Consider the following 144179-nt stretch of genomic DNA (forward strand, 5'->3'; position numbering starts at 1 on the left):
AAGGAAGCACATGTGTTTGGAGTCCATATGCCCATTCTCTCTGTGTGTGTTTGCCTTTCTCTCTCACCTCTTTCTCTGTCTCTCATAAATGAAATATAAAAAAATTAAATCAAAACAAAAAGCCAATGACCTCTGTGACCTGTGATAAGTGAACAACAGTGAGAGAAGCAAAGAGAAGAACCCCAGATCAAGAAAATACTAACTCATTGAAGTACTGCCAACACGGTGAGTTGAGTGTGATAAGAGACAAGGCCAGCCTGCACAGCCTGGATGCCATGAATTGCAACAAGGGGAAACAGAAATGCTGGCCAAGAAGCCTTGTCTTGTGTCCTGCTGTTCAGGAGGGAGACTGGAAGACGGTGGCAGTGGGAGGGAAGATGTGTCCTTTTGTATCCCTTTGTACTTTACTTTCTTTGGGGCCCAAAAAGAAGTAGAACAAGACAGGCGCTTTTAATCCCAGCATTGGGAGGAAGAGGTAGGAGGGTCACCATGAGTTCGAGGCCACCCTGAGGCTACATAGTGAATTCCAGGTTAGCCTGGGCTAGAGCAAAACCCTACCTTGAAAAAACAAAAAACAAACAAACAAAAAACCAGCAACAAAAAGCATGAAAGGGGTGCCAAGAATTGGAATCATTTCCCAAGCTTTCAGTGGCCAGGAACTAGAGCCCTTTGCCTAGCTATTCTTTGCCTATTCTTTTCCCAAGGTCTCCTTATCATGTGTATGTGTGCGCATGTGTGAATGTGTGTGTGTGCCAGTGTATGTGTGTGTGTGTGTCTTTTTACAAATTCTTCAGTGTAGCAGTACTAATAAAAACATACTGAAGATCATAAAAATAGTAATTAACCATGAGAGTAAGCCATTAACAATACCAAGATTTTGTTGGGTGTTTCATCCTACCAAACACCATGCTGAAGTTACACTTTTTTAAAATATCCAACAAGAAGATGTAAAATAACTGTTCATATCTTGAAAGTATTTTGCTAGCAGGGTATGGTTGTGCTTGTCTGAAACAAGTAGAATGTGAGCTTAAGGCCAGCCTATACTATATCATGAAAGAAAAGGAAAAATGAGAAAAGAAAGGAAAGAAGGAAGGGAGAAAGAAAGAGAAAGAGGGACAGAGGGAGGAAGAAAAAATGAAGAAAGGAGGGAAGTGTGGATAGATGGATTGAAGGGAGAAAGAAAAGGTTTTATTTATTTATAAGGTTACTCAAATTTGTCACTGTAACAAAATACAACAGAAAAATCAACTTGGAGGAAAGATTTGTCTCAGTTTCAGAGGTTTCTGTCTGCAGTTAGCTGGACCCATTGCATAAATGTGGTATGGCTTTTTCCTCTGGGTGTAATCTGACAATTCCACCCCATCTTGGAGTAGAAATTACCTTGACCCTGTGGCCATGGTAATGAAATGAGGACACTAGTACAGTGATGGCCAAGTCTACGGTAATGATAATGGTGCTATTTACACTCTAAGTCTATGGTAATGATACACTCTACAGAGGAAGGGGAAGCTAGGAGCCTTACCTAGAAATCCAGCCATTACTCACTCCTGCCCTCCCCTAGCTGCACGAAATCGTGGCATATGCTATATAGGAAGTGAAAGGTTAACTGAAAGGGGGACTCTATGATGTAACTTCTATAAGTTTATCATCCCTGCTGGGGTGAGCCTTTGCATTGAAGGAGCTTCTCAAAGACCCTATCTCTGAGTTCTAGCTAGGGTTCTAAGTTAAAGACACTCAAAGTGTCTTTCTATTTATGTCATAGTATTCCCCTATCCTTTTTTCACTGTCTTGTTACCTTCTACATGAGTATCCAGTATGAACTTTAGATAATTTGGTAATTCCTTCGGGACATTTAGGCCTCGGTAACAAATTACTGCATGTTTAGTGAAACTGTCCTCCTGCTTGTCTATCTCTCCATTTAAGGAGAGTCTAAGTTCCACAGCGTGTTTGACCCTCAAGTTCTATTATAGTGTTTAGCATGAAGAAGCAGTTAAGGATTTTGTTAAAAATGTGAATGAAAATCTGGTATTGCAATATGAGAGTCTGTTCTCTAGCTCTCCAAGTTATTTCAACCTCCTGTTTAAGGATAGATATCTTCTTTTAAGATAGTCCGAGGGCTGGGGAGATAGCTCACTGGATAAGGCCCTTGCCATGTGTAGTAGACAGCTTCAGGTTCACTGAAATCAACTTTCAGACCAGGCACAGTTATGGAGGAAGGGATTTATTGAAGCTTACAGATCCAGGGGAAGTTCCATAATGGCAGAAGAAGATGGCCTGCCTTCACAGGCCCAAGCAGACGAGAGAAGCACAAGCCACAGCACACTTCAGGAACCCCAGCTAGGCACACTTTGCATATCTTTAGATGGAAATCGGAAACCCACCACTACACCTTAAGATCACCCAGTGACATTGCTTCCAGCCAGGTAGCCAGCAGATGCAAACTGCAAACAATAAAGAACTGAATATATTGGGGGCCATCTATTCTATTCAAACCACCACACCATGCAAACATGAGTAGTCTTCATGCTTTTATGTAGCTTCTGTTAGTTTGGATCCCCAGATCCCACTTAGGACCCTGTAGTGCTAGAATCTGTAATCCCAGTCCACCTAGGGCAAGAAAGGAGTCAGAGGTCAGAGAATCTCCTGGAAGCTCACATGCCAGTAAGCTTGGAGAAGGGAGTGGTGGACAATGGAAGACCCTGCCTCAAACAAGGTGGAAACTGAGAATCAGCAGTAGTAGTGTCCTCTAACCACCACATGTACGCTGTGACACGTGTTCCCACCACCACTACCATACACCATGCACACACACACACACACACGCAATAGTTGGCATGGTATACTTATTTACTTTAGCTGCTTTTTATGATGCTGGCCTTTGTTTTCATTTATAAAGGTAGTTTCAGGTCATTTGCTCAATCAACAATATTCATTGAGTCCTCTCTAAACAGAAAAAAAAGTGAGTAAGATAATAACCAGCAGTTGCATTAATCAAATCTAATAAAGGAGGCAAACCTTGGGTACTGTACAGTAATTAGTCATTCATAATCACAGTCATATGCTTATGATGCCATCCCAAGAGAGATGTCAGGGTCTCAGGCTGGAAAATATACTCAGTTGATCCTTGACATTCATAAAATGGATCCTAGGATTTTTGCAAAGACTTCATTCTGGAGCTTTCCTGAATCCTATTCTTATCTGGGGCCAGGCATTCTTGTGATTTTCACACTCCAATTGTGCTGCCAGCCCAACTCTCACCTGTGACCTCATACCCAGTATTTCTAGGCAATCCCTGCCACAGGCTCCCTAGGTGCAGGTGACTCCTTTTCTTTTGTTAAAAAGTATTTTATTTATTTGAGAGAGCGAGAATGGGTGTGCAAGGGCCTCTAGCCTCTGCAAACTCTAGACACATGCCTCACCTTGTACATCTGGTTTACATGGGCACAGGGAAATTGAACCTGGGTCTTTGGGCTTTGCAGGAAAGCCCCTTAGCCACTAAGCAATCTCTCCAGTCCCCTTTCTTTATATAGCTTCACCACTGTACATTATTTAATTATGAGCCAAAGCAAGACTTCAAAATGCACAGTGCATACCATTGATTTGAGTCTGCTCTAAATGCCTGAAATAGCTGTCCACTTGCTGAATACCAGGGGTCTGCTGGAGTTACCAGAGTCCAGTCTAATCCACAGGCATGATGTGCTGAGCATTAGTCAAACCTATGCCATGTTCACAGTTCCTGCTCTCAATTACATGGCTGGCTGTGAATTGCAAGTGCTTTTGAAGGCTCTGTTGTCCCAAGTTCCTCCACCCCTAGCTCAGCTGAAATAACTCTCCAAGCACTCAGTGTGTCCCAGAGTCTATATGGCCTTAACGGAGACTGGCATTAGACTCACCTCTCCAATCCTATGCCTTGCTCCCATATCCTCAAACATGGGGCAACCTCTTTATTCAGCTGAGCACATGCTCCTACCTCTGGCCATTTGTACTTGACCTTCTGCCCATAAAGATTCCCATTCCCACATCTCCAAGAGACCTTCCCTGACCACCCTAACAAACATAGCAGCGCCCTCTCACTAAGTCCTTACTCTGCTTTATTTTTCCGGATAGCCCTTACAGTTACTCAGCATGTTGTATTTCTCACTCTTTATCATGATAATGTAGACTCTTGAAGACAGGTGAAATTGTCTGCCTCACTATCATGCCCTTGCCTGGCACACCGTAGGTTCTCAGAAAGCAGTTGTTAAATGGTAGATGAAGGAATGAATGAATCAAGAGATGGAAGAGAAGATTTGATGCCTGTAGGAAAAGAGGACCTATGAGATCTATAGGGCTGGATATAGTCCTCTTTGGAGCAGAAGACTAAATAATTAGAATAAAAGTATACTAATGCCAGTATACTAGAAAGAAACACAAGGGCTGAAGAGATTGCTCAGTGGTTAGAGGTGCTAGCTTGCAAAGCCTGTTGGTCTGAGTTTGTATCCCTAGTTCCCACATAAAGCCAGATGTACAAAGTGGTATATGCATCTAGAGTTCATTTGCCATGGGAAGAGGCCCTGGTGTGTCCCCCACAACCTCTCTCTCCTTGCAACCAAACAAAAAATAATTTTAATGCAGAAACTCAGAAACCTAAATATTACATAACCTCCAGCCCTTCCCCTCTTCCTAAAATTACTTATCTCCTTAATGGGCACCACTTGCTGAGGATTAGTGGTAAGAGTCTCAAGGCTTTACCTGAGGAGGTCTGAGCTCTGAGAGCAACAAATGAATGTGGCATCCAGTGGGGGGCAGATTGAGCAGAGGAGACTCCCAAAGCCTGGAGAGCAAGGACCATTCCTCTCCAGGATTCCGTTCAACTCAGATGATCCCTCCACACTCATCTCTGTAACAAATTCCTAGTAACTGTGAGTTTGTATATAAATCAATGATAGGTAACAGAAATACTGGTGGTGGGGGGGGGACTTTTGAATCCATATATGGCCACAATCCAATGAAATAAATGGTGTGGTGGAGTTATTTTTAAGTATCTGGAATCAACTGCTTAAATATACACAAAAATTAGCTAGCATTATGACCAATCTTGATGAATAATTCAGTGTGACTATATAGAGGAAACCTATTACTGAAAAAAAAAAAAAAAAACCTCTCTAAGTATGCATTCGGGCAGTTTCTAATATATATCCTACAAGTTTTAGTTTACAAGTAGTAATGATAATAGCCAAAATTTATCTAGCACTAACTGTGCCCTGTCCTGAATGCCAATTCTAGCCAGGTGCTCTGTAGGCAGAACCTCACTGTGTCTAATAAGGCAGCAGAGAGCCAGAGCAAAGAGTCAACTGACTGACTGGCAAGTTTCTTAATGTGCCAGTGTAGGAGTTCCAAAGAAAGGTTGGGTCTTTGGCTCCTGGCTGTTTATGAAATCTTGACCTTGCCCTGGTAACACTGCAACAAAGCCAAACACTACAAAGAGTGGAATTTGCAAAGAAGCTTGTGTGACCTTTTGTACAAATAAGTATGTGGATAGACCATGAGAAAAATAAAGAGTAAAAGTAATGGATAGAAGACATTTGGGCAGTTTTGTTTGGTTTGGTTTTTTACAAAGCTAAACATACTCTTACATTCAATCTAAAAATAAGTTGAGAACCTTCATCCATGCAGAAAGTTTCAGAAGGATGTTTATACCATTCTTATTCATATTACCAAAGCTTTGAAGAAACCTAGATATCTTTCAATATGTTAGTATACAAACTTGTTATAGCTACACAATAGAAAATTTTTCAGTAACAAAAAGAAATGAGCCAGGAGTGGTGGCACATGCCTTTAATACCAGCACTCGAGAGGCAGAGGTAGGAGGATCATCATGAGTTTGAGGCTACCCTGAGACTACGTAGTGAATTCCAGGTCAGCCTGGGCCAGAGTGAGACCCTACCTTGAAAAAAAAAAGAAAGAAAGAAAGAAAGAAAGAAAAAGAAATGAGCTACCAAACAACAAGACATAAAGTTGGATATTACCTCATGAAAGAAACCACCCTGCAAATGCTACAATATATCCCAGCTACATGATATTCTAGAGAAAGCAAAACTATGAAGCAAAAAGATCAGTGATTGACAAGGATTAAGAAGGGTTGAATGGGTGCAGTTCAGGACTTTGGGGCAGCAAAGCTGATGTTTACAATACTATGTATTATACCCCATGAAACATACAGCACTACAAGTCAACGCTAAAATGACATGTATAGGGCTGGAGGGATGGCTTAGTGGTTAAGGCATTTGCCTGCAAAACCCAAGGACATAGGTTCAATAACCCCAAGACTCATGTTGGCCAGATACACAAAGGGACGCACACGTCTGGAGTTTGTCTGCAGTGGCTGGAGGCCCTGACATGCCCATTCTCTCTATCTAGCTCTCTCCCTCTTTCTGTCAAATAAAAAAAAAATGATCTGTATAGATGTTGATTGATAATGGTGTACACCAAGTATAACAAAGGCACCACTCTTTTTGGGTTTGTTGATAATGAGAGATCTGTGTATGTGGAGAGAAGAGGGTGTGATAGTTTGAATGTGTGCCCCCCTCAATAGACCTTGATGTTTTATTAAAGCTGGTAACTTGGATTTCCACCCATGTGTCTGGAACAGGGGTCCTTGGGAAAGGATCTTGGGGTCCAAGTGTTAATGGGGGTGGATCTTATTTCCATCCTAAGGTATACAAAGTGAGCTCTGGGCGTCTGGATACTACAGGTTCCTGTGTGCTTGCTGGCTGGTAGTCTCTCTCTGCTTGGATCTGTGAAAGGGGGCCAGCCTCATTCACCATTACGGAACTTCCCCTGGATCTATAAACTGAAATAAATCCCTTTCTTCTATAAACTGTCTGGTTTGGAAGGCCAGCCCAACAGTGTGAAGCTGTCTGCAACAGAGGTCATGTGTAGTTATACCCTCTGCTTAACTGTTGTGAACAGCTTTTAAAATGTGAAGTTTAAAAATATCCCATCAGGAGCCATAGATCATTGTTAGAAAATTTTCAGTGCCAGGGATGGAATACTTCCAGTGAGTTGTTGGCCAAGGAAGTCCGTGATGCCCCCAAAACATTATAGGTCATTGCCGAGGCCCTTGGCTTCCCACAAGGAATAGATGGTAAGACCCTATTGCTGAAGATTCCACATACTTGGGCTGCAAGGCCACTGAGAAATCCTGCTGGAACTGAGCTGATAACCTCCTCCATGTAGACCAGCTGACAGAAAGCTGGAAGAAGCCATTCTATATGTCGTTCAATGAGACAAAGAGATACCACCAGTAAAGATACTCAACAGTGGACACTGCAAGCCTTATATTTGGCCATCCAGGCCAAATGAGCCAAAGGGTACAATAGTGGCACATCTGTCATAGTGCCCTCCAATTGGACTGGAGGCTCACTCCATGGGAAGGAATACATCCCTGATACTGAAAACTTGAAACAGGGGTAGACATGAGCCCTAGGGGTATAACATCTGCTGATGTCTGGATAAATGTATATACTATGCTTATCAAACTGCCCAGTAAGCACTTCTCTTAATATTTATACCCTTATATTAATGCTGCTCTCACTTTGGATAGAGAATCTTCTCTTTTCAGATGGCAGTGACCTTGGGACGACTCAGAAGGTATCATTGTGCTGGAAAGAAGTGACTGGAGTACTGAGTAACATCTTGAACACACCTTCCAAGGCTCAGGGTCTAATGCAGAAGAGGTTGCGGAAAGAATGTAAAAGCCAAAGGAAGGGTAGGACTCCTTACAACGTGCGCCCTCCAGACATGAAATGGCCTGGATATCCATGATCTCATAGTGCCTGACACTACCTAAGCAAGACCATCATAAGAGGAGAAAAAGATCATGACATCAAAACAAAAGAGACTAATTGAGATGGGGAGGGTATATGATGGAGAATGGAATTTCAAAGAGGAAAGTGGGGGTAGGGAGGGTATTACCATGGGATATTTTTTATAATCATGGAATGCTAATAAAAATTGAGAAAAATAAAAACAAGTACAGCTCCATTGGCCCTTCTGTCTCAGGGCTTCTAATGTGACAAAATTAATTGATAATTTAAATTTAATTTAATTTGAATTTAAAAAAATAAAAATATTCTAAAATATAGTCTATTTGTTTAAAGAAACAGGAGCAGGTAAGCCTATGGGGGTGGTGATGAGAGTAACTGAAGCACTGAACTTCCCAGAGGAAAGCAGTGTGTCTTTGGCCTAGAGTTTACAAACAGGAGACATTCTGCTAGAATCGCACTGACTTCCTGCCACACACCTGACATAGACACATCATCCAATATCTCCACAAGATTCTTGTGCTTTAATTTTTGGCTCAGAGAAATCACTGGATGTTTCACTGAGTCACACAAACTTAGGCAAAATGTGAGACTGAGTAACAACTGAATTAGAAGAATGTATACCAGGCAGACACGAGGACCTGAGTTTGGTCCGCAGAACCCACATAAAATGCTGGATGGCAGCGTGCTAGAGAGACAAACAATGAGAGGCCCTGGACCAAAGGCAAGTAGATTACATTCCTAAGGATAATACCAGAGGTTGCCTTCTGGCCTCTCTCTATACACACACACACACACATGTGCCCACATGCATGCACACATGCAGACACACAGACACACACAGAAAGAAAGTGGAAATTCTCAGCAGTAAGTGCCTTGTGCAGACACTGAATCCAGTTGCCCTCTTAAACAGTGGGGAAAGTGAAAACAGTGACTAAGGGAGAGATTCTTTCCTGAACTCAGCACACTTCAGGATCAACTGCACACATACTTGATAGCAGACATGAAGATGGCTTCAGTATGGAGAGGACAAGTAGAAACCCATATCCGTATTCATCCCCTTGCCAGTCAAAGAAAAATAATAGACTGTGGGGAAGGTGACAAGGTAGAAAGAAACAGAGAGCCATTATTGTTGTCCGGAGTAATTGTCTTCCTGCAATTTCTCATACCAAGCATACAAGGTCACTGGCAATGGACACGTAGTCAAAGTTTCCTAGGAGTCGCCCTCTCTTTGATGAGGAGAAAGGAAAGCTCTGAAGCCTTGCCAGGGGAGATGGCTTCACAGCCTGTCACAATGCAGGGAGTGGCCTAGGTTCAGGAAATCTAGGTTCATCACAGCTCCCACCTCTGCTCACAGATGGGAGACCAAGAGAGCTCAGCTCAGCACAGATAGCTAGATGCTTCAGAGCCAAGCCTTCATCTCGAGGTCTTGTTATGATGGCCACTGACAGTCCTGCTCAACAACACAGAGTCCTTTTGAAGTGCCTTCCATGACAGCTCAGTCAGTCATTGCAAAGTCTATGTGATTATGGTGACAATTCTAGTAGAAAGTTTTCTTCACACTATGATAACCTCTGACTGAACTGGCTGTCTTCCATGGCCAATGGAAAGACTTGCATCCCTAAAGACATGAGCCAACTATCCTAAGGCCCATCTTAGAGCAGTAGGAGCCAGACACAGTTGCTCCATGTAGCTCCTATGATAGGATTTCTATAGAGCTGGCTCTAGACTCTCACCCCATAGTTCTGGTTATGCTTTAAAGAGAAGGGAGTCCCTCTAAATGTCCTCACTAGTGCTTAACATAGTGGCTTTGTCACCATCATGATTATTATTATCATTTATCATTGTTATTAATTTGTGTGTATGTGTGATTTTATATGAGTGCACACATGCCAAAGTACATGTGTAGGGGTCAGAGGATAACTTCGGGGTGTTGGTCCTATCCTTTCACCTTGTTTGAGGCAGCATCTCTATTGTTTGCAGCTTGTAAGGCCAAACTAGATGCCACACAGGTTTCTAAATTCTAATGACTCTGCCTCTTAGAGCCTTAAATGCATTGGGATTACAGATGCACGCATGTGGCACTGTGCTTCTAGCTTTACATATGTTGTGGGAATATGAACAAGGCTTGCAGAGCAAACACTTTTAACCACTGAGCAACCTCCCAAACCCCTCCAGGAAGTTCTTTTAAACCTAGTGTCTTGATGAAGAGACTGAGATACTAGAGGTCAAGATTTATTATAAAGCTCAAGTATGGGGTTGGAGAGGTTGCTCAGCGGTTAAAGTCACTTGCTTGCAAAGCCTAATGGCCTGGGTTCAACTGTCCAGTCTCCACAGTGATATATGCATCTGGAGTTTGCAGTGGCAAGAGGTCCAGGCATGTCCCATGCCCATTTTCATTCTCTCTCCTTGCAAATAAATAATGAATAAAAATCTTAAAAAGCTAAAGTAATTAAGTCAATGGGTAGTAAAAATATCAAAAACATTTTTTTCAAGAAGCAAATATGTGTGGATGGAAAGATGGCTTAACAGTTGAGGCACTTGCCTACAAAGCCAAAGGATACTGGTTCGATTCTCCAAGACCCACATAAGCCAGATGCACAAGGTGGCATATGCATCTGGAGTTTGTTTGTAGTGGCTGGAGACCCTAGTGCGCCCATTCTCTTCGTTGGCCTTTCTCTTTCTCTCATAAATAAATTAATTAATAAAAATTAAAAGAAAGAAATGTTTCAGGTCTTATGAGGAAGATCTTCCATAATTCAAAAAAAAAAATTACATGGTACAAAACAAGATTATGATGACTAAAGCAATACTTTATAAAAATATCTGTTACCCTGGTGTAGGGGACAAAACACATTTTTTAAAAACTACCTATATAAAATGTGATAAATTTTAGGCTACAGATGGTTCAGTGGTTAAATGTGCTTGCTTGCAGAGTCTCATAGCCCAGGTTTGATTCCCTAGTACCCAAGACAGATGCACAGGGTGGCACATGAATCTGGTGTTTGTTTACAGTAGCAAGAGGCCCTGGTGTGCTCAATCTCTCTCTCTCTTTCCCAATCTTTGCAAGTAAAAATGTTTTCTTTTTTAATGTGATGGATTTAGTTACATTAAGTGACTCATGACTGGGGAGGGGTATAGCTCATTTGGTTGAGCATCTACCTAGCATGCAGAAAACACTACATAGGGAACTGGGGAAATGGCTTAGCCATTACAGCATTTGCTTGCAAAGCCAAAGGACTCGGGTTTGGTTCCCCAAGACCCACGTAAGCCAGATGCACATGGTGGGAGATGGTCTGGAGTTTGTTTGCAGTGGCTGGAGGCCCTGGCGCACCAATTACCTCTCCCTCCCCCTCCTCCCTCATAAAATTTTTAAAACTCTTTTAAAAAAAACTGAGGATGCTCCTTCACATGAAGGCTCCCCTGCGCCACCTGCTGGACAAGGAAGTCTATCATCGTGCCATGACATCCTTTTTTTCCATCTCTTACCCATGCCTACATGTGTATTCCTTTGGGTTAGATTAATTTTTAAAACTACATTTAATTTTTTTCAAGACCAGACATGACATCATTATAAAACTTAGACATCACACTCCACATGATATAGCTTGGAATTAATAAGCACCAAATACTTGGGATTCTTTCTGGATATAGCTGGAAGAGAGCTATGTATTAGAACATTATCATAGTCAACTACTGGAAAAAAAAACATTAGTCATGGACCACCTCCAAACTCTAAGTTGATGTTTTTGTTTGCTTGTTTTTCAAGTGGGGTCCTGCTGTAGCTGAGGCTGACCTAGAGACTAGTCTCAGGGTGGCCTCTATCTCTCAGCAATCCTCCTACCCCTGCCTCCCAAGTGCTGGGATTAAAAGCATGCACCACCACAACCCGCTTCAATTGAATTCTTTAGTCAAGTGAGATTATAAAATATATCTGAGCCTGCTAATCCATTCAAGACCAGTTTCCTGGACATAGCAGGTTCTGTCTTTATTGACCTTGGATGTTGACAATATAAACATATTTAATGATGAGATGCATGACTAAGTGAGTAACATTTTTAAATATTTTTTATTGTTATTTGAGAGTGACAGACAAAAAAAAGAGGCAAATAGATGGAGAATGGGTGTCCCAGGGCCTCCAGTTACTGCAAACAAACTCCAGATGCATGTGCCACTTTGTGCATCCGGCTTACATGGGTCCTGGAGAACTGAGCCTTGAACGGGGGTCCTTAGGCTTCACAGGCAAGTACGTAATCATTAAGCCATCTCTCCATCCCATGAATACAGGAGTGTGTTGAGAGTCTTGGGCAGTTCCACAGCAGTGCTCGCTGGGGGGCCTGATTGTTCCAGCATCCAGCATTCTCAGAAGTGTGCCACTTCTTAGAGAGTAACAAGTCTCCATCATGTTAGATACCAGGACAAAATGATACTGGAGTGGGGCGTTGGCGGCAAAAATCAGAATAAAGGTACAGCTACCTGTATCCCCAGATCTCAGAAAGGGGAGCAAGAGATCTGATCACAACCCTGGCCCCCTCCCATGTATCCTGGAGGCAAGTGATTCATATGCCTGAAAGCCTCTGTGTCCCTAGTGAATATATGGCATTAGGTCTTGTCAGAAAGATTCAGCTGTCCTGCTATGCAGGGACACACATGACCGGTAATGGTGTCTGATCCTCGCCACCAAGGTTCCAGCAAGGCATGAGACCATAGAATAGCAGGTGTGACTCTGGTACCAGGCACACGGCTTAGATGTGTGTAGGAAACTTGCAGTTGCAGGAGCCTAGGCTCCTGAGCCTCAAAATTCTGAAGAGGGCCACGGTTACCTATGGCAGATAACACACAGAGACCCAGGAAAGGAAAACTTGAGGTGGAGGCAGGGGCCTATTCAGAAGACTCTTGAGAATGACTAGCAATAGCAGCCCTGGAGTGGGGAAAAACTGAGCAGACCATGCCAGGGCACCCAGGACACTGGGGTGCAGGGGCAGTTGGGTGAGCCTCATTGTCCTCTGCCATTGGCCAGGAGGAGGGAGGAGCCAGCATGAAAGAAAGGGGACTCCCACTCGCCAGAGTTGGCACCTGCTTTCCTGCGGTCACCTTCCGCCCAGTGGGCTCCAAAGGCTTGGCGTGGTCCACAAGCACCCGGTCCTGGCCGCGCCTCCACAGCTCATAGCGCTCAGGCTGCAGGATGCGCACAAAGGCGTCCATGGAGAAGCTGACCCTGGCCTCCCCACAGCTGCACTGAGAGGCCACCTTGCCATAGTCGATCCACCGCTCGGTGGCGAAATTGGTGGCCTCCGCGCAGTTGAAGCCATGGTTGAAGCCAGCGTGGTAGCCATAGGGGAAGGTGACCATGAACTCTCCAGCCTCCTGGGTCATGCGGCCAAAGGGGATGCCATTCTGCTGGAGCACGCTGGGAGAGAGGAGCGCCACCTTGTGCCGCAGGAAGGACTCGCAGGCCCGGGAGTTGGCAGGGAAAAGCTCCCTGGCCAGGCGCTCCAGGCGCTGCCCATGCTCAGGGGGCACAGCATACCACGTCTTGGGCTCCCCGAAGTGCAGGTAGTTGATGCTGTACAGGTCCATGTCCTCCGTGTGCCAAGCGAAGGTGGTCTTCCACATGCCGAAGTACAGGTAGGGCGTGTTGATGCCCTCGATCACCACTCCGCATTCCTGCTGCAGGAGGTCTAAAATGCTCCCCAGGTGTGCAAGGTTCCAGTGCTCAGTGTTTTCATCAAACAAGGATCCGTTGATGTCAGCGCCATAAAGTGGTGACTCGTAGAGGCGGCCCTTCCAGTATTTTCTCTCCAAATCTTCAAAATTCCGGTGAGGTGGGGGCCGACATCTTTTGCTGTTGGCCAGGTGGCGATACTGCCCCACTGTCATGGCTTTCATCTTTCTGTGATATTGTGTGAAGACACCTGCCTTCCCAGACACCAGCTGCTTCAGGGGAGCGGCTATTAAGATGTCACTGATGTTGTCATAGGACTGCCTGGCTCTCCATCCTTTGGGTGGGATGACCTTGGCGAGCCCAGCTCGGTGAGCACCCTGGGACTCCATGTAGGCAATGTATTTGTTGAAATCTGAAAATTCTTCCATGGTTGGGCGGAAGACCATGATGGAACCGCTTGGGTTCTGGCTGCTGGCGCTCTCAGACATGACTGCAGGTCTTCGGCTACGGGCTTAGGGCTTAGGAGGGCTCTAGATTCCTGAGGATGTAGTGGCAGCAGTTTCCTCTTCTTTATATGTGAGTCCGCTTGGGTTTTCAAACAAATCGTTTCTCTTTCCCAGCCTTGCTACCTCGTTGAGTTATCAGGAGGGCTCCACGTGCTGGAGCAGGCAGGCCAACAGGGACTTTGGCTCACTCGAGACTCAGGGATGCTCTTTAGGGGCAGTTTCTCTGTGTTTGAGGATGTTAGTGGCTGCTAACCACCAGATCTCCTCAAAGATGTCTGCAATGTAAGCCTACACCAAAAAATACAAAATATTTGAAAATTAGTTGAAGACTAAGGAAAGATTTCTATAGCATTAAGTTTAACAAAATAGGAAAAGTAACATTAATATCAAGATTTAAGCTGGGCGTGGTGGCACACACCTTTAATCCCAGTACTTGGGAGGCAGAGCTAAGAAGATCACTGTGAGTTCGAGGCCCGCCTGAAAATACAGAGTGACTTCAATGTCAGCCTGGGCTAGAGTGAGACCCTACCTCAAAAAAAAAAAAAAATTGAAAACAAAAAGATTTAAACCAGGCATGGTGATGCATGCCTTTAATTCTGAGCACTAGGAAAGCTGAGGTACAGAGTGAAAAGAAAACTTCAAAATAACATGAGGTGAAGAATTGGTTCCGTGGTTAAGGCACTTGCTACAAAGCCTAACGACCCAGGTTCAATTTACCAGTACCACATAAGCCAGATGCAAAAGTGGCACCTGTGTCTGTCGTTCATTTGCAGTTGCTAGAGTCCCTGGCACACCCATTCTCACAAATAAAAATAACTTTTAAGAAGAGGACACTACAGTTGCATGCTTCTGGATTGACAGAATTAGCATTATAAAAATGACTATCCTACCAAAAGATTCAACACTATTCCCATCAAAAGTCCAATGGCAGGGCTGGAGAGATGGTTTGGTGGTTCAGGTGCTTACCTACAAAATCAAAGGACCCAGATTTGATTCCCCAGGGCCCACATAAGCCAGATGCACAAGGTGGTACGTGCTTGTGAGGTTCATTTCAGTGACTTAGAGGTCCTGGCACACCCAATCTTTTTATCTGCCTTTTCTCTCTTTCAAATAAATAAATAAAAATATTTTAAAATAACAAAAGTACAGTGTCAGGGACTAAAGAAATGGCTTAGCGGTTAAGGTGCTTGCCCGCAAAGCCTAACAACACAAGTTCAATTCCAGGTCAGCCTGGGCTAGAGCAAGACCTACATCAATAAACCAAAAAGAAAAAGATGATGAAGGAAAGAACATGAATATGAAGCTATCTCAAAAAGACCTCCCATATTTCCTAGCTATACCATGATATCCCAAGGACTGCATACTCTAGGGAACCTTGCCCATCCATGCTCATTGCTTCTCTTAGTTAAAATAGTTATGTGTTGGAATCAGTCAAGATTCCTACAGACAGATGCATGGATAATGAAAATATGGTACATATGCTCAATGTTATTTTATATAATTTTATATATTTTATATGTTATATAGCAGTACAAAAGATGAAATTTGCAGGAAAATGTATGGATTTGGAAAGAATTATATTGAGTGAAGTGACTCAAACTCAGAAAAACCAAAACTACAAGTTGTCTCTGATATGAGGGTCTATGTAAAATCTATAAGTCTAGGGGGCAAATGTGAATTAAAAGTATAAAGATAAAACTATATCCAAGGGTTGCAGAGATGGCTTAGCGGTTAAGGTGCTTGCCTCCAAAGCCAAAGGATCCGGTTTGATTCTTCATGAGGGCACATGCTTCTGGATTCCTTCGCAGTGGCTGGCCTGGTACACCCATTCTCTCTCTCTCTCTCTCTCTCTCTCCCCCTTTTCTCCATCTCAAATAAATAAATAAAATACATTTAAACTAGTACCAAAAGTTAATTTAGCCAGGCATTGTGGCATATGCCTTTAATTTCAGTACCCTGGAGACTGAGGTTGGAGGAACTGTGAGTTCAAGGACAGCCTGAGCTACAGAGTGAGTTCCAAATCATCATAGGCTCTAGCCTATAAGACCCTGCCTTGAAAAAAAATGATTTACAAAATGAATATAAAGATAACCACTAGAAGAGGAAAGAGAGAAGGGTAAAATGATACATGTTATACAAGGGAGACAGAAGTCTGGAGTTCGTTTGCAGTGGCAAGAGGCCCCAGCACACCCATTTCTTTGTCTGCCTCTCTCTCTTTCAAATATATATGTAGGAGTATCACTATGGGTTTGAGGCCAGACTGAGACTATAGAGTGAGTTCCAGGTCAGCCTGGGCTAGAGTGAAACCCTATCTTGAAAAATCAAAAATAAATAAATTTGAACACCTTACTCCTATTAATTTTCTCAAAAATATACCCAAAGCCAGGCATGGTGGCACACTCCCTTCCCAGCACTTGGGAGGCAGAGATAAGAGGGTTTCTGTGAGTTCAAAGCCACCCTGAGACTACATAGCGAATTCCAGGTCAACCTGGGCTAGAGTGAGACCCTACCTTCAAAACACCCTCCCCCTCAAAAAAAAAAAAAAAATACCCCAACGTCATTCCAAAGAGAAAAAAGGTGACCTACCTTCCACCAGGAAAATCGGCCTCTAGCTGCAGACACTCAGGAACACTAAGAGAAGGCTTCCTTCTCCATGAAGCCAGCTCCTCTGAAGCCAGCTTTATATGCCAGGGCCTCTCTAATCTCACCAGAGCCAGCCCACCCCCAGACACAACCATTCAGCTACTTCCTGGCTTAATCTCAATCCTTGGCCACGCCCTCGGTTTTTAACCAATCTTGTCCAGGGTAAAATGTGAAGGGGAGGAAAAGCAAAATGAGATAATGCTAGTATTAAGTATACTTATGGGATTAAAGAGAGGTACTTTATAGCTACTGAAAATAAAACCTCACTAGGACTGGGCGTGGTGGCACACGCCTTTAATCCCAGTATTTGGGAAGCAGAGGTAGGAGGATCACTGTGAGTTCAAGGCCACTCAGAGACTACATAGTAAATTCCAGGTCAGCCTGGGCTAGAGCAAGACCCTACCTCAAAAAAAAAAAAAAAAAAAAAAAAATCACCTCACTAGGAACATGCACAGAGCTGAACTTACTGCACTTAGACAGGCTCACCTGGTATTCACTCTACAGTCTCAGTCTGGCCTTGAACTCACAGCAGTCCTCCTACCTCTGCTTCCTAAGGGCTGAGGTTAAAGGCTTGTTGCCACTACGTCTGGCTTAAAAAATGAAATTATTTATAAACCGGACATGGTGGTGCACCCCTTTAATCCCAGCACTCGGGAGGCAGAGGTAGGAGAATTACTGTGAGTTTGAGGCCATCCTGCGATTACATAGTGAATTCCAGGTCAGCCTGGGCTAGAGTGAGACCCTACCTCAAAAAACCAAAACAAACAAAAGCAGTCAGGCACAGTGGTGCATGACTTTAATCCTAACACTAGGGAGGCCAACGTAGGAGTGCTATGATTTTGAAGTCAGCCTGAGACTACATAGTGAATTTCAGGCCAGCCTGGGCTAGAGTGAGACCCTACCTCAAAATAAACAACAACAAAAAAATCATTAACATGCTGGTGGTGGTGAATCACACCTGTAATCTTAGCACTGGGAAGGCTGAGGCAGAAGATTGCCTCCAGTTTAAGGCCAGCCTGGGCCACCACATGAGATCCTACACAAAAAGAGGAGCGGTAGCTGGGTGTGGTGACCAGGCCTTTAATCTGAGCCTAGAGTAATAGAACTGCTGCCAGTTCAAGGCCAACCTGAAATTACATAGTGAATTGCTGGTCAGCCTGGACTAGAGTGGGACCCTAACCCCCAAAACCAAAAGATAAATAAATAAGGACAGGGGACCTGGGTATATATATAGTGCTCAGGGAAAAAGCAGTTACCTAGCATGTGAGAATCCATAGATCTATCCCCAGTATCACAAAGAACAAAACAAAACCTAACAAACGAACAAACAAAAATCACAGGAATTTACCAATACAAAATGATAAAATAAATATTCACTAAAAATCCAGGACTGCCAAGTAGAAGAATAGGTTAATGGGGGTGAAAAGGCCCAAAATGAGGTCTGGAGAAGAGATTGAGTAAAGGAAAGGTGGAGGGACAGCTAATCAAAATCTAAGAGGATATAAACAAATCATATGTAATTCTCCTTTTTTGGACAATGGAACACTCAAGAGCCATAGATGGTTGCTAGAAAATTTTCAGTGCCAGGGATGGGATATCTTCCAGTGAGTTGTTGGCCAGGGAGGTCCCTGATGCCCCCAAAACATTATAGGCCATTACTGAGGCCCTTGGTTTCCCATCAAGAATAGTTGGTAAGACCCTATTGCTGAAGACTTCACATACTTGGGCTGCAAGGCCACTGAGAAATCCTGCTGGATCTGAGCTGATAACCTCCTCCATGTAGACCAGCTGACAGAAAGCTGGAAGAAGCCATTCTGCATGCAGTTAAATGGGAAAAAGAGAAATCCCCAGTGAAGATACTCAACAGTGGACACTGCAAGCCTTATATTTGGCCCGCCAGGCCAAATGAGCCAATAGGTGCAATACTGGCATGTCTATTATGGGGGAAAACAACTGCCCTCTAATTATACTGGAGGCCTGCTCCATGGGAGGGAATACATCCCTGATACTGAAAACATAAAGTAGGGGAAGCCATGAGCCCTAGGGGTGTAATGTCTGCTGTTGTCTGGCTAAATGTATATACTATGCTTATCAAACTGCCCAGTAAGCTCTTCTGTTAATGTTCACTCCCTTATATTAATGCTACTCTCACTTTTGGTAGAGAATCTTCTCTTTTCAGATAGCAGTGACCTTGGGACGACTCAGAAGGTATCATGGTGATGGAAAGAAATGACCACATTGCTCAGTACTGCAATATCTTGATCATACCTTTCAAGGCTCAGGGTCTAATGCAGAAGAGGTGGCAGAAAGAATGTAAGAGCCAAAGGAAGGGCAGGACTCCATACCACATGCTCCCTCCAGACACAAAATGGCCTGGATAACCATGACCTCACAGTGCCTGACACTACTTGCATAAGACCATCATAAGAGGAAGAAAAGATCATGACATCAAAAGTGAAAGAGACTGATTGAGATGGGGAGGGGGTATGATGGAGAATGGATTTTCAAAGAGGCAAGTGGGGGGAAGGAGGGTATTACAATGGGGTATTTTTATAATCATGGAAGTTGCTAATAAAAATTCTTTTAAAAATCCAGAACTGAATAGATTGCCCAGTGGTTAAGGTGCTTTCCCATAAAGCCTAACAATCAAGGTTTGATGCCCCAAGACCCACATAAGCCAGATGCACAAAGTGGCACATGTCTGGAGTTGGTTTGCAGAGGCTGGAGGCCCTTGGGTTCCTGCTGTCTGTTTGCCTCTCTTTCTCCCTCTCCCCACTCTTATAAATAAATACAGGAAACAATCATGAGCAGAGTGAAGCAAAATTTAAAGCCATTAATAATGACATTAAGGCCAACCATATTTATTTGAATATATATATCCACATTTCTAAAATAGTCTGATGTTGAGCCAGGTGTGGTGGCACTTGCCTTTAATCTCAGCACTCAGGAGACTGAGGTAGCAGAATCACCACCATGAGTTCCAGACCAGCCTGGGCTACAGTGTAAATTCCAGGTCAGACTACAATAAAGTGAACCCCAATCTCAAAAAATAAATAAACAAAAAGCCCAGCATGGTGGCACACGCCTTTAATCCCAGCACTTGAGAGGCAAAGGTAGGAGGATCACCATGAGTTCAAGGCCACCCAAAGACAGACTACCAAGTGAATTCCAGGTCAGCCTGGGCTACAATGAGACCCTCCCTCAAAAAACCTAAATAAATGAATAAAATAAAACAAGCTTTCCAGGGCCTCTGAGAGAGAGAGACAGACAGACAGAGAAGAGGATAGGCTTGCCAGGGCCTCTTGCCACTGCAAAGGAACTCCAGATGCATTTGCCACTTTGTGCATCTGGCTTTCTCTGAATACTTGGGAATCAAACCTAGGCCTTCAGGCTTTACAAACAAGTGCCTTTAACCACTGAATTATCTTTCCAGCCCTTGTTTTGTGTTGAGGCATGGTCTCACTGTAGTCCAGCCTAACCGATAATTCAATCTGCATCCCAGGCTAGACTTGAACTCAAGCAATTCTCCTACCTCAGCCTCCTGAGGGCCAGGATTAAAGGTGTGAGCCACCACACCCAGCTCTTCATTTGTGTTTTTAGTGACAGCTGTTTCCAACACTGCCAAATTTTCCAGGTCATTGCACACATTACCAAATTCAGGAAATTTCTTTCTTTCTTTCCTTTCCCTTCCTTCTCTCCTTCCTTTTTGCCCTTCCTTTCCTTCTTCCTTCCATTTTTTTTTTTTTTTTTTGAGGTAGGGTCTCACTGCAGCCCAGGGTGACTTGGAACTCACTGTGTAGTTCCAGGTTGGCCTTGAACCCGCAGTGATCCTCGAACGCCAGCGTCCGCAGTGCTGGTGTTAAAGGTGTGTGCCGCTACATCCGGCCTCCATTTCATTTTCTGGCAATACTTTCCTATGTGTTTCAGGACCGACCCTCAAACTCAGAAACTCCTTTTGCCTCAAATTCCTCAAAGCTGAAATTACAGGGATGTAACACATCCTGTTTGGGTGCTTGTTTAATTTTATTCATTTATTTACTTATTTATTTTGGTTTTTTGAGGGAGGGTCTCATTGTAGCCCAGGCTGACCTGGAATTCACTAGGTAGTCTGTCTTTGGGTGGCCTTGAACTCATGGTGATCCTCCTACCTTTGCCTCTCAAGTGCTGGGATTAAAGGCATGTACCACCATGTCTCTCTCTCTTTCTCCTCTCTCCTTGCAAATAAATAATTTTTTTTTAATCCCACAATCAAGGGCTCTATTCAGTGGTAGAGACCTTACCTAGTAAGCATGAGACCAATCCTCACTACCTCAAAAATAAAACATAAGAGGCCAGGCATGGTGGCACATGTCTTTAATCCCAGCACTAGATTAGGGAGACAGAGGTAAGAGGATCAGTGAGTTCAAGACCATCCTGAATCTACATAGTGAATTCCAGGTTAGCCTCAGCTAGAGTCAAAACTTACCTAGAAAAAAAAAAAAAACTAAAAAACAAAAACAACCTTTTATTGGGTTCTGTGAAGAGGGGCCTGAATCAATCTGAATTAATTCCCTTTTGTGTAGGCAGGGTCTCATTCTAGCCCAGGCTGATCTGGAACTCACTCTGTAGTCCTAGGCTGGCCTCAACACAATACAATCCTCCTAACTCAGCCTCTGAAGAGTTGGGAGTAAAGGTGTAACCCACCATGCTTGGCTTGGTTCATGTTGATTTAATTAATGATTGAGTAAATTAACAAACTGAGGAGAGGCAAATTTTTCCTGCATAATTATTTGATTTATTTTAATTATTGTTTGATGGGAGGTTATTTGTGCGAGTTAGTGGAAGCTTTTTTAGTTTTCTCTTTCTTTCATTTTTGTTGACAGTGTCTGTGATAGTCTGTGATACTCCCTACATGATCAAGTTAGCCTTGAGAAAAAGAGAGAGAAAGAGAGCAAATGGGTGTGCCAGGGCCTCCAGCCACCACAAACAAACTCCAGATGCATGCACCCCTTTGTGCATCTGGTTTACATGTGTACTGGGCAATCTAACCGGAGTCCTTTGGCTTTGCAGGCAAGCGCCTTCACCGCTAAGCCATCCCTCCAGCCTCCTTATTTGTTTTTTGATTTACTGTTTCATATAACACAGGCTGGCTACCCACTTACAATTTACTAAGGAGGAAGTCCTTGAACTGACCTGTTTCTCCCTCCTCTCACTTGTTGGGGTCGTGGGTATGTGTTACCTGGCTGGTCCCTCATTCTGTGGTGTCAGCTTTTTTCTTTTTTTTCTTCCTGAGATAGGGTCTTACTTTATCCTGGGGGAACTAGAGCTGACTGTATAGCCCCAAACTATTCTTAAACTCAGGGTGATCCTTCTGCCTCAGCCTCCCAAGTGCCCTCTAGGCAACCCTCATGCAGGTGGTATTTGATTTTTTACTTTTATTAAAATATTTTATTTATTTTTTTTGAGAGAGAGAAAGAAAGAGAGAGAATGCCCTCCGGCCACTGCAAACGAACTGCAGGTGCCAGTGCCGCCTGGGTATCTGGCTTTACGTCACGAGGACTAGGGAACCTGACTCAGTCTCTTAGGCTTTGCAGACGAGTGCTTTCACTGCTGAGCCATTTCTCCAGCCCATGTTTATTTATTTATTTATTTCATTTTTTGAGGTATGGTCTCACTCCAGCTCAGGCTGATCTGGAATGCACTATGTAGTCATAGACTGGCCTGGAACCCACAGCAATCCTCCTACCACTGCCTCCTGAGTGCTGGGATTAAAGACGTGTACCAAGCCCGGCCAACTTTTTCTTTCTTCATTTTACATATTTTTATTTATTTATTTGCAAGCAGCTTCTATCTCCTGTTCTGTCAGGAAATCCAAGCGGCCTAATTGCACTGGGTTGGTATGAAGACATGGTGTTTCGCTGCTCATTGTGAACATCAGCTTTTTATTATTCTTGCATTTGGTGTTTAGGTGATGCTTTAAATTCCACTTCAGATGGAAGGACATGTGACTAAGGGGAGGAGCGGCTTTTCTTTCTGTCCTATTTCCTTTTGTGTGAATGATCACTTTCATTTTCCTAGATATATTCCGAATTAGTCCACTTATTTACATCTTCAATATTGACAATTAAGTGTATAGACCTGTCATTTTCACCTGGATTATGGTGTTGTTACTTTTCAGGGATCTCATGGGCAGCTGTATCATCAAAAAGTTACCTGAGTGACTCATGGGCAGTTAGGTCACTGAAGTCCCAGCGCACTCAATTTAGCTGTTTACCTCTTGTGTAATTTTGGGGAGGGAAGGAGAGAGACCTCATGAGGGGCATGTGAGCCTCGTGTGACTCATGAAAATTGTGTGTTTTGTGAACCTCCCACTTCTTCCATGTATGTCTCACCATGTTAATAGGTCCAATGTAAGTGTCTCATGGGTTTGATCACAATTGCTCTGCTTCAAGGCAGCAATAGTCCTGTCTAAACCAGACGAAACAGCTATACTACAATGGTCTATATGCTTCTCCTGATTCGCATTTTCTGTTTACAACTAAGGTGATTAAATATGCAAATCACATTATGCCAACTGCAGGGTTCAGCTTCCACTAACTTACTGTGAAGATGAAAGATCAAATGCTTATCATGAGGTGCAAGGTCCACAAGTCATGCTTCTTGTCTCCCCATCTATGTCCCAGACACAAAGCACAAAGGAAACCTATCATCAAGAGTGCCTTGTTAGGTCCACTGCCCTTGTTGGGCCCTGCAAGTAGAATGTGCTGTTCTGTAATTTCAGAGCTTGTGAGGCAGAGACAGGGAATCCCCCCTCCCCTGCAAGCTGGCTAACTAGGCTAGCCCAATCAGTGAACTCTGGATTCAAGGGAGAGACTGCCTCAGTGAATAAATGAAGACTTATCAAGGATCACACCTGAAGCAAACCCTGGCCTTGACCTCCCTTTGCCCACATATGTACATATGCCCACATACATATAGACACACATGTGGTATGTGAATGTGATAGCTCGAATTATGGCCCCATAGAATCAGGTATTTTATTAAAATTGAGCTGGCAACTTAAGCCCTGAGCAGGCAGATCTCTGCTACACTGGGGGGTGGATCTTGCAGTCCAGCCCTAAGAAGCAGAGGCTTAAAGAAGAAACGATTTTTTTTTGTCAGCTTATGCTTCAAGAGTCTCTGTCCTATCCTGGTGGACAGCAGGGCAGCAGGGCAGTGACATAGTTGGTCACGTTACATCCACAAACAAAAGTGGAAGATGAAAGCCGCTGTGGCTCACTTTCTCCTTTTCATTCATCCCAGGACCACAGTCCATGGAAGAGTGCTGCCCACAATTAGGGTCAGACCTTCCCCTCAATCAACTTAAGCCAGAAAATCATTCACAGGCATGCCCAGAGATTTGCTTCCGTAGTGGTTCAAATTGACAATCATATAGTAACCATCACATTATGGTTTGCCCATTTTTTTCAATGTTTCTGAAATGTGTCCTACTGAAACATGTTTTATACAATTCTACTGAAAATATGTTGAGGGTTATCTCCTATTTGCTTTGCACAGAGAAATTTGAAATAAATTTATTCAACATCCATGGTTATAAAACCTCCTGAATTCAGGCGTGTTGGTACACGCCTTTAATCCCAGCACTTGGGAAGCAGAAGTAGGAGGATTGCCATGAGTTCGAGGCCACCCTGAGACTAAAATGAATTCCAGGTCTGCCTGGGATAAAGTGAGACCCTACTTGGAAAAACAAAAACAAAACAAACAAACAAACAAAAAAACCTACTGAAGCTTTAACTGGGTGTAGGACTCAGTTCAAAGGTCGCAGTTTCCTTGTGAGCAATGATGGTGATTGTCCAGGATATTGTAGCACTGTGACACACTCTTGGCCTCACTGGAGCTATAACACTGTTCCACAGAAGCCAGAATCAGTAATCCAGAGTCCCAAATACAACACGGGAATAAAGTAAGCTTAGTCAGATTTTCAGCGTCATCAGTGTTGGCTCATATGACTGGGAGCAAGTGACCCAGGAATAAAGGTGTTCCTGTCATCTAGACCATGGGAGGGACCACTGGCATCTGTGAGTTCAGGAGTGTGCTGAGCATTCCTGAGTGATGCTCCAACTTCCCACAACATCCTACGAGCTGGGGAGGTCCATGGCAGGGGTTGCTTTGAAGGCTTATTGTCTTAGTGTAAGAAAATATCAGGCATCCTAAGAAATGTGGCTGCTTGGAGGGGCAAAGGGAAGAAATCCAAGTCATTATTTTAGTAAGGTCAAGACTTTTCATGATACCTGAACTACATAGTGAATTCCAGATCAGCCTGGACTAGAGTGAAACCCTACCTTGAAGAACCAAAAAACAAACAAACAAACAAACAAACAAAAAACATTTTATTGGGACTGGAGAGATACCAAAGCCTAATGACCCAGGTTTGATTCCACAGTACCCACATAAAACCAGATGAACAAATTGGCACATGCATGTGGAGTTTGTTTGCAATGGCTAGACACCCTGGCATGACCGTTCTCTCCCTCTCTCTTCTCTGTTCCTCTGTTTGCAAATAAATAAAATAGGTTTAAAATATTTTATTAAAACTTCCATACATATATAAAAATTGTCATAACCCTTTCTCTCCACTGCCTTTTTCCTTCCCCATAACCCTTCCACTGAGTCTCTTTATTCTAACTACTCTCTCATCTATTTTCATAACATCATTTTCCCCCTTGTGCAAGTAGTATCAGACAGTGAGGTCAAAAATACCACAACCCCTTTGTGTCTGGAAGATAGCATTGAAAAGCACCCGTCCCCTTCTTTGCTCTCTTACATTCTTTCTGCCACCTCTTCTTCAGTAGACTCTGAGCTTTGCAGGATGTGACAGAGATGTGTCCCTCACTGCTCAATGCTCCACTGTCACTTCTCAACACTGGTGAGTTTTGAGCCTCTCTAGTGGTCACCGCCATTGGAAAAGAGAAGCTTCTCTAAGCCAACATGAGTCAGTCACCTTTTGTCACCATTATCAAATATGCAATGGAGATTACTTCATGAAGAGTGGTATGGGGGCTGGAAAAATGACTTAGGGGTTAAGCGCTTGCCTGCACAGCCTAAGGACCCAGATTTGATTCTCCTGGACCCATGTAAGCCAGCTGCATGAAGTGGCCTATGCATCTGGAGTTTGTTTGCAGTGGCTGGAGGCCCTGGTGTGCCCATTCTCTCCCTCTCTCTCTCCCACAAATAAATAAATAAAATAGTTTAAAAATAATAGATGTTCAAACCACATGACACAATCTCCTACATGGGCACTTATAGCTATACATCTGAAGGGGAGTGTGTGAATGTGTGCATGTCCGTGTGCACCCCTCCCCTCCCTATCATGTAGCTGTCATTCTGCTATTAGTCTCCATCCTCATGACCTAAATTAATCACATCCCACAGACGCTATTCTTAAAACCACCAACTAAATATCCACCCTCTACCCGCCATGAATAAGACTTTGGAGAATAAATTCCTGAGTTCATGTAAAAACTTTATTCAAATCATAACACTGTGCCCTGGGGTCAGAGTGTAGTTATACTGGCTACATATTCAGAAGCTGTGGTTCTGAGAATTAAGAACTTCCATAATTGGGAAACTAGGCCTAGCTACTTCCATGAAACCACAATCTGTGGCCAGGAGTCTTTAGCGGTGTCAGTGGATACTGAACCTTCAGTGGACATAGGAATGGTCATGCCAGACAACCTGAGCTGGAGAGGGAAGGGGGTTGCATTCCCAGATGTCAGGAAGACTAAGTGGAATGTCATCCAAGGACAGCAAACAGGGGCCCGGATGCACTGGATGGTCAGGATCCAATGGAGGGCCCAAGGGTTGAAGATCAGGGGCACAGTGACATCCCAAAGGCTTGGCAGGAAAAGTAATGTTGGGGCTTACAGAGGCAGGTTTGGGCAGAGCTCCACTGTCAGCAGAGTTCAGGTCCTGAGGAACCCAAGCTGAGTTTTCCACCAGGGCCGATTTGTGTCTTTTGGCCTGAGGCTGGAGACTTGCCTCCTGCACATCCACCAGGAAAGAACTACCCCCACCACGAAGTCGTTTGCCCCTCGAGGGGTGTACCTCTCCAGCCAACAGACCAGAGACCCCTAACGTGTTGTGGCTGATCCCTGAGAAGAGAAGGGAACCAGCAGTCCGGGTGAGGCGGCCCCGCCGGCGATGCCTCTGGCCCAGGCTGGATGTCTCTTGAGGCAGTGCCTGTGCCCCCATCGTCAGCTTCTGCTGCTCAGGCTTGGCGTGGTCCACAAGTGCCTGGTCCTGGCCGCGCCTCCACAGCTCATAGCGCTCAGGCTGCAGGATGCGCACAAAGGCGTCCATGGAGAAGCTGACCCTGGCCTCCCCACAGCTGCACTGAGAGGCCACCTTGCCATAGTCGATCCACCGCTCGGTGGCGAAATTGGTGGCCTCCGCGCAGTTGAAGCCATGGTTGAAGCCAGCGTGGTAGCCATAGGGGAAGGTGACCATGAACTCTCCAGCCTCCTGGGTCATGCGGCCAAAGGGGATGCCATTCTGCTGGAGCACGCTGGGAGAGAGGAGCGCCACCTTGTGCCGCAGGAAGGACTCGCAGGCCCGGGAGTTGGCAGGGAAAAGTTCCCTGGCCAGGCGCTCCAGGCGCTGCCCATGCTCAGGGGGCACAGCATACCACGTCTTGGGCTCCCCGAAGTGCAGGTAGTTGATGCTGTACAGGTCCATGTCCTCCGTGTGCCAAGCGAAGGTGGTCTTCCACATGCCGAAGTACAGGTAGGGCGTGTTGATGCCCTCGATCACCACTCCGCATTCCTGCTGCAGGAGGTCTAAAATGCTCCCCAGGTGTGCAAGGTTCCAGTGCTCAGTGTTTTCATCAAACAAGGATCCGTTGATGTCAGCGCCATAAAGTGGTGACTCGTAGAGGCGGTTCTTCCAGTATTTTCTCTCCAAATCTTCAAAATTCCGGTGAGGTGGGGGCCGACATCTTTTGCTGTTGGCCAGGTGGCGATACTGCCCCACTGTCATGGCTTTCATCTTTCTGTGATATTGTGTGAAGACACCTGCCTTCCCAGACACCAGCTGCTTCAGGGGAGCGGCTATTAAGATGTCACTGATGTTGTCGTAGGACTGCCTGGCTCTCCATCCTTTGGGTGGGATGACCTTGGCGAGCCCAGCTCGGTGAGCACCCTGGGACTCCATGTAGGCAATGTATTTGTTGAAATCTGAAAATTCTTCCATGGTTGGGCGGAAGACCATGATGGAACCGCTTGGGTTCTGGCTGCTGGCGCTCTCAGACATGACTGCAGGTCTTCGGCTACGGGCTTAGGGCTTAAGGAGGGCTCTAGATTCCTGAGGATGTAGTGGCAGCCGTTTCCTCTTCTTTATATGTGAGGCCGGCTCGGGTTTTTAAACAAATCAATTCTCTTTCCCAACCTTGTTGATTTACTAGGAAGGCGGGCAGTCTCCACCTGCTGGAGTAGGGAGGCCAAAGGAAACCCTGACTCAGTCTGCGCTCGCCATGGTTCTTCAATTATTCTCCTTGTTGGTCTGAATTTTCAGTGCCAAGAAAATGGAGTGTCACTTGTGGAGCAGGAAAGCCCGCCTAAGTCTTTGCTCAGTCCACAGCTGAGGGAGTCCCTAGGCTAGGGTTGTCCGCAGGAACTCCTCTCCTGCATCCAGCTTGAATGAACTGCAGGAGAGCACTGCAAGTCAGGTCTCCCTAAATACAGAACAACAGAATAACAAAATTTTAAGTGGATGGCAAAAAGCAGTAACAAAACTAAAATTACAATATTAATATCACTGTTTAAAGTCAAATTAGTAGAAAGAGAAACAAAAATCTGAGTATATAATAACACTATTACCCACTAGGAATGATGACCCAAAGAAAATGTTGATTTGGGGGCTGGAGAGATGGCTTGGCGGTCAAGTGCTTGCCTGTGAAGCCTAAGGACCCGGGTTCAAGGCTCTATTCCCCAGGACCCACATTAGCCAGATGCACAAAAGGGTGCATGCGTCTGGAGTTCATTTACAGTGGCTGGAGGCCCTGGAGTGCCCATTCTCTCTCTCTCTTTCCCTCTTTCTCTCTCTGTCGCTCTCAAATAAATAAACAAAAAATAGAAATAAAAGAAAATGCTGCCGGGCGTGGTGGCGCACGCCTTTAATCCCAGCACTTGGGAGGCAGAGGTAGGAGGATCGCCGAGAGTTCGAGGCCACCCTGAGACTACATAGTGAATTCCAGGTCAGCCTGAGCCAGAGTGAGACCCTACCTCGAAAAACCAAAAAAAAAAAAAAAAAAAAAAAAACTGAAAGAGCATATCTACAAAGAGATTATATAAATTATAAATAAACTAGTGATTAAATGGATATATAACCTAAAATTTGCTTGGGTTTCTTAAAAAAAAAAAAAAGCATTAAGGGGCTGAGGAGATTGCTCAGTGGTAGAAGGCATTTGCCTAGTTGGACCTCCCAGTACCTATGTAAAGTCAAATGAACAAAGTGGCACATGTATCTGATACTTGTCTGCAGTAGCAAGAGGCTCTCTCTTTCTCTCCTTGCAAATAAATAATATTTTTAAAAAAAACAATTGAATCTTATGAACAAGTTGGTCCTGTAAATTTCCTCAAAAGCACATCCAATATTGGTGTGACAGAGAAACACAGTGACCTACCTTCCACCAACAAAATCCGGGACCAGCGGCAGATGCTCAAGCTCACAGGGAGACAGCTTCTTGTCCTGGAGCTACACGCCTGGTGAGGCCCGATCCTCCGGAGCCCAGCTTTATATGCTAGGGGTCCTCTAACCACATCAGAGCCAGCCCAATCAAATGCAACCATTCAGCTACTTCCTTGTTTATTTTTACTTAATCCACACCCACTCCTCCTGTTTAAAAAACTAATCAAATCTAATTAAGAGATTGCAAATCAATTAAGAAGTAGAAGAAGGAAAAATAAGAAATATGTAAAAAGATCTAAAAAAGACAAAAACAGGGAAAAGAAGAAAGTCTCCATAGCAGTATGTTAATACCAAATATCTTCATATTACCAATAGGAATGTTTTGTAGTTACTCAAAACTAGTTAGAAGGGGTAAAGAGATGGTTCAGGGGTTAAGTTGCTTGCCTGCAAAGCCTGATGACCTAGGTTTGATTTCCCAGTTCCCACATAAAGCCAAATGCCCAAAGTGGTATAGGCATCTTGAGTTCATTTGCAGTGGCTAAAAGTCCCTTCGTTCCCGCTCTCTCCACCTCTCTCTCTTTCTTTCTCTCCATTTCTATTTCTCTCTGTTTGCAAATAAAAAAATAGATCAAAATAAAGTTGGGTGTGGTGGCACACACCTTTAATCTCAGACATAAGAGGATCACCATAAATTCAAGGCCAGACTGAGACTACATCATGAATTCCAGGTCAGCCTGGGCTAAAGCAAGACCCTCCCTTGGAAAAACTAAACTAAATAAAAAGTTTAAAAATCAAGAAACAGAACTAGCTAGAAGCATATTTCAATGGAGGGAGCCATGCAAAACTAAGTCTGACAAGAAGTTATATCTGCCAACTCCTTAGTCAGCTGCGAGCATAGATCTTATTTGTGTTCTGACCCTCAGAAGCTCGGAGAGGGAAGAAGCAAACTCCAATATGTCAATGTTCAGACAACCAAACAACTTTGATTATGGGATCTGAAACCACCACAAGGCGAATATTTTTTTAATTTTTTGTTTATTTTTATTTGTTTATTTTTTAGAGTGACAGACAGACAGAGGAAGAGGCAGAAAGAGAGAGAGAGAGAGAATGGGCATGCCAGGGCCTCCAGTCACTCCAAACGAACTCCAGATGCCTGCGCCCCTTATGCATCTGGCTAACGTGGGTCCTGGGGAATCGAGCCTCGAGCCAGGGTCCTTAGGCTTCACAGGCAAGTGCTTAACCGCTAAGCCATCTCTCCAGTTTAAGGCAAATATTTTTAATATTTTATTTATTTGCAAGCAGAGAGAGAGAGAGAATGGTCTCTCCAGGGCCTCTTGCCACTGCAAAGGAACTCCAGATGCATGTTCCACCCTGTGCATCTAGCTTTACATGGATACTGGGGATTAAACCCTGGGCTGTCCGGCTTTGCAAGCAAGCACCTTTACCTGTTCAGCCATCTCTCCAGCCCACGCAAATATTTTTTATCGTACATAAGACATTCACAAAAAATTATCAACACAGAGGTATAAAAAATTGCAATGTCAAGCTGGGTGTGGTGGCACACGCCTTTAATCCCAGCACTCAGGAGGCAGAGCTAGGAAAATCCCCATTAGTTCAAGGACACCCTGAGATTACATATTGAATTCCAGGGCAGCCTGAGTGAGACCCTACCTTGAAAAACCAAAATAACAACAACAACAAAAAAAATTGCAATGTCTTAGAATCAATAGAGTATACTGTTTTGGCTACAAAGAGATAAAACTGAAAGACAACAATAATAAATCTGAATCTAGTTGTATTTATTTAAGAATTAGTAAGCATGTTTATAAAAATCCATTATCTCTGTGTTCAACCCAATACTTAGTGAATACATACCGAAGCCAAACCAAACATAATTATACAAAAATAAAATGAAGTGTAAAAATGATATAATGATGAACAAAAGAAAAAACCATACATATGAAAGTTGAGATGATTAGGCAAATGAAGAGCTAGCAAGATGGCTCAGTGGATTTGGTGCTAGCCACTCAAGCTGGATATCTGAGTTGCATCTCCAGACTCCCAGAAAAAAGTCAAAGCTGGAAGCCTGGACAGACTTCTATGCTTCTAGCACCCTGACAAGGATGGTGAGATGAGAAGCAGAGACAGAATTTTCCAGCAGCTCTAAGTAGCCCAGCAAACAACAGCAGAAAGAGAAAACAAAGTGAAAAACGCTGCATCAAATGAGGTGGGCAGATGAACACTAATCCAAAAGTTATATTCTGACCTAATACAACCGTTGTACGTGCTCACCCTCGTTTACGTGCTCATACCCACAAAAAGCATGCAATCATAAGTAATATAAAAAGAAAGAAAAACTGAAAATTGACATCTTAAAAAACACAAAAATCTTAACACACTGATGAAAGAGTACACTCCCAGTCTAGAGAAGAAACTATGTGAGGCTAGAGCAACATGCCGTGCTTGGAAGGGGAGCCTGCTGAATTCACCCAAAGGAAAATGTTGATGGTGCGTGTGTGAAAGGGGCAAATTCCCAATGGCAGAAACGTCTCACCATGATGAAGGCTTGAGCAAGTTGAACAATATTCAGTAGTATTTAACTAAAATGCAAACATAGATAACTGACTAGAGTAGCAAGTTTTGGAGAACAGCAGCATTAGCCATTACTCTTTTTTTTTAAATTTTTATTAGCATTTTCCATGATTATAAAAAAAATCCCATGGTAATTCCCTCGCCATTACTCTTGAAAGGACAGTCACTTCTTTCCTGGTGCTTACCAGGTGTTGTGAACACTGTCTTCCTTCCAGAAGGAAGCATGGCTCATGGAGGTGGGAATGAGGAATAGAGTATTGATTGTAAGGATGAGAAACCTATGTTAGCCAGGTGACTTGAAGTGTCACAGAACATGTTGATGGGTGAACCTTTGATATGATTTATTAAAAGGGCATTTGATCTCTGGAGGCGTTTCCCCCCAAAGTCTTCCCTCTCTGCTCATAATACCAGCATTGTCTGGAGTCCCATAAAGGGTCACCCTGCAACATACCAGCTCAACTCTCCCCTAAAGTGTCAGGTTTCTGTCCAGTTATTCCCCTTGCTTGAGAAGTGACAAGACCAAGGGATACCGGAGTGGATGTGAATTAACAAGAACTCATGGATATTGATTCTTTAAATGAAACTACCCTATAGTGTGAGTGTAAGAAGTTCATAAGGAAAGATATACATTTGTGCTTCTTCAAATAGAAATTTTCTGTTTTATGCTCAAAATTAAGCAAATCTAAAAATTAATGCTTACACATAGTCTACCTCCAAGACAAAATTAGAAGCTAAAATTTAGGAACACAACCAGTTTTAACAAAAGACCCCAAAAACTGAGACTGGAGAGATCGCTCCATGATTAAAGGTGCTTGCTTGCAAAACCTGACAGCCTGGGTTAAATTCCCCAGTACCTACATAAAACCAGACACACAAAGTGGTGGGTGCATCTAGAGGTTATTTGCAATGGCATTAGGCCCTAGCATGCCCATTCACTCTCACTCTGTCTCTTTCTCTACTTGCAAATAAATAAATAAATCTTAAAAAATAAAAATATTTTTAAAAAAGACTGAGTCCAGGCCCGGTGGCACATGTCTTTAATCCCAGCACTTGAGAGGTAGAGGTTGGAGGACCCCTGTGAGTTTGAGGCCAGCTTGGCACAGTACAGAGTAAATTTCTAGTCAGTCTGGGAAAAAGTGAGGCTCTATCTCAAAAAAAAAAAAAAACAAGGTTGAGCTGGGCGTGGTGGCACACGCCTTTAATCCCAGCACTTGGGAGGCAGAGGTAGGAGGATCTCCGAGAGTTCGAGGCCACCCTGAGACTACATAGTGAATTCCAGGTCAGCCTGAGCCAGAGTGAGACCCTACCTCGAAAAACCAAAAAAAAAAAAAAAGGTTGGCATGTTTATTGCTGCTCAATTTATAATAGCTGGGAAATGGAACCAGCCTAAATGTCCCTCAACTGATGAGTGGATTATGAAGATGTGGCATATTTATACAATGGAGTTCTACTCAGCAGTAAAGAAAAATGAAGTTATGAAATTTGCAGAAAAATGTTGGGGACCACCCTTAAGAAATGCTTCATCTTTCCCTTACCCTCTCCTCCACTCCCGCTGCATTCTGGCTAAAGAACAAACATTCTGCTCTGCGCCTACAGTATCAAGGCCCCTGAGTTACGACTTCCCAGAACAACCACAATGTCTCTGGCCTGAGACCAAGAAGAGTTTGTAACCTTCCACCACCTAGGTCACCCTGACCCCCTTCCATATGATCCATGCCTTGTGCAAGAAGATTCTGTATTGTCTCACCCTCTACTCCCCTTACCCCTCCCCTACCTAAAACTGACTTTAAAAGATGAGCCTTCTGGCTGAATAAACGACTCTCCACAAGCATTGGTTTGCCTGAGTCCATTCCCCTCTCTCGCCCATTTTCTTCACAGGCTAAGGTCCTCCTGGTGCCCTCACGAATAACTAGGTCCCGCGGGTCGGGGCAGAAAAATGGATGGACCTGGAAGGGATTATACTAAGTGAGGTAACCCTGATCTCTGGAGCCAAGCGCCACATGTTCTCTCTCATATGTGGATCCTAGCTACAGATGATTGGGCTTCTGCGGGAGAATGAAAATACTTAGTAGCAGAGGCCAGTAAGTTAAAAAGGAGACATAAAGGGAAGAGAAAGGAAAGGAGGAGGGTACTTAATAGGTTGATATTGTATACATGTAAGGACAATGATTGTGATGGGGAGGTAATATGATGGAGAATGGAATTTCAAAGGGGAAAGTGTGGGGGGTGGGGAGGGAGGGAATCACCATGGGATTTTTTTAATAATCATGGAAAATGCTAATAAAAACTTAAAAAATAAAATAAAATTAAATTAAATTAAAAAAAAAAACAAGGTTGGGTTTTGTAGCACACACCTTTAATCCCAGTATTGTAGAGACTGAGGTTAGAAGATTACTGTGAGTTTGAGGCTAGCCCAGGGCAACAGAGTGAGTTCTGAGGCAGCCTGGGTGAGAGTGATACCCTACCTTGAAAAACAAAAAAAAATAAAAAATAATCAAAGGTCTACATAATACACAATGATAAAACACAGTAATAACAAAATGGTTCTATTAACCATTATATTCCTCTTAATTACTTTAGGAACAGAACACACTAGCCTAACATTTTTAACTTGTGAGGTATATTGTACATATGAAATTCACAGAGAATATAAGTACTGATCAGCCAATATCAGGAACAAAATTATGTCCTCCCCTGTAGAGACCATGGCCAGGCACCCAGGGAGCCTGGCTTGTGCTCCCAGCCCCATCTGCCTCCAAGACACAGCATGTTCTAACAGTAAGGACAAAACTTTCCCAAGCAATATAAAATTTAAATTTTGCTTATTAAAATTATATCAGCTGATATCAGTATAATCATTCTTGTATATTTACTATATCTCATCTTTCTCCACAGCAGTATTGTTTCCTTTAGCTTTACTTTAGTCTGTGTTCTTATAGAGAAGTTTCCAGTACATGGAATGATTCTGCTGCTGAAGGATGTTTGATTGGTTTTCGTTTTTAGCCTCTTACCAACAGCACTGCTCAGAGCATCCTGGCACATACTCATGGAAGGACATGCACCAGATGGAAGCACGCTAATTCTACTTGGTTGGTCATAGAAAACGTGAGTTCAAATTTCATTACACAAACTAATTTTCATAGTTTTTAACAAGTTACCAGCTTCTGACTTCTCTTGGTTTTCACAGACATTGGATGAACCTCAGCCACTTCACCCAATCAGGTTAGGGTATGCTAGAATTACACTAAAATTTTCACTTTCTCTCTTATTAATGAAAGAGGAGGCAATTTTTCTTATTTATAGATCATTTGGATTTTCCCCATTTTATGAAATTTATTCAAATATTCCATTTACTTTTGTGCAGTTATATATTTTGGAGCTTCCCTGTGTGATTAAATGAGCAGAGTCAGGGCAGCAGGGAACAGGCTATGTTAGGAAGAGCATGAGTACACAAGAAAACAGTCACAGGATAAAGAGAAATAGTCTACAGAGAGAGAATAAGTACAGTGGGGCATGGTGACACATGCCTTTAATCCCAGCACTTGGGAGGAGGCAGAGGTAGGAGGATTGCCATGAGTTTGAGGCCACCCTGAGACTACATAGAGAATTCCAGGTTAAAAAAAAAAAAAAAAAGAATATGTGGATCCTAGCTACAGATGATTGGGCTTCTGCGTGAGAATGAAAATACTTAGTAGCAGAGGCCAGTAAGTTAAAAAGGAGACATAAAGGGAAGAGAAAGGAAGGGAGGAGGGTACTTAATAGGTTGATATTGTATATATGTAAGTAAAATGATTGTGATGGGGAACTAATACAATGGAGAATGGAATTTCAAAAGGAAAGTGTGGGGTGGGGTGTGGGGGGAATTACCATGGGATATTTTTTTATAATCATGGAAAATGCTAATAAAAATTAAAGAGAAAGAGAGAGAGAGAGAGAGAGAGAGAGAGAACTAGTTGAAACAGTCTGTAGGGTCAGGAGACTGGCAGTCTTGGCCATAGGAGACCCTAGACTTCTGACCAGCCTCCAGTGCAGTACAGGGATTCCATGTGAGTGACTCCTGCTGGGCAGGCCACCAGAAATCCCCTCCAATCCCCATCTCCACAGAATCTAACCTGGGCCCACAGTTTGAGACTGAGACACTCTGGGTACCTGAAACCAGAAGTAATCAGAAGCACAGGAGACCAGGGATGTCTGGGTAGAAGGTAGTCATGGAGATGAGGGTAAAAACAGACATGTGTCCACTGAGCTGTTGCCTGTGGAGGGAGGACTGTGGTTTAGTGGCCCCACTGTGTGACCAGGATCCAGCACCATCACCCGGGTATCACTGTAGTGCCCTAGAGATATTGTCACTTTTTAAAGGACACTTGGGCCAACAATGGAGATTTAAAGTGTGGTTGCACATCAAATCCCTGGGAGTAGACTTTCACAGTTTAGCATCAAGGTTTTTATTTAGAAGTACACTTCTAGGAAAGGGGGTAGTGGCTGCATGTCTGAGGAAGAGGAAAGGTTAAGCTGGGGTTCAGTCTCAAAGATAGCCTCAGCCCATCCTTTAGAGAGCTCTGGGAATGGAAGGGTCCTGCAGAATGGTCACAAATGAGCAGAGATAGGCAATCTTCTGTGGTTTGGCATTAAGCCATCATTGGATGTGAGCCTTACTGGGAAGAGGCAGATATCTGCCGCTAAAAGGGCTGACAGCTGATGTCATACTAGGGGCAGTAAGACTTTTTTTATTATTGAAGAAAAAAAGCTTCGAACTCTCAATCACTTGTCATATAAAAGGTTCATCCCTGCTCATGCAAAAATCCTCTGGCATTTTAGCTACACTATAGTGCTGCTCCTAGCTACATAAATCCTGGGAGTTTCTCCCCTGTGGCATCCTTGAACAGGAAGCTAGGCCAGCACCTTTTCTGTTCTGTTGTCCAATCCTACTTATGTTTCTTATGCTTGGATATGAAATGTTCCCAACAGGCTCATGTTTTTCAACACTTAGTTCTCAGCCAATGGTACTGTTCAGGGAGGTTGTGGGAACCTGAGGTACAGCCACAATGGACAAGTGGGTTTCTGAGATTTATAGTGATCATACTTCCTGCCCTGTCGCTGCTTCCTCATCTACCCAAATGTGAACAAACACTCCCACTACTAAGCAAACTTCTCTTTCTTTTTTCTTTTTGTCAGTTATTGGATCATCATGATGAAATAAGGCAATACATTTCCTAGTTTAGAGACATTATGAATTGAATTGGAAGTGTATTGATTTGTGGATTTTCTCATTAGGCTCAATTAATGAATCTGAAATATACCTACAGCTTTCACAAGTCAAGGAGATGAATAGACCATTAAGTGATGGTACACACTTTCTGCTTGTTCACCTCTCCTGGCAGCTTGGGTCCTACTACCCAGCCATGCGCCTTGTGATAGTTTGGTTGGATGTCCCCCAAAAGATTGTATATTTTATTTAATAATAGAATTTATTAAAGCTTCTTGTATTTCCAGATGGCTGAAGCTGCTATTGTTAAGGAGATATTGCCATGATTAAGGATGACCCAACTGCTTTACACTGAAACAATGGAAAGGATGCCTGAGGAAAAACTGCATGATAGGAATGCAAACTCTTTTTTTTTTTGTTTTGTTTTGTTTTGTTTTGTTTTTCGAGGTAGGGTCTCACTCTGGCTCAGGCTGACCTGGAATTCACTATGTAGTCTCAGGGTGGCCTCGAAGAACTGTTGGCGATCCTCCTACCTCTGCCTCCCAAGTGCTGGGATTAAAGGCGTGTGCCACCACGCCCGGCACAAACTCTTTTGAAAGAGTTGCCTGAAAGGAAGGAATCTGATCTTTAAAGTCATAATTTTTTTCACCCCTGAATTAAGAATATGGCTGTGTCCTGTACTCCTGATATTGGTTTTAGGTCATGAAACGCACATGGTTTTAGGAGTTGCCATTGACATGCAGCATGAGGCAGGGCATGATGACCCTAGTAGACCAGTGAAGCCACTGGAAGATGGATTGTGATTTGCATGGATGTGGTTTGATTTTCTGGATATACCAGGTCTGTGCAAGGGCTAAAATGGAGTGCTATTGGCTATGGATGGAAGTTTTCCCTGGCTACTCAGCCCAACTGTAGGGGCCGAATTGGAAAATTTGTAGACGGTCATTTGCTGGTTATGGTGTCAGACTTGAACTGCAACTGCAGATATTTATGTTTGTTTGATGGTTATTGAGTTTGCATTGTTATGCCTTAAAGCAGAAATGTTTACTCTTTGCTTCTATATGTTGAAAATATATAACTTGTTTTGATTTTAGTTTACAGGACTCACAGCTAGGAGACAGTCTTAAATCTCAGTTGAGGCTTGGGACTTTGGAACTATTTTAAGTTGTAATGACTATAGGACCTTTGAATTTGGACTGAAAACAGCATACAATCTACAATGTGTGCTGGCTATGAATATACTGGGGGTCAGGGGTGGAATGTAGTACTGTGAATTGATGTCTCCCAATAGATTTGGGAGTTTATTAAACCTTCTTGGATTTCCAGCTGCCTGACTAGAAGAGGTGCCACTTTGGGTGGATCCTGAGGTCCAGCTCTGAAGTATTTTAGGGAGTGGATCTAAAATTCTAGCCTAAAGGTATGCAGAGTGATTGAGCTCTCCCTTGGGTTCCTGGAGTGTTCTTGCTGTGTGGTGCTGGTGGTGTTATTTCTCTCTGTATGTGGACCTGTGAAAGGAGGCTGTCGGGCACAGTTATAGGTCCCAGGCCACTGGAGGCTAAAGTAGGCCTGAGCTGTCAGGCATGGCTAAGGGCCCTAGGCTGCAGGAGGTTGCAGCAGGGCTAGACCCTGATAATCTTGCCTTAAGACCAGTAGGAGTGGGGCCACCCCCTCCCTTCGCCTGGGACACATGGATGTCCTATAAGACCTAGGTTTCAGTTTCCCCGAGGCCATATGACCTTTTATCATGGAAGGTCCCTATATGTTAATAAGGTATCAGCCAGCAGCTTTCACCCAGCCAATCCCCCTGTGACCCGTACCCTGTATCTTTTCCACCACTACATGAGTGCAATTAGAAAGCTGTCCTCTGACACAGTCTCCCAGGTGTTGCTTCCCATTGCACTCAAGGCCACTCAAGATCCTGCACCACACTTGCCTGGATGCCCCAGGAAAACCAATGCTCAGAGGCTCCAGGGTGGCCAGGAACCAGAGAGACCCAGCTCCTTCCACCATTATGGAACTTCCCCTGGATCTGTAAGCTTCAATAAATCCCTTCCTCCCATAAACTGCCTGGTTTGGAAGTTCATCCCAGCAGCATGAAGCTGACTGCTACGCTCAAGGTATGGTTGAGACCAAATACCTGCAGACAGCGTCAAAGCCAGACCCCAGCTGGGCTTACCTCAAATCTGTTACCATCTCTACAAAATTCAACCAAGCCCTCCCCACCCCAAATAATTTGGCTTTAAATGTTCTGAAATATTTAAAGACATAAAAGAATAACTTTCACCCAACCTTCCATTGTTTGAAACTATATTAGAGATAAATCAAGTTATAACATTTTGCTTTGCATTTAATATGTTGTGAACAAATACAGGGTGAGACACATTTTAATACATTAACTGGAAAAGGTGATACTTTTATTTCTGTAACATTGATAACCAACTTGGACAAAAGTGCCTCATTTTTCAAGAAACTGAAAAATTAAAGGCGGGGAGTCTTCCCGACCCTCACAGTTGGCACAAGAGGAAACTCGGTTTTGAGTAACCTCAGCAGAACCTGGTTCTCTGAGACACAAAATGTCTCGAGGCTGAAACCACTGGAAATGTGCACGTTCTGGAGACCAGGCCTGGTCTGGGCAGAAGAAGAATGCAACACATCTAGCAACTAGCACCAAGACAGCCTGAGGCAGCCTAAGAGTGCTCCCTCTGCCACGGCCAGTGTTGTGCAGACTCAGTCAGAGCTCTAAGTTGGACATTGCATGGATCTTAGCTGGCCTCCATACAGTAGAGCAGCGGGCTGTAAAGGCAGCCCCTGGCCTTAGAGGGCAGAGGTCAAACAGCCTTCTGAGACTGTGGTGAGTTGCTGTGGGCCAGGACTCATCCATAAATGGTTGACTATTGAGTCTCCGGCTGCAGCGTGGGGATGAACTTTGGGTCCAGAGCTGTGCTGGCTGTGCCCACCGACAGATATTTCTTGGCTGGAGCCTCGAGGGTGGACTCCAGTTCACTCCCTTGTTCACAAGGACGACGACCGAGCCTATGTCTGCTAGTTGACAGATGGAGATCCTTATTGGCTGGTGGGGCTGAGACTGGTTCAGAATTCTGGAATTTGAGCGCTGCTGTTTTACATTGGCCAGCCAATGATGGCTGGGGGATGTGCACCTGGGTGTTGCAGTTGGTCTCACTGTCGGTGGCCACGGACAGAGGAGGATGTGGAGACTGACCTGGCAGGAGGTGCTGCAGGCCCTGCGAAGTTTCCTTGGACACATGGACCCTCCTCCTTGCGATCAGCTTCCGTCCAGTGGCTTGGCGTGGTCCACAAGCGCCCGGTCCTGGCCGCGCCTCCACAGCTCATAGCGCTCAGGCTGCAGGATGCGCACAAAGGCGTCCATGGAGAAGCTGACCCTGGCCTCCCCACAGCTGCACTGAGAGGCCACCTTGCCATAGTCGATCCACCGCTCGGTGGCGAAATTGGTGGCCTCCGCGCAGTTGAAGCCATGGTTGAAGCCAGCGTGGTAGCCATAGGGGAAGGTGACCATGAACTCTCCAGCCTCCTGGGTCATGCGGCCAAAGGGGATGCCATTCTGCTGGAGCACGCTGGGAGAGAGGAGCGCCACCTTGTGCCGCAGGAAGGACTCGCAGGCCCGGGAGTTGGCAGGGAAAAGCTCCCTGGCCAGGCGCTCCAGGCGCTGCCCATGCTCAGGGGGCACAGCATACCACGTCTTGGGCTCCCCGAAGTGCAGGTAGTTGATGCTGTACAGGTCCATGTCCTCCGTGTGCCAAGCGAAGGTGGTCTTCCACATGCCGAAGTACAGGTAGGGCGTGTTGATGCCCTCGATCACCACTCCGCATTCCTGCTGCAGGAGGTCTAAAATGCTCCCCAGGTGTGCAAGGTTCCAGTGCTCAGTGTTTTCATCAAACAAGGATCCGTTGATGTCAGCGCCATAAAGTGGTGACTCGTAGAGGCGGTTCTTCCAGTATTTTCTCTCCAAATCTTCAAAATTCCGGTGAGGTGGGGGCCGACATCTTTTGCTGTTGGCCAGGTGGCGATACTGCCCCACTGTCATGGCTTTCATCTTTCTGTGATATTGTGTGAAGACACCTGCCTTCCCAGACACCAGCTGCTTCAGGGGAGCGGCTATTAAGATGTCACTGATGTTGTCGTAGGACTGCCTGGCTCTCCATCCTTTGGGTGGGATGACCTTGGCGAGCCCAGCTCGGTGAGCACCCTGGGACTCCATGTAGGCAATATACTTTTCAAAATCATTAAACTGGTCTTTGGTTGGACGAAATATCATTATGGTGCAATTTGGATTCTGGGAATAGTTGTTGGTCTGAAGTGGTGGGATTCACCAGCCAGCTTTTTTGCCAATGAGATGATCATCTTTTTAGGCTTACTGACTAACAGATAGGTTGTCACCACTGTGGGAATCAGCTTTGTCCTAAACTATCAGCAACCCCACAAGGAACTCGGTTGGGACCTGATTTTTTCTTCTTGAAATCTATTGAAGTACCCGACCTGGGAGAATGGCTTAGTGATGCAGGGTATTATCTTCAGGAAAATGATTAAAATAAAATCTGAAAGAAAGAAACAAATAATAAAGACTGAAAATTAACATTTACGAAAAGTTGTTAGGGAGATACAACTAAATACCATAACTAGATACTACTCTTGTAAAAGAGAAACTAGCTCCTTATCAGACTGTCAGTACAAATGATAGACAGCATGGGGAACAGAGCCCTAAGAATCCTCATTTACTGTCTGAGGGGATGTGAAGCAGCAGACTGCTTTGGAAACTCCTGGAGTCATGTTTCTAAAGTAAACAATGTCCAGGAAATGTGTGTAGATAGGCATGGAAAGTTACATCTAAGAACATTGATAATATTATTTCTAGGGCTGGAGAGATGGCTTAGCAGTTAAGCGCTTGCCTGTAAAGCCTAAGGACCCCGGTTCAAGGCTTAATTCCCCAGAACCCACGTTAGCCAGATGCACAAGGAGGCGCATGCGTCTGGAGTTCGTTTGCAGTGGTTGGAGGCCCTGGCATGCCCATTCTCTCTCTCTTTCTCTCTCTCTCTCTCTTTCTCTCTATCTGCCTTTCTCTGTCACTCTCAAATAAATAAAAATTAACAAAATAAATAAATAAATAATTTCTAGTAACCAAATATTGTGCATAACCCAAATATCCATGGGCAGCAGGATAGATAGACCCCTGTTATTTGTTCACACTGTGGAGTACCATGCAGTGCTGAAGATGAGCACAAACTACATCAAATACAGGAACAAGTTTCATAAAGATGTCAAAACTGTCAAATGTTAGGGAATACCTATTATATGATCCACTTATATAAAGATCAAGAAGAGGCAATGTAAGTTAAGTTTGAAGTCAGAGGAGTGGTTACTTTTGAGAGAGTGAGAGGTAATTGTAGTGAGAGCTTAGGGAGGTCTGTGCAATAATGTTAATTGGCTCTCGATCAGGATCCTGGTCACATAGCCATTAGAATAGCTAATTGTGAGAGTTGGTGAAACTCAGCTACTTTTCACTAGCTTCATTGTGCTAGCTGAAAAGTTTATGGAAGTAAATATTAAAGACAATTAAGAGGCATATTTAGTTCTTTTTATCTTTATTTTTATTGACAACTTTCATAATTATAGACAATAAACCATGGTAGTTGCCTCCCCAACACTTTTTTTTTTTAAATTTTTATTTATTTATTTATTTGAGAGCGTCAGACACAGAGAGAAAGACAGAGGGAGAGAGAGAGAATGGGCGCGCCAGGGCTTCCAGCCACTGCAAATGAACTCCAGATGCATGCGCCCCCTTGTGCATCTGGCTAACATGGAAACTGGGGAACCGAACCTCGAACCGGGGTCCTTAGGCTTCACAGGCAAGCGCTTAACCGCTAAGCCATCTCTCCAGCCCCCCAACACTTTTTTTAAAAAAATTACTTTATTTACTTGAGAGAGAGAGAGAGAGAGAGGGAGGGAGGGAGAGAATGGGCACACCAGGGCCTTCAGCCTCTGTAAACAAACTACAGACGAATGTGCCTCCTTGTGCATCTGGCTTACATGGGTCCTGGGGAATCCAACCTGGGCTTTTGGGCATTGCAGGCAAGTTACCACTAGGCAATCTCTCCAGCCTGGCATATGTAATTCTTTAGAAGGAAAACGGTTATTTTTTTCCTTTTGGATTTTTTGTTGGGTGGGGGGGGGGGAGGTTAAAAGCTTTTTTTTTTTTAAAAAAAAAGTCTTTTTTCTTTTTATTAAGAAGAGTGATTAAAAACATTCAATTGAGGGCTGGAGAGATGGCTTAGCCAAGGACCCTGTTCAAGGCTTGATTCCTCAGGTCCCATGTTAGCCAGATGCAAAAGGGGGCGCACACCTCTGGAGTTCGTTTGCAGTGGCTGGAGACCCTGGCACACCCATTCTCTCCCTCTCTCTCTCTGTGTCTGTCGCTCTTAAATAAATAAATAAAACAAAAAAAAACATTTAATTGAATAATCTAGCAAACTAGAATTTGAAGGAAAAAGGAAAGATAGAAAAAAAAGCTCCCATATTTCTTTAACTCATATTGTGTGGCTTTGTGGTCTCACAAATGCCTGGCACAACTGGCCCTATGCAGACCAATGTGGCATGGCAGAATTTTTCTGCATATGGAAGCCAAGATTCTAGCTTGCCTTCCACTCTTGTTTACAGTCTTTACTATTCATTAGACCTTGAAGGTTGATTATGAAGACTACATGTATCATGCGCTAGCCTTCCCATCTTACCCCAAGTTTTTTTTTAATCTTTATTTTATTTACTTATCTGAGAGAAAGAGGGAGAGGGAGAGAAAGTGGCAGACAAAGAGTGAGTTTGTCAGGGTCTCCAGCCACTCTACAAATCACCTCCAGATGCATGCACCACTGTGCATCTGGCTTCACATGGGTGCTGGGGACTCAAACCTGGGCCTACATGCTTTGCAAACAAGGGCCTGTAGCCACTGAGCAATTTCACAAGCCCTTACTCTAATTCTTTAATCTTAAAATTTTATATAGTACTTGGGTATATCCAATCACATTTTATAAAGAGAACGCACGTGTTTCATCTTTTTTTTTTCTGTCTGAAAAACTGAAAAAGAAACATGAGACAATGAGTATGTCACAAATAAATACCATACTAAGGAACTTTCTCCAACTCATAAAAATACTAATCATTACTTTTCAAAATCATTCTGAGCCAGGTGTGGTGGCGCATGCCTTTAATCCCAGCACTCGGGAGGCAGAGGTAGAAGAATCATCGTGAGTTCGAGGCCAACCTGAGACTCATAAAAATACTAATCATTACTTTTCAAAATCATTCTGAGCCAGGTGTGGTGGCGCATGCCTTTAATCCCAGCACTCGGGAGGCAGAGGTAGAAGAATCATCGTGAGTTCGAGGCCAACCTGAGACTACAGAGTGAATTCCAGGACAGCCTGAGCTAGAGTGAGACCCTACCTCGGAAAACCAAAAAAATAAAATAAAATAAAATAAATCATTCTGGATGCAAACCACTTACACATTAGTTTTGGTATTATTATGTGCAAGACTATGATGACAGGAGCAAGGGCAGGCTCTTGAAGAGATGTGTAAAACCCTTAATATCAACAGTGACTTTACCAAAAAGGAGGAAGGCCAGGTGTGCAGAAAACCAGCACTATGAAAAGAAGTGTTATGCCTAACACTATAGCACTATAAGGATTGTTCTAAATACTAGTTGTGCTGCTCTGTTTATGGTTGTTAACATTAGACAACAGCAAATAAACACAGCAGCAAATCCATTCTGTTAGCATAAGAGAGTCCTTGTGGTACCGTTGTAAGAGTGGCCTCACTGTGGCCTTTCGGAACTAATCCCAAGCCTGTGGCTGACCTTCCTCTAGGATGAGCAAAAGTTTCTTTTCTTTACTTTTAACAAAACTCAATTATGGGTTCTCTATAGGAAGTAACATTTTGGGTTTTTCCTTTTTCTATAAAGTGGCTTGTACCTGGTTTATTGTCCACTTTCAGTGAGTTTTTCAAAGTTAGCATTGTAAATAAAACAACTGTGAAAAGTTTTCTGTAAGAGAACTAATACAATATGATCAAAAGTAAGAAATTTAGCCGGGCGTGGTGGCACACGCCTTTAATCCCAGCACTCAGGAGGCAGAGGTAGGAGGATTACCGTGAGTTCGAGGCCACCCTGAGACTACATAGTGAATTCCAGGTCAGCCTGGCCTAGAGTGAGACCCTACCTCGAAAAACCAAAAAAAAAAAAAAAGTAAGAAACTTGAAATAAGAAAAGGCAACTTGAAGTTAATGTTCCTTCTAGGGTTGTTAGGATGTGTTCCAACCTCTTGAGTCAAATAGCACCACAGCTATGGTTAGCTTTTATGTAGCTTGGCTCTTTGAATCAGACTTAAATACCTGGGTTTTTTGTTCATTTGTTTGTTTTAATTTTTTTTATTTTTGGTTATCTATGAGAAAGAGACAGAAAGAAAAAGAAAAAATATAAACGGGCCCATGAGGGTCTCTTTGAGCTGCTGATGCATGCACCACTTTGTGCACATGGCTTTATATGGGTACTGGGGAATCAAACATGGAGCTGACAGGTTTTGCAAGCAAGTACCTTTAACTACTGAGCCATCTCCCCAGCTCATCTGTTTTAATTTTTATGTTATTTTATTTTATATATTTTATTTGGTTTTTCTGGGGTAGGGTCTCACTCTCAGACTGACCTGGAATTCCCTGTGTAGTCTCAGAGTAGCCTCAAACTCACAGTGATCATCCTACCTCTGTCTCCCAAGTGCTAGGATTAAAGGTGTTTACCACCATGCCCAGCTCATCTATTTTAATTTGTTTTTTGGTTTTTTGAGGTAGGGTTTCACTCTAGTCCAGGCTGACCTGGAATTCACTATGTAGTCTCAGGGTGGCCTCGAACTCACAATGATCCTCCTACCTCTGCTTCCTGAGTGCTGGAATTAAAGGTGTGTGCCACTATGCCCAGCTTATTTTAATTTTTAACCTCAGCTTTGTATGTGTTGCCTAGAGACTCAGTTAATATGAGTTCGTGGTTTACAGGGGATGTAGCTAGATAATTTGTTAGCTTTTAAATTAAAAAGTACTTAAAAAATAGGTATTAAGGGGCCAGGCATGGTGGCACTTGCCTTTAATCCCAGCACTTGGGGGGCCAAGGTAGGAAGATCTCCATGAGTATGAGGCCAATTTGAGTCTATATATTGAATTCAGGTCAGCCTGGGCTAGAGCAAGACCCTGCCTCAAAACAAACAGAACAAAACAAGAAAAGGTATTAAGAGAGGCATTCAAGGGAGAGACAATTGTATGGCTTGTCTTTTTTCCCTGCTAATTTAGGACTCACTTCCTAAGGTTTAACAGATCAGTTTACTTCTCCAGCTTCCAAATTGCACCACTACCTTGTCTCTTTTATCATTGTCTGATTTTGTAAGTCTCTGATTTTGTCACTCTTTCTCAAAACACAAACCTTATTACTGTCACTTTACTAAAATTTAGAGAAAGGATTAAAATGATAGGGTTTAAATCACCAGCATTATGGCTTTCCCTGAAACTTATCTCTCAACAACTCCTTTGCAAACTCTTGGCTGTAGTCAATATTGTAGTCTTTACCCATAACTCAATGCATTTCTCCTCCCTTGCTTCACTTCTTTCTCCTTTCTTCTAAGTTACAACTCCTGTTCCCAAGCCAATCTGAGGCTCTGCTATGTGAGGAAACTTTCTCTACTAATTCTATTCTTTGGTGAAGATTCTGTCCTCTGCACCCAAGATTAATTACTATTTAATGGTAGCCTCATACAAATTATTGTGATAAGAGCTCTCCACAATTGGGTTCTTTGACAGGCAGCTTGCACCTCTGGTGGAAAATTATTGAAAATAATACATCTCTTCAGAGGTGTGTTAGCTTTCCTTTCTAAGGCAATAAACCTTCCTTGATAAGCAGCATAGGAGAGGGAAGGTAAAAGAATGACTTTTCTTCTACCCTTTGTGACTATAAAAGCCAATAGTTGTTGTAGGTTCCTATTTGGGAACATCTAGAAATGTGGTTATAGAAGAGAAATGCCCATAAAAGGAAGTTCATGAAAGCATAGATTATATTGTTACATAAGACCTTAACATTGGGATTTGGCCTTTAAAAAATGACAATGTAAATTTCTCAGCATGCTTTCACTGTGATATATAACAAATTGAGTATGATATTAATGAACTTCATTCAAGTTATCTCTAGTTACTTTCATCTAGTGCCTGGATACTGGGGCAGTAATAGTGGTATCTGGCCACTACGAGGCAGGAATCTGAAGTTTTCTTAAACCTATCTACATGGGCACACCACTCACTGCACCATCTATTTACATATGCTTCTTTGAATTATCAATACATTTTAGATATACTTCCTGAATGAGCATGCAAGACTGGTTCTTGGACTCGCCCAGTGATTCTTTAAACTATCAGTACTTTGATTCCCCAGTACCCATGTAAACTCCAGACACATCTGGAGTTCATTTGCAATGGCTAGAGGTGTGCCAATCTCTCTCCCCTTGCAAATAAGTAAATTAAAAAAATTAAATAACAATCTCCCTTTGGTTTAAACTGTAGTGAATTCTATAGTATGCAACTAAAAGAACTTTGACACTACTCCTTCATTCTTACTACTGAAACGTTAGCAGGGGATGGTGGCACACACCTTTAATCCCAGCACTTGTGAGGCAGAGGTAGGAGGATCACTGTGAGTTTGAGGCCACTCTGAAACTACATAGTGAATTCCAGGTCAGCCTGAGCTAGAGTGAGATCCTACCTCAAAAAAAAAAAAAAAAAAAGAAAGAAAAGAAAAGAAAAAAAAAAGGTGGTCACTCATGCATTTTAGCTATTTCTTCTGTTCTGTTTTTATTTTTTTCTGTTTTCAATATCAGATGTTATGGACACTCATATTATAAAAGATGTGAAATATATTCTATGATGCCCTAGCCCAATACACATAGATTATCCCTGCCTTTCTCATAGCTGTATCAAACTTTCTGGCTGAAGGCTGGGAGATGGCTCTGTGGTTAAAAGTGCTTGTTGCTTAACAATGAGGACCTTTCTAGGCAGAGTCCTTTAGAGGTCAGCTTCCCAGAACCCATGTAAAGAGCTGGGCATGACCATGTAACCCCAGTTGGCAAGAGGCAGAGAAGGGAGACTTACTGGGGCTGGCTAACTAATCTAGTTCTGGGTTGAGGAGATACTCTTATCTCAAGGAAATATGTGATTAATAAAGAAGGTCACCTGAAGTTCTCCTCTGACACCTGCAAGCACACACATGGTATGTATATGTGCATTTGTACACATCATATCACACATATACTCTATACACACACACACAATTCTTGATTGATTTTTACCATGTAAAATCAGCCACAACAATTGCATGTAAGGAATGATGAATGCACTGCCACTTGTGCAAATTCTTATTGTCTCAGTATTTCATTATCTTTGCTTTATACAAATTCCCAGATTCGTTTCTACAAATTTAATTCTTCTAAATGCTTAAACTACACAAGGCACTGAAATATATTTCTCTTTTCATAAATATTCTCCCCAGAGCTCTCATATGCTTATCCTGATGTTTTCATATACTATAATCCAGGGATTACCTTTCCCTCTGTTAGATGGATCAGAATCCTCCATCTCCACCTCCTTTCTCTCTTACTCACTTGTTTGGTAAAGTATATCCACCACGAACATCCCTGGAAGCTTCAGTGGAGTGAACATCTCAGAATCCCCAGAAGGACAGGTTTTAAGACTGTGTACCCAAGAACACTACTCAAATTGTCCAGCATTATGCTGAGGTAGTCATATACATCTTCTTATCAGAGGCATCCAAGACTCTGAGCAAAGGCCATTTCAAGCTAGTCTCTCACCATTCTCCTTCACAATGGATGCTTTGCAAAATTTACTTTATCACATGCCTTTAAATGAAGGTCTTTCATGGATGTGTCTGATCAGGAGCTAGGTTGTATGTCTGTGATCTTGCTGCAGCAGATGCTAAATAATTGACTTCTAGCTTCAAATCTTGTGAGGTAGGTATCATAATGTGAAAATTTTCCTCAATATGAAAGGGGAATCCTAAAGTTACTAGATGACTACTGTTCTCCTTACCTTTTTGTTACCTGCACAAAGCACCCAGCCAAAAGCAGTCTGTGGGAGAAAAGGATTTATTTTGGCTTACTGATCCAAGGGGAAGCCCCATAATGGCAGGGGGAAAGGTGGCATGAGCAGAGGGTGGACATTACCTCTGGCCAAAACCATGTGGGCAACAGCAGTAGGAGAGTGTGCCAAACACTGGCAAGGGGGTGGGTGCAAGCTATAAGACTATAAGCCTGTCCCAACAACACATCCCCAGCAAGGGTCAAATTTCCAAACTTCCATTAGCTGGGGATGAAGTTTTCAGAACACATGAATTTATGGGAGACACTTAATTAAAACCATCACAGCCACAAGTACCATTTGTCAGTTAGCACATCTGAAAGCGTCTGTGCTGTTCTTTCATAATTCTTATGATATTCTTCCACTGAATGCTTGCTTCTCAGAACCCAAATCCAGCCTGTTTGCTCGTCATTTCATTAAAACTTGTCTTAATTCTTGGTACACTTTTTGGCTGTCTTTCATCTTCATTTCTTAAGATTTCATTTAAGTAGGAATAGTCAAACTTGCTTGTCAACTCACGTGCTAGAATTCATGTTCATTGTGTTGTACATCATTTTATGTCATTCCTTTGCTGTATTCTTTCCCACCCCATTTTCAGTTCTTGATACCAACATTTGGATGCCACCCCTCCTGACTGATCCTCTCATTTTCTTACCCCCTTTCACTTACTTTCAAATATTTTGTTCTTTATTTATTTGCCACCTCTAACAATTATTTGTATTTGTTTTTTGTTTTGTTTCTGTTTTTTAAGGTAGGGTCTTACCCTGGCTCAGGCTGACCTGGAATTAATTATATAGTCTCAGGGTGGCCTCAAACTCATGGTGATCCTCATACCTCTGCCTCCTGAGTGCTGGGATTAAAGGCGTGGACCACCACGCCCAGCTACTTATTTGTATTTGAAACAGAGAGAGAGGGAGAGAGATAAAGAGAAAGAGAGAGGGAATGGGTGTGCCAAGGCCTCTATCCATTGCAAATGAACTCCAAACACATGTGCCACCTTGTGCATCTGGCTTACATGGGACCTGAAGAATCAAGCCTGGGTCCTTAGGCTTCACAGGCAAGCTCCTTAACTGCTAAGCCATCATTTGCTCTCTGCACTGTAACTTTTCCCTCTGCACTCATTCTGTCAAGATGGCTTGGCTTCTGCCTTTCATGTTTAATGTATTTATCATATGTTTAGTTATATTTGGTTTAAATTTAAGAACCAGCAAGTAAAGAACTGCATAACTGATAAGGGTGATTGAAAGTATCTTGTCATTTTCTTTGGAGATGAGGACACCTATCAGTATCTAATTTAAGACCTTAAATTTATACATTTATCTAGAAGTTGGGGCCTAGGAATTTGAGGTGTCTGAGATTTTTGTTCACAGATATACCAAAAACAAAGAAAATAAGCCAGATGTGGTAGTTCATGTCTATAATCCCAACACTCAGGAGGCTGAGGATCATGACATTAATGGAAACTTGGGCTACCTATTGTGTTCAAAGCCAGCCAGGGTTACACAGTGAGATTTTTATCTCAAACAAAGAAATGAAGAACATATAACATAAATGTGCATCCAACTGGCAAGAATTGATAAGTTCATCTTTCATATTTGTTCCAAGCAGTTTTGAAATAACTTTATTGAGACAGAGTTTGCACAAAACTCATCCATGTTAAGTGTAAACTTAATATGGTCCTTGGTATTACTTATGACTGTGCAGCTTCAATGCTTTCATACATATGCAATGCTGGACAACCATTTCTCAGATCTTTCTGTTTGTTTCTTTTTTGTTTTTGTTTCTCAAGGTAGGGTCTTATGATAGTCCAGGCTGACCTGGAATTTCACTATGTAGTCTCAGGGTGACCTTGAACTCATGGCAATCCTCCTACCTCTGCCTCCCGAGTGCTAAGATTAAAGGCATGCACCACCACACCAGGCTTTCTTGGAGCTATTTTTCAATATTTCTAGGGCTTCTATTTGCAACCCATTTCCACCCCATGTCCTGGAAACTCTTCCTTCTCTTTCAATTAATTTGCCTACTTTTAATACTTAACATAAATGGAATCATGGAATATGGGGATTTTTGTGCCTTTTGAGGTTCACATATGTTGATGAATATATCAGCATTTTGTTTCTTTTATGGCCAAATAATATTTTGTGGTATGGACAAGACCCCATTTTATATATCCACTCATCAGTTGGTGAGTATTTGAATTATTTTAATTTTTAGGCTATTAAGAATCATGCTGCGAGTAGTGGTGGCGCACGCCTTTAATCCCAGCACTCGGGAGGCAAAGGTAGGAGGATTGCCATGAGTTCAAGGCCACCCTGAGACTACACAGTGAATTCTAGGTCAGCCTGAGCTAGAGTGAGACTCTACTTCAAAAAAAGAAAAAAAAAATCATGCTGTTGTCACTTATGTACAAATCTATGTGTTAACAAATATCTTCATTTCTTTTGGGTTAATACATAGGAGTAGAATTGCTGGGTCATATAATAGACAACTCTATGTTTCAACATTTTGAGTAATTTCTACACTATTTTTCAAATTACCTTTTTTCTTTCCATCAACAATTTCATGAGGATTTCAATACTTTATAACAACCTTTTTGTTGGAGCAATTCAAGTATCAATCATCATTGGTTTGATTTGTATTCCCTCACTGACTAATGACACTGAGCATGTTTTTCATATGCTTACTGGCCATCCACATACTTTTTGAATTTCTGTCCAATACCTTTATTTATTATTATTTTTTGTTTTGTTTTCTTATTGCTGAATTACAAGAGGTCATTTTACATCCTGGTCACAAGTTCCTTACAGATTAAATGTATGCATAGTTTAGTATGTGGGTTTTCTTTTTTTCATTTTCTTGAGTATGTCCCTTGAAGTACACAAGTCCTGGTTTTGTTTTGGTTTTGAATTGCTTTCTTGTTTCTATGACCAAATACCTGACAAGATGCAACTACAGGAAAGGTTTATTTCAGCTTTCAGTTGGAGGTCACAGTACCTTCATGGAAAGGCAGGAGGCAAGAGCTTCAGCTGGCTGATCACAGAAAGGTCAGTTCACAGGAAGGAAGCAAATACACATGAATGCTATTGGTCAGAGTCTAGGAACCCAGCCCATGGAATGGTGCTGCTCACAGTTAGTGTGGGTCTTCTACCTCAATTAATCTAATCTAGAAACTCTCATGGGCACTTCAGAGATCTGTTTTCATGCTATTTCTAAATCTTATCAAATTTGCAACCAGAGATTAACCATCATAGGTTTGTTTGGTTGTTGAGACAGAAGCTTACTATGTAGACTCATCTAGAACACTGTGCAACTGTTGAGAGGCAGAGATCTATAGTTTTGGTTCTTTTTTGTTTTTAGAAATTTCTTTTAAAACTTTCCATCTGCTCCATTATTTTATTAGTACATTCTAAGTGACTACTATACTGTGTTAATTTATATCATTTATATTTAACATTCATAGTTGGTGAAGAAAGTCTCCATAATGATGTTCCTCTTTTTTTAAGAATTTGGTGAAATTTTAAGTTAAATATGAGCATTATCTTAGAAAAAAATCCTTAAGAGCTTTATAATTTTAGACAAGAAATAAAAACTTCTTTATTATTTATTGATCATATTTAAATCTTATTTTTATGAGTTATTTTTTATTTGAGGTAGGGTCTCGCTCTAGCTGAGACTGATCTTAAATTCACTATGCAGTCTCAGGGTGGTCTCGAACTCACAGGATCCTCCTATTTCTGTCTCCCAAGTGCTGGGATTGAAAGCGTGAACCACCACCCCAGATATTTTTACTAGTTCTAATATTTTGACTGAACATTTATTCCAGAATGTTCTATGCTACTATCATATTTCCATTACCTATACTTATTATTCTCTTCTAGTATGGTTTTTTAGATAGATGCAAATGGAAGTCTTAATAACTAGACATAATCGTTAGTAAAATCCTGAATGTTGAAAAGCTAGTAAAAATTCCATGCTCATTTCATATTTTAATAAGAATGGCTGTAAACTTTCATATTGTCACATGCTATAATTTTTCACCAAATCTGAGATGCTTTTGTGTATAAAGGGATCTGGGAATAACAGCATATGTCAGAACCATACTGACACTGCTAGAAGTTAAAAACAAAAGTAGAGCTAAAGAGATGGCTCAGCAGTTCAGGTGTTTGCCTGTAAAGCCAAAGGACCAAAAGCCAAAGGTTTGATTCCGTAGGACTCATGTAAGTCAGATGCACAAGGTGGTGAATGCATCTGGAGTTCACTTACAGTAACTGTAGGCCCTGGCACACCCATTCTTTCTCTCTATATATACACAAATAAATAATAAAGAAAGAAAGTAAAATAAAAGTTTTAAAAAGCAACAGTACACACAACTCAGTTTTCTCAAATACAAAATATAAGTGTTTTCAAATACTACTAATAATTTACTAAATTAATTATAAAACTATGGATATAAAATAAGTTTTAAAAATGTTGAAAGCAGAACATGCTCTCTAAGCAAAAAACAATGAAGTTAGAAGTTAACAATAGCAATATTAGAAGCTTTAGATTTTATAAAATTTAAAATATATTTCTAAATAAACATTTAGGAAAAATGAAACAAAAATGAAATTAATAAAGAATTTGATTTAAATGAAAATGAAACTACTACATTTCAAATTTTGTGGAATGTTAGTAAATAGTATCAAAGGAAATTATGAAGCATTAAAGAAATTGTTGAGTAAGAAGACTAGAAAATTATATGAACTAAACATTTGTCAGAAAATTAAATATTAAGAATATCAAAGAAGAAAGGAAATAAAAATGGGACTAGAAATTGGTGAAATACAAAGCCAATATCAAATACAGGATAGACAAAATTCAAATGTTTTTTGAAAAGTTTGAAAAACTGAAAAATCTTTGGTGAAAATGGTGAAGAACAAAAATTGACAGCAGAAGAAATCAGTATGTGCAAAGTTAAAGAGATTATTACAATATTGATATGACACAAGAAATGAAACAAAAAAGAATATGAACATTTCTTATCTCAATAAATTTTAAACTGTAAGTAAAATAAATTAATTCTTGGGAAAACATAACAAAACATGGATACAAGAATAAATGCATTAAACATATTCATAACCATCAAAGAACCCAGAACAGAAGTCAAGGTCTTCCCAAAAAGATAACTCTTCAGCTAGATGGTTACACCAGCAAATTTTACCATCAGAAAAGATGTGCTTGAGATCTTAGACAAGTTTGCATAGAAAACAGAACAAGTTCTTCCCAATTAACATTATGATACAAGTACACCACAAAATATCATAAGGAAAATAATAGCTCAATCTCTTTTATTAACATAAATACAAAAATTTTAAGTACAATATGAGCACAATGCTAAGAGTATACATACTGTGATCCTGATGAGCTTATTCTAGTAACAAATGAAAGATTAGTTGAAACTTAAATTTGTTTAAGTGTATTTAGCACCCATTTACAGTATAAAAGGGATCTAAAATGTAGAAAAAGTGGTAAAATACATCATTTTATGGCAAACAAAAATAGCACGAACAACTTTAGTATCATAAAGCAAATCTACTGCAAACTTTGAGCAAAATTATACTTACTAATAAAAAGATAAAACTTTCCCTTGTAAAAGATCAAGAAAGATCAAGGACTCTTGGAATGAGAATCTTTATTTAACGTTGTCTCGGAAGTTCAACCAGCATAAAGCAAGGAAAGGGGGAAAGCAGAGGGGAAAGAGACTGGAAAGGAAGAAACAAAGTTTTTATTATTGGCAGATACAAAGAATTCAAAAAATTAAAAAAAATTATAAGTAAAATACTTGAAATCACAGGAGGGTTTGGCAAGGTCTGTGAATTTAAAAGAGCTATTTGTAAATACCAATTACATATACCAGTTACAAAAACAATTAAAATTTAAGATAGATGCCATTTACAATAGCATTAAGTAATAAGTACTGACACCCAAGGTCAACAAGAATTTGTAAAATTTCTATGAGGACTTAGAGAATATACTTAAAGAAGCAGTATATGGAACATGTTTTAGAATACTTAAAGGTGACCTAAATAAATAGAAAGGTACAACTTGTTAATAGATTTAAAGATTTGATGTTATAAAATGTTAATTCTTAAAATTTTTGATTCAGTGTTTTCTGAATTAAAATTCCAAATGTATTTCTATAGAACTTGACAACTGGCTCCTCAGAATTTATAGGACAATACAAGTGAGTAGAGCAGCAGACACTCATAAGAGAGGAGAAGACGGCCCAACACAATTTCAAGACACTCTCATGACATCATGACCAAAAGCGAATGTCTAGTGGTCCCGTGAAAAGCCTATGACAACAGAAGAAGGTACTATTGGAGAATACCAGAATGAATTCAATATAGGTACATTCTCAATCAAAAAATAGTATTACATATCCAACAAAAAAGTAAATGACTGGTAAGGTAAATTATCTTAAAAGTAAAGATTTTTATATATCACAATCAATATCAAAATGTTCCCAAATAAAAAAATTGTGAAATCCTATGTACAGTACAAATAAGTAATTAGTATCCAAAATATTAAGAACTCAGAGAAAGGAAAAGACCTTCAAAGAAAGATACCTCACAAAAAAAAATCCAAATAGAAAATAGATACAAGAATTAGAAAGCAATGACACACAAATCAAGATGTCATTGATGCTAAAATATATACCTCCAGGTGAGACAAAACTGAGAAGGTGGACTCTAGCAGGTATGGTGAGATTACAGCACAAGAGAGCTTTCACCCTGTTGGTGGTATGCATATGCAATGCACACACAGGCTCCTCTGCACATTGACAATGCTTGTAGTGCATTAGTGTAACATCACTGTAACAGAAGCATAACTGTTAGCATCCATAATGTGCATTTTGACACAATAAAATTCCACTCAGCATACCACAGCCAAACATAATACACATTAATTGGGAGGGAAAAACAAACACCCAATATACGTGGGATTCATTTAGATAAATATTTAAAACATTTATATAAAGTTCAAAATTGGCAAGACTAAATCATTTAGAAACATATATAGATATTTGTTAAATTTTATTTTGGTGTTTTATATTCCATTAATTTTGTTAACTATTCATTATTTATTGAATGTTTTATTCTCCTGTTTTGACTAAATGATTTTATGTACATATGTAAATACAATAAGCATACATGTATACTATATAGATGCACGCATATAGAACATACATATTAGATCAGTATTGTTACTGTCTGCATGATCTACCAAGCTAAAATTTTTTTTAAATCCCATGATTATAGATTTTTGAGTGTTTCATTCTAATTCTATTTTTGCCGTACTTTTTCCAGCTGTGTGGTGAACTACACGTATGTTCATTTTCTAGTGAGTTTCATATTAAGGTTACTTCCTGTAAATCACCTTTCTAGGCCCTAAAATGTCATTGAAAACTCAGAATTTTATTAGGAAAAGGCAAGCTACCATAGTTTTCTATTCTTTTTACTCATCTAAATGGATCAAATCACTCCAGCTTGGCATTAGGAAATAAAACAACACTAATAGCATAAATTTTGAAAATACCTCCTGTTATGTACATTATTTTATTTTAAATATTTATTTGAGAGAGGGAATTGGAGAATCGAGGTCTCTTGCCACTGCAAACAAACCCCAGATGCTTGTGCCATTTTCTGCATCTGGCTTCATGTGGGTACTAGAGAATTGAACCCTGGCCATCAGGCTTTGCAAGCAAGCACCTATATCTGCAGCGCCATCGCTCCAGTCCTACATTAGCTTATTCTTAAATATGATTTCTGATTCATGGGCATTGGGTTTTTCCCTATTATTCACGACATAAAATATTCTTAACCAAAACTTAAGTTACTGTTTCTTTTTTTCCTTTAAGCTGGTGCTAGAGTACTCAGTGGTAGAGTACCAACTTGTCATTCACCAGACCCTGGGTTAATACCCAGCACCACAAAAAAATAAAGATAGATAGATATATATATACTTAAGACTGAGGCCTTTATATCAGAACTCGAATTGTTTCGGTTAAAACGCATTCATTCACCCATCCACCCATCTGTTCACTCACTTACATGCACACTGGAAAATTTTTCACTGGGCAACTGCTATTATCAATCATTGTTTGATCTGCTTGGCCTACATCACTGCACAAAACAAAGGTCCTGGTCTGATAGAACATATATTCTGCATGGAGATAAAGAAATTACAAATTTAATTAAATTCTATAGGATCATAGAAGATGGTTCATGCTGTGTGGAAAAGGAAATGAATATGAGAGTTAAAGGAGACACAGAGAACAGGGTGTTAGGGAACAGGACAGAGCAGTTGCAGTTTCATGTAGGGCTGTCAGGGTGTGCTGCTCTCATTTGAGCAAAAACAAATAAGACAAGAAAGACTGTTCTTAGCTGCTATGCAAAGACCCTAATGCACGTGTGTGTGTGTGTGTGTGTGTGTGTGTGTGTGTGTGTGTGTGTGTGTATAAATTGGAAAGGATGCAAGGATGAGTCTTAAGAGGCAAGGGGACAGCTAGGGCATGGAAAACTTTGGAAATTATTGTGATTACTTGGGCTTTTCCTGGACTATTAATGGGTGCCAACACTGCCCACAGTCTGACTGAATGTCTTTTTCTCTCCACTCCATCCAACTGTTTTTTATTAATTGTTGACAATCCAATGTTGTAATATGATAATTCATTGTTAGTTACTTTCATTATCCTCATTGGGAAGGAGGTCTAGTATCTTTCATATTTATTGTGTATTGTTGATTTGGTTTTTCTGAATAGTCTGTTTCAACACCTTTTTACTTCATCTCTAAAGGGAAGCTTCTAGAGGGGAACTGCGCCTCAGAGCACAGACAAAGCAGCCTGATAGGTACATAGAGGGCAGATGAGGAGTCCTTGTAAAAGAGCTTCTATTTTCCCAAGGAAGTCAAAAGATCTTCCACTCTTTCTGTAAAGTGATATTTACAGAAAGAGGATGAAGAGGAAAATATATGGAATGTTATTGCCAAGGGAAGAAATAAAGAAGTAGGACAGCGTAAGAGGATTACAGGTAGAATTTAGGGCACAACTACATTTTTGTGGTAATGAATTAATGATGCTTGGCATGTGGCTGAGGCAGAAGACTGTCAGTTCAATGTCAGCCTCGCCTACATAGTGTGTTGGGAAGCAGCCTGGACTACATGAGAAGATTCTCTCACGAAAACAAAAATAAGCAAAAAAGAATTACTGACAGGCTTTAGTTTCATTAGCTGGTAGGGTGAATTTTGAGGCTTTAGGAAACTTCAGCATTTAGTTTAATTTTCTTAGTATTATTTTCACTAGATCAAAAGCTTTAGTTTCATTTTCTTAGTAGCATTTTCAGGTTATCTGAGTAAAAAAAAAAAACAAAAAACTTTCAGATCATCTTGATCAAAAGCTTTTAATTTGGGGCTGGAGACATGGTTTAGAGGTTAAGTGCTTGCCTGTGAAGTCTAAGGACCCCGTTTGAGGCTCAATTCCCCAGGACCCACGTAAGCCAGATGCACAAAGTGGCACATGATTCTAGAATCCGTTTGCAGTGGCTGGAGGCCCTGGTGTGCTCATCCTCTCTCTCTCTCTCTGTCACTCTCAAATAAATAAATAAAACAAAAAAATTTTTAGACAGCTTTTAATTTTGTGAACTAACTGACTATTATGGTGAATTGTAATGGAACTGTAGAATGCTTATTTGATTACAGTTAGTGATCAAAGCTGGGATGTCAGCTGCAAGTTGAATGATCTAGGGGTTGATAAAGTTGAAATATAAAAACTATGGAATTTTGTTTTGTTTTGTTTTTTTCCAAAATAGATTCTCACTGTGGTCCAAGCTGACCTGGAACTCACTCTGTAGTCCCAAGTTGGCCTCAAACTCACAATTGATTTCCTACTTCTGCCTCCCAAGTGCTGGTATTAAAGATGTGCACCACCACGCTTGGCTAACTGTGGCTATTTTCAATAAATGTATGGTCCTTTTGCCCATGTTTCATTTCTTCACTTCCTAGTGCATCATTTATTTATTCAACACATACTCAGCACCTATTATATCATAGACCATGTTCTTTCTTTCTTTCTTTTTTTCTTTCTTTCTTTCTTTCTTTCTTTCTTTCTTTCTTTCTTTCTTTCTTTCTTTCTTTCTTTCTTTCTTTCTTTGAGAGCGACAGACACAGAAAGACAGATAGAGGGAGAGAGAGAATGGGCACGCCAGGGCTTCCAGCCTCTGCAAACGAACTCCAGATGCGTGTGCCCCCTTGTGCATCTGGCTAACGTGGGACCTGGGGAACCGAGCCTCGAACCGGGGTCCTTAGGCTTCACAGGCAAGCGCTTAACCGCTAAGCCATCTCTCCAGCCCTAGACCATGTTCTATATACAGAGAACATACCAGTGAATAACAGAGAAAAGGTTCCTGCTTTCCTGGAATATAAATCCTAATACAGGAAGGTAGGTAATACTAATAATATTATTATAGTACACTAATACACTAACTAGGAGATAACTAATAACTAATAGAACAACATTTATTTAGCAAGGACTATTTGCTGAGATAGGTCTAGAAATATTTACATACTGATAGTCACCTTAGGAATCATCCCATTTTTGCTTAAGAAAACTGAGGGCACAAAGTGGGAAAGTAACTTGCCTAAGTGCACATGGCTAGGAATGGGCAGACCTGCTATTTAGAACCCAGACAAATATTCTTTTGTCTCATGGAAGTGTAGGGATGAAACAACAAGCAATAAACGTGGAAGCGTTCATCAGTATGAAAAATACAGGGTGTTGTAATGGTGTCTGTGGAATGTAGGGGTGGCACTAATGTGGGTCTAGGAGAAACCCTGGGAGGAGGTATCTCTGAAGCAGGGGTGGTGGAGAAAAGTCACAGTAAGACTTGAAAACACAGAGGGATGCATCCCTGTCACCCCGGCACTCAGGAGGCAGAGGCAGGAAGATGGTGAGCTCTCAGCCAGTTTGGGACACAGAGTTCAAAGCCAGCTTAGGCTACACAGCAAGACACTGTCTCAAATTCAAAAGAAAAATGGAAGGAATCTTGCCTTATATGAAACAGAAATGTGTACCTGAGAACTGCCAGTGTTGTATGTGCAAGAAGTGAATGAAGGCAAGAAGGTAGGCAGCAGCCACAGTCTTTTGTAAAGGCCAGATCTTAGCACATGAAGAAAAGTGATTCTGATGCTAAGTGCCAACTAATGCCATCTGATGGTAATTTTAAACAAAAATCATGGCTACTTGCAAAATGGCAGGCTAAAAGAAGATCCATTTGGAGGCAATTACAATTCCAGAGGAAAATGTCAGTGGCTTAGATGAGTGTGATAATAGGGAAATAATCTTTCGGGTAAATTTCAGAGAGTTGAGAATGAACAGGATGTGGAGAGTGAAGGAAATGGGCAAGATCTTGAGTCTGGGCTTTTGGTTGTAGTCACTGGTTTGATAGCAGTATCCTTTAAGATGTGTGAAATTGAGGGAAAAATACCTTCCAGAAGAAAACTTAAGGTTTTTTATCTTGAACTTTGAGGGAAAGGACTTTTTCTTTTTTCAAGGTAGGTCTTGTTCAGGTGGACCTGGAGTTCACCATGTAGTTTCAGGCTGGCCTTACACTGACAACCATCCTCCTACCTCTCTGCCTCCAGAATGCCAAACTGGCAGAGAGAGAATGGGCACACCAGGGCCTCTAGCCTCAGCATAGGAACTCCAGATACATGCACCACTTTGTGCATCTATCTTTGAGTATTGGAGAATCCAGCTCAGGTCATTAGGTTTTATAGGCAAATGCCTTCACTGCTAAGCCATTTCTCCAGCCCCAGCTTTTTCTAAAGTTATTTATTCATTTAAAGTTTTGTAGAAAGAATTTAGAGGGTGGGGAAACTTTTTTTTTTTTTTTTGATTTTTGGAGGTAGGCCTCACTGTAGCCCAGGCTGACCTTTTATTCCACTATGTAGTCTCAGGGTGGTCTTCAACTCAGAGATCCTCTTCTCCGCCTCTGAGTGCTGGAATGAAAAGGGTGGACCACCATGCCTGGCAGGGTGGGGAAACATTTAGATGATTAAATTAAAATCTGAGATCCTCACATCTGAAACTAAGTTGGGGAAGTTGAATTTTCACTTGCTTAATAATTATTTATTGAGCATCTACTACACAAGGTCTCAAAAATGCCATACCAAAGCAAACTAAGCTAAAAAGATTCCTGCTGAGGTGGAGTTTTTTTTGTTGTTTTGGTTCGTGATTTATTTTTTTCTTTTTAGGTGTGTGGGCAGGGTGGGAAGAGAGGGGATTGGTGTTTCTTTTTTAAATTTTTTAAAAAGTTTTATTCACTTATAGGGGGAGGAAAGGAATAGAAATTTGGCATGGCACAGCCCCTAGCCACTGCAGAGGAACTCCAGACACATACACTACGATGTGCATCTGGCTTAAGTGGGTCCTGGGGAATCGAACCTGGGTCTTTAGCTTTGCAGGCAAATACCTTAACTGCTAAGCCATCTCTCCAGACCTTGTTTTTCTAAATTTTTCTAATTAATACTTCTCCTAAAGTTGGCATAGCCATCTTAACTACACCTCTTGCTAGTGACAGCTATTCACATAAGCTATAATGGCATGTCCTTTCTCACTAGAACGCTTTAAAAAAAAATCTCAACATCATAGCTACCACCTTTGTCTGGAAGGCTAATACTCTGGCAGGATGGTACCTTTACAAAGTTCTTAGTGGCCCCTATACATATTTGTACATCTTCTTAATGTCCAATTACATGACAGCACTAGTGTCCGTAGCCTAGGCGGCTGGTTTCTAGAGAGAAGGGCGGAGCGCTGGGCAGCTGGGGGAGCACTTGCAAAACGGGAGCGAAGGAGTCTGGGAGGGCGCCGGGGAAGGAAAAGAGCGAAGAGAGATTAAGCAACTGGCTCCCGCAGGTGTACACAGACAGCTACAGTCCACTCCACAGCGCCGGTTTTAAACGCCCGCCCCCCAGCGCCGTTCGGGCCCCACCCCCGGATGAGGGCGCGGCCTTTCTACCTTGGCCGCTGCCGATTGGTCGTCGCCGCCTCCTCTGAAGGACGGTTGCAGCGCTGGGGTTTTACTTCCGGGTCTTCGGGGGTCGCGCGTCGGGCACAGAGCGTTCTGGGAAATAAAAGTCGCTATGGTCTGCGGATGATCGTGGGCGGCTGCTACGTGGGATCCCGGGCGAAGTGAGTGGCAGGAGGATAGAAGCGTGGCCTCCTGTGCCGTGGGGGAGGAGAGGGCCGCGGGAAGGACGGTAGCGAGCGGTGGCCGATGGGCGGGCCGCCGCTGGAGCTCCGAGGAGGCCGTTCTGTGGGCGCTGGGGCCTCGGAGCTCCCACCGCCCGCTGGGGCGAGGGGAGAAGGCAGCGAGTTCACGTCCAGGCCCGAGGTCTCCACTTGAGCAAATGTGCTGCGCCGCACCAGGCTTCTGCCTCTCTAGAGATATGTCTTGGCCCCTTTGGAGCATCCAGAGACGTGTACAAATAGAAGAAAACAGCTCCCATTTTTTCATAACCCTGCCTTACCCATACTGGATTCCTAAGCTAACTGGATTTGGTTTGGAACCCCTTTTAGAGCAAAAGATGACCCGGAACTTCAGATCTTCCTGCTGCCACCTCCAAGTTCTGGGATTACTGGGTGCGACACCCCCACCCACCGTGAGAGTGGGGTTTTTTATTTATTTTATTTTGAGGGAGAGAATGGGCATACCGGTGCCCCCGCTTCTGCAAAATAACTGCACGCGCGTGCAGTGTTTGTGCATCTGGCTGTATGTGGGGATTGGGGAATGGAACCTGGGCTATAGGTACTAACTTTACAGGCAAGTACCTTTCGCCGCCAAGCCATCTCTCCAGCCGCGAGGTTGGTTTCTTGATGTTTCTCTTTTGGACTTTTTTTGTGGGGGGGCGAGTCTCCTGTTTTCTGAATAGTGTTTAAATTGCATCGTACAAAAGATATTATTTTATGATCATTGTCATCGAAGGAAGCTGGATCAAAAAGATTGTTGGGCTAGGCGTGGTGGCTCACGCCTTTAATCCCAGCACTTTCGAGACAATGTAGGAGGATCACTGTGAGTTCAAGACCAGCCCAAGACTACATAGTGAATTCCAGGTCAACCTGGGCCTGGAAAAACAACAACAAAAACATTGTTGGTGAATTTTGTTTGTGTAACTGTAGTTGGATTTTAAAAAATATTTCAATGTATTTGACAGGGAGGGATGGAGGGAGGGAGGAAGAGAGAGAATGACTATTGGCACACCATGGCCACTTGCCACTGCAAACCACCTCCAGGTGCATGGGCCATGTTGTCCATCTGGATACTGGGGAATCGAACCCCAGCCAGCAGGCTTTTCAGGCAAGGGCCTTTAACCAGTAACCCATCTCCTCAGCCCTGTGGTTGGATTCTGTTTGTTTTTTGTTTCTCGAAGGAGGGTCTTATTGTAGCCAAGGCTGACCTGGAAGTCACTATGTAGTCTCAGACTGGCCTTGAACTCAAAGCAGTCCTACCTCACCCTCTTGAGTGCTGGGGTGCTGGAAGGGATTAAAGGTGGTCATCACTATGCCTGCCCTGTTATTTGACTCCCCCCCCCACACACCAACCCAGGTAAAGTCTCATTCCAGCCTGGTCTGACCTGGAATTCACAAAGATCCTCATACCTTTGCTTCCTGACTGCTGGGATTAAAGGTATGTGCCACCATGCTGGGCATGCCCTTTGGATTTTTTTTTTTTTTTTTCCTTCTTTTGAGGTATAGTCTCACTCTAGCTCAGGCTGACCTGGAATTCACTATGTAGTCTCAGGGTGGCCAGGAACTCACAGAGATCCTCCTACCTCTGCCTCCTGAGTGCTGAGATTAAAGGTGTGTGCCACCATGCCCAGCTATGTCCTTGGATTTTTAATACATAACTCCCAATAAATTCGTTTGTTAGTGGTTTTTATTTTTTTAAATATTGTTTTTACTAGTAATCCTATTGCTATTGTGTGTGAGTTTGATAAAAATGAAAGTCTTGGGCTGGAGAGATGGCTTAGCGGTTAAGCGCTTGCCTGTGAAGCCTAAGGACCCTGGTTCAAGGCTCGATTCCCCAGGACCCACGTTAGCCAGATGCACAAGGGGGCGCACGCATCTGGAGTTCGTTTGCAGAGGCTGGAAGCCCTGGCACGCCCATTCTCTCTCTCTCCCTCTGTCTGTCTTTCTCTCTGTGTCTGTCGCTCTCAAATAAATAAATAAATAATTTAAAAAAAAAAATGAAAGTCTTGGGGCTTCAGAAATGGCTTATCTTCTCTTAAAGGCTCGTTCTTGAAAAGACTGCCAATCAGGGTTCAATTCCCCAACCACATAAAGCCTGACACAAAAAATGACACAAATACCTGGCATTCTTTTTGCAGTGGCAGTCGTGAGCTTACATGTAAACACACGCACACAAATAATTTTTTTAAAATTCAAGTCTTAGGGAATATGGTGGGAAAACAAGAGTATTTAACTTAGTCATGACAGGGCAGTATTTTACAAAGGACTTTGATATCATATCATAACCTCTTGAATCTATGAGAAATTTCCTCATTCTACAGATGACAAGCTGGGGTACTTACCAAAGGCCATACAGTCAGGACAAGAACACACACTCAAGGCTTCAAAAAAGGAATTCTTTGTACTAAATAAGAGCTGTCTGAGAAAGCATATTCCTCATACACTTCGAATTTCATAATTTTGTTTTCTTAGGAACTTGTATTTAAGAAAATTATTTAAGCCAGGCGTAGTGGCTCATGCCTGTAATCCCAGCACCCAAGAGGGCAAAGATAGGAGTAGAACACTGAGTTCAAGGCCAGCCTAAGACTACATAGTATATTCCAGGTCATCCTGGGCTGGAGCAAGATCCTACCTCAAGAAAAAAAATATTTAAGTGATTTGTGGGGAATGAGTTTTGGTGAGTATTTCACAAGGGACAGGTATTGGTGAGTGATTTCTAAAGCATGAGTTCTGTAGACTATAACTTAAAACTCATTTTCTTCAAAGAATAAAAGATGACAACTGCAGCCAGACCCACTTTTGAACCCGCAAGAGGGGGAAGAGGAAAAGGAGAAGGTGATTTGAGCCAACTGTCAAAACAGTATTCAAGCAGAGACCTTCCCTCTCATACAAAGATAAAATACAGGTACTGATCACTTTGATTTCATCTTGTTCACAGAATGATCAAACCTATTATGGCTTGACCAGTCATGACAGACATATGATTGTGTTTGATTGGATCACAAGTTAGAAATTGATACAGAAATTGGATACAAGAGTTTATGCCATAAAATTGTGCTCTGTGATTTAAAGGGCTGCTGACATTCCTTCAGCGGAAATCCCTATTAGCCAGGAATTTCCATATATAGATGGAACAGTACCTAATTATTACCTCAGAGAAGATTGTCCTATCAGCACCAGTCAGTATAAGAAACAAGTGACTGAAATAAGTCCTTGAGTTGACCTAACACTTATAAAAATCAAAAACATTTTAATGAATATGTAGCATGTTATAGGGAAGTACATTATTCAGTTTGTGCTTCCTAAAATACTGAGAACAATAGAAGTTCCTGTTAGAAACTTTCAGATTAGGCTATTATGTCCTCTTCCTTGTTTTATGTCTGAAGGCCAGTGTTGCCATCAGTACTTGTTTCCCAGAGCTATAGCCATGTGTGTTTCTTTCTATGGGCAGTGTTAACATATTTGCCCTGGTTTTTTCTCCTTCAGACAAACTACTCAGGATGCCCCTGAAGAGGTTCGTAACCGTGATTTCAGGAGAGAGTTGGAAGAGAGAGAGAGAGCGGCTGCTAGGGAAAAAAACAGAGATCGTCCAACCCGAGGTACCAGCACTGTCTCAAACATTTGTCTAAAAATTTATGTGGTAGATAATGTTTCTATTATGTCTTTTTTGTTTTGTTTTTCAGGACAGGTTCTCACTGTAGCCTGGACTGACCTGAAATTCACTCAATAGCTATTGCTCCACACTGCTGGGATGAACCTCCAGACCAGACACACTTTGTGGGAGGAAGGGATTTATTTGAACTTCACAGGTCCAGGGGAAGTTCCATTGATGACAGAAGAAAAACTGGTCCCTTTTCACAGATCCTAGCAGAGAGACACAGCCAAACAGCCAGCAGCAGGGACCCAGGCAGAACTCATTTAGCATACTTTAGGCTGGAATCAGATCTGCCTTTGTCAAACACACCTTTGGGCTGGACCTCAGGATCAGCCCCCAGTGACACCTCTTTCAGCCAGGCAGCTGGAAATCCAAGTTACAAGATTTAATAAAACTGAGTCTGTTGGGATACATAAATTTGAACTACCACAGTAGCCCAGGCTAGCGTCAACTCATAGTGATCCTTCTACTTCACCCTCCTGAATGCTGGGATTATAGACCTGAACAACCACATCTGGCTTAATTTTTCTATGATGAACTATCATTTTTGTGGGCTCTAATGTTTTCTTAAATGGTTACAGGTAATAATTAAGTTTATTCCAATTCCATCCTTTTAGGCTTTTATAGTAGAAGAAATCATGATCTGGGCTGTATAACACCATCATTTCAGTTCACATCAGTGGTTTGGGACTTGTTACCAGCCAGGCACCAGAGTTTCTATCTACAGAGTCTGTCAGTTTTGTAATGCTATTGAAGGAAGTCTGGAGGCATCATTTCTCTTACTTATGTTTCCAGCATATGTAAACTATGCTCTCAATATCCTGAGAGATGTCATAGCTCTCATATAAAAATTCTGTCATTAATTTATTTAGTATTTACTGACAGATCTTACCAAAGAAAAACTGCCAGTCATGGCATGATCTCAGTATCAATACTTTTTTAAAAAAATTATGTGGGGGGCAGGAGTTGGGGCTGTGTGCCATGGTGTTGCAGTCCGGTTCGCATTGCTGGTAGAAGTCACCCAACCAAGAGCTGCTTCTGGGAAAAAGAGATTTATTTTGGCTTACAGGCTCGAGGGGAAGCTCCACGATGGCAGGGAAAAATGATGGCATGAGCAGAGGGTGGACATCACCCCCTGGCCAACAGAAGATGGACCACAGCAACAGGAGGGTGTGCCAAACAGTGGGATGGGGAAACTGGCTATAAAGCCCATAAGCCCACCCCCAACAATACACTCCCTCCAGGAGGCATTAATTCCCAAATATCCATCAGCTGGGAACCTGGCATTCAGGACACCTAAGTTTATGGGGGACACCTGAACCAAACCACCACACATGGTCAGGGTCTCTTGCTGCTGCAAACAAATACCCATCCAGCTTTATTTGAGTTAGTGGAGAATTGAGCCCTGGCCATCAGTGTGTAAGCAAGCACCTTTGCCCTCTGAGCATCTCCTCAGCCCTCATGGTGCTTTTAATGTGGTTTCTTTATCCCTAAAAGACCTTAAAACTTTAGAAGTGCAGTATTTGTTTTAGTAAGCTAAATGTTTATTTTCTTGCAGAACACACAACTTCATCAGTGTCAAAGAAGCCCCGCTTAGATCAGATCCCTGCTGCCAACCTGGATGCAGATGATCCTCTGACAGATGTATGTGGTGTTTTGGTTATGTTTGAGCCTCCCAAGTGCTGATATTATGGGTCTGTGCCATTTGCCCTGAATTATCACGTTTCTCAGAAATACTTAATTTTTTTTTTTTTGGTTTTTCGGGGTAGGGTCTCATTCTGGGTCAGGCTGACCTGGAATTCACTATGTAGTCTCAGGGTGGCCTCGAACTCTCGGCGATCCTCCTACCTCTGCCTCCCAAGTGCTGGGATTAAAGGCGTGCGCCACCATGCCCGGCTCAGAAATACTTAATTTTTAAAAAAATATTTATTTACTTATTTACAGAGAAAGAGGGAGAGAGAGAGAGAATGAATGGGTGTGCCAGGGCCTCTAGCCACTGCAAACAAACTCCAGATGCGTGTGCATCTGGCTAACATGGGTCCTGGGGAATCAAACCTATTGCCTTTGCAGGCAAACACCTTAACCGCTAAGCCATTCCTCCAGCCCTTAAAATTTTTTCTTTTTCAGTATTTTGCTTACGCTGGGCATGGTGTACATGCCTTTAATCCCAGCACTCAGAAGGCACAAGTAGGAGGATCACCTACTTTGAGGCCATCCTGAGACTACAGAGTGAATTCCAGGTCAGCCTGAGCTAGTGAGACCCTATCTCGATAAACCAAAAAACCAAAAACCTTTATTGACTTATTTGCAAGTGGGGGTAGGGAGAGAATAAAAACAGGGCCTCCAGCCACTGTAAACAAACTCCAGATGCATACACCACTTTGTGCATCTGGCTTGCCATGGGAAATAAAACCCAGGTTGTTAGACATTGCAGGGAAAAGTCTTAACTGCTGGGCCATCTCTCTAGCCTTGAAGGACTTTTTTGATTTTTTTGAGGTAGGGTCTCACTCTAGCCCAGGCTGACCTGGAATTCACTACCAAGTCTCAGGGTGGCCTCGAACTCACAGTGATCCTCCTACCTCTGCCTCCCTAGTGCTGAGATTAAAAGCATGCGCCGCCACGCCCAGTTTGTTTTTATAAAATTATTTTTATTTATTTATTTGTTTGAGAGAGGGAGAGAATGGGTACACTAGGGCCTCCAGCCACTGCAGATGAACTCCAGACATATGTACCACTTTGCACATCTGGCTTACATGGGTCCTGGGGAGTCGAACCAGGGTCCTTTGGTTTTGCAGGCCAACAACCACTAAGCCATCTCTCTAGCCCCTGAAGTACTTTTTTATATTTTGTTATTGTAAAATGGCCATGTTTAGATGTATCAATGGACTTAAAAATGAAAAGTGATTTTTTTGGGTCAAGGACTTTAAGAACAAGTTTAATCTCTAGAGAACTAAATAGGAAAGATGTCTGTTAAAGGATATGCATGCCTCCAGGATTGCCCATAGTCTACTCTAGAGGTTGAGCTACCATGTTATAAGACTCCGCAGGGTACTCTTTACACTGTGCTTTGTATGAACAGGTTTGCACACATGCATAGTTCCCACAGTGCTTAGAGAGGAAAGCAACTAAATGTAAGCAGATTTTTTTAATATAGATTAGCACACTAATTGACATTAAAATTTAGTGAGTCCCTATAGCCTAGTGGTTATTGATTTTTCAAAAAATATATATTTATTTCTTTATTTGAGAGAGAAAGAGGCAGAGAGAATGGGTGCGCCCGGGCCTCTAGTAACTGAAAACTAACTTCAGATGCATGCGTCTCTGTGCATCTGGCTTACATGGGTCTTGGGAATCAAACCTAGGTCCTTCGGTTTTTCAGGCAAGCGCCTTACTGCTAAGTCATCCCTCCAGCCCTGTTACTGGGTTTTGTTTTTCCTTTTTTTCTTCGAGTTAGGGGTCTTGCTCTAGCTCACACTAACCTGGAATTAGTCTTAGGCTGCCCTAGAATTTACAGCCTTCTCCCTCAGCTTCCCTTGTTCTGGGATTACAGATAAGCCCTACCATCTCTGTTTCCTACAGTCCTTAATTTGCAGTTTTCTGTGTAACTGAAATATTTCAGTGGCCTTTTGAACCAGTATCTAAATATGTATTGATGGATTTACTGTCATAAAACAGGAAACCTAACTTAATTACTTATTTTAAATTATTTTATTTTGGAAAGTAGCATCCTTTTCATGTTAGATTACTTGATTGAAGTTGTATTGAGCTGCATAAAATTATTTTGACTCTTGGGTGATAGATTGTACATGTGCTGTGATTCATTATAAAGCATTCCTTATTTGGGAATATTTTATGTGGAAAATCTTTTTTGGTCATGTAAATTAGATTTGTATTCTATCTGTGGTTACATTTTGTAAGTATTGTTAATTATATTTCTTTCTTTTTTTGGTAGGGTAGGGTCTCACTCTAGCCCAGGCTTACCTGGAATTCACTCTGTACTCTCAGGGTGGCCTCAAACTCTCAGCGATCCTCCTACCTCAGTTTCCTGAGTGCTGGGATTTAAGGTGTGTGCCACCACACCTGCCTCACTGGTGTCTCTTGATGCTAGAAATGAACTCCCAAATGCCTGTACCACTTTCTGCATCTGGCTTTATTTATTTATTTTTGTTTTTGTTTGTTTGTTTTTCAAGGTAGGGTCTCACTCTAGCCTATGCTTACCTGGAATTTACTATGTAGTCTCAGGGTGGCCTCGTACTCAATGGCGATCCACCTATCTCTGCCTCCCAAGTGCTGCGATTAAAGGTGTGTGCCACCACACCTGGCATTTATTTATTTATTTATTTTTGGCATCTGGCTTTATATGGGTACTGGAGAATCAAACATAGGCTTTAAGATTTTACAAGCAAGTACCTTTAACCAGTGAGCCATCTCCCCAGGCCTTTGTGAGGTTTTATTTGTTGTTTTGATCAGTTTATTTTAATCATATTTAAGTACATTGATCATTCCCACTAGGAAACTTAATTCCTTTCCAAAGATGTTGTAAGTACAGTTTTTGGTGAAAGTGAGAGTGATTGATGGGTATTTTCTTTCCAATCCCCTACAACTCCACTATTCTTTTTTAGGAGGAAGATGAAGATTATGAAGAGGAGAGTGATGATGATGATACTGCAGCTCTTCTTGCAGAACTGGAAAAAATTAAAAAGGAAAGAGCTGAAGAACAGGCCAGGAAGGTAAAATCTGTTAAATATTTGCATCTGTCTGTCTTCTCACACTCTAAGGTAAAATTTTTTTGTTTGTTGCTTTTTTTTTTTTTTTTTTTTTTTTTTTTTTTTGAGGTAGGGTTTCATTCTTGCCCAGGCTGACCTGGAATTCACTATGTAGTCTTAGCTGACCTCAGACTCATGGTGATCCTCTACCTCTGTCTCCCAAGTGCTGGGATTAAAGGCGTGCACCCCCATGCTTGGCTCTAAAGTAGGATTATTTTTAGCTCAAGTAATACTATCTTACATTTGAAGTCATCCTGTCTAAAGATTGTAACACCTGTTGCTCTGTAAGTCTTAATTTTTATGATTTTTCAAGGTATGGTCTCACTCTGGCCCAGGCTGACCTGGAATCGACTATGTAGTCTCAAGGAAGTCTCCAGCCCACAGCAATCCTCATGCCTTTGCCTCCCGAGAGCTGAGACTAAAGGCATGTGCCACCATGCCCAGCTAAGTCTGAATGTATTTTTTTTTTTTTTAATGAGGGGGGGAGTTGGGTTTTTTTGAGGTAGGGTCTTACTCTAGCTCAGGCTGACCTGGAATTCACTATGAAGTCTCAGGGGTGGCCTTGAACTCATGGCTATCCTTCTACCTCTGCCTCCCCAGTGCTGGGATTAAAGGTGTGCGCCACCACGCCCGGCCTAAGTCTGGTTTTTATGACATCTGAATCCCCTGGTTATGTTGAAAATATCTTTCAGTTAGTTCAGACATCTTGAATAATACACAGTTTAGTTAGTGTTTATTAAATGTTAGAAAAATTGAAGGTTATTTAGCCACATTCTGCAAAGATTCTCCTTTTGTCTTCTGTCTAGACATCATAGGCAATCTGTCAATCTACAGCAGTTTCCAAACTTCATTGAATAGCCAAAGTCTCTCTACTTACACAGTGAGAGAAAATAATGTCTGAACTCAAAAGATCTAAACGGTCCTAGGCTAGAGAAATGGCTTAGTGGTTAAGGTGCTTGCCTGTGAAGCCTAAGAACTCATGTACAAATCTGCAGGTCCCACACAGCGGGGTGCATGTGTCTGGAGTTTGTTTGCAGCAGGGTGAATGTCCTGGTGCACCCATTCTCATTCACTTTCCCTTTTTCTCAAAAATAATAAAACGATTAAAAAAAAAAAAAGTCCCAGCAACTTGGAAGGGTTGCAAGTTTAAGGCTAATCTGGGTGGCTAGTATGTAGTAAGACTTTCTCAAAAATAGAGATGAAATTGGGGAGGTAAGCAAAGACTTAAGTATTGGAAGTTAACACAACAATGTTAAGCAAGTCTGAATTGTGTCCTAAGGATACGTGGAGTTGGTTGATTTCAGAAGGATCAGTTGATTCCTTCTGATAAAAATAATCCTTTGTGCAATGAAGAGAACTTCACTCTGTATACTCAGTGTTGAAAATGAGACAGACTGAAAGGTGCTGATAGAGGATTAGGGGTGAGGGAAATGATTATATGGTTAAAGGTGTTTGCTTGCAAAACCTGTCAACCCAAGTTCAGTTCCTAGCACTCACGTAAAGCTAGATGCAAAGCTCGCAGACCAGCTGCTACACTGACATGCTTTTGCAGTGGTTAGAGACCCTTTCGCAAGGGTGGAAGAGACAGACAGCTTGTGGTTGTCCTGAACTATACACGTGTGCTGTGGCACATGTAGATAGACAAACACACAGAGATGAGTATATGAATGAAAGTAGACCTGACCAGATAAGTGACTTGATTGTTGCTTTTGCAGTGGTTAGAGACCCTTTCGCAAGGGTGGAAGAGACAGACAGCTTGTGGTTGTCCTGAACTATACACGTGTGCTGTGGCACATGTAGATAGACAAACACAGAGATGAGTATATGAATGAAAGTAGACCTGACCAGATAAGTGACTTGATTGGTTGTACTTGCATAAATGTCCCCCAGTCTCTGAGTACATTGTTGTATGCACTCATACATGTAAAGCAGAAGCCTGGGCCTGTTGAAGCAAAGGAAAGAGGTTCTGTCTTACAGATTGTAAGACAGTTCAGTAAAGATGTCCCCATTGTCATCCACAGTGCTCAGATTTTTTTTTTTTTTTTTGGTTTTTCGAGATAGGGTCTCACTGTAGCCCAGGCTGACTTGGAATTCACTATGGAGTCTCAGGGTGGCCTTGAACTCATAGCAAGCCTCCTACCTCTGCCTCCCGAGTGCTGGGATTAAAGGCATGCGCCACCACGCCTGGCTTCAGATTTTTTTTAAAGGTACTTTAGTGTAAGATTCATATGAATCAACAATTATTCTATTTTTAATTTTTTTTTTAAATCCTATTTTTAAAAAGGGAAAAAGATTTGGGGCAAAGGCACTGACTTCAATTAGTTCTAAGAATCTAGGGAAGTAGAGTAGATGTGAGTCCAAAGGCAAGGACAGTATTACAGTATTGAGTAAAAGGAGAGAATATGAAATGAACTGTTAGAAGTCAAATTGGGGAAAGACCAGCATTTTGACATCTGGTTCTCATTAAGTTTTGGTATAAGTGAGCATGGTTTTGTGATAGTTCATAGTAAGTTTCAGAACCAGTCTCAGTGTCATTTTCATACCACTAGAGGGCAGCTGTTACAAATTCTTGAGGAAGGAAGGAAGACCTTTAGAGAAAATGAACATTTTTAAAGGTCTGGTAGCTAAGAGAATTGCATCGCTTTGTACAAAAATGCATTTATATTTCTTGGAGATACATGACATTTTTATTTCTGTCTGTTTTCCTTTCTCAGCTGTCCTTGGAGGCATCCTGAACTATTTTGTTAAAACTAATTAGTCTTTGTTAGCCATCACACACATCCTGTAAAGGGCCAGATAACAAATGTTTACAGCCAGCTGCACTGCTCTTAAAGCACAAAAGCAGTCATAAACCACGCCTAAGTAAATGAGGCTGCTGTATTCCCACAAAATGTGTGGTTCAAAAACTGGGGGAGGGATGTTGTTTAGATTTGACCTAATTATAAGTTTATATTCACTTTACACCTATTATTTTGACTTCTTTGGAAAATATCTTTTCACTTTAAGCATTAGTATAGGAGTATTTTTTTGTTTTTAATAAACATATAGTATTTAGAAAACTATCTGATCATAATCTTTGAAAGGTAGTTCCTGACTTTAAGGTCTGATCAGTGACCAAAAGAATTTTCCTGTTCATTTCTCTACAAATGGCATCTTCTCAACTCCCAGCTAATTGTCCTGATAAGATGAAATCTGTTGTTCACATTTGAAATGTGAAAAGAGGGCTGGAGAGATGGCTTAGTGGTTAAGGCACTGGCATGTGAAGCCTGAGAACCCAGATTCTATTCTCCAGGTCCCATGTAAGCCAGATGCACAAGGTGGCACATGCATCTGGAGTTCATTTGCATTGGTTGGAGGCCCTGGAGTGCCCACTTCCTCTCTCCCAATCTCTCTGTGTCTCTTCCTCCCTCTCTCCATCTCTAATAAATTTTAAAAAGTAAAATGAAGTATCAGAAAGCTATATTGTAAGTTAGGTTTATTTTAAAGTGACTTTGAGAGAATATGTCTGGGATCTATCCAGTCAGTCATCATTTTCTTTCATTTCCAAAACACAACAAAATGGGATTTTTTTTTTTTTTTCAAAGTAGGGTCTCACTGTAGCTCAGGCTGACCTGGAATTCACTATGTGAGGCTGTTCTTGAACTCACGGTGATATTCCTACTTCTGTCTCCCAAATGCTGGGATTAAAGGCATGCACCACCCTGCCTGGTGGGATTAATATTTCATTGAAGATAGTATGTTATCAGGTAGCTCTAAAAATTTTAAGTAAGGATTTTAGACATTTTATGTTCCAAACAAATAGGAGTTTGAGGAAATTGAGGATAAAATAAAAATGAAGAAAAAGGCCAGGATTGCATGCCTATAATCTCAGCATTTGGAGGCTGAAGCAGGAGGATCACAAGTATGAGGTCAAACTGGGCTATATAGTAAGACCTTAACTTTTTTTTTGGGGGGGGGGAGAGTTTGAAGATAATGTTATAACTGGGAAGGAAGGCTATAAGTGGTGTAAAAATAGAAAGGCAGTAAATAAGCATAAGAGCAAAAAGGGCATTTTTCACATAAATTAATAGAAGTACATGCTAACTGAATAGAATCTTGTACATGGTTAGTCCTTGTTATTTTAGGAGTTACCAATTCTAGAGTTGCAAGCTTACATTGTTAGTAGTTCAAAATTAAATTAATTTTAAGCACAATGTATATACCCTTTTAAAAAGGCAATGGCAGCCGGGCATGGTGGCACATGCCTTTAATCCCAGCACTCGGGAAGCAGAGGTAGGAGGATCGCCATGAGTTCAAGGCCACCCTGAGACTACATAGTTAATTCCAGGTCAGTCTGGGCCACAGTGAGACCCTACCTTGAAAAACCAAAATAAATAAATAAAATGTGATGGCTTTGGTTAATGCCATTTTTGATAAAATGTGCTTAAATTGTAACATGTTTGTTGATTTAAAGTAGCAATTTTTTATATACTTCTATAAGAAAACATTTAAGGATGCAACTCAGTTTTTTAGAATAAAGAAATATCTTGACTATGATAGCAAGTATATAATATAATAAAAATGCCTAGTGCTTTTATTTTGATGACTGAGAATTATTTCTTGACTAAAGGGGGCTAGAGATATAGCTCAGTTGAAAGAGAGTGCTTTGGGGCTGTAGAGATGGCTTAGTGGTTAAGTGCTTGTCTGTGAAGTCTAAGGACCCCGGTTCAAGGCTCGATTTCCCAGGACCCATGTTAGCCAGATGCACAAGGGGGTGCACTTGTCTGGAGTTCATTTGCAGTGGCTGGAAGCCCTGGCGTGCCCATTCTCTCTCTGCCTGTTTGTCTGTCGATCTTAAATATATACAAAATTTTTTAAAAAAGAGTGCTTTGGTGGCATTCATGAATCCTTAGGTTTAATCTCCAGCACCACATAAACCAGGTGTGGTAGCATACGTCTATAATCAACACTTGGGAAATGGGGCAGGAAATCAGATTAGAAGTTTCAGGTCATCTTCAGCTATACAGCAAAAGTTTGAGGCCTACTCACATTATGTGAATATAGACCCTGTCCAAAAAGAAAAAAGAAAGAAGAAAGGAAGGAAGAGAGAAGGAGAAAGAAAATTGGTGATGCTTATCCTTTCTCCCCAGTTTTAGATCTTTATTTGCTTATTTACTATGGTAAGAAAATTGATCTGGAATTAGTGAAGGTAAATTTGAGCTTCTTTGTCAAATACAGGAACAAGAACAAAAAGCAGAGGAAGAGAGAATTCGGATGGAAAACATTCTAAGTGGAAACCCTCTCCTTAATCTCACTGGCCCATCCCAGCCTCAGGCCAACTTCAAAGTTAAAAGAAGGTACTGTTAGTAACAGGTTAGATCTGTATGTTTGTACTGACTAAGTTGTATGTCAAAGTGCAGTCTCTGATCCTGCCTTCCACTAATAACCTTCTCTATCAGACATTAGAATACTAGAAGGAAAATGAAAGAAAATTAACTCAGTTTCAAGGCGTATTTGTAGTCACCAGCTTTGGACCTGGTAATGATAAAAATATGTGGGTCAGAGGCATGCAGTGAGCCCTTGACCCTACAAACTCATAAATGAAGTGTGTTGAAGGTTCCCAAGACCACACTCCTCACACTGAGAGAAATATAACTAGAAGGGTTGAGGTGACTGGATATGGTTGTATTCATGGCTGCTGTGGTAAAATGCACAACCAGGCCATAGAGTTATGTATATTTCCAACTTAGTAAAGACACACAAGCAGGAGAAAAGGCATAGGTAGGAACTGGAGGAGTCCCTATGCAGGCTTCTTTATGCTGTGTCCTTCCCACGAGAGCTCACACCACTTCAGGCCTCAGGCACAAGGATTTTATTTGGGAGTTCGTGGTGTAGGTAACTCCAGCTCCAAAAAAGAAAGTAGTTGTTAGTTGTACACTCTAGGAATGGTGACATAAAGGGGCTGACTGAAACAGGTTTCCAACTGCCACCCAAAGGCCAACCATAAGACTAGCTTTCTTGGGTCTATATGTTAAGTCTTCTGTGCTAAATGTGTGTAAGAGTGAAGTAGAAAGTGAGGAGAGAGTGAATATAAGTAGTAAGTACATTAAATATTGTGTTTACTTCAGATGGTGATATATAGAAAGATAAAAGCTTTTCTTTTTGAATACAAGAGGTATTAAATGGGGAGAGATTATTTCTCCATGTCAGCTGCTTGTAGTCAGTTTCACTTTGCTGGAATGAACATCTAAATCAGGAAGAGTTTATGGGAGAAAGGGATTTATTTCAAGCATATAGATCCAGGGAATGTTCCGTAGATGGTAGAAGAAACTGCTTTCCTTTCTTAGATCCAAGCATCCAAAAGAGAAAAACTTCAGAAACCACAGTGGTCAAAGAACCCTGTTGAATTAGTTTTTTTGTTTGTTTGTTTTTGTTTTTTGGTTTTTTTCAAGGTAGCGTCTCACTCTGGTCCAGGCTGACCTGGAATTAACTATGTAGTCTTAGGGAGGCCTTGAACTCTCAGCAATCCTTTTCTACCTCTGCCTCCCGAGTGCTGGGATTATAGGTGTGTGCCACCACGCCTGCCTTGAATTAGTTTTTAAATAATATCTATTCTTTTTTCCCCACCTGCACTGTTGCTGCCCCAGTAGCATGCTTCACTAGCCTAACTGTTCTGCTGATATGCATCCTTACCCAGTTTTTTCTTAACCTAGAGTCCTGATTTTCAAACCAGGAAAACACAATACTAGTTTCTTGCTCTGAACTTCTACAAGTTTCACTCATTTACAGTGTAATGAAGCACTCCCAACCTCTGCTTGTCAAGGCAACAGTATAATTAAAGAAGAGTCCTCACAAGTGGCAATTTATCAGAGAACAATCCCAGGCATTTGACATGAGCAATGAATTACTAGGCCAAGATGGAGAGAAATGTGGCTAGTACTAAGGTGAAAGTGGGGGAGATTTAAGACACATAGGTTTGAAGTATTATATACCTCTCTGAGTAGGTCTAGATTTATGTTTCTGAAATTGGATTAAGAAATTGGGGAGTTGTCAGTGTATTGGATCTTTTAAAATCTGTGCCATTGGGTGATATTGCCAAGGGACTTACTTTGTATTGCTGCCAAGAAGTCAAGGCTAAGGCTGATATATATTTGGAGCCTGGGTAGAGAATTCACTACCAATACATAGGACAGTGCCCAGTGCATAGTATGTAGTAAGTACTTAATGTATGGCATTTGAATTAAAACAATTCCAGGCTGAAACTGAGCAGCCGGTGAGGGTGAAGAAAGCCAAAAGAGAATGGCATTGAGGAAACCAAGCAAAAGACAGTTTTATCTACAGAAGAAGGAGGAGAGTCTTGGTTGGATATGTATGTCAGGACAAATACAATAAGGAGTGTCATTTAGCCTCATAGAGAGGCAGTTTGGGTATTGGGAGAAAGACACCAAAGACCGTGTGTGAGTTGAAGGAAAAAGATCAATTACTTAGTTATTATATTATTAATATTATGATGTTATTTTATTATTATTAATTATATGCTCATTAACATATGGTTAACATTGAGGTATCTGGTTTACTGTACTCTTTTTGAATACAATTAGAAACATCTCCCAGGCATACTGCTCTGTGTTCATCTGTTCAAATTTTCTTTACTATCAAGGGCAAATTTACTAACAACCTTTCCAGGGCTAGGCGCATTCTGTGTTTATGTCTCTTTTTTTTAAATTAACTTATTATATTTTATTGAGGGAAGTACAGAGCCAAGGAAAGACAACCATGTGGCTAGAGATCACACATGAAGGGACTGGAAAAATCATGGGAAGAAAGCAAAGGAGCTGGGGAGATGGCTTAGAGGTTAAGGCACTTGCCTGCAAAGCCAGAGGACCCAGGTTCAATTCCAGGACCCACATACAGAAGCACAAGGTGGCACATGCGTCTGGAGTTTGTTTGCAGTGGTTGGAGGCCCTGGTGCGCCCATTCTTCTCTCTCTTTCTCTCCCTCTCTCACTCTTGAGTAAAGAAATAAAAAAATTTATAAAAACAAAGGAAAATGGAGAAAAGAACATTTAAGGAGCTCCTGCCATGTGGGGAGGTGGAGGGGTAAAGAACCCATGTATAGAGTAAAGGCTAGGGGCCCCTCCCCTTGGCTTAACCTGGCTAGAAAAACTCACCCACAGCTGGAAGTTCCCAAGTGGTCAGAGACTGTTTATTTCATGATGTGCATTCCCCTGACAAACAACACTAACACAAACTCACTGAGTAGGCTTGGATTTTATGTTTGTGGTAGTAGCTCTGTCATGTTTGTGTTTATATGTTAGATATTCTGAAATCATGTACCTCATTTCCCTTTATGCATGTTTTGTAGCCTACCCATGAGTGTTTTTATTTATTGTTTAAGATTTTTATTTATTTGTAAGCAGAGAGAGAGAATATGGATCCATTAGGACCTCTTGCCACTACAAATGAACTCCAGATACATGTGCCATCTGGCTTTCTCTGTGTACTGGGGAATGAACCTGGTCCAGCAAGCTTTGCAAGCAAGTAACTTTAATAACTATTGAGCCATCTCTCCAGCTCTGCATGAATGTTTATATTGCTTTGTGGAATCCAGTCATAGTTGTGCCTTGAGCTCGTCATCAGAAATTTGTTCATGGCTAACGAGATTTAGGCCAAATGTGACCATTAATTGTTATATTCTGATAGTTTCTTCTTGTGTTGCTGTGCAATGTGAATACTTTCTTGGACAACTACTAAATGCTAGCTGACTAAAAAACTAAAAAAACTTTCAAAACCACCTTATATAAACCATAATGAATTGATCTGCTACTGTGCAGTCAGTTGGTTATATTAGGGTAGTAGTACTCCCTCTTCATTTTAGACCTGAGAATATCATACATCGATCCTGGTTTCCTGATATAACATTTAAGGGGTTTGTTTTCTTTGTTCCCTTTAGATGGGATGATGATGTTGTCTTCAAGAACTGTGCAAAAGGTGTAGATGATCAGAAGAAAGACAAAAGATTTGTGAATGATACACTGCGATCTGAATTTCACAAAAAGTTCATGGAGAAATACATTAAGTAGTGCAGTTTTATGTGCTTAATTAAAGATGCAAAATGTTAAGGATCGGTTTGATTTTCTTGTTCTTTTTTCTTTCCCAATGTATAAATTAAGTTCCAAAATGTGTCTTCTTTCTATTATAGCACCTCATTTCATAATAAACTTGGGAACTGGTCTCACTGCTTTCCAGTTGCTGAATGTTCCCAGTCATACATTTTCTTTTTAATATGGGGGAAAGGAATCTGCTTGCAATAAATATTTTTAACCTAAAACAAAATAAACAAAAAAAAGTGACCTGAACTTTCTTGTAGTTTATGGATCTTATAAAATTATGTTGTATTTCTTTTCAAAATAAAAGTTACTTTGTGTGTTATGTGTCTTTATGCATTTCTCATATTAATTTAAGATCAGCTAATACATATTTCTGCTCTGTGTTTTTTAATTTTTTTAACTCATTTTTATTTATTTAGCTGAGAGTGACAGAGGGAGAAAGAGGGAGAGAGAGAGAGAGAATGGGTGTGCCAGGGCCTCCAGCCACTGCAAACGAACTCCAGATGCATGTGCCCCCTTGTGCATCTGGCTAACACAGGTCCTGGGGAATCGAGCCTCGAACCGGGGTCCTTAGGCTTCACAGGCAAGTGCTTAACCACTAAGCCATCTCTCCAACCCTGCTGTGTGTCTTTTAAATGTGCAAACATTCCTTGAAAAGGTCATAGTGCTCAGAGACATCCTTTGTTTCTTTTGAATGAGTTAAGAGTTGACACACCACTGTGCATTAGATGTAAAGTCAAAGTTTTTCCATCAGTGGACATAGGGCTTGTTTTCTCGGGACATTTCTGTGGGCAGGTGAGGGGGAGCAGGATATAATGCTTAGCCACTGCCTTTCTGATACGATTTCATCTGGAATGGGTGTTGTTAATGTGAAGGGATAAGTGGCATAATGTTCCAAGAGCCTTGGTTCATGTGAAGTCATGGCTTCTGGCAGGTTCCCTTCTGTCAACTCCTGGTACAGGCCTGGGCAGCAGCAAGGTCAAGCACCCACCAGGCTCAGGGAAAAAGTGGACCCTGCAGAGCCTCTGGAACCAGCCCTCCTGGTTATTTCCTGCTGGGTACTAGAAAGATAGGCATGCTGTTCTTGCACTTGCACTTGGTGATTCTGTGATGATCCTAACAAATTTTTCATAACCACCACTGTATTTTTAACTAACATGACATTCTGCTTTCAAACGTCTTTACAATTATTTCCTGGGTTATTTTGGTTGTCTTGGATAAGTGGGGAGAGAGAACCTTGTCTCTCAGTCCCTGGGTTGACTCTTGCCAGAGAAATCATAGCAAAGAAATTCAGGATGAGTCTCGCGGCTACTGTGGAGAACATACATTGTACGTGGAGTCCTTTCCTGCTTACTGGTCCCGTGGGCACACGAAGTCAATTTCCATCAGATAATATGTTTACCTTTTTGATAGTCCCAGCTCCCCTTCATATTAATTTTCAAACACTACTATTTACTCTCATTGCTCTGATCCAAAATCCGACAAACAACTTGAAGGAAAGGTTTATTTCAGCTTACAGTCTGAGGTTATAGTCTTGTCCTGTTCAGGAAGTCATGGTGCAGGAACTTGAAGCAGCTGGTCACAGTCAGTCCATTCTGAAGCAATAGAGTGGTAGGAGCTGCTAACCTAGTCTAGATAACCCCTCATAGCCATGCCCAGAAGCTTGTTTTCTAGATGATTCTACTTCCTGTCAAGTAGACAATACAGACCATAACAAGGACATAATACTGTCCTTCATGAGAAATGCTTTCATTTGAGCTTGCTATATTATTGATACTTTTACGGATATTTTAATTATTGTACAGAAGTCTCGCTGCATGTATGTTATAGTTCACCACTCACATTTACATTACTGCCTGTTTAGGTACATAAATTTAATTTCATATAAAATAAACGATTATATCTGAAATACTATGTGTGTATTTAGAAAGGTAAGCACAAACACTATAGTCTGTGTGTCTCCCCAAAATGAGTTGAAACCTAATCCTAAATATGATGGTATTAGTAGGTGAGCCTTTTGGAAGGCTGAGATCTTTGAAACAGGATTGGGTCCTTTATGACAATCCCTAGAGATCTGCTACCCTTCTTCCATCATGTGACAACATAGCTAAAGAGTCCTAGAAAGGGAAAAAAAAAAATAGAGAGGGTCCTTACTCGACATTGAATCTACTGATTGTTTGAACTTGGACTGCCTGGTCTCCAGAACTGTAAGAACAAATTTTAGTTGTCTCTAAGCCAGTCAGTTAATGGTATTCTGCAGTAGTAACTGAAACAGGGCAAGGCACCTGGGTTTTCCCTTTTGTTTTGATTCATGTTTTCCTTTTTCTCTTTTCTACTTCTCTTCTTCCCAGTAGGTAATATAAAATAGACCCTTTATGTTTTGCTCTACATGTACCTCCCTCAATTGTTTTAAGTTTTGATTAGATACTTCCCTCTTTGCTGTCACACACAAAAATAAAATCAATTGCAGGAAGGGTTTGTTTTGGTTCATGGTTGGACACTCCAGTCCATCATTGATGGAGAAGGCATGGCAACAGAAGCATGAGGCACCTGGTCACATTGCATGGGCAGTCAGGAAGCAGAGAGCGACAAATGCTGTTCAGATTAGTATCCTACCCTTCGTCATGGTGCTGCCCACATTCAGGGTGAGCCTTCCCTCCTCAGTTAAACCTCTCTGGAATCTCCCTAAATACACATGCAGGGTTGTCTCCTAGGTCATTCCAATACTAGTCAGGTTGACAATGACAATCATCACATGCATATTTGACATGACAGTCATTATTCTCAGTGTTCTTAACAGAGTTTTACAGAAATAGTCCCAAGTATAGTTCTATTTCATTTTTATTCATTAGTGGCTATATGAAAGACTCCATGGTATTCTGAAACCATCTTGTCTTCATAATTATCTCTTCTTATATTTCAGGTTTGTTTTTTGTTGGTTTGTTTTGAGATAAGTCTCCATGTGTTAGCCCAGGCTGGACTTCAACTGACTACTTTCCTGCCTCAGCCACCTGAGTAGTAGGATCTCAGGCAAGTTATCAAACCCAGCTCATAATTATCTACTTACTAAGCTGCCAAGAGTTTTGTAAGATGGATATGGTGGCATACACATCTATAATCCCAACACTTAAGAGAATGAGGCAGTAACAGGACATACAAGACTATATAGTACGTTTCCCCCCCCCCCCAAAAAAAAACAAGTAGAAAAGGATTTTGTAAGCTAAATAAGTAAATCATCACTAGGTTGACATCATTCATGGTTAGCTAATTACATCATGGAAATGGACAAACATCACATATCACATATCAAGGTCCTCAGTTTTTATGGACAACTGGCACACTACTGTTAACTGGTGCAAGTTTTATTGAATAATTTATACAATTGCCTATTTACTGAGTGTTCATTTTAGTTGTCTTGAATATTTCCTTCTGGCCCACTGAATATTACTGTCAAAGCAGAATTGAGTAATATTGTCCTGTCAGGCTCAGGCCAGTGGGGCAGGGAGTAGAGTAATGCTGACCATATCTCAACTACAGCTTCCTTTTTGTTCCTTGCCCAGAACAAACAAGTGAGGACTTTCTGCCTTCATATTTGATTGTCCTATGTGGACACTTTCCATGACAGTTATCCACAGTTTATTATTATTATTAGTTTTGTACTCAGTGAATACAGTCAAGTTGGTACCATCATTAGCCTCCTCCCTGTCTTCCCCCTTCCACAGGGACTGTCCTCATTGGGTACTATGGGTTGTGCATTGTAGGGTTAGCCATCAATTATAGGTAGGAGGCAATGTCTCTGTGTATCATGACACAATGTGTGGCTCTGACATTCTTTCTGCCCCCTCTTCTGCAAATTAGCCTGAGCCATGTTGGGTTCATTTTAGGTCTGCATCAGTGATGAAGTCATGGGAACCTCTGTGTCTCTGGATATCTGGTTTGATAAGAGTTGAGTGTTCTCTGTGTCTATCTCCATCACCCTTGTACTGGTACCAGGTTCACCAAGAGAGCAGCACTTTTACTCATTTCCCCAATTATTCTTAGTTTCAGTTGGGGCCCTTTTGAGGTGTGATGGGCTAGTTCTCTCCTTAGAATCTGCAGGATGTTGGATTTTTTGTCAAATGCCTATTCTGCATCTATTGAGATGATCATGAGATTTTTGTCTTCCAGACTATTTATATGATGTATTACATTTATCAATTTGTGTATGTTGAACCATCCCTGCATCCCTGGGATAAATCCAACTTGGTTGGGGTGAATAATCTTTTTGATATATTCTTGTATTCTGTTTGCCAATATTTTATCCAGAATTTTTGCATCTATGTTCATGAGGGAGATTGGTCTGTAATTTTCTTTTTTTGTTGTTCTATCTTTGTCTGGTTTTGGTATAAGGGTAGAATTCCTTCATTGTCTATTTTATGGAAAAACTTAAGAAGTAGTGATGTTAGTTCTTCCATGAAGGTCTGGTAAAATTCACTAGTGAATCCTTCTGGGCCTGGAGTTTTTTTAGTTGGGAGACTTTTTATAACTGCTTGGATCTCTGTACTTGTTATAGGCTTATTTAAATGGTTTATCTCATCTGGATTTAATTTTGGTAGGTCATAGGATCAAGGAAATCATCCATTCTCTCAGATTTTCAAAGTTAGAGGCATATATATTCTTAAAGTATGTCCTTATAATTGTCTGAACTTCTTTGGTATCTGTTGTAATGCTGCCCTTTTCATCTCTAATTTTATTAATTTTTGTCTATTCTCTCTTTCTTGTGGTCAGATTTACTAAGGGTTTATCAATATTGTTTATCCTTTCAAAGAGCAAACTCCTTGTTTCATTGATTCTTTGGATTTTTTTTGTTTGTTTGTTTGTTTCTATTTCATTAGTTTCTACCCTAATCTTTCTTATTTCTTCTTGTCTACTGATTTTTGGTTTGCCTTGCACTTCTTTTCCCAAGGCCTTAAGGTGAGCCATTAAATTGTTTATTGGGGAGCTCTCTAATATCTTTTTTTTTTTTTTTTTTTTTGGTTTTTTTGAGGTAAGGTCTCACTCTGGTCCAGGCTGACCTGGAATTAACTCTGTAGTCTCAGGGTGGCCTTGAACTCATGGCGATCCTCCTACCTCTGCCTCCCAAGTGCTGGGATTAAAGGCATGTGCCACCACGCCCGGCTTCTAATATCTTAATAAAGGCACTTAGAGCTATAAATTTCCTTCTTAGGACTGCCTTCATTGTGTCCCAAAGGTTTTGGTATGTTGTATTGTCATCATCATTTGATTCTATGAATTTATTGATTTCCTTTGTTATTTCTTCAGTGACCCATTGATCATTCAATAGTGTACCATTTAGTCTCCATGATTTTCTGTAGCTTTTCTTGTTGCTGATTTGCAGTTTAATCCATGGTGATCAGATAGAGCACAAGGGATTATTTCAATTTGCCTGTTAAGTAATTTTCCTATTAAGTATCCCCTCCCTTCCTTTCTCTTCCCTTTATATCTCTTTTCTAGCTTATTGGCCTTTGCTACTGAGTTTTCTTCCTACTCACACAGAAGTACAATCACTTGTAGCTAGGATCCACATATGAGAGAGAAAATGCAAAGCTTAAGCCTGTGTTTTTTGGTTGATGCATTGAGGCCATAGGTATTAAGAGTTATTATTGAAAGGTATGCATTTATTCTTGCCATTCTTCTTATTTTGTAGTGTTTCCTGTTTTACCTTTACTCATTTGTTTTAACTGTTATTTAAATGTGGTTTATTTTTTCCTATTTCCTCCTGTGTGTGTTTTGCTTTCTCTTTAGCATGAAGAATTCCTTTCAGTATTCTGTAGAGCTGGTTTAATTGTCATAAATTCCTTTAGCCTGTTTTTGTTGTGGAATGTCCTTATTTCTCAATCAATTTGTATAGATAGCTTTGCAGGATAAAGTAATTTTGGTTGACAGTTGTTATCTTTCAGAACTTTGTATACATAATTCAAAGCCCTTCTTGCTTTTAAAGTTTGTGTTGAGTAATCTGCGGTTATTCTAATGGGTTTGTTTTTGTAGGTGACTTGCTTTATCTCTTTACTTTCAGTATATTTTCTTTGGTTTGCATTTTTAGTAGTTTAATTATAATATGGGTAGGAGAGCTTCTTTCCAGGTTTTGTCTGTTTGGTGTTCTAAAAGCTTCTTGTATCTGTATTGGCAATTCTTTCCCAATTTAGGGAAATTTTTCTTTTATGATTTTGTTGAAAACACCTACTAAGCCTCTGGATTGAAATTTTTCTCCTTCAATTATACCCTGAAGTCTTATGTTTGATCTTTTCATAATGTCCTGGATATCTTGAAATTCCCATTCATATTTTCCTGTTAGTTTGTCTTTCTCTTTGTTGGACTGTATTAGATCTTCCACCTGGTTGTCTAGTTTAGATATTCTTTTTTCTCCTTCATCCATTCTACTGGTGAGACTTTCCACAGAATTTTTAACTTCACTGACTGCATTCTTCAGAGCTAGGATTTAGCCTTATTTTTCAGTATTTCTGTTTCTTTACTTATGTCTTGCAATGACCTCCTTAGTTTATTAAGCTGGTTTCCTGTGTTCTTGTTCTGTTTCAGGTGTTTGTTTTTCTCTTTAATTCCTTTGTTTTCTTCCTTGGTTCCTTTTTTTTTTTTTTTGGTTTTTCGAGGTAGGGTCTCACTCTGGTCCAGGCTGACCTGGAATTAACTCTGTAGTCTCAGGGCGGCCTTGAACTCATGGCGATCCTCCTACCTCTGCCTCCCGAGTGCTGTGATTAAAGGCGTGCGCCTCCACGCCCGGCTCTTCTTTGGTTCTTTTCATTTCTTCTTTGATTTCTTTGAGTATAGATACCAGCATTTTTTTGAAAGTTTTGTCAGGCATTTCATCTAAAACAGTCTCATTGGTGACCATTTTTGATGGATTTATAATTTTTGGGGGGACTGTATTGTTTGATTTTTTTTATTATTTTCTTGTATTATAATGTAGAAATGTTTGCATCCTGAATTGATTTGATGCTTGGGTTTTCTACTTATCTGCACTGTTCTTAGATGTGGCAGTCCACCTTTATATACTCTTATGAGTTGAAGGTGCCAGGTGTAGCTCTTGTACCCCAATCCTGCCATAGAAGTAATCTTAAGTGTCGAGTTTGCTTGCTAACCAAGTATTCTAGTGGACAATTTACTGGCAAATTGTAAATGTCAACTGAGCAATATACACATTCAATAAAAACAAATGCAATTGTGGGGATTAAAACAGACAGTCTTATAAAGTCAAAATCCCTAAGGGTGTGTGTTGTTCTACACCCTTAATCTTGTCAGCTGGGACATAGAGATTTCTGTTCCAAACTGGGTTCCAGATCAGCCTGGATCCAGATTGGACCTGCCCCAATAATGACCGAAGTAAAAGACAAAGGCCCTATACATATGAAAGCATCAAAGGCAACAAATTCAACCCCCAAATACAGATTATTTCAAAATGGTAAAGCCAACCAAGAATATATAACCTATAACCTTCCCTGGCAAGGAAAGAGAGATTAGCTCTTCCAATGCAGGCCTATGTACCTGTTTTTATTTTTGTTGTTGTTGTTTATTTTTTGTTTTTGTTTTTTGTGTCAGTTCACCTGGTTACCTTTGGGGTGGCTTCCAATATCACCAATGCTGAGTGCCCACCTTGATCCCTTGGTGTTGTGCTGTGGAGCTGGAGCTCTGATCAGCTGTGCTGGCTGTGCTGCCACTGGGGGCTGAGTGCCAGAGGCTTCCAGTTCTGATAGTGGCGGATGGGAGAGTTCAGACTTCTGGAGTTGCTCACACAGTTCTGCCTGTATCTCTTTCAGGAGCAGCTTAGTTGATCTTCACATTTCTTAACTTTGCAAGAAGGCTATGCAGTTGAAAAATGACCTTGTTTGGTCTCTGCTGCTGCCACTGCTTGTCATGCCTGGCATGGCAGTGCCAGGTGGGTATATGGACTGTGCAAATCAGTGGGTCGCAAGTGCCTCAGTGGGATTCTGGCCACTAGCCTTCTTTCTTGTGGATCTTGGTCTCTGCATCTTCTCCACTGTGTCTAAGAATAACCTAAATGGAATTTCAAAGGGGAAAGTGCGGAGGGGGGGTATTACCATGGAATATTTTGTTTTAATTTAATTTATTAGTTTTCATTTCAGTGAATACAGGCAGTTTGGTACCATTATTTAGGCTCATCTGTGCTCTACCCCCTCCCATTAGACCCTCCTTGTTAATGAAAATGGGTCGTGCATTGTGGAGTTAGCCCCCAGTTATTAGTATGATAAATGTCTCTGCAAATCATGACCCAACATGTAACTCTGACATTCTTCCCGCCCCCTCTTCCGCAAGATTTCCCTGAGCCATGTTGGGTTCATTTTTGGTCTGCTTCAGTGCTGAGGTGTTGGGGGCCTCTGAGGCTTTGGCTCTCTGATTTGGTAGGAGTTGATTTTTCTCTGCGTTGATCTCCTTCCCCTTTGTGCTGGTATCCGGTTCACAGGAAAACATCACCCTTGCTTATTTTGCCAGTTGTCCTTAGTTTCAGTTGGGCCCCTTTTGAGGTATGTTGGGGCAGCTCTCTTCTTAGGATCTGCATCTATCTGGAAAAGAGAAGCAGATTCTCCAACGGAGAGTAAGTTAGCACCCAGAAAATTGAGATAACACTTACTTTTTTGATAGACAGTTTGATAGGTGTAGGCCCTCTTATACCCTGTGATTGATGGTAGCTTGATATTGTAGAGTGGGCTTGTGTTTGGGTATGGTTCTGACTTGTTTCCCAGCTCCAGCTATGGGTCTAGTACCACTGAGTGGATCAGTTAGCCAAATCAAGAGCAATTGATTCCTCACCATGGCTGTGTACCACTATTGCACTTGTGTGGGCATCACATCCAGTTATTTGTTGCTAATTAGGTTAAACAATGTGTTGCTTGGACAGATCTTGGTCATTTCCCCCAGTCGCCTATGTAGCGCCTTCTGGCACTAGACACGCTGACTGTCTGGGGACTGACTCTCTCCTGGCTTCCAGCCATGTCATTCCATTTTATGCGTCAGCTGTGTATGGAGTCTTCAGCAATAGGGTCTTATCACTGGCCTTTGGTGGGTCATCAAGTACTCTGACAGAAGTCTGTCATTGTTTTGGGAAACCTTGTAGGTTTCTCTGATCAAAAGCTCATTGTGGATGGTAGGCCCAAGCTGGAAGTGGGGGTTACAGGTCAGTGTCCACTAAGAAATTGAGGAAAAAGATAACTAATATACAAGAGTTAGAGAGGAGAGAGATAGAGGGGAGAGGGGGAGAGGGAGGGAGGGAAGATGTAGGAGATTTAGGTCAGTCTTGATCCTACCCTCTCCAGTGTCTTGTGGTTCAGGTGTTTCCTGTAAGGGTCTAGTGAAGGTTCAGCCATTTGGTCTGTCTTTTAGGAAGTAGAATTTTATGGTACCATTGCCGTTTGGGTCCGGATTACTGATTTCCACCCTTTGATTCCCTCCCCGCCCTCCCATCCACCTTATTGTCTACTCCATGAGGTGCTTGGTGGGTATGTAAGGCATACCATGGAATATTTTTTATAATCATGGAAATTGTTAATAAAAATTGTGAAAAAAATTAAAAAAATAAAATAAAGAATAACCTATACTCCTTCACTTTTCAGCAGAAGAGTGTATTTGGCTGTGGTTTTGCTTAAATCCCTCCCTACGCTGGTTTGGCAAGGCTACTATGCCACCATCTTACCTGGAAGCCCCATAGTGTTTTTCTATTCTTTTTTGTTCCATCTTTTTTATTATAACATTTACAAACACTCAGAAAAACAGGGAGCAAACTGTCTTGTGTCAGTTGATTAGGCAATTGTTAGTATTTTAAACATATACAACATGTATGCATTTATTGGTGCAACGTCTCTGAGTGGGATAAAAAGATGTGGCACAGGTCAAGTGTGCTTCCTGCACAAAATGAGGGCTTGTTAAACATTTTTTAAATTTATTTGCAAGTGGTGAGAGTGTGTGTGTGTGTTGGTACAAAAGGAGCACTTACTATAACAAACAAAGTCCAGATCATGTACCATCTTGTTACATCTGGCTTTATTTGGATGCTAGCGATGGAACATGGGCCATCATGCTATGCAGGCAAGTGCTTTTGACTACTGAGCCATATCTCCAGTACTGCACAGTGTTTTTCTTTTATCCTCTTTCCCCTCTTCAATGTCTCTTTCTCTTCAGCCCTTCCTAATGTTGCCCTTTCACCACCTATCCAACCCTTGAAAGTCTGATACAAACCCACATGGAATAATAGAGTTCTTTGATCTGGGCATCATGGCAAATGCCTATAAATCTAGCCCTTGGGATGTGAAGGGAAAAGGATCAGGAGTTGATGGCCAGTCTTGGCTACTGTGGTCGTTTGATTCAGATGGCTCCCATGAACTCATATATTTTGAAGGCTTGGTCTCCAGCTGGTGGAAACTTGGGAGGAGGAGCACTGCTGGAGAAGGTGTGTCACTGGAGGTAGACCTTGAGATTTGCTAGCCTCCAGCTTGCCCGTGTTATCTCAGGTCACGCTCGTTATGCTCTCTTCCACCTGCTGTCACAAGGAGGTGATGTCCAGCCTCTTCTCATGCCATCTTTTCCCTGCCATCATAAAGTTTACCCTCGAAACTGTAAGGCGAATTACAGCTCTTCCTCCCATCAGCTGCTTTTGGTTGGGTACTTTATCCCAGCAAAGAGAATGTAACTACAGTGGCTCCATGGTGAATCTATAGTTGGCCTGAGTTACAAGGTATGCGAAGCATGAACTTGTGTGGATTCTTGGGTCTCAGAAGGCCCTGGCTGTGGTCCACACGCTCTCCAGGTGATTCTGCTATCTCAGCGCCCTGAGTGTGTAAACCACATGGAAGTATAGAGAAAAGGTGGACTGATATCATTCTGTGTTAGTCATGGTACTATAGAGAATACTTGAAGCTTTTTTTTTTTTTTTTGAGGGAGTTTCATATAGCCCAGACTGGTTTCAAATTTGTTAAGTAGCTGAGAATAACCTTGATCCCACTGCATCCTGAGTGTTGTATTACAAATGTTACTTGATATTCCGAACCACAAGGATTATCAACAACAAGAAACAAGCAGGGGTGTAGGGAGAGTGTGCAGGAGGGTGAAGGAAAAGATGGAAGGACAAAGAGTAACAAGTTAACCTTCCAAGCAAGCCTTGTTCAGAAGAGGTTATTATTCTGGCTACTCAGAAAAGCTTACTAAAACCTTCCAACGCTGCAGCATAACAGCTTAAAAAAAATTTTTTTTTGAGGCAAACCCAACAGACACTTTTTTTTAATAAGATAGAGAGAAAATTGCACACCAAGGCCTCCAGCCACTGCATTTAAACTGCAGACACATGCACCAACTTGGGCACATGTGTGGCCTTATGTGCTTATATCAAGGTGTATCTGGCCTATGTGGGACCTGGGGAGTCAAACATGAGTCCTTAAACTTTGCAGGCAATTGCCTTAAGCACTAAGCCACGTCTCCAGCCCTAAAACTACTATTATTATTTTATCTTACTTAGTTATTTGAGAGATGGAGAGAGAGAGTGAGAGACGGAAAGAGAATGAGTGCATCAGGGCTTCCAGCCACTGCAAACGAACTTCAGATGCTTGCACCTCCTTGTGCATCTGGCTTATGTGGTTCCTGGGGAATCGAACCAAGGTCCTTTTGCTTTGCAGGCAAGCACCTTAACCACTAAGCCATCTCTTCACCCCCTAAAATTATTTTTAATAATACCAAGTTATTATGTAGAAAGGTGAGTTTAGCGTGAAATTTTATGTATAATTATAAATAAAAAGAGAACACAGAACAGTTGAGGCTCTGTGATGGAGGCACCCTGAATCTCACTCCCTGTGCTGGCCCCTTAGGCTCTTGGAGAAACAATATGCTCAGCTTATTATAACTGTCTGTGTAAGGTGCATTAACAGAGCTACACAAGGCTCCTAAAGCTGTTGGTAATGGTTGGGAGAGGGTTAAATAGGGTTAAAACACTCAAGCGAGAAATTGCAGAAGACACTAGAAAGTGGAGAAACATCCCTTGTTCCTGGATTGGAAGAATCAATATTGTGAAAATGGCAACCTTACCTAAAGCAATCTACACATTTAATGCAATCCCTATCAAAATTCCAAAGGCTTTCTTCATGGAAATAGAAAAAACAATCCAAAAATTCATTTGGAATCTCAAAAATCCTAGAATATCTAAAATAATACTGAGCAACAAAAATAAGGCTGGTGGTATCACCATACCTGATTTTAACCTATACTACAGAGCCATAGTAACAAAAACAGTGTGGTACTGGCACAAAAGCCGACATGTCGATCAATGGAACAGAATAGAGGACCCAGATGTAAGTCCAGGTAGTTATAGCCATCTGATATTTGCAGTGCAAAATCTTTGTAATTTCATGAGGTCCCAGTGGTTAATCTGTGCTTTTATTGCCTGAGCAACTGGGGTTGTATTCAGAAAGTCTTTGCCAAGACCAATATGTTGAAGGGTTTCTCCTACTTTTTCCTCTAGCAGTTTTAGAGTTTCCGGTCTGATGTTAAGGTCTTTAATCCATTTGGACTTAATTCTTGTGCATGGCGAGATAGAAGGATCTATTTTCATCCTTCTACAGATACATGTCCAGTTTTTCTGACACCATTTGCTGAAGAGGCTGTCTTTTCTCCAATGAATATTTTTGTATATTACAAGACAATCTCTGATCCCTGTTCCTATCCCTCCTTTTCTATTCTTGATCTTTCACACTTTTGTTGGTTGGTTTTTGTTTTGTTTTGCTTTTTTCCTTTTCTTTTTGCAATAGGATCTCATTCTGCAGTCCAGGTTGGCTTTAACCCCAAGCAATCCTCCTATCACAGCCTCTAGAGTGCTGGAATTCCAGGCATGAGACATTACATGCACCTCCTATCTTCTTACACAAGTTTACCTGTCTACTCTGCTTTGTTTCCTTATCTATCAGCCCATCTTTCTGATCCTGTGAACCACCACTAACTTTATTCTTAATATTTCCAATCCCATCATTATAGTTTTGTACCAGCTTGACCAAATATCACTCTGGTTGGTTTTCAACCCACCTGCTTTAACTTCATTGTACACCCAGACTTGTAAATATGTCAAGAGACAATGTTACATGCATGTACTGACTGAATCATCACAAGTGATCCCCAGAGCTCCAAGTTCAAGATAAAATAATGTCACCCTGGCCAAGGGCATTGGAAGGACATCTTTATACAATCCCAAACTACACACCATTATTTGCTGCACCTCTTAGTACTTCCAAATGCTGTTCCAGAACTTCCTTCTGGTCATGATGCCTACTAACCACCTTGTCTCCCTATGATAGAGAAAAGAGGAACTCATGTTCCTCATGCCCCCACCTTTCAAGTGCTAGGATCACAAGTGTGTACTATCACACCCAGCACTTGCCTCCTTTTATTTTTTGTTTATTTTATTTTTTTATTGACAACTTCCATAGTTGCAGACAATAACCCATGGTAATTCCCTCCTTCCTCCATGCCACATTCCCCTTTGAAACTACACTCTCCATCATATCCCCTCCATCTCTCAATCAGTCTCTTTTATTTTGATGTCATGATCTTTTCTTCCTGTTATGATGACCTTCTGTAGGTCTTGTCAGGCACTGTGAGGTCATGGATATCCAGGCCATTTTGTGTCTGGAGGAGCACATTTTAAGGAGTCCTACCCTTCCTTTGGTTCTTACATTCTTTCTGCCACCTCTTCCACAATGGACCCTGAGCCTTGGAAGATGTGATAGAGATATTTCAGTGCTGACTCCTTTGTTACTTCTCAGCACCATGGTGCCTTCTGAGTCATTCTAGGGTCACTGTCATCAGAAAAAAGAAACTTCTCTAACCAAAAGTGAGAGTAGCATTAATATATGAGTAGGAACATTAAGAGAAGTGCCTAACGGGGAGTTTGGTAAGCATAGTATATACATTTAGGCAGATGTTACAACCCTAGGGCTCATGATTACCCTTGTTGTAGGTTTTCAATATTAGGGATGTATTCCCTCCCATGGAGTGGGCCTCCAATCCAATTAGAGAGTGGTTGGTTTCACCATAATAGACATGCCACTATTGCACCCATTGGATCATTTGGCCTAGTGGGCCAAATTTAAGGCTTGCAGTGTCCACTGGTGATTTCTCTTTCTCCATTGAACTGCATGCAACATACCTTTTTTTTTTTTTTTTTATTTTCCCAGTTTTATGCCAGCTGGTCCACAGAGAGGTTTTCAGCTCAGCTCCAGCAGGATTTCTCAGTGACCTTGCAGCCCAAGTATGTGGAGTCTTCAGCAATAGGGTCTTACCATCTATTGCTGGTGGGAAACCAACAGCCTCAACAATGGCCTGTAATGTTTTGTGAGTATCTGTGACTTCCCTAGCAAACAACTCATTGGAAGGTATCCTGTCCCTGGCAATGAAAATGTTCTAGTAACATCTATGGCTTCTGAGTGTTTCATTGTCCAAAAAGTAGGTTTCCATTTGACTTACTTATATCCTCTTAGATTCTGATTAGCTCTGCCTCCACTGTTCCTTTATTTATTCTCTTTCCCTGGCCTCACTTAGGCCTTTTCACCCCCTTTAATCTGTTATTCTACTTACATATATACAATGCCATCCTATTAAGTGACCCTCCCTCCTTTCCTAGTCCATTTATAGCCCCCTATTAGCTTACTGGCCTCTGCTACTGAGTTTTATTCCTACTCGCATAGAAGTCCAATATCCTAGGATCCACATATGAGATAGAACATGTGACATTTGGCTTTCTGGGCCTGGGTTAACTCACTAAGTACAATCCTTTCCAGATCCATCAATTTTCCTGCAAATTCCATAATTTAATTTTTCTTTGCTGCTGAGTGGAACTTCATTGTGCAAATGTGCCACATCTCCATTATCCACTCATCAGTTGAGGGACATCTAGACTGGTTCCAGATCCTAGCTATTGTGAATAAAGCAGCAATAAACATGGTTGAGCAAGTATCTCTAAGATAGAAAGATGAGTCCTTAGGATATACGGCTAGGAGTGGTGTGGTGGTTTGATTCAGGTGTGCCCCATAAACTTAGGTGTTCTGAATGCTAGGTTCCCAGCTGATGGATATTTGGGAATTAATGCCTCCTGGAGGGAGTGTATTGTTGGGGGCGGGCTTATGGGCTTTATAGCCAGTTTCCCCATGCCAGTGTTTGGCACACCCTCCTGTTGCTGTGGTCCACCTTATGTTGGCCAGGGGGTGATGTCCACCCTCTGCTCATGCCATAGTTTTCCCCTGTCATCGTGGAGCTTCCCCTCGAGTGTGTAAGCCAAAATAAACCTCTTTTTCCCAGAAGCTGCTCTTGGTTGGGTGATTTCTACCAGCAATGCGAACCGGACTGCAACAAGTGGTATAGCTAGATCATATGGTAAATCTATTTTTAGCTGTCTCACTAATCTCCACACCGATTTCCACAATGGCTGGACCAGATTGCATTTCCACAAACAGTGTAGAAGGGTTCCTCTTTTATCACATCCTCACCAGCACTTATGGTCATTTAGTTTCATGATGGTAGCCAATCTGACAGGAGTGAGATGGAATCTCAACATAATTTTAATCTGCATTTACCTGATGGCTAGAGAAGTAGAGCATTTTTCTAGATGTTTATATGCCATCTGTATTTCTCCTTTTGAGAACTCTCTATTTAGTTCCATCGTCCATTTTTTAATTGGGTTGTTTGATTTCTTTCTTTCTTTCTTTCTTTTTTTTTTTTAGTTCTTTGTATATCCTGATATTAATCCTCTGTCAGATGTATAGCTGGCAAAGATTTTTTTCCCATTCTTTAGATTGCATCTTTGCTCTATTCACAATGTCCTTTCCTGTACAAAAGCTTTGTAATTTTATGAGGTCCCAGTGGTTGATATGTGGTTTTATTTCCTGAGCAATTGGGGTTGTATTCAGAAAGTCTTTGCCAATACCAATATGTTGAAAGGTTTCCCCTACTTTTTCCTCTAGTAGTTTCATGTCTGATATTAAAGGCTGTGATCCAATTGGACTTATTATTGTGCATGGAGATATAAGGATCTATTTTCATCATTCTACAAATACATATCCAGTTTTCCTAGCACCATCTGCTGAAGAGGCTGTCTTTTCTCCATTGATTATTTTGGCATTTTTGTTGAAGATCAGGTGACTATAGCTACCCAGACTTACATCTGGGTCCTACATTCTATTCCATTGACCTACATGTCTGTTTCTGTGTCAGTACCTTGCTGTTTTTGTTACTGTGACTCTGTAATATAGGTTAAAAACAGATATTGTGATATCCCCAGCCTTATTTATGTTGCTCAAAATTATTTTACATATTTGAGGTTCGTTTGTGCTTCCAAATGAATTTTTGGATTGTTTTTCCTATTGCTGTAAAGAATGTCTTTGTAATTTCAATAGGGATTGCATTAACTGTGTAGACTGCTTTTGGTAAGATTGCCACTTTCACAATGTTAATTCTTCCAATCCAAGAACAAGGGATGTCTTTCCATTTCCTAGTGTCTCCTGTAATTTCTTGCTTGAGCATTTTAAAGTTTACACTGTAGAGATACTTCACTTCCTTGGTTAGGTTTATTACAAGGTACTTTTTTTTCTTTTTGATGCAATTGTGAATGGAAGTGATTCTCTGATTTCATTCTCTATGTGTTTGTTGTTAGCATATAGGAAGGCTACTGATTTCTGTGTGTTTATTTTGTATCCTGCTACGTGGCTATGGGTGTTTATCAGCTCTAATAGTTTTCTGGTAGAGTCTTAGGGTCTTTTATGTACAGAATCATATTATCTGCAAATAGTGATAACTTGATCTCTTCCTTTCCAATTTATCCCCCCACCTTTTGTTTCTCCAAAATTGAAATAAATTGCAGGCTGGTTGGAGGTGCTAGGAATGGGCCCGGTACCTCACACATGCGAAGCTCATGCTGTATCACTGAGCTACATCACCCAGCCTGTTCCCCTTTTATGTGTGTCTCTTGCCTTATTGCTTGTTTATATGCCATCTGTATTTCTTCTTTTGAGAACTCTCTATTTAGTTCCATAGCCCATTTTTTAAACAACTTTTTTTAAATTCATTTTTTATTTATTTGAGAGCGACAGACAGAGAGAGAGAGAATGGGTGCACAAGGGCCTCCAGCCACTGCAAATGAACTCCAGACACATGCGCCCCCTTGTGCATCTGGCTAACATGGGTCCTGGGGAATCAAACCTCGAACTGGGATCCTTAGGCTTCACAGGCAAGCACTTAACTGCTAAGCCATTTCTCCAGCCCTCCATAGCCCATTTTTTGATTGGGTTGTTTGATTTCATATTTTTTTTTAGTTTTTTGTATATCCTGATATTAATCCTCTGTCAGATTAATAGTAGCTAAGTAGCTAAGACTCCCAGAACTATATTAAATAAAACTGGGAATAGTAAATACCTTTGTCTTGTGCCTGATTTTGATGGAAAAGCTTCAAGTTTTTCTCCATTTAGTATTATGTTGGCTATAGTTTGCCATAAATAGCCTTTATTATGTTGAGATATGTTCCTTCTATTCCCAGCTTCTGTAGGACTTTTATCATGAAAGGATATTGGATTTTGTCAAATGCTTTTTCTGCATCTAATGAGATGATAATGTGATTTTTGTCCTTCAGTCCATTTATATAAGTTATTACATTTATCAGCTTGTGTATGTTGAACCATCTCTGCATCTCTGGGAGAAAGCCTAGTTGGTCAGGGTGAATGATCTTTCTGATATATTCTTGTAGTCTGTTTGCCAATATTTTTGTTAAGATTTTTTGCATCTATGTCCATGAGGGAGATTGGTTTGTAATTTTATTTTTTTGTTCTATCTTTGTCTGGTTTTGGTATCAGGGTGATGCTGGCTTTATACAATGAGTTTACTTACCTCCTTTTAAACAGATGTCTTTACTTTTTTTCTTTCTCCTTTCTCCATAGCAAAGTCTTTCCTTGACTAAGGAAAGCCACAACAGGAGGATTGTGAGTTGACGACTAGCCTGGGCTACATAGCTAAACCCTATCTCAAAAAAGGTCATTACCACTCATGAAGACAAATCCTCTCACCTGTGCTTGTAATTTCATTCTGTTCTCTCCTTCTTTCCCTCCACTGTTTGTCAGATTCCTTTCCCTTCCTACCCACATCCTGTTACCAAGATTTGAACATGTTCAAGCCTTTACATTAAAACAAATGGCCCTCTGCTCAAAGTTACATTCTTCTTAGTCCCTGTATCTATCCTTTTAAAAGTCAACACAATAAAATTAATATTATGATATTTAAAAGAAAAATAGAATATACAATGTATCATTATGACCACTTAGTCTCAAAATTCTGTCATATGCCAAGTGGGGTTCTAGAGAGCTAGTGATAACCTAGGACCTGGGTGTCTTGCTCCCACTCCAGTGAGGCTTTCCCTTAAATGCCTCCCTGGATCTGATGACCAAATGCAGCAGACACTTTTTACTTTGTAGTTTTCTCTTGATTACATTGCCCTTTGGTTTCTTTACCTTGCTCATACATCCCTTTTTTTCCTCCTCAGTTCACCACATCATGGTGTTCATTAACTTGCAATGGCCAGCAATCAGCATGGTTAGGCTGTGGTCAATAATGCAAAACTTTTCAACAGGATCTTTGCATCTAAGTTCATTAGCAATATAGGCCTATAGTTTTCTTTCCTTGTTGCATCTTTGTCTGATTTGGGTATTAGGATGATACTCGCTTCATAAAAGGAGTTGGAGAGGATTCTCGGGTCTCAGATTATGTGGAATAGTTTGAGAAAAATTGGTTTAATTTCTTCTATGAAGGCTTGATAAAATTCAGCTGAGAAGCCACCTGGTTCTGGACTTTTCTTTTTGCAGAGGCTTTTTGTTTGTTTGCTTTTTCAAGATAGAGTCTCATTCTAGCCCAGGCTGGTCTGGAATTCATTGTGTATTCTCAGGTGGCCTCAAATGCACAGTGATCCTCCTACCTCTGCCTCCCAATTGCTGGGATTAAAGGCATGTGCCACCACACCCAGCTTGTGGGAGGTTTTTGGTTACTGTGGTGGTTTGATTCAGGTGTCCCCCATAAAATTTGGTATTCTGAATGCTAAGTTCCCTGCTGATGGAGATTTTGGAATTAATGTCTCTTGGAGGCAGTGTATTGTTGGGGGGTGGGCTTATGGGTGTTATAGCCAGTTTCCTCATGCCAGTGTTTGTCAAACTCTCCTGTTGCTACTGCCCACTTTATGTTGGCCAGGGGGTGATGTCCACCCTCTGCTCATGCCATCATTTTCCTCTGCCATCGTGGAACTTCCCCTCATGCCTGTAAGTCAAAATAAACTTCTTTTTCACACAAGCTACTGTTGGTTAGGTGATTTCTACCAGCAATGTGAATCTGACTGCAACAATTACCTTTTTCATTCTCCATGGATGTGATAGGATTGTTTAGGAGATTAATTTTATCTAAGTTTAGTTTTGGCAGGTGGTATGTGTCTAGGAATCCATCCCTTTGTTCCAGATTATTTAATTTTGTGGAGCAGAGGTTTTGGAAGTATGTCCTGATGATTCTTCCAATTTCATTGATGTCTATAGTAATCTCTCCTTTTTCATTTTTGATTTTGTTAATTTGAGACTTCTCTCTTTTTTTTTTTTTGGTTTATGTAACTTTATTGAAGAAAAATAAATCAATTACTAGCAGAGCTATTAGTTGATCACTCATCCATTGACAACTTGCATCATGTATTCAGTGCTATATTAAACAGTGTATTGGAAGATAGATTAACTAATAGCTCCAAGCCTCCTAACAATTTTAAATGAGAATTACAAAATGTTTTGAGACCCTATTTTGGAATACAAAGGGTGTTTGACTTCCAATTTCCATTCTTTGTAGAACAAGAACAGGTCATTCCTTTATTGACATGCATAAGATACATCACATTTTCTGTTCTGTTGATGCTATAAATTCATTACCAATTCTCCAGACACATCAGTTATGAGCATAAAGTATATCATGTAACATCAAATCTCTAACAGTGGAAGGCTTAAAAACAAGAATGGATGCTGCAAGAATGTTCCTTTGATGTGACAGCATCCATCTCCCTCCCCCTCAGATGACTTCTTCAGCATGTTAGAGCAGTGAGGAATGGTTTGAGACTTCTCTTTTTTATGCCTGATCAGTTTGGCCAGGAGTTTGTCAATCTTGTTTACTTTTTCAAAGAACAAAGCTCTTTGTTTCATCAATTCTTTAAAATTATTTTCTTAGTTTCCAACTCATTAATTTCTGCCCTAATATTATTTCCTTCTGTCTGGAGCTCTTTTTGCTTTTCCAGCGCCTTTAGGTGGACAGTCAGGTTATTGATTTGTGATTTCTCTGTCTTTGTAATGAAGGCATTTAGGGCTATGAATTTTCCCCTTATGAGGAGTGCCTTCATTGAGTCTCATAAGTTTTGGTAGGTTGTGCTTTCATTATTGTTCATATCTAGGAATTTTACAATTTCTTTTTTGATTTCTGCCATGCCTGATTCACTGTTTAAAAGTGTGTTGTTTAGTCTCCAGGAGTTGGTGGAGTTCTTGATGTGTGTCTTGTTAATTTCTAGCTTTAAAGCATTGTGATCTTACATGATTTGGGAAGTTGCTTCAATTTTCCTGACTTTATGAAGGCATGCTTTATGGCCTAATATATGGTCAATTTTGGAGGTTCTGTAGGCTGCTGAGAAGAATGTGTATTCTGTAAAGTTGGGGTAGAAAATTCTGTAGATATCCTTTAGTCTAGTTATCTATGAAGTTGTTGCACTTATTATTTCCCTGTTGATTTTCTGCTTGGGTGATCTGCCTATTGATGATAGTGGAGTATTGAAGTCTCCAGCTATGATGGTGTTGGTGTTTATTTATGTTTTATTCTCAAATAGCTTTTGATTTATAAACTGTGGTGCCTCTGTGTTTGGGGCATATATATTTATGATTGTGATGTGTTCATGTTGGATCATTCCCTTGATTAGTAAGAAGTGGCCTTCTTTGTCCTTTTTGATTAGTTTTGGTTTGAAGTCTCTTTTATCAGATATCAATATAGCAACACCCACTTATTTTTTATTTCCATTTGCTTGAAACATAATATAATAATACCTTTCACCCTGAGGAGGTTTCTATCTTTAGTGGTGAGGTGGGTTTCTTGAGGACAGCAGATAGAAGGGTCTAGTTTTTTGATACATCCTGATAGCCTGTGTCTTTTGATGGGTGAGTTAAGACCATTTAAGTTTATTACTGTGAGATTTGAATTAATCTGATATGATGAGGTGTTTTATAGGGTTGGGTGCTGACTTGTGTTATGTACTGTTTTGAGCCTGGTTTCCTTTGGCTATTGTGATCTTCTTGTTGACTCCTGAGATCGGTTGTTTGACTATTATGTGTGGAGTATTCCCCCCAGTATTCTCTGTAGGTTTGGCTTTGTGTTCATATAATCATAGAGTTGACTTTTTTTCATGGAAAGTTTTTCTTTCACCATCTATTATGAGGGATACTTTTTTAATTTTATTTTTTTATTGACAACTTCTATAATTGTAAACAGCATCCCAAGGTAATTCCCTCCCTCCTAACTCTTTCCCCTTTGAAACTCCACTCTTTATCATATCCCCTATGAGGGATACTTTTTCTGGGTAAAGTAGCTTGGGTTGGAAGCCATAGTTTTTTAGACTTTGAAATGTTCCATTCTAGGCCCTTCTGGCTTTCAAGGTTCTCACTGAGAAATCTGATGTTATTTGAATGGGATTGCCTTTACATATGTTGTGAATTGCTTCTCTCTTGCTGCTTTTAACACTGTCTTTGTTTTCATTGTTAAGAGTTTTAAACTATGATTTGTCTTGGAGAGTTTCTTCTTTGGCCCTGCCTGTTTTGTGTTCTGTGGGCTTCTTATATCTGGATGGGCCTCTCTTTTGCAGGATTTGGAAATTTTTCTTCAATACTTTTGTTAAGTATGTTTTCTATGCCTCTGGTCTGGATTTTCTCTCCTTCTGGTATATTCATAATCTGGATGTTTGGTCATTTTAGAGTGTTCCACAGCTCATGCATATTCTGTTCACTTGATTTTTTTGAATTTAGCAAGAGTTTTGGCCACCCAATCAATTTCTTCAGTCTTATCTTCCAGGTCAGAGGTTCTGACTTCCACATGAGTAGCTCTGTTGGTGAGTGGTTCTAGAGAGATTTTTATAAATTCTACTTGACTTGTGTTTTCTACTGTTATTTTGTATTATGTCCATTTTTTTTGAGGTATGATTTCAATTTGAGTTCTGATTTTCTTGATGCTTCCTGTAGTTCATTCTTGCCTTTGATCAAGTCTTCATTAAGCTTAATTAACCAGTTTCTGGGGTCTTCCATTTCTTTCTTTTTTTTTTTTTGCATTTCATTATTTATTTAGATGTTTAAGCTCTTGCATTAACTTTTTACAAGCTGGTGAACACTGACAAATTATTTCTCCCACAGAACTACAACCACACATTCCTAGACAGTATAAATATATGGTTGAACTCACATTAAAACACGTCACCATTTTATCAATTACATAATAAAACAAATTATCAAGTATCCAATTATTAAGTTACATAGCTCAAAAGGCATATAAAATATTAGATGTCTGCTCAGTTCGTTAGCAGTGGGGTCTTCCATTTCTTGACTTACTTTCAATTTATACATATCTCTTTGGAGGGTTCTAACATTTTCTTCAATCAGGTTAAGCCTACTGTCAAAGGCTAAAGGCGCTAGGAGACAATTTTTGTTCAATTTCATTGATATGATTGTTGGCTATTTGATAGTTTGCTTCAGTTCAGCAATTTTATTTATTTATTAATTTTTTGGTTTTTCAAGGTAGGGTCTCACTCTAGCCGAAGCTTACCTGTAACTCACTATGTAGTATCAGGGTGGCTTTAAAAAAAAATCAGGGTTGTGTTTTTATTTTGGAAATAAATTTGTTGATTTCTCTATAATTTCACTGGCAGCTTCTGTAGTAGGCCTAGATATCCTTGGTGGAGAGCTCTCAGTTTTCTGACTTTCATTGGATTTTTTGTGTTGTTGTCTATCTACCCACTGACTCAGGTGAACAGGGATGTTGGTACCTAGTGTCCAGTCAACATACCAGAGCAAAAGGCCTGATTCCACAGCTTACACAGGAGCCAGGCCTCCCTGTGCAAGGCACAATGGGTCCTACTAGCACCAGGGGACTAGGAGGAGCAAGGGAAAAGGGAATCTTGCCTACTTAGTGCTGTGCCCTCTAGGACACAGGCCAGTGCAGGCAACCCAGACTGAGGAGGTGGGAGGAACCCAGATACAGGGGTCTGGACTACTCACTCCAGACCCCTGTACCTGTCCAACACTGTCCACACAATGAACTCAGACCTGGGAGGAGGTGGGAGGAGCTCAGAAATTGGTCTGGCCTACTCACTCCATACTGCCATGCCCAGCCACACATTCAAGTCATGTCTTTTGACTTTTTGTTTCCGCATCATCTTCTTGTGAATTCATTGAAGTCTGCTTCTGATTTTCAGCCTTTGGTAAGAGGATCATATTTTCTTAATCAGAAGGCTGGACCACATTCTTTAAAAAATATTTTATTATTTATTTGAGAGAGAGATGGGGTGGGGGAGAATGGGCATGTCAGGGCCTCTAGGCACTGTAGACTAACTCCAGATACCTGAACTACCTTGTGCTTCTGGCTTTATGTGGGTACTGGGGGATCAAACCTGGGTTTTTAGTCTTTGCAAGCAGGCACCTTAACCTCTGAGCTATCTCTGCAGCCTTGAACCTCATTCTTATTCTTCTGCTTCATCATACTTAAGAAGGTGATCATAAACAGATTTCTTTTGTTTTGTTTTGTTTTTGGTTTTTTGAGGTAGGGTTTCACTCTAGCCCAGGCTGACCTATGGAGTCTCAGGGTGGCCAAGAACTCATGGCAATCCTCCTACCTCTGCCTCTTGAGTGCTGGGATTAAAGGTATGAACCACCACGCCTGGCAAAAACAGAATTCTTACGCTCACGGAGCTAAGGGGAAGAACAGTGCCCCAACACCACCTGCAAGATGAGCTCTGTGACCTTCCCCACCCCACACGACGTCTGCCTCTAAATCAGGATCTGCCACTTGTGCAAGACCTCCTCTGTGCTTTATTTCTGGCCAAAACAATTCCCCACTTTACACTATCCCTCCCCAGTCTGTTCAAAATTCTAGGGTTATATATTTTTTTTATTTTAGAGAGAGTGTATGAGAGAGACAGATAGAAAATTGGTATTCCAGGACCTCAGCCACTGAAATCAAACTCGATGCTTTTGCCACCTAGCGGGCATGTGCAACCTTGTGCTTGCCTCATCTTTGTGTATCTGGCTAATGTGGGATCTGGAGAGTTGAACATGGGTCCGTAGGCTTCACAGGTAAGTGCCTTAACCTCGAAGCCATCTCTCCAGCCTGGGTTATACTTTTCAACATATGTTATCATTTTAATAGGACACATCTCAAATTGTGTTTTGGATTTGCTTCAGCATGATAGAAGGGGAATGGATGAGGAGCTGATGTGAGGTACTCCCAGGAGTGCAAAACAGACACTGATAAGACTTGCTGAAGCATAGGGGTATACTGCATCTTCTCTGTGGCCAAAGTGAATCCCAGGACATCCCAATATGGATGTAGACACCAGACACTGTTCTAGGGAAACATCCTTCAATGAGAACATTCTTTGGCTAATGGATGGCCAATTGGGCCTTCTGCCTCCACCCCTCATGGTACCACCCTGTACTCACCTTCATGTCAAGACCATAATCTATGCTCTACAGTTACCACTAAGTGCATCTTCAGTCCAGAAGTGTCATATCCAAAGTGCTTGGTGTAGCCCTGCAAGGCCCAGCCCCTCCTCCCTTCCCACTACCTTCTCTACTTTTGCACCCCCATCATACTCCAACTCTGCCCCTCCCAAGAACCTGGTGGCTTCCTCAAAACACCATAGCATTGATTTCCTCTGCTGCCACCCATCCTCCACTTGTTAATGTTGATTTTGGACATTGTTGGATTTAAAATCACCTTGGAGACACATTTCTAGGAATGTTTGACTGAGGATGTTTCCAAAAAGGTTTACTGAGGAGGAAATCCCCACTCTGAGTATAGGTGGTACCATCTCATTGGCTGGTGGCCTCAACCAAATAAAAGGAGAAAGCAAGCTAAGCACCAACAATCATTTCTCTCTGCTCCCTGACTGCAGATACAATCGAACCAGCTGCCTCACTTCCACAATACCTTCCCCACCACACTCATTCCATGTTTTCACCTGGTGGTTTGCATTTCAAGTATTACCTGAGCTTCTACTCATTCTAGGAAAAGTCCCATGGAGGCAACCATACTTCTGGGTTGCCTAGGTCCTCCTCCAAGGAAAGACCTAAGTGAGTGACTCATAAGCAAGTTCTACTCAACCGTCAGCTTCATGTGCACAGACCTAGCAGGTTGGCGTAGGGAGGCCTGGCAGTGTCAGGCTGGCTCAGGAATTTATCAGGCAGTCTTACCTCCACAGCATACATCTGTTTGGCCAAGGTTTTGAGAAGATCATACTGCCATTTAATGTCTTCCTCAACCAAATCCTGCTTCTCCCTCCTTTTACAATGTGATTTCATATTCATCACATAGTGGCTCAGCATCCCCCCAAGAGCACAGTTGGAAATAACTTTCCCATTCTACCCTGCTTCTAGGACACACTGGTAAGATGACTGCTAGCTGATCTCATGAGTCCCAAGCTTCACTTATATCTCACCATCAACCACACAGTATTTACGTAAGACTCTGTGTCCTGCAAAGAATCCCAGGCTCTGTGTGGCTGGATGTGTATTTATCTTGCTGTTCTTGGAATGTTCAGCTACAGGACAATAGTTGGCACATGATTGAGATGGAGTTCATCAACAAGACTCTAGGGATTGGAAAGCACTACTTATGATACAGTGAATGAATTCCATCCACCCCATTTTGTTATCTTTTTACTCAAATTCCCCATGTTTTCACTTTAGAAGCCAAAGTTCATGAGGTCACAGCCTCTTGCTACTGCAAACAAACTCCAAGTGCATGTGACACTTTGTGTATCTGGCTTTTTGTATTGGAGAACTGAACTCAGGCCAGCAGGCTTTGCAAGCAAGTGCCTTTAGCTACTAAGCCACAAAATTCTGAAAGTATTGGCAAGGTTTCTATAAAACTGTTATGGAAATTCTTTCTGGAATTCCTTGAATATCAAATTCTCACAAGTTCTTATAAATGAGGGCAGTTTATGAAAGGCAGATACAGCAACTGACTTTAGAGTCAGGCCCTGAGCCCTGAAATGGGCTCTCAGGACAGGATGAGATTGCCAATGCCCAACCCTTCTGGGGAAACAAGGCTAGAGGGTTTATCACAGCACTCAGCATAGTCTGGTCAGCATTTGTGCTTTAAACATAAATCTGTTCATATTTTCATATTATGGGAATTGACAGCCACACAGCCTCAGCTCTGGATGGATGTGGCTTAGGGGTTAAAACGCAGGACATTGTAATTCCACAAGCCAGGGGTGCACAAGTTGTTGTCTTATAAGTAGAAAAGAATTGACAAGCATAAACACAAAGTGTAGAATATGAAAAAATTTACTTGAGAGTAGAAAACTAAGTCAATCCGCCTGCTGACTTGGATTGAATTTTCTTATCACCTTAGAGATGTGCTCAGTGCCCAGGGGCCCTATGGTTGTCAATGGGGATGGATGAGTTCCTATTCCAGCACTTGATTCTGATATTGTGCCATGGGCTTGGGTGCTAGCTAACTCACCTTAACAATTTCATATGGGATATGAGCAATTGCACAATCCCACACATGTAAGAACATATCCATGAACATACACCTGCACACCTAACAAAACTTCTCCAAGGACTGTGGAGAGGCTTGCTGAAGGGGATGCTGTTTGGAAGTGTAGGCTGCCAGGTAGGTGTCAGGTGAGAGGTCTGCAGTTGAGAAAAAGGCAGTGTTTCCACATCTGATGTCTGCATACTGCTCGCTTTATAGACCATTCCACAGTGAAGGACAGGGGCCCCCTTCCTCTTCCATCTAGGGTAGGGGTCCCCATAGTCTTCCACCTGGGGTGGGGGCACCTTTATATTCCTCCTAGGGTGGAGGTTCCTGTGTGTTCTTACTCCTGGGTTGAGGCTCATACATGGTCTTCTTCTTAGGGTAGTCATTACTGCTAGGTCTTTCTCCTGGGGTGGGGGCTTCTGCACGGTCTTCTTCTTAGGGTGGTCATTACTGTGAGGTCTTTCTCCTTGGGTGAGGGCTCCAGCATGGTCTTCTTTTTAGGGTGGTCATTACTGTGAGGTCTTTCTCCTTGGGTGAGGGTTCCTGTGTGGTCTTCTTAGGGTGGTCATTACTGTGAGGACTTTCTCCTTGGGGGGGGGGGGCTCCTGCACGGTTTTCTTCTTAGGGTGGTCATTACTGTGAGGTCTTTCTCCTTGGGTGGGGGTTCCAGCATGGTCTTCTTTTTAGGGTGGTCATTACTGTGAAGTCTTTATCCTGGAGTGGGGGCTCCTGCATGGTCTTCTTCTTAGGGTGGTCATTACTGTGAGGTCTTTCTCCTAGGGTGGGGGCTTCTGCATGGTCTTCTTCTTAGAGTGGTCATTACTGTGAGGGTTTTCTCCTGGGGTGGGGGCTCCAGCATGATCTTTTTCTTAGGGTGGTCATTACTGTGAGTTCTTTCTCCTGGGGTTGGGGCTTATGCATGGTCTTCTTCTTAGGATGGTTATTACTCTGAGGGCTTCCTGCTTGGGTGGGGGTTCCAGCAAGGTGTTTTTCTTAGGGTGGTTATTACTGTGAGGTCTTTATCCTGGGGTGAGGGCTCCTGCATGGTCTTCTTCTTAGGGTGGTCATTACTGTGATGTCTTCCTCCTTGGGTGCGGGCTCCTGCATGGTCTTCTTCTTAGGGTGGGCATTACTATGAGGGCTTCCTCTTAGGGTGGACATTATTGTGAGGACTCTCTCCTATGGTGAGGGCTCCTGCAAATCTTTCCTCTGGGGTTCCTGTGTGGACTTCTTCTTTGGGTGGATACTCCATGTGGTCTTACTCCTGAGGTGGGTGCCCCATAAGGTCTTTCACCTGTGTGGGAGCCCTCTGTGCTCTTCCTCTTGGGGTGGATGCCCCATGTGGTCTAATTGCCTTCTAGGATGGGTGTCCACGTGTTCTTCCTCATGGGGTTTGAGCCCTGAATGATCTGCCTGCTTGGGTGAATTCCCCACGTGGTTGTCCTCTTGTGGTGGGGGACCTGTTTTGTTTCCATTGGTGGTAGGGGGCACATGCTCTCTTCCTTTTCATCTTTTGCTTTCTTCCTTTTCTTATTCCTTCACATGATGTTTGGAATTATTATGCTGTAGTCACATTTCCATTGTTGTGTTCACAAGATGAACTTCCTTTAAAGATTACACTTGTTTCTTCCATGAAAGCTTCAAATCATCAATGTAATTGTTAAATTGGTGTCTGCTGTCTTGTATGTTTTGTTTCTAGATTGTTGTATATCTGATAAATCTTCACTAAATCCTCTTCGTTTATTTGGTTTACTATGATCTTTCTTATTTTCTGAGTAGTGATATTCATCTTTTAGTTCTAAAATAACCATAGTATGTTTTGGGGGTTGGTTTAGGTGGCTTTACTCTTCACTGGAAACTTCATTTATGTGAGGTTGCCATCAAGGATAATATTTAATACCAGTGAAGATGAAGTCACCAGCTTTGAAATTTTGTCACTTTTGGGGGGCGAAGCCACGGTTCCCAACCACAGGAGGTGGTGAGTCCTTGTGGTGACCTAGGAAAAAAAGCATGGTCAAGTGATTTGATCCATACAAAAGAGATTAATAAACTCCTTCCTCATGACACCTCCATGCCAATTATAGGGCTTGGCTACAATAATTACAATCAATCAATAAGCAAAATCTGTAACAGATCAATAGATAAGATAGTAGGGCCTAATCAACTCTTCCCTACATGTTATAAGCTCCATGGACACATAGTTTCTTCTGGGGAAGGCATGCATGATCAGCTTTCAGAACCACTGTTGTGCTCTAATGCATGTGTTGGTGGCTCATTGGTGCCATCCTCCAGTAAAGTTGTAGTTGGGGACACAGTGGTGAAAGGGTCAAGATAGGGAGGGGTTTTATACAATTTTATGTCACAATACTGAATGTTCCCTGTAGGAACTAAGTTTGCCATGCTAGGTGAGTGACTCCTCCCCTTTCATCCCAGCTATCCCAAAGGTTTGGAATAATCCTCTGCTACATTTTGGTTCTCTTTCTGAGACTTGTCTCATCCTAAAGACAACACTTCTGGCTGATGGTGGGGCACTGAAGTCTTCCTTCTTTGCTCAGTTCTTATGTTTGCTTCAGTGGGCCATCAACAGCCTTTTACCTCTGTTCTCTCAATAAAAAACAAACAAACAAACAAAAAACAAACAAACAAACCAAACAAACAAAAAACTGAATCAGATAGCCTTTTAAGACTCAATTATCTTCTTGGACATGTTGTACCTAAAAAGTGTTATGTTCTCATTTCCCACCCCCCAATTCAATTTCTGTGTCTAGTTAGCTGTGTGAGAGAGGAAAGTGGGTCTATACCTTATGGAGTGGGAGGAAAGGGATAGCAAAAGAGAAAGTGGTGATTAAATAAAGGCACATTCAGTAAGACTGTGTCTTGGGAACTCTATGTAAGAAAGTTAGGCCAAGTCCTTTGGGCAAATCCACCCAGTATCCATGATCAGGAAGAGAGTAGGAGGTAGAAGGAATCCTTTAAAAAAAAATTTTAAAAATTTGTTTATTAGAGAGAGAGAGAGAGAATGGATGCACCAGGGTCTCCAGCCACTGCAGATTAACTCCAGAGGCATGTGCCCCCTTGTGCATCTGGCTAACGTGGGTCCTGGGGAATCAAACCTGGTTCTTTGGCTTTGCAGGCAAATGCCTTAACCACTAAACCAGCCCAGGAATCCTTAAGTCTTTGTGGATGGCCAGGTAGGTCCACCATGACACTCAGGAAATAGGATAAACAGGGTGCAGAAAGTACTGGGTAAGAGGTAATCAGGAGAAGAGTGCTTGCAGGGTATGATCAGAGCTGGGTCCAGGTCAATGCAGGACACATTGCTCAGAAACAACATCCCTGGTTTACACATAGCAGATTCAACACATGAAACCTATAAATAAAGACTATGAAAAGGGGACCTAACCTACGGGAACAATGAGAAGATATAGGATAGGCACACACACATTCTGATGAATAAAGACTCTGACCCTACTGCTCAGGTGCCAGGGTAGATACTTGGGGCAGAGGAGGACTTCCTAAGTTATAAACCAGTACCACTAGAACAGATGAGACAGGATAGAACTTTCCCAAAAGTGGAACACATAGGAGTTCCAGAGAATTCAGAGAACAGACAGAACCAAAATCAGACCTGACAAGGTCATGGAGAAAGCTCAGGCAGGGATATGTGTGGGAAGCTAGACACCAAAATTGATAAAAAGGAAGTGGTGATACATGAGGGTCCAGACATTTCAGCCCTGGGAACATGAGTAGTAATTTGGGAAAATCCAAAGCCCACCTTCTGGCACCTTGGATGCTCATCCAATAATTTTTGAAAAGGAAGCCAAAAATGAACCTAGGAGACCAAATCCCTTCTCAATGATAAGCTGAGAGGTACAAAAGATGAATGCCAAGCCTCTAACCTCCTTTTCCTGGTATAACCTGCAGATCAGCACAGTGAGAGCTGGAGAGGATGATAATGAACTCAAGTCCTTTTTACTATACTCCTCAGGATATTCAGCTAATGCAGTGAACCCAGACTAACTACTCACTCAACCCCTTTAGAACTGGATACAGAAAGAAGAGAGGAAGATTAAGGTGCTGCTAACAAGTCCTCAAGGGACAGAGGAAGAGGATCTGCTTCTTCATGGGCCCACACAATAATACCTTATCTCCAGGTTCATGTCAGTGCCATATGAGAGCTGTGAGCCACTGCATTCCCTGTATCAGAGGTCAAAGCCTAAAACTCAACACATGTCATGGGCACAGTTACTGAGAAGAAATACCAAAGGCTTGGAGATTTTCCAATAGCAGGAGCAGGAAGAATATGTCTTTTGGAAACAACCATTTTTAAATAGTAGGCAAACAAGGATATCCTCATCTTGCAGACAGCACTATCCCAATGCTGTGTCTGAAAAGGTAAAAGCATAAGGCTTTGGTATATATTTCCTTGTGCTTACTGATGACTTTTAGATACTCTCTGTCTCCTGAGTGGAAGGCATAATGTGATGACTCCTGAAACTTTCTCTCATTGGATCTGATTAAGAACATGATTCCTTATATTCATCTTCTCTCTAGACACTTACACCACTTATGAAATTCTGTTGATCTACATTATTGACTTCTATAAGAAAGTAAGGAGAGACAGTGGATTACTAAGTCTTGCCAACACCAGATGAGGAAACACTGGCTCACTGAACATCAACCTCAGTTTAAAACTGACTGTACAGTATTCATGGAAGAATAATTTCATCTCATTGACATCCCACACCTAACCCTCATTGCCAACAGGAACATAGGTCAGGGATCTTGGCACTAAAAAAGTAAGATACTTCTTAAAATATGACAAATTTAGAATACATACCAGGCTTCGATGTGGTAGAGCCCTGCACAGATAGCAAAAGAAACATGATGAGAATCAGGACATCCCACTCAATTTATATATAGGTTTGGATTTCTTTTGCTAACTTAGGGGAATAGTGGGTTCACTCAATGGCCATATACTTAAAAAGCTGTGACAAAAGAAAACACTACAAAGGGAGGATGCTGTTCATGCACAGTGTACTCAATACTATTTACCCAGCAAGTACACAATCGTTAGTATGAGAAGCAAAATCGCTCTAGAGGAAATCCTTCTACCATTTACTTATAAGAATGGGGTGACATTAATTGTCCTAGAGACCCAAAATTGTTTATAGGAGAGTTCAATTCACCTCCAAACCACCCAGTAATGTATGTCTGCCCAAGAATTATTCACATTGACTGAAAAAGAGGTCTCTATTTCTATAGAAGACAAAGAACAGTGCTTTACATCATGCTGTGGTTCCTCTGTTGGTTGTGCTGATGACACACCTAGGATGAAAAAGAACATGTCAGTATGCTGGTAACTGATGGTTATGGATTGCTTGGGGAACTTTATCTATGTGGACAAGGCTACAGGGAGGTGGATGTTTAGTAAGTGGACTAAGCTTCTGGTGGGCTCTACTCATGGCTAGAACAGTAGAGGAAAGGAGCAGGAAGGAATGACACATAGAAACCTTGGCATTACAGTTATAGGAATTATAAATGATACACTCTACTCCCAGTGAACTTAATTGGGTGACACATGATTGTGATCCCAGCAACCAAAAAAGTGAAGCCAGAAGGGTTTGAGGCCAATCATAGTGAATTTCATGAATCCCTGGTCTACAGAAATCCCTGTCTCACAACTAAAACAAATAATGAAGGTTTGATGACCAATACTGCACAATGACATTAATGGAAGACTCCTGTCTTTCTTCCCTCATGTTTGGAAAACCAGCTGAATTGTTAAGGTCTTCATGACATTTCCAAGGCCATTGCAATATGTTTGGATCCAGAATAATGGTGTATATGCTATTTTTTTAAAAAAATAGAATACCTAAGTTGTTACAATGCCAGTTTTGGAGGGTGAAATGGTCTCCATGATAGGAAATGAATTATACCTGTCACTAGAGGTTTGCTACATGATCCTCAAATATAGAATTTTCAAGTGAAAGTACAACCATTAGATAGCAGCCCACAATTTCCAATGTCATGTTGTCTTTATGAACTGTAATCACACTACTTTGTTTCCCTGTGATCAGAATAGTCAGTGGATATTGTGTCATGGTCTGTAAAGCATATCACTGAGATTTCTTGCTTGAATCCCACCATCCAGTTCACAGAACCTTCTGTGTATGCTATGTGATGTTAAGAGACCTGATTTACAACAGTTAGCACAAGGAGAAAAATAACAATTTAAATTGTCATATGAAGAAACACTAAAATCTTTAGGTCTAACAAACAGAGTTTTCCTATTTATCTCTAGGAAATCCATAAATTGCTAATCTTCACAGATGTGAGTTTGTGTGACATATGTTCATGCTGACTTGTCAACTGTGTAAATAAGCATCTCTAGATCATTTATATGGTTTACACAAAAGGACACACAGAACAGTAACCACACCACTTGCTAATAAAAAGGGGCAGATGAAGAAGCAGGTCAGGAGGAATGGGTCCCAGGGGGATCCTGTGTGCTCAGCTTTGCCCTCCCTGTAGATTTCCTAAGTGATTACTAACTGCATTTGGCACTTGGCCCACAGAATGTGGTTATTTCTTTCTAATTGTATAATACTATGTTTCCTTGTAGAAGAAGTGTGGAAAGAACATCAAGCCATAAGAGTGGAAGTAAGTTTTTATATTTATGCTTAGAGTCTACAGTATGGGGGCATAACATGTTCAGGGTATACAAGGCCTTAATTATCTACTATGAACCAGTGACACTCTGGTCATTTCTTTTGCTCATTTGGAAGTTAATGAAAAAAAAAATCATGTGGTCATTACAAGGAAAAACCCCATCAGACCTGCCTACATTACTATTGTATTGCAACATTCTATATAATTCACATGGCACTTAAAACAAATTATTTTTCAGGGCCCTAGAACTAATACTGGGAAACTCTCCTTTGTGTTAACTGGTGATCCTAAGTTAATGAACATAAAAAGGTTACAAAAGTACTGACAATCCTAACGAAGATAATTCCAACTTTCCTTCAATTCTTTACTCTCCATGTCCTGTGTTTCTGTTGAGTTAGTGGCTACAGAGACCACAGTAGAGAGCCACAACAACATGTGCATGTGGGCACCGGCATGAGTTGGGTCCTGGTGCTCTTAACCCAGAAGCATAAGAGACTCAGAATAAGTGTGGCAGCAAGGCAGACAACCAACTTTCAGTTCTTGTTTATTCCTCCAAGGCAAATATTTGAGCATTTTGTTACCTTAAGGTTAAATTACCAAGTGCACAAAATTACCTAACTAATTTTGTTTGTGGCCAGTTTTCAAGACATGTCCTAAGGATTTTCAGGGGTAACTCTTGTTGTCCTATCTATTGCTTTCACCACTGTATCTACGCACAATTTACACAGGTAATATTTGTGCTCATCACAGGAATGACAATGCCAAAGTCTGTATAAACACCTTCCTATAACTTGTATAGTTTATGTGGCAACTGAGGCAACTCTATGGATAGAGAAAATCTATGAACTAGAGCCTAGAGTCCTTCAGGAATACACAGGCACTATAGACTCACAGACCTAGGGCTATTGTCTCCATGACAAGGCATAAATGCAATTCAGAATCAGAGAGGAACAGATAGGTCCATGCATCTGGAGTCATGTTTCAACTTGTCTACATTCAAATATGAGGGCTCAGGTTCTGTATCAGGGGTGATATCAAACCAATTTCAAGCATAAGTGTACTGAGGACTGGATGAATAATTTACATAATGTTTATTTAATGTATGTTGGTCATAGAATTTGAAGGAGTGTGTTGAGGGCCATTGCATTTAAAACCCAATATCTTCTGAGAAAACCCAACCTTAGACATAATTATACATATACTCAAATTAAAATCACACAGATGCACTCAAGGCCCCAGCATTCTTCACATATACAAGCCCAATTAAACCTAATGTGGGTGCAACTGTTTCCAGACAGTTGACTATAACTTTTAAACTAGAAAGTGTTTTATTTTCTCCAAAACATCCTGAATCCATGAAGCATCCAGAAAATGAAAATTACAGTCACTCATCAAAGAGAATTCAGTAAGTATTCCAAACATCTAGTTTTCCTTTGCCAAGGAATTCTAGAATACTTACCAGTGGGATTTTCAGCAGCATCTGTCTGCAATAATAGAAGCAATGACATTATAAGAACTAAATCTTGGGATTTATGGGCACATGATATTATTTCTCTTCCTTATATTGAAGACATACAAGAAGCATTGAAAAAGTGAAGGGCTTATAAAACAAGGATAAGACACAGCATTGGGAACCCATGATCTTTGTGCAGAGAACATATCTCTATCTCTCTTTATGTCATGAATTCAAACTACTTCAACAAGGAGAAGATACCACTTCCAAGCATGAGGAGGCCTAGTGTACAGTGTGTGTAACCTGATGCTGCCATTTTCAAAGGTCCTTTCACATAACAGAACTGTTGGAATTGATTATTCTACTGTTCTAGTAAATAGAATCAGCTATCTTTGGGTGTCTATTTTTTTATTTGCTTGTTTTTTGTTTTTCATTTTTCGAGGTAGGGTCTCACCTGATCAGCTCAGGCTGATCTGCAATTCTCTGTGTAGTCTCACAGTGGGCTCAAACTCTGAATGATCCTTATACCTCTGCCTCCTGAGTGCTGAGATTAAAGGCGAGAGCTACCACACCTGGCTATCTTTGAGTATCTATAATGCTCAATGTCATCTTTTTTTATTCCATCTTCAACTAAAAATAGGAAATTAAGCAACTTTGATTTTTCAGGCAAGGGCATGCCATTTTACCTTTTCACGTATTTCAAATGGGGTTTCTTTGCCTATATATGCCACATCCAGAGAGCTGTCTGCTGTATCTAGGAACACAACAGAGTAACTGTTAGACATTGGTGCTATGGCTCATGCTTTATTTAGAATACACTTGGAGTTTACTGGCTGTGCAATAAAACTTAGATTGATTGACTACTCCAACAGTCTCATCATTGTAATCAGACACTAAATAAGAAGCAGGAAAGAAATGAGAAATTATCCCTTGGCATTCTGCTAATTGCAAAGAATGAAAACAGGAAAATACTGTAATGTCCTATCTCTCATAATGATAACTTTTGAGCCTCAGTGGGTGGTGTTCTAAAGCCAAGAAACAATGTAAGTTGTAATTCATGCTATGCAGTATCTAATCACAAACACTTTAGGATATTGTCACAAAGACTGTGATCTAACAGTATTTGAAGAATGTGATGACATCTGTGAACAAGAAAACATAAGGACTGCCAAAAATTCTTTTTTTTTTTTTTTTTTTTTTTTTTTGGTTTTCTGAGGTAGGGTCTCACTGTAGCCCAGGCTGACCTGGAATTCACTCTGTAGTCTCAGGCCAAAAATTCTTCCTTCAACAATACATCATAGGCATTTTGGGATCCTGGAAAACAACCAATACTTACACTGCAGGAAGCATTATTTATGATCAAGATGCTTGATGGCATCGTAACCTCTCCTGCACCATCCTCCACTCTCTAGGTCTAGAGGTGGACTAGACAGTAACAGTCCCATCATGAAGAAAATGCAAAACTTGAAGCCATGTGCAAGAGACAACTGGAAGGTACTCCTTCACAGCTACTTTCCAGAACTGTCATTTCTAGATCTGACTGACAGATGTCTCCCCCTAACTGTATATGTGTGGAAGGTTTCACAGCTACTGCAAAGCAATACATCAACAACAAAAATTCCCATGCAAGTGACCAGTACAATTCCACCACATGAATTTATTGTATCAGAACAATATGAGACTTAAGTAGAAATAGGAAAGAGATGAATTTGACTCTTCCAAAACACTTACCAAAAGAAGGAAACAGTGTCAAGTGACAGCCAAAGAAGTGAGGAATTGAAAAAGCTCTGCGAATAGATTTACCTGAAGAAAGTAAGAATTTAGTATTAAGCATGGCAAGCAACAAAACAATATTGATATAGAAGTGTATAGAACCGAAATGCAAATTGAACAGGGTATAATAATTAGAATTTGAAAATTAAATAAGAGAATGGTGAGCTATAAAGTAATTCAAACATGAGAAGTTAAAGATGAGTCTGTCAACTTAGAAAATAAACATAATTAACACAAATGAAACCAGGCCATGGAGCTACAGTAACAAGTGTCACTGAAGCAAGACACATTTATTTTCCCACTGTCACATGGAACATAAGGCCAACACACTGCAGAGCCTTGACAGCCTTGGAACCAGGAGACCTTGAACATGCAGACACAGTGGCTATCACAGCTGACCCCAGACTATGTAAAGCATGGGAAGGCATAATGTAAAGAGTTTTACAGCCATAATTTGACGTGGATGAGATGTTCATACTTGAAGGACTTACTCCTTCAAGACTCACACGAGAGGGATGGAGAGATGGCTTAGCAGTTAAGCGCTTGCCTGTGAAGCCTAAGGACCCCGGTTCGAGGCTCGGCTCCCCAGGTCCCACGTTAGCCAGATGCACAAGGGGGTGCACATGTCTGGAGTTCGTTTGCAGAGGCTGGAAGCCTTGGCGTGCCCATTCTCTCTCTCCCTCTGTCTTTCTTTCTGTGTCTGTTGCTCTCAAATAAATAAATAAATAAAATTTAAAAAAAAGACTCACACGAGAAACAATCTGAGTAAGCCAATCTACTGAGCAAACTAAATCAATATTAATATTTCCCCCAAAAAGCACCAGATCCAAGTGATGTCCCTTTAGGGACATAAGAAAGATTTCTAAAACCAAATATAGTTGAACTATGGAATACAATGTCAGTAATGTAGCATATTTTTCCAGTAGAGATGAAGAGCTATATTCTCAGAAAAACTTTTTTGTTAAATCTTTTTTTGAATAATTGGTGTTTATTTATTTATTTGAGAGCAACAGGGATAGAAAGAGGGAGGGAGGGAGGGAAGGAGAGAGAGAGAGAGAAGAAGAAGAAGAAGAAGAAGAAGAAGAAGAAGGAGGAGGAGGAGGAGGAGGAGGAGGAGGAGGAGGAGGAGGAGGAGGAGGAGGAAGGGAGGGAGAGAGAGAATGGGCATGCCAGGGCCTCTAACCAATGCAAAGGAACTCCAGACACATGTGCCACCTTGTGCATCTGGCTAATATAGGTCCTGGGGAATTAATCCTCAAACCGGGGTTCTTGGCTTCACAGACAAACTTTTAACTCTAAGCCATCTCTCCAGCCCAGAAAATCTTTTTTTATGGACAGGAATCATGGTGCACACCTTTAATCCTAGCCCTTGGGAGGCAGAGGTAGGAGGATCATCATGATGTCAAGGCAAACCTGAAACTACATATTCAATTCCAGTTCAGCTGGGCTAGAATAAGACCCTCCATGGGGGGGGGGGGGGAAGCAAGGAAATCTTCCTAGGAATGCAAACACTAACTGTGGAGTTGGACTGTAAAGTGTCTCCCAGAGCTTCTTATGTTTGTGATTAAGCCTCGTATTTAATGCCCAGCTGGTGGAATCTTTGGGAGGTAAAGCCTTGCTGGGGGAGATTGAAACTACTGGGAGGACCTTGAAGATTTACTAGTCCAGCCCTCTTCATGTCCAGAGCTAGATGATTTTCTCTGCTCTTTTCGAGCTGGTATGACAGACGTGATATCCAGGGTCTGCTGTGTGATGCTTTCCTTGCCAAGATGAAACTTGCCCTCAAAACTGTAAGCTGATTTTTGTCAGGCATGCCCCCCTCCCCATGCCAGGAAGAAGCAGCTAATTCAAGACCAATGTAACTATAATCACCCAGTCTGTAATCAATCATGATTTCCTTGCAGAGGTAAATACTTGGACACCTTTCAGTTCATGTGCACTCATTAGGGAGGAAGGCAGAATCTTAACTATATATTGATTAGTAAAACAGAATAGCATGAAAAAGCAGAACTCTGATTTCCACTGAATGACATTGTGACAAAGTCAAAAGGGCTTCTGAGTAACATAGTAAAGATTGTTTATTGAAGCATAGTGGATGGGAATTTAACATAAATGATAATCTGGTTCCAGTTTTATGGAAGTCTGACTAGCTCAGCAATTGGGTAAATGTGCAGAATAATGATGTGAGCTAGATGTATTATATAGGTAGATATTAGCCTACCATTCAATGAGAAACAAAACTCACTTTTGTTGTTGAGGTAGGTTCTCAATGTAGTGCAAGCTGATCTGGAGATCAGTAGAAGCTCAGGATGCCCTGGAATTCACACTGATCCTCATACCTTAACCTCTCAAAGGCCGAGGTCAACAAAAATTAGGCTTTTACATGCATGTTTAAATTCTGGGTTGTTTTCTACTGATAAATTGTTAATTTGCACTTTTGCATCTTGAAATACACTATAAAACTCTTCCACTTTTACTTATGAAATACAGTAAAACACAGTCTACCAGAACTGCCCCAAAATCATTGTACCTAGAAAATTACTTCACTTTGTTCACACAGTGATTTATTATCAAAGCAAGAGAGTACTAGAAATATTTTGTCTTAGAAGGGTACTTGTACAGTTTATCTAGAATTTTTTTTCATCAGGGCCGAGACTGACAATGCATTCCTAATAGAGTTATGTCAGCATAATGGTAGGAAAACAGAAGAAAGTAATTATTCTGAGATTAAACATCTATTCTCATTACATGCTTCCTAGTGTAGACATCTCATCCTAAACCGGCTTTTGGCAGATCATGGTATTTAGTGTGTGCTTGACATCTGCATTATGAGGAGTGTAGGTCAGAGTGATCCTTATATTATATTCTCTGTGCTCTCTTCTACCTGATATGACAGGATGTGATACTGACTGTCTGCTGTGTGATGCTTTCCATTCCACAATGAAACTTCCCCTTAAAACTATAAGCTGCTATGTTATAATATAGGGAAAAGACCAGCATGACTGAGCTATGGGTATGTTTCTTTGTCAATATCCAAATACATATTAGAACCTCTATAAAGAATGAACATAGTTAAATTCATATGATCCTTTTGTTCTGATATTTGGACTATGACACTAAAAATTTCATAAAGCCTTTTTCTGTAAACATTATGATTCCAAACAATAAAAATGTAGATTATGATAACCTTGAAATTCTGATTCTTTTGCCTTTTCCTCCCAAGGTGTAGGATTACAGGAGTACTCAAACATATCTAGTTTTGTTAAGTACTAGGAAATGAATCCAGGAATTCCTGAATGCTGTATTCATGCAAACTATATTCTTAGTCTATGTGAACTCTTCTTACCAAGGTCCTCCAGAGCCAAGGTCTGCACACAGACACATCCTGATGTACAACACAGTCTGAAAAAATGATATCCAGCCACACTTTTCTATACTGTTGATAGAAATCCACTGAGTGGATTGGCACTGTTTACTTTCATTTACCCATCACCAGCTCACATTCTTAAGTGCACTACCAAAAGAATGATTGACCCTGCCTAGCAAGTGTTGACTGGCATAATGAGTGGATGTTATCAGTAAGCTTTGTTGCTCTTTGGGCTCCTAATAATGCTGGTCAATCGGCCTAAATACTTCAACAGTTCTAACCACAATGACACATGCCTAATAGATATCCACTATGACACACACACACACACACACACACACACAAAACACATTTTCATGTGGAGTGTTTCCTATTCTCAGAAGCTATGATCTCACCTGAAGAATGTTTTATTTTATATCATTCACTTATGAATGTCTGAACGTGAATACTATATCCACTTTTTTCTCTTCAGTTTAAAAAAATTTTTTTGTGGTATGGTCTTATTCTAGCTCATGCTGATCTGAAATTTACTATGCAGTCTCAGGCTAGCCTCAAGATCCTGGTGATCTCTCTACCTCTGCTCCCAGCCCTGAATGCTGGGATTATGTAAATATGCTGCCATGCTTGGCCTCTTTCATGACCACTCAGGCAATCATGATAGTACTTGGGATCTCTGAAATTGGAGTATCTCTGGTATGCATCGTAAAACTAGAGTATTCCTTCTGTAATGCTGAAAATAGAACCACATGTTTCCCACATGCAGGGTAAACTCTTTACCAACTGAGCTATATAACCAACTCTGAAAGCCCAGAACTTTCACAGTACCTACTGATGTCCCTGGTAGGATAAATAAAAGTGGAACTTTAAGAGCAATATTGGACCACATATTTGGGAAACTCTTGAGGATTTTGTACCCCACAGTTGGTAAGCCTGATCACTTGCCTCTTTATGATAGTTTATTCATCTCTGAAAGGATACATAGGGAAATAAATCTACCATACATGCTTTGATATGTTTTGAGCTAGTTAATGTGGATAAAGTCTGCATTTTGAATTTATTTATTTCTTGAGGAACTTCCCTTGGTATTAGGTTGGGTAATTGTGATTAAAATTCATGTTCTCAACCACAATAAAAACAACAAAATCTATATATGGGCAGACATTCATTCACAAAATTTTGATAGCAAATAATGGGAACTCCACTGAATCCAGAGGTTGTACTCTCAAACCTTGTTCCCTTCATAAGGCTGAGATCATAGTGGTGAACCCAACTAAAGACCAATATTTACACCATTCTTATTTAAAACGTTTTTCAGAGGGGGGTTTAGAATACATACGCAATCCTGTCTTCCATGATCCAATCTGTAATAGACAAAGGAAAAAATGTGAGTTCCAGATCAAGCTGTTTTATCTTAGCCCAGATTTTTTTCTTCTCCCAGTGACTTGGGAAAATGGGATACAGAACAGAAAAGCACAGTAAGTCCTGCACTGTTTTAGTCTCTTCTGTCTTGATGCCACAAGGCATGTGAAATTGCCTACTTTGTGAGAAAGCACACTTTTGACACTATGCTGTCTCAAAGTCCTACACTGTCTGCTGGGCTTTCATTGACAGTTCCTAACATACACAGCAACATGATAGAGAACCATAGAAATATCCTGTTCTTGAGTGAACTTCCTATATTCTAAAGGGGAGGGCCGGGTGTGTGTATGTCCCCATTGTCTAGAGGGTCCTAATGACTGAAAAGTATTATCAATACCACAATACTGGACATAGGAATCTTCCACCACACCAACCTCAGGGAACACCTATACTCTATTCCAACCATAGACATCCTCACAAGTACCAGAATAAGTTACTTAGACAAAACACACATGCTTTTTGAACCTTGCACAGTTAGTCTGTCCACATCTAAGTAGAAAAAACTAGCCAGGCATGGTGGCACATGCCTTTAACCCCAGCAAACTGGAGGCAGAGTTAGGAGGATTGCCATGAGTTCAAGGCCAACCAAAAAAAAAAACCCAAAAAAACCAAAAACAAAACCCTGAAATATTTAATCTAAATAGAAACACTTGCTCCAGCCAAAGGAATAGGCCAGAATATTCAGTGTGCCAATGGCACTGGCACTTGTGAACACTCTTCAAATCAGGAGTTGGTAAAATTCCATTTCCTTCCCTCCCTAGGCAAACACTCTACAACCTGTAGTGTACATTATTAACTTCATTCTTCAATAAGTTATATCGACCAAAAAATAAAGGAATCATGAAAGTATCCTTTCTAACTTTGCAAAAGATAAAGCTCTTTTACCTGTACAAAATGTGTCTGTGTATGTTTCATTGTGGAGGGAGTAATTTCATCCTCTTCTGAATCATCTAGAAGAACACACAGTAAATCTCAACTGATGGTGCACTTATTAATGAATCAGGGCTCTTTGCTTGATATGATGAAAGGTAAAGGGCTTAGTTACAGTAAGAGAATTCATGGGTGTTCCTGATTAATAACCATTGTTGGCTTCTGGCAGGAAATAAAAGACCATGAGAAACCTTAAGAGAATTGAGCAGCAGTATTTTTTTTTTTTTTACTCTCTAAGTAATAGTAGCATAACACAATGTGAAGCAACACTTTACTGATGGGATCAAGTCTTTGGAGCATGTTATGATTAAATGTCAGAGTACTATCACTTCTTCAGACTATCTTGATGGCCAGTAGAATTGCAGTAGTCTCTTCACATCTGTTAAGCCTGTTTTAATCTTCTGATATTCATGAATACAAATTCTGTATTTATCAGTTACTGCATAAGAATTTATCCTTGGTAAGATACACATTATACTAGGGAAAAGAAGTTAACGCTGGTCACATGCTATAATGATATATATATTAATCCTTTGTCATACAATAATAAATGATTTAAGAGAGGAAGATATTAGCATCCTTATGCTTTTATGAGAAGCAATATATGTCATGTTTTTGACATCAGGTCACATTCTAGCTCAGGCTAAACTGGCATTCACTATGTATTCCTACGCTGGCCACGAACTCACAGTGATTATCCACTTCTGCCTCCCAAGTGCTGGGAGTAATGGTATGTGCAACCATGCCAGATACATGTCATTTTATTCTCCTTCTGGTTTTGCTGTATTATGCCACTCATTTTTCTTAATTGGGACTATCTCTGTGTGGGCTAGAGCCAGTACAGTTAGCCATGGCTGAATGGGGATCTAGCCACTACAAAACAATTGTGCTTATTTGTCACCTTTATAAGGTCTTTAGTAAGCATCATTACAGCTTTCCTTTTTGGCTCGTGGTGAAAGTATCAAGTGTACTGAAATATTTCTCTAATTTCCATGTTTGGGAGGAGATTTTAAGACACAACCCCAGACATTACAGAGGTGGGTCATTTTGTCCTTTTTACTAATTCTGTCTACAAAGACCTGCAAATGACATAAAAAAATAGGGCATATTTGAGGTATTCACATTAATAACTATGCCATGGTCTGTGGAAACATCTTCCTAACACTTCTCTACTGTATGTGAAAATTGTGGCAAGCCTGTGTTGCTGGGTCTCATGTAAAAACTACAGACTAGTGTTCAACAGCAGTAAATAGGAATCCTAAACTCTGCCTTGGGGCTAGTGCCTCCATGACAAAGTCAAGGGAACAGCACTGGCACATGCCCCTGGATTCCTGATTTCAACTGTCTATACACAAACATGAGAGCTAACTTTCTGCATTTTGTCCTGAGGTGGCATTTGGAAACTGGTCAACCCCAAGTGTAATTGTACTGGGGACTGGATGACTTAATTTGTATAACTAAACTAAAGTAAAGTGTTTGCAGGTTCAGGGTACTTTATTTGTGAGTATGCAATACCTTTGGAAAACATAATGAACCACATGTATTCAAATTCATGCAAGATCCATACACTATGCATGATGGATCATGTAAGTAACTAGTGAGTACAACTGCTTGCCAGAAGTGCAGAAATCTTTAATCTAAGTTCTTACCTAAACAATCACCATCTTTTTCAAAGTACCCTTCACACTTTTCAACTCAAGAAACACAGATTCCCAGTATCCTTTAAAGAGTAGTTGGTAAGAATACAGCACATATCATATCATTTACAGTGTTTCTTCTTCAAGGAATTCTAGAATACTTACTGTTTTGACTTTCAACAGCAGCCATCTGCAATTAGAGAAGCAAAGGCATCGTAATATGTCATGAGACTTGTTGACACATGTTTCTCTTCCTAATGTTGACAACATACCAGAAACATTAACAAAGTCAAAGCTTTACAAACAATGGAAGGTACATCATTGGAAAGTCATGATCTTTTCTTGGGGGATGTATTTGTAAGGCTCTGTAGATCATGAATTATATAACACTGACCACAAGGAGTGACAATGCATGCACCCTAGCAGAGAACTAGTGTACCATATATTTCATGAGGCTGCCATTTGAAAATGACCTTTTGCACAAGACAACAGTTTGTAAGGGCCTATTCTTCTACCATTCCAGAAATGGAACATAATACTTGTAAATATCCATAATGCTCAGAGTCATGTTTTCACATCTAGGTTCAACTAAAATCGGAAATGAAGAAAGAAAAAAAAATTATTTCAGGCAAGGAAAGGTTGCCTTACCTTTTCTCTGGCCTCACTGTCGTCTTCTCTATTAGTGTGTGGCTGATCATAAATGGCATAGTCGTCAACTAGGAAGACAATAAAACTGTTAACCCCAAGCATGAGGCTCATGTTTTATTCAGAGAGTACTGTGTGTATGACTCTATTTGGAAGATTAGATTCAGTGGCTGCCACAGCAAAGAAGCAGCAAAGAAATTAGTAGCCTGGGACCTTCACATTCTGCTAATGTACAAATGACACAGTCTTAAAATAAGTCTACTGACCTATCATTCATGGTGGACCCTTTAAAAACCAGATAGATGATATTTTAAAACCATCACTCCTTCTGAGTTATAATGCATGCTAAGTGGAATCTAATACAATTTTTTTAAAATAGTCAAAATTTATTTTCAGAAGATTCTGAAATAGTATAAAAATAAACAACCATTTGTTTCAAGACTTGTATTTAAATACACATTTGTCTGAGGCACTGAAACATTCACGAACATAGCCTGAATTTCCAGGCTCAGTCAGCAGGTTCAACCAACTTAGTCTGTTTAGCAACATATGGTTAACATTTTTTAATGCAATCTTTCTGAATATTGACTATTTCTTAATCTTAAACCTTTTAGTATAAAATGTTAAATGTTTTCCTAAGCAATTTCCCTTTAATCAAATTGGATTTTCCTTTCTTTCTCTTCCTAAGGCACACATTTTTGTGTTTCTAATACAATTTTTAAAGAAATAACCTCAACATCTCATTGACAATGGTTCAAGAGAATTCAAAATAATATAGTTTATGGAGTGGCATCAATTACCCTGAAAACAGAGTGCCAAATTCTTCCCTCCAAAATGCATCTTAGGTACTTGAGTGTGCCTTCTTAACCAGGATCAGTGAGGGACAGAGGAACATGGATGCATGTTTTAAGTTCCTGAAGCAATAGAGAGAACACCTGCTTCTTCCTTGTCTCACACTTTAATCCCGAATCATCAGGTTCATGTCAGTGTCATGTGAGACTTGTTCCCTACACATTCCTAATAACTAGGTCAGCATCCAAAATCCAATACAAGAGCCCAGCACTCGGGAGGCAGAGGGAGGAGGATCGCCGAGAGTTTGAGGCCACCCTGAGAGTACATAGTGAATTCCAGGTCAGGTCAGCCTGAGCCAGAGTGAGACCCTATCTCGAAAAACAAAAAAACAAAAACAAAAACAAAAAAAATCCAATACAATACTTCATGGGCACAATTCTTTAATGGAGCTACCAAATACTTGGATGTTTGGCAGTGGTAGAAAAGGTAAGAGTAGGTCCTCAAGGAAAGTTCATCTTTAATAGCCAGAAGCAAGGCATATCCAACATATAGACAGCACTGCTTATAATCATGCTTTGAAAAAAGAAAAGCACAAGAACCCCCACACATATTTCCTTGTCCTTATTGATACCTTTCAGACACCTTCAGTCTCCTGAGCAGAAGGTACAACCTAACTGATGCTGGGTCCTCCACAGTGTATCTGACAAGGATCATCTGATATCCATCTTGACTCATGATAGATGTGGCACTTAAAAAATTCCATTGATATATATTACAAGCTTCCAGAAGAAAGTCAATAGGGACAGTGGAGAATCTATTCACTCCTACACCAGAAAGGCAATTTTGGCTCACAAGAGATCCATGTCACTTATCCAGTTTTCCACAGACATTCAATATATATATATCATGTCAGAACTTTTTCACTACAACACAACATACCAACCCTCATTCTTAGCAGGAACTCAAATCCAGGGATCTGAGGAATAAAACAGTAAGATATTTCCTTAATAAAAGACTGGATTCAAAATACATACCAGGTTGTGATCTGGCTGTTTCCTGCAATTATAGGGAAAAAAAAAGTACTGTTTGTTCAGGTCATACCATACACTTCACATAGGTCCTGCTTTCTTTTGATAACATAGGACCACAGACAGAGAAACAGTGGTTTTAATCAATGGCTACAAAGCTGTCACATAAGAAACCAGTGCAAAAGGCTAGTGAATTTCATATACAGTATATTTCAAAATATCATTTTTACTTTGAAATTCAAATTCTTTTCTGTAAATTTGTTTTAAAGCTTATTTCAGAGTCTGAATGAGTAAGTATGAGTGCTCCAGGAGTGCCAGGGCCTTTTGTCCCTGAAAACAGGCTGCAGATGAATGCACCACTGTGTGCATCTGGCTTTATGTGGGTATTAAGGCATCAAACCTGTGCTGGCTTTATAAGCAAGTGCCTTTAACCACTGAGCCATTTTCCCATCCCTCAAATACATAATTCTTAGAGCAAGCAGGAACATCATTTATGAGGGAAACACTGTACCATTCAGTTACCATGGTTGTAACAGCATTATGTGTATTAGACAGTAATGAGTCAGTTGGTATGAGATTTGCAGTCAACTGCAACCAACCCAGGACATATTTCTGTCTAGAATGCACATGGATTGACTATGGATCTACATTTCTATGTAAGTGATTTTTTAAGTATTCTTACAGTGTTTTCTGATTCTTCTGGCATTTTGCCTGTCATATCTAGAAGTAAACAGAACAACTGTTAGTTTCTTGGTAACTGGTGGTGACAAATCACTAAAGAAGTGTTCTATATGTGTACATGAGGGTATGGAGCTGGTGAGCTGCTGATGTACTAACTTTCTGGCTAGAAGAATGATAGGGAAAGTACAGGAAGGAATGGCTCATAGAAAACTTGACCTTGATGCTATAGTCACTGGAATTAATATACAATAATAAATCTGAGCTGAATGGGGTGGCACATGACTCTAATCCCAGAACTCAGGAGTGGATATAGGAGTGTCTGAGGGCATCTCAGGGTGCACAATGAACATTACATCCTATCACAAAATGAAAAATGAAACAGAAATGGTATACAAGGTGTACTACCATTCAATGGAAGATTCCAATCATTCTTCCCACATGTTTTTAAAGACGCATGAATTGTTAAAGTCTTCTTGACATCTACAATACCATGTCCATATAGTGGGATCAAATCATACTGCTGCCAAACATAACAATTTTTAAGATATATAAGTTGAAACATAGCAAGTTTTGTTGATGAAATGGAGCCAATTTTCCCTAGAGTTTAGATATAAGATCCCCAAATAAAGACTTCACAACTTAAAGTAAAACTATTAAAGAATAGTCAACCATTGCCAATATCTCTTTGTGCTTCTTGCCTAATTTTGACTGTGCAATGTTTTGGTCCCCTGTGATCAGAATAGTCAGGATATTTTGTGTTTTTCTTGAATCCTAGGGGGTCTAGCTCAGAAATAAACCACATGAAGCTCAGAATTCTGATTCTAAACAGTCAGATTAGGAAATAAAATTACAGTTTAAAATAATTTTACCAAAAAAGGAGACATATTCAAAAGGATATTAAGTGCAGAAATGATGGTTTGCCAGTGAAGACTACTTTATATTTAATAACTATATTTTTTCCCATTTGTTTTCTAAGCAATGTTACAAAGCAATTGCCAAGTATTTACAGACTTTAGCTTTGTATCTAACTTATTACCTGTAAAAACACACACCTATGGGCTGGAGAGATGGCTTAGCGGTTAAGGCGTTTGCATGCAAAGCCAAAGGATCCTGGTTTGATTCTCCATGACCCACATAAGCCCAATGTCCAAGGCAGTACATGCATCTAGTTTGTTTGCAGTGGCTGGAGGCCCTGGGGGGCCCATTCTCTCTCTCCCTCTCTCTTTCAAATAAATAAATAAAAATATTTAAAAAACACACACCTATTGTTCACATATATGGTACCCCCAAATGGAAGCACATAGTACCGTAACCAAAATATATACTATTAAAAGCACAGATGAAGAAGCATGTCAGGAGATTGATTACTTTCAAGACCATGGGTTTTTCCAGGCGTGGTAATGCATGCCTTTAATCCCAGCACTCGGGTGGCAGAGGTAGGAGGATCGCCATGAGTTCAAGGCCACCCCGAGTCTACAGAGTTAATTCCAGGTCAGCCTGGACCAGAGTGAGACCCTACCTCGAAAACCATAAAAAAATAAAAAGACTATGGGTTTTATTTTCATCATGTGAATCTTTGTATTTTTACATTTTAAGCTATATTGAATATAATATATCTACAACTATCTATTGACACACATACATATTAAAGAGAACATAAGGCAAGTCCTTAACTATGTTGTATGATTTGATGTCAGAGCCTAATCATTTCTTCTACCCACTTAGAAGTGAATAAAGTGCCACTATTGTCTTTACATGGACCAATGCCATAAGACCCACCTGTGTTACTACTGTATTCAACCATTCTATCTACCCTTGCATATAAAGGAAGCTTGGGTCAAATGCTAGAACTAATTCTAGATAAAATGCTATTATTCTAACTGGTGATACCACCAAGAGAAATTTTAAAAAATTACAAATGAAGTAAAATACTAACAATCTCTTTCTATCTATCACTCATTTTCTATGTCCTGTGTTTCTGTTGAGTTAGTAGCTAAAGAGAGCATACTAATTAGTCACTACTGACAGGGTTCATCAAGGGGCAGTGGTGAAGATCAGGTCTTCACACTCTCATCCCAACAAAACAAGACAATGTGCACCATTCTGGCAATCCTGATGATAGCACATTTGTTGTTCTTATTTGTATCTCCAAATTTGAGCACAGGTGAAATTACCATGAGCACTAATATTTCACTACTTCTCATATTTGGGGACAGTTTCCAAGACATGGCCCCATAACTTAAATAGGTGGTTCACACTGTATTCCTGATAGCTTCCCCCAAACAAGGCAGTTAAACTGAGGTAAAAGAGGGTGTATTTGTGCTTTTCACATAAATGAGTATGCCAACATTTGTGGAAACACATTTTTATTACAAGTATAGCTAAGTGACAACTTAGGCAATGCAAGGGATGGGTAGGACCTATGAACTGGAGTCTGAAGTACTTCAGCGTTACACAGGCACTATACTATTTCAGCTCTTTGGCAAGTGTGTCCGGGAAATACCCCAAGGTTCATTTGAGAATCTGAGGGGAACTACTGGTCTACACACCTGGATTCAAATTTTCACTTGCTTTCACACAAATTTGGAATGTCCAGATTGTTTCTTTCTTTCCTGCTCCAGGAATAAATGTAGTTGATTGCATGAGTTAGTCCTAATTGGTGTAAATTATGCTTTTGTCATGGCTTTGCTTGATGTTAGGAATTGGCTGTGGGTAATTCTTTTCTAAGCTGGAATTCTCTTCTGAGAATTCATAACCTCAGACAGAATCACACATATTAAAACTCTCCAGACAGGGCTATAAAGACTGTTCAGTGGTTAAGTGAACTTATTAGGTAAGGATGAGGATCCATGGGGCCTGAGACTCACTGATTTCAAATCCCACACAATAATACCTTATCTTCAGGTTCATGTCAGTGACATGTGAGAGCTGTGACCCACTGCATTCCCTATATCTGAGTTCAAAGCTCAAAACTCAACACAACATGTCATGGGCACAATTACTGAGAGGATATACCAAAGGCTTGGAGGTTTGTCAATGGCAGGAGCAGGAAGAATAGGTCTTTTGGAAACACCCATCCTTAAATAGTAGCCCAAACAAGGACATTCTCAGCATGCAAACAGCACTGTAACAATAATGTGTCTAAAAGGTAAAAGCATAAGGCCTCAGCACTTTTTTCCTTGTGCCCGTTGATGCCTTTTAGAGACTTTCAGTCTCCTGAGCTGAAGGCATAACCTGACCTCTTCTGGGTCTCTCTCTCACAGAATCTGACTAGAAACATGATCACTTATGACAATCTTTATTCTTGACAACCCCAACACTTATAACATTACCTTGATTTATATTACTGACTTCTACAAGCAAGTCAGTAGATTCAGTGGGTCACTAAGTCATGCCTACACCACATGAGGCCATGTTGGCTCCTTGAACATCAATGTCCATTTGCATTGACTGTCCATACAGTATTTATGGAAGAATAATTTCATCTCACTTATAGCTCACACCCAACCTTCATTCCTATCAGGAAATTAGGTCAGGAACTTGGCACTGAAACAGTAGGATACTTCTTAAACACATGACTAATATACTATACATACCAGTCTTTGATGTGATAGAGCCCTGCAAACATAGCAAAGGAAATTAGGTGAGAATCAGGACATCCCACTCACTTTATTTACATAGGTTTAGGTTTCTTTCTTTCTTCCTTCCTTCCTTCCTTCCTTCCTTCCTTCCTTCCTTCCTTCCTTCCTTCCTTCCTCTCCCCCCCCCCTTTTTTGTTTTTTTCATGATAGGGTCTCGCTTTAGCACCTGTTGACCTGGATTTCACTATGTTATCTCAGGGTGGGCTCAAACTCACCACATTTCTATCTGTCTCCCAAATGCTAGGATTAAAAGCATACACCACTGGCTTGGGTATTTTTTGTTTGTTTTGTTTTTATAACTTAGGAATACAGACAGGGGAACAGTGGGTCCATTCAATGGCCACATGCCTAAAAGGCTGTCACAAAAGACAACACTACAAAGGAAAAATGCTATTCATGCACAGTGTACTTCTCAAGACCATTTACCCAGCAAGTACACAATCCTTAGTATGAGAAGGAAAATCAACCCAGAGGGAAATCCTTCTACCATTCGCTTATAAGAATATGATGAGATTAATTGTCCTAGAGACCCAGGAATGGTGTACAGGAGAGTTCAATTCAACTCCACACCACCCAGTAACATATACCTATCCAAGAATTATTCACACTGACTGAAAAAGAGGCCTCTATTTCTATAGAAGACAAAGAACAGTGCTTTACATCGTGCTGCAGTTCCTCTGGTGACTGTGCTGTTGACACGCCTAGGATGAAACAGAACATATCAGTATGCTAATAACTGATGGTTATGGATCGTTTGGGGAACTTTAGCTATGTGGACAAGGCTACAGGGAGGTGGATAATTAGTAAGTGTGAACTAAGGTGCTGGCGGGCTCGAATCCTGGCTATAAAAGTAATATAAATGAATAGGAAGGAATGAAATATAGAAACATGGCCTTACAGTTATAGACATTATGAATGATACACTCTAATCCCAGTGAACTTAACTGGGTGACACATGAATGTGATCCCAGCAACCAAAAAAGTGAAGCCAGAAGGGTTTGAGGCCAATCATAGTGAATTTCATGAATCCCTGGTCTACAGAAATCCCTGTCTCACAACTAAAACAAATAATGAATGTGTGATGACATATACTACACAGTGACATTAATGGAAGACTCCTGACAGTCTTCCCTCATGTTTGGAAAACCAGCAGAATTGATAAGGTCCGAATGACATTACCAAGTCCACTGCAATATGGTTGGATCCAGGATGATGGTGTGTATGCTGCCACTTTTATTTACAGGATACCTAAGTTGATACAATGCCAGTTTTGATGGTGAAATGGTCTCCACGATAGCAAGTGAATTATATCATATCTGTCACTAAAGGTTTGCTACATGATGCTCAAATACAGAATTCTCAAGTGTCATGTTGTCTTTATGAATTGTGTGTGCACACTGTCTTGTTTCCCTGTGATCAGGAAAGTCAGTGGGTATTGTGTCATGGTCTGTGAAGCAGAATGCTGAGAGGTCTTGCATGAATCCCAGGTACCAGCTCACAGAGCCTTTTGTGTATATGTGATGTTAAGAGACCTGATTCAGAACAGTTAGCAATAAATTTAAATTTTAAATTATCATAGGAAGAAGCATTCAAGTCTTTGGATCTAACAAATAGAGTTTGCCTATTAATTTCTAGGCAATCAATAAATTGCTAATCTTCACAGATTTGAGTTTGTGTGACATATGTTCATGCTGACTTGTCAACTGTCTAAGCATCTCTAGATTATTTATATGGTTTACACAAAAGCACACACAGAACAGTAACCACACCACTTCCTAATAAAAGCAGGGGGCAGATGAAGAAGCAGGTCAGGAGGAATGGGTCCTTGGAGGATCCTGTGTGCTCAGCTTTGCCCTCCCTGCAGATTTCCTAAGTGATTACTAACAACATTTGACACTTGGCCAGAAGAACATGGTTATTTCTTTCTAATTGAATTATTTCTTTGTAGAAGAAGTGTGGAAAGAACATTAAGTCATAATGGTGGAAGTAAGTTTTTATATTTATGCTTAGAGTCCACAGAATGGTGGCATAACATGTTCAGGGTATACAAGGCCTTAACTATCTACTATGATTCAGTGACACTCTGGTCATTTCTTTTGCTCATTTGGAATTAATTTTAAAAAAAAATGTGATCGTTAAAAGGACAAAACCCATCAGATTTGCCTACATTACTATTGTATCGCAACATTCTATATAATTCTCATAGCACTTAAAACAAACTATTTTTCAGGGTCCTAGAACTAAAACTAGGACTCTCCATTTCATTAACTGGTGAACCTAAGTTAATGAACATCAAAAAGGTTACAAAAGTATTGGGAATCCAAACGAAGATAATTCCAACTCTCCTTCCATTCTTCACTCTCCATGTCCTGTGTTTCTGTTGAGCTAGTGGATGCAGAGACCACACTGGACAGTCACAATAGCCATGTGCATGTGGGCACTGGCATGAGATGGGTCCTGATGCTCTTAACCCAGAAGCATAAGAGACTCAGAACAAGTATGGCAGCAAGGTAGACAACCAACTTTCAGTTTTTGCTTATTCCTCCTCTAAGGTCTTCAATAAGCACATATTTGAGCATTTTATTATCTTAAGTTTAAATTAAGTGACCAAAATTACTGAAATAATTTTATGTTTATGGCCCATTTCCAAGACATGTCCTAAGGATTTTCAGAGGTAACTCATGTTGTCCTACTGATTGCTTTCACCACAAAATCTATGCACTGAGCATACACAGGTAATATTTGTGCTCTTCACATGAACGACTATGCCAAAGTCTGTGGAAACACCTTCCTGTAAGTTGTGTAGTTTATGTGGCAACTCTGGGATAGAGGAGATCTAGGAACTAGAGCATGAACTATTTCAGAAATACACATGCACTATAGATTCACAGATCTAGGGCTATGACAAGGCATAAGTACAATTCAGAATCAGAGAGGAACAGATAGGTCCAGACATCTGGAGTCATGCTTCTACTTGTCTACATTCAAAATGAAGGTTTAGGTTCTGTACCAGCAGTGATATCAAACCAATTTCAGGCAAAAACATACTGAGGACTGGATGAATAATTTACATAATGTTCATTTAATGTAGGTTTGGCATAGAATTGGATGGAGTGAGTTGAGTGTTATTGTGTCTAAAACCAAATATATTCTGAGAAAACACAATATTAGACATAACCACACATATATTCAAAATAATAACAAAGAGATGCACACAAGGCCCCAGATTCTTCACATATACAAGCCCAATTAAACCTAATGTAAGTGCAAATGCTTCTAGATACCAGACTATAACTATTGAAGTAGAAAGGTTTTTTTTCTCCAAAACATCCTCAATCCATGAAGCATCCAGAAAGTGAAAACCATACACTTACCAAAGATAATTCAGTAAGTATTCCAAACATCTAGTTTTTCTTGCCAAGGAATTCTAGAATACTTACCAATTGAATTTTCATCAGCATCTGTCTGCAATAATAGAAGCAAAGACATTGTAAGAACTAAGTCTTGGTATTTGTGAGCACATGGTATTATTTCTCTTCCTTATATTGAAGACATACAAAAAGCATTGAAAAAGTGAAGGGCTTATAAAACAAGGATAAGACACAGCATTGGGAACCCATGATCTCTGTGTGTAAAACATATCTCTATCTCTCTTTATGTCATTAATTCAAACTACTGCAACAAGGGAGAAGATACCACTTCCAAGCATGAGGAGGCCTAGTGTACAGTGTGTGTAACCTGATGCTGCCATTTTCAAAGGTCCTTTCACATAAGAGAACTGTTGGAATTGATTATTCTACCATTCCAGTAAACAGGATCAGCTATATTTGGGTCTTTTTTTTGGTTTGTTTGTTTTCTGCTGTTTGTTTTTTGATGTAGGGTCTCACTCAAGCTCATGCTTATCTGCAATTCACTCTGTAGTCTCTCAAGGGCTCGAACTCTCAGTGATCCTCCTACCTCTGCCTCTTGAGTGCTGAGTTTAAAGGCAAGAGCTACCACACCTTGCTATCTTTGAGTATCTATAATGCTCACTGAGATGTTTTTATTCCATCTTCAACTCAAAACAAAAAATCAAGCAACTTTGTTTTTTCAGGCAAGGGCATGTCATTTTACCTTTTCACGTATTTCAAATGAGGTTTCTGTGCCTATATATGCCACATCCAGAGAGCTGTCTGCTATATCTAGGAACACAAAAGAGTAACTGTTAGACATTGGTGCTATGGCTCATGCTTTACTTAGAATACACTTGGAGTTTAATGACTGTGCAATAGAACTTAGATTGAGTAGTTATTCCAGCAGCTTCATTAGTGCATTTGGACACTAAAGAAGAGCAGTGAAGAAATGAGAAACTTATCCTGTGGCATTCTGCTAATGGCAAAGAAAGACAACAGGCAATAGCATAGTATCGTATCACTCATAATGATCACTTTTGAGCCTCAGTGGGTGATGTTCTAAAGCCATGAAACAATGTGAGTTATAATTCATGTTATGCAGCATCTAATCACAAACACTTTAGGATATTGTCACAAAGACTGTGATCTAACAGTATTTGAAGAATGTGGTGACATCTGTGGAAGTGAAAACATAAGGACTCCCAAAAATTCTTCCTTCCACATCACAGGTATTTTGGGATCCTGGAAAACAACCAACACTTACAGCGCAGGAAGCATTATTTATGATCAAGATGCTTGATGGCATCTTAACCTCTCCTGCACAATCCTCCACTCTCTAGGTCTAGAGGTGGACTAGACAGTAGCAGTCCCATTATGAAGAAAATGTGTAAGGGACAACTGGAAGGTACTACTTCAGAGTTGCTTTTTAGAACTGTCATTTTTAGATCTGACAGATGTCTCCCCCTAACTGTATATGTGTGAAAGGTTTCAGAGCTACTTCAAGTAAACCACAACAAAAATTCCCATGCAAGTGACCACATGAACATATAGTATCTGAACAATATGAGAATTAATTAGAAATTTAGAAGATATGAAGTGGACCCTTCCAAAACACTTACCAAAAGAAGGACACAGGCTAAAGTAACAATCAGAGAAGTAAGGAGCTGTAAAAGCTCTGCGAAAATATTGACCTGAAGAAAATAAGAATTTAGTATTAAGCATGGAATGCAACAAAACAATGCTGATATAGAAGTATGTAAAACTGAAATGCAAATTTAAAAGGGTATAATAACTAAAATTTGAAAATTAAATAAGAGAATGGTGAGCTATAGAGTAATTCAAACGTGAAATTAAAAACATGATTCTGTAAAATTAGAAAATAAACAAAAATTAACATAAATTAAAACAGGTCATGGAGCCACACTACCAAGTTTCACTGAAGAACACATATTTATTTTCCCATTGTCACAGGGAACATAAGGCCAACACACTGCAGAGCTTTGCCAAACTTGGGACCAGGACACTTTCAGCATGCCGACACAGTGGCTATCACAGCTGACCCCAGACTATCGAAAGCATGGGAAGGCATAATGTGAAGAGCTTTGCAGCCATAATTTGACCCGGATGAGATGTACATACATGAAGGACTTACTCCTTCAAGGATCATACAAAAGACAACCTGAGTAAGCCAATCTACTGAGCAAACTGAATCAATATTAATATTTCCCTAAAGAAAGCTCCAGATCCAGGTGATGTCCCTGAAGGGACATAAATACTTATAAAACTAAACATATTTGAACTGTGGAATGCAATGTCAGTAATGTAGCCTATTTTTCCAGTAGAGAGAAAAGCTATATTCACAGAATTTTAAAAAAATAATTGTTGTTTATTTATTTGAGAACAATGGAGAGAGAAATAGACAGAGAAAGAGAGAGAGAGAATGGGCATGCCAGGGCCTCTAGCCACTGTAAATAAACTCCAGACGTGTGTGCCCCCTTGTGCATCTGGCTAATGTGGGTTCTGGGGAATCAAGCCTCGAATCAGGGTCCTTAGGCTTTACAGGCAAGTGCTTAACCACTAAGCCATCTATCCAGCCCAGAAAATCTTTTTTATGGGCAGGCATCATGGTGCACACCTTTAATCCTAGCCCTTGGGAGGGAGAGGTAGGAGGATCATCATGATGTCCAGGCCAACCTGAGACTACATATTCAATTCCAGTTCAGCTGGGGCTAGAATAAGACCCTCCATTGGGAAAGAAAAAAAAAAAAGCAAGGAAATCTTCCTAGAAATGCAAACACTAACTGTAGAGTTGGATTGTAAAGTGTCTCCCAGAGCCTCTTATGTTTGTGATTAAGCCTCATGTTCCATACCCAGCTGGTGGAGTCTCTGGGAGGTGAAACCTTGCTGGGGGACATATGAAATTACTGGGTGGACCTTGAGGATTTACTAGTTCAGTCCACTTCGTGTTCAGAGCTAGATGATTTTCTCTGCTCTCTTCAAGCTGGTATGACTGATGTGATATCCACTGTCTGCTGTGTGATACTTTCCATTACACAATGAAACTTCCCCTCAAAACTGTAAGCTGCTATGTTATAATATAGGGAAAAGACCAGCATGACTGAGCTATGGGTATGTTTCCTTGTCAATATCCAAATTCATTTTAGAATATCTACAAAGAATGAACATAGTTAAAGTCATATGAGCCTTCTGTTCTAATATTTGAACTACAGGGCTGGGCGTGGTGGCGCATGCCTTTAATCCCAGCACTCGGGAGCCAGAGGTAGGGGGATCACCATGAGTTCGAGGCCACCCTGAGACTACATAGTGAATTCCAGGTCAGCCTCGGCTAGAGTGAGACCTTACCTCAAACAAAGTTAAAAAAAAAAAAAAATTGAACTATGACACCAAAAATTTCATAAAACCTTCTTCTTTAAACAGTATAATGCCAAACAATAATAATGTAGATGATAATAGCCTTGAAATTCTGATTCTATTTCCTTTTGTTCTCAAGGTTTCAGATTACAGGAGTACTCAAACATATCTAGTTTTGTTAAGTACTAGGAAATGAATCTAGGAATTCCTGAATGCTGTATTCTTGCAAACTATATTCTTAGCCTATGTGAACTCTTCTTACCAAGGTCCTCCAGAGCCAAGGTCTGCACACACAGACACATCCCAATGCACAACACATTCTGAAAAAATGATATCCAGCCACACTTTCCTGTACTGTTGATACAAATCCACTGAGTGGATTGGCACTGTTTGCTTTCATTCACCCATCATCATGCACACTATAAGTCACAGAATAGTACTTTTTGAGCAGAGTCCAGCTCACATTCTTAAGTGTGCTACCAAAAGAATGATTGACCCTGACTAGCAAGTGTTGACTGGCATGATGAGTGGATGTTATCAGTAAGCTTTGTTGCTCTTTGGGCTCCTAATAATGCTGGTCAACCAGCTTAAGTACTTCAACAGTTCTAACCACAATGACAAATGCCTAATAGATATCCACTTATGACACACACACATACAACACGTTTTCATGTGGAGTGTTTCCTATTCTCAGAAGCTATGATCTCACCTGAAGAATGTTTTATTTTATATCATTCATTTGAGAATGTCTGAATGTCAATGCTATCTTAGCTTCTTTCTCTTCAGCTTTTTTGTGGTAGGGTGTAACTCTAGCCCATGTTGATCTGAAATTCACCATGCAGTCTCTGGCTGGCCTCAAACTCATAATGATCCTTATATCTCTGCCCCCACCCCTGAATGCTGGGATTATGTATGTATGCCACCATGCCTGGCCTCTGTCATGACCACTCAGGCAATCATGGTAGTGTTTGGCATCTCTAAAACTGGAGTACCTCTGGTATGCATAGAACAACTAGAGTATTTTTTTTTCTGTAATGCTGGAAATAGAACCATAAATTTACCACACATAAGACAAACTCTCTACCAACTGAGCTATATAACCAAATTGATAGCCTAGAACTCTTACACAGCGCCTACTGATGTCCTGGTAGGATAAATAGAAGTGGAACTGTAATAGCAATATTGGACCATATATTTGAGAAACTCTTGAGGATCCTATACCCCATAGTTGGTGAGCCTGGACCCTTACCTCTGTGTGATAGTTTATTCATCTCTGTAAGGATACATAGGGAAATAAATCTACCATACATGCCTTGATGAGTTTGGAACTAGTTAACATAGGTAGAGTCTGTATTTTGCATTTATTTATTTCTTGAGGAACTTCCATTGGAAATTAGGTCAGGTAATTGGGATTAAAATTCATGTCCTCAACCACAATAACAACAATACAACCTATATATAGGCAGACATTCACTCACAAAATCTGAAAGCAAATAAAAGGAACACCACTGAATCCAGGGGTTGTACTCTCAAATCTTGTTCCCTTCATAAGGCTCAGATCATAGTGGTGAACCAGACTAAAGAACCAATATTTACACTATTCTTATTTAAAATGTGTCTTCAGAAGGGGCTTTTAGAGTACATACGTAATCCTGTCTTCCATGATCCAATCTGTAATAGACAGAGAAAAAATGTGAGTTCCAGATCAAGCTGTTTTATCTTAGCCCAGATTTTTTTCTTCTCCCAGTGACTTGGGAAAATGGGATACAGAACAGAAAAGCACAGTAAGTCCAACACTGTTTTTGTCTTTTCTGTCTTGCTGCCACAAGGTATGTGACATTGGGTATTTTGTGAGAAAGCATACTTTTGACACTTATGCTGTCTCAAAGTCCCGCTCTGTATGCTGGGCCTTCAATGACAGTTCATAAGATACACAGAAACATGATAGAGAAACTTAGAACTATCTTGTTCTTGAGTGAACTTCCCATCTTCTAAATGGGAGGGCCAGGTGTCAGTATGTCCCCATTTTCTAGAGGGTCCTCATGATTGAAAGTTATTATCAATACAACAATACATAGGACATAGGAATCTTCCACCACACTGACATCAGGGAACACCTAAACTCTATTCCAAACATAGAAATCCTCACAAGTACCAGAAGAAGGTACTTAGACAAAACACCCATACTTTTTGGACCTTGCACAGTTAGCCTGTCCACATTTGAGTAGAAAAAAAAAAAACCTAGCTGGGCATGGTGGCACATGCCTTTAACCCCAGAAATCTGGAGGCAGAGGTAGGAGGATATCCATGAGTTTGAGGCTACCCTGAGACTATGTGGTTAATTCCAGGTCAGCGTGGACCAGAGTGAGACTCCACCTTGAACCCCCCCTAAAAAAAATTTGAAATTTTAATCTAAATAGGAACACTTGCTCCAGATGAAGGAATATGCCAGATTATGGAGTGTGCCACCAACACTGGCAGTTGTGGACACTCTTCAAATCAGGATTTGGTAAAATTCCATTTCCTTCCCTTCTTAGGCAAACATGCTACAATCTATAGTATATATTATGAACCTCATTGTTCAATAAATTATATCGACCAAAAAAATAAAGAAATCATGAAAGTATCCTTTCTATCTTTGCAAAAGAAAAAGCTCTTTTACCTGTACAAAATGTGTCTGTGTATATGTCGTCGTGGAGGGAGTAATTTCATCCTCCTCTGAAATATCTAGAAGGACATACAGTAAATCGTAACTGATGGTGCACTTATTAATGAATCAGGTCTCTGATTGATATGATGAAAGGTCAAGGGCTTAGCTATAGTAAGAGAATTCATGGGTATACCTCATTAATAACCATTGTTGGCCTCTGACTGGAAATAAAAGACCATGAGAAGCCTTAGAGAATTGAGCAGCAGTGTTTTTTTACTTTCTAACTAAAAGGAGCCTAACACAATGTGAAATAATGCTTTTCCGGTGGGATCAACTCTTTGGAACATGTTATGAGTAAATGTCAGAGTACTATCATTTCTTCAGACTATCTTGATGCCCAGTAGAACTGCAGTAGTGTCTTCATATCTTTTAAGCCTGTTATAACCTTCTGATATTCTTGAACACAAATTCTGCATTTATCAGTCAGTGCATAAGATTTTATCCTGAATAAGATACACATTATACTAGGGAAAGAATTTAACACTGGTCACATGCTATTATGATATATCAAAATATTATATATATATATATATATATCTAATAATCCTTTGTCATACAACAATGAATGACTTACGAGGGAAAGATATTGGCATCATTATGCTTTTGTGAGAACCAATATATATCATGTTTTTGAGATCATGTCACATACTAGCACAGGCTAACTGGCATTCACTGTGTATTCTGAGATTGGCCATGAACTCACAGTGATTCTCCACTTCTACTTCCCAAGTGCTGGGAGTAATGGTGTGTGCCACCATGCCTGGCACATGTCACTTTATTCTCATTCTGGACTTGATGTATTATGCCATGCATTTTACTTAATTGGGACTATCCATGTGTAGGCCAGTGCAGTACAGTGAGCTGTGGCTGAATGGGGTAAAGCCACTACAAAACAATTATGCTTATTTGTCACTCCTATAAGGTCTTTTATAAACCTCATTAGAGCTTTTTCTTTGGACTCAGGGTGAAATTATCAGGTATATTGAAATATTTCTCTAATTTTCATGTTTGGGAGGAGATTTTAAGACACAGCACCAGACCTTATAGAGGTGGGTCATACTGTCCTTATCACTGATTCTGTCTATAAGGACCTGCAAAATGGCATAAAACATCAAGGTATATTTGAGATTTTCACATAAAAGACTATGCCAGGGTCTGTGGAAACATATTCCTAATCCTTCTCTATTGTATGTGAAAATTGTGGTAAGCTTGTGTTGGTGGGTCTCATGAATAAACTATAGACTAGAGTTTATCAGGAGTACATAGGAATTCTAAACTCTCTGCCTTGGGGCTAATGGCTCCATGACAATGTCAGGAGAACAGCACTGGCACATGCTCCTGGACTCATGATTTCAACTGTCTATACATAAATGTGAGAGCTAACTTTCTACATTTTGTCCTGAGGTGGCATTTGGAAACAAGTTAGCTCCAGGATTAAGTGTACAGGGGACTGGATGACTTAACTTGTATAACTCAAGTAAAGTATGTGTTTGCAATGAACACTTTTTAGAAAGGCTCAGGGTACTTTGTTTCTGAGTATGCAAAACCTTTGGAAATCATAACGAACCTCATGTATTCAAATTAATGCAAGATCCATACACTATGCATGATGGACCATGTAAATAACTAGTGAGTACAACTGCTTGCCAGAAGTGCAGAAATCTTTAATCTAAGTTCTTACCTAAACAATCACCATCTTTTTCAAAGTACCCTTCACCCTTTTCAATTCAAGAAACACAGATTCCCAGTGTCTCTCTAAAAAGTAGTTAGTAAGGATACAACACATATCTTATCATTTACAGTGTTTCTTCTTCAAGGAATTCTAGAATACTTACCGTTTTGACTTTCAGCAGCAGCCATCTGTAATTAGAGAAGCAAAGGCATCATAATAAGTATATCACGAGACTTGTTGACACATGTTTCTCTTCCTAATGTTGACAACATACCAGAAATATTAACAAAGTCAAAGCTTTACAAACAATGGAAGGTACATCATTGGAAAGTCATGATCTTTTCTTGGGGGATGTATTTGTAAGGCTCTGTAGATCATGAATTATATAACACTGAACACAAGGAGTGACAATGCATGCACCCTAGCAGAGAACTGGTGTACCATATATTTCATGAGGCTGCCATTTGAAAATGACCTTTTGCACAAGACAACAGTTTGTAAGGGCCTATTATTCTTCTACCACTCCATAAAATGGAATATAGTACTTGTAAATATCTATAATGCTCAGAGTCAAGTTTTCACAGCCAAGTTCAACTAAAACAGGATATGAAGAAAGAAAATTTTTATTTCAGACAAGGAAAGGTTGCCTTACCTGTTCATTGGCCTCATTGTCATCATTTCTATTAGTGTGTAGCTGATCATGAACAGTACCATCGTCAACTAGGAAGACAATAGAATTGTTATCCCCAAGTGTAAGGCTCATGTTTTATTCATAGACTACTGTGTATATGACTGTGTTCAGGAGGATTAGATTCAGTGGTGGCCACAGCAAAGAGGCAGCAAAATAATGAGTACCTTGGGCCCTTCACATTCTGCTAATGTACAAATGGCACAGTCTTGAAATAGGACTAGTGTCCTATCATTCTCAGTGAACCCTTTGAAAACCAGATAGATGATATTTTAAAACCATCACTCCTTCTGGGTCATAATGCATGCTAAGTGGAATCTAATATAATTTTTAAAGGTAATATCCTCAACATCTCATTGACAATGGTTCTATAGCATTGAAAATAATACAGTTTAAGGAGTGTTATCAATGACCATGAAAACAGAGTGCAAAATTCTTCTCTCCAAAATGCATCTTAGGTACTTGAGTGTGCCTTCTTAACCAGGATCAGTGAGGGACAGAGGAACATGAATGCATGTTGTAAGTCCCTGAAGCAATAGAGAGAAGACCTTGTCATGTGAGACTTGTTCCCTACACATTCCTAATAACAAGGTCAGCGTTCAAAATCCAATCCAATACAATACTTCATGGGCTTGGGTAGGAGTAAGAAAGTTCATCTTTAATAGCCAGAAGCAAGGCATATCTAACATATAGACAGCAGTGCTTATAATTATGCTCAAATCAAGCAAAACACTACATGTACACAATTGCTAAGAATAGCTACCAAGGACTTGGAGATTTGTTAGTGAACGAAGCAGGAAGTAGTTGGTCCTTTAGGAAAGACCATCTTTATCAGCTGGGAGCAAGGCACAGCAAAACTCACAAACAGCCCAACAGACAATTCTTCCCTTGAAAAAGGAAAAGCAGACAAACCTCCATACATAGGTCCTGGTTCTCATGTTACCTTTACCAGGAACTCAGAATACTGTGCATAAGGTAAAATGTGAGTGCTGGTAGGCCCTGAATTCCATTAGATCTGACAAGAAATTATGTCTGTTACTTACTTTGATTTTCATTCCCTGAACTTGTTTTACTTATGTCCTTCCATTGACCTGTAATACATATATAAGTGCACATTAGTCAATAAAGTGGTTCAGCCATTCCTCCATACACTAGATACAGTCACATTAACTCATAGACAATGAGCCTCAGGTTTCCATAGGCTTTCCATACAGCCTTCATGGAAGACTATTTCATCTTACTCACAACTGACATCCAACCCTCATTCCTACAAGGAACATAAATTCAGAGATTTAAGAACTGAAACCAAAAGATATTTCCTCAAAAAAGGAATAGCTTTAGCATACATACTCGATGATGTGGTATCGGAGTCCTGCAATTATAGAAAATAAAACACT

At 40.8% G+C, this 144179-nt stretch overlaps 5 protein-coding genes across 6 annotated transcripts in view; 1 reads left to right on the forward strand and 4 right to left on the reverse strand.

Moving 5' to 3' along the window:
- Positions 1 to 12686: 12686 nt before the first annotated feature.
- On the reverse strand, positions 12687 to 13958 carry LOC105944273 (lysine-specific demethylase 4D-like). The gene has a single exon (XM_045146085.1). The coding sequence runs from the start codon at positions 13956 to 13958 to the stop codon at positions 12687 to 12689; it is 1272 nt and encodes a 423-aa protein (XP_045002020.1).
- A 12342-nt stretch (positions 13959 to 26300) lies between these two features.
- Positions 26301 to 27905, reverse strand: LOC101611595 (lysine-specific demethylase 4D-like). Its single transcript, XM_004661873.2, has one exon. It carries the CDS (start codon positions 27903 to 27905, stop codon positions 26301 to 26303), a length of 1605 nt encoding a protein of 534 aa, XP_004661930.2.
- A 12458-nt stretch (positions 27906 to 40363) lies between these two features.
- Positions 40364 to 62792, reverse strand: LOC101611889 (lysine-specific demethylase 4D-like). The gene is made up of 2 exons (XM_045146086.1): positions 62340 to 62792; positions 40364 to 41410 (listed from the first exon to the last, which is right to left on the reverse strand). Exons 1-2 carry the CDS (start codon positions 62790 to 62792, stop codon positions 40364 to 40366), a joined length of 1500 nt encoding a protein of 499 aa, XP_045002021.1.
- On the forward strand, positions 62379 to 80400 carry Cwc15 (CWC15 spliceosome associated protein homolog). Of its 2 annotated transcripts, none has more exons than XM_045145714.1 (7): positions 62379 to 62512; positions 65336 to 65474; positions 66056 to 66168; positions 67783 to 67868; positions 70847 to 70954; positions 76208 to 76326; positions 79922 to 80400. In XM_045145714.1, exons 2-7 carry the CDS (start codon positions 65344 to 65346, stop codon positions 80049 to 80051), a joined length of 687 nt encoding a protein of 228 aa, XP_045001649.1. In that variant the 5' UTR covers positions 62379 to 62512; positions 65336 to 65343; the 3' UTR covers positions 80052 to 80400. The 2 variants fall into 2 exon arrangements, with proteins under 2 accessions (XP_045001649.1, XP_045001650.1); XM_045145715.1 differs by having other exon boundaries at positions 76208 to 76342; positions 79922 to 80090.
- Positions 80401 to 112095: 31695 nt separating this feature from the next.
- The window catches only part of LOC123459466, a 70442-nt gene continuing 38358 nt past the window's right edge, over positions 112096 to 144179 (reverse strand). The window contains exons 20-40 of the mRNA XM_045146087.1: positions 144133 to 144154; positions 143826 to 143873; positions 142747 to 142814; positions 142258 to 142282; positions 140375 to 140439; positions 139359 to 139383; positions 135960 to 136031; positions 135062 to 135129; positions 134389 to 134413; positions 131609 to 131649; positions 130904 to 130925; positions 127309 to 127346; positions 126633 to 126654; positions 124810 to 124877; positions 124327 to 124351; positions 122480 to 122544; positions 121512 to 121536; positions 116767 to 116838; positions 115722 to 115789; positions 115042 to 115066; positions 112096 to 112238 (exon numbers count right to left, since the gene is read on the reverse strand). Of these exons, the coding sequence (XP_045002022.1) occupies positions 112096 to 112238; positions 115042 to 115066; positions 115722 to 115789; positions 116767 to 116838; positions 121512 to 121536; positions 122480 to 122544; positions 124327 to 124351; positions 124810 to 124877; positions 126633 to 126654; positions 127309 to 127346; positions 130904 to 130925; positions 131609 to 131649; positions 134389 to 134413; positions 135062 to 135129; positions 135960 to 136031; positions 139359 to 139383; positions 140375 to 140439; positions 142258 to 142282; positions 142747 to 142814; positions 143826 to 143873; positions 144133 to 144154 (1032 nt within the window). The remainder of the gene's footprint in view (positions 112239 to 115041; positions 115067 to 115721; positions 115790 to 116766; positions 116839 to 121511; positions 121537 to 122479; positions 122545 to 124326; positions 124352 to 124809; positions 124878 to 126632; positions 126655 to 127308; positions 127347 to 130903; positions 130926 to 131608; positions 131650 to 134388; positions 134414 to 135061; positions 135130 to 135959; positions 136032 to 139358; positions 139384 to 140374; positions 140440 to 142257; positions 142283 to 142746; positions 142815 to 143825; positions 143874 to 144132; positions 144155 to 144179) is intronic.

Source organism: Jaculus jaculus, chromosome 3, assembly GCF_020740685.1.
Source record: "Jaculus jaculus isolate mJacJac1 chromosome 3, mJacJac1.mat.Y.cur, whole genome shotgun sequence".
In the NCBI taxonomy this organism is placed as follows: Eukaryota; Metazoa; Chordata; class Mammalia; order Rodentia; family Dipodidae; genus Jaculus; species Jaculus jaculus.

What these genes read in the sequence shown, in the direction of transcription:
- LOC101611595 (XM_004661873.2), bottom strand. Translation starts at nt 27,905, where the DNA reads ATGTCTGAGAGCGCCAGCAGCCAGAACCCAAGCGGTTCCATCATGGTC.
- LOC101611889 (XM_045146086.1), bottom strand. Translation starts at nt 62,792, where the DNA reads ATGCTCCAAAGGGGCCAAGACATATCTCTAGAGAGGCAGAAGCCTGGT. An exon ending in ACCAATCGGCAGCGGCCAAG is followed by an intron (nt 41,411 to 62,339) that starts GTAGAAAGGCCG and finishes CCACCACTTCAG; the next exon opens with ACCAACAACTATTCCCAGAA.
- Cwc15 (XM_045145714.1), top strand. Translation starts at nt 65,344, where the DNA reads ATGACAACTGCAGCCAGACCCACTTTTGAACCCGCAAGAGGGGGAAGA. An exon ending in CAGAGATCGTCCAACCCGAG is followed by an intron (nt 66,169 to 67,782) that starts GTACCAGCACTG and finishes ATTTTCTTGCAG; the next exon opens with AACACACAACTTCATCAGTG. An exon ending in CAGATGATCCTCTGACAGAT is followed by an intron (nt 67,869 to 70,846) that starts GTATGTGGTGTT and finishes ATTCTTTTTTAG; the next exon opens with GAGGAAGATGAAGATTATGA.
- LOC105944273 (XM_045146085.1), bottom strand. Translation starts at nt 13,958, where the DNA reads ATGTCTGAGAGCGCCAGCAGCCAGAACCCAAGCGGTTCCATCATGGTC.